This window comes from Pristis pectinata, chromosome 6, assembly GCF_009764475.1.
Source record: "Pristis pectinata isolate sPriPec2 chromosome 6, sPriPec2.1.pri, whole genome shotgun sequence".
Taxonomy (NCBI): Eukaryota; Metazoa; Chordata; class Chondrichthyes; order Rhinopristiformes; family Pristidae; genus Pristis; species Pristis pectinata.
In genome coordinates this window covers 48334536-48449828 of record NC_067410.1, presented here as the reverse complement: position 1 = coordinate 48449828, position 115293 = coordinate 48334536, and the positions used below count along the sequence as shown (strand labels likewise).

The 115293-nt window shown below is 43.6% G+C and overlaps 1 protein-coding gene across 1 annotated transcript; it reads left to right on the top strand.

Moving 5' to 3' along the window:
• The first annotated feature begins 4074 nt into the window (after nt 1-4074).
• On the top strand, nt 4075-114900 carry LOC127572006 (MAP kinase-activated protein kinase 2-like). The gene is made up of 10 exons (XM_052018807.1): nt 4075-5395; nt 84009-84148; nt 88717-88781; nt 91091-91170; nt 93920-94046; nt 98540-98615; nt 102200-102324; nt 104427-104512; nt 105560-105640; nt 112920-114900. Exons 1-10 carry the CDS (start codon nt 4943-4945, stop codon nt 113073-113075), a joined length of 1389 nt encoding a protein of 462 aa, XP_051874767.1. The 5' UTR covers nt 4075-4942; the 3' UTR covers nt 113076-114900.
• The last annotated feature ends 393 nt before the right edge of the window (nt 114901-115293 follow it).

Here is a 115293-nt window from a genome sequence, read left to right as displayed (position 1 = left end):
TCTTCTCTCCCTTAATTGCCTTTTTAGTTATCGTCTGTTGGTTTTTAAAGGCTTCCCAATCCTCTGGCTTCCCACTAATCTTTGCCATATTGTATGCCTTTTGTTATTGTATGCTCTTCCTAACTTCCCTTGTCAGCCATGGTTGCCTCGTCCTCCCCATAGTGTGCTTCTTCTTCCTTGAGATGAAATTCTGCTGTGCCTCCCAAATTACTCCCAGAAACTCCTGCCATTGCTGCTCCACCATCTTCCCTGCTAGGGTCCCCTTCCAATCAACTTTGGCCAGCTCCTCCCTCATGCCTATGTAGTTACCTTTACTCAACTGTAGTACCGATACATCTGATTTCAGCTTCTCTCTCCAACTGCGGGGTGAATTCTATCATATAATGGTCACTGCCTCCTAAATGTTCCTTCATCTTAAGATCCTTGATCAAGTCTGCCTCATTACACAACACCAAATCCAGAATTGCCTGTTCCCTAGTGGGCTCTACCACAAGCTGCTCTAAAAAGCCTTCCCACAGACATTCCACAAATTCCTTTCCTTGGGGTCCACTACCAACCTGATTTTCCCAGTCTACCTGCATATTGATGTCCCCATGATCACTGTAACATTGCCTTTCTTACGTGCCTTTTCTATCTCCTGATGTATTTTGTACCCACATCCTGACGACTACTCAGAGGCCTGTACATAACTCTCGTCAAGGTCTTTTTACTTTTGTGGCTCCTCAGCCCTACCCACAAGGATTCTACATCTTCTGATCCTATAATCGCTTCTCGCTATCAATTTAATTTCATTTCTTCCAACAGGGCCATCCCTCCTCCACTGTCCACCTGCCTGTCATTTCAATAAGATGCATATCCTTGGATGTTTAGCTCCCACCTCTGATCCTCTTTCTGCCACGTCTCCGTGATGCACACAATATTGTACCCACCAATTTCGATCTGCGTTGTAAAGTCTTTTACCTTGTTTGGTATACTGAGTGTATTCAAATACAACACCCTCAGTTCTGTATTCACCACCCTCCCACCCCTTCTCAAAGTCATTCCTGTGTTGCCTGAAGTTAGATTCCGAAGCCTTTCTAAACTCTGTCCTACTTTTTATTCTGGACTTTAATAACCTCTCCTGTCCTCTCCTTTAACTTTTTGAACCCCACCCACCCCACTGTTGCTACAGGCCCAGTTATGCAATTCACTGGGACTCTGGTCCTAACATGATTCATGTGGAGTCTGTCCCATCAGAACAGCTCCCTCCTTCCCTAATACTGGTGCCAATGTCCTATGAATTCAAATCCACTTGTCCCACACCAATCTTTGAGCCAAATGTTTATCTCTTTAAGCTTTTGCCCCTGTGCCAGTTAGCACGTGGCTCAAGTAGTAATCCAGAGATAATAACTTTTTTGATTCTGTTTTTTAAACTTAGTCCCTAGCTACTCATATTCCTTCAGCAGAACATCTTTCCTTGTTCTGCCTATATCATTGGTACGCACATGGACCATGACAACTGGATCTTTCCCCTCCAAATTCCTTTGCAGGCCAGATGAGATGTCCCAAACCTGGGCACCAGGCACACAACACAGCCATTGGGACTCTCGATCCTGGTGACAGAGAACAGTATCTATTCCCCTGACTATACTATCTCCAATTACAACAACATTTCTCTTCTCTTCCCCCTCTTGAATGGCACCCTGAACCATGGTGCTATGGTTAGGCTGCTCATCCTTCCTACAGCCCCTGCTGTCATCCACACAGGAATCGAGAATCTCAAACCTGTTAGACAAACTCAAGGGCTGAGGCTCCTTCAACACTACCTTCTGGATTCCTCTACCTGCCTCACTCTCCTGTTCCTGACCAAATTAGATGTAGTCAATCTAAGGGATATGACTGACTCCTGAAACACAGCATCCAGGTAATTCTCCCCCCCTCTGATGTGTCACAGTGTTTCAAGCCCAAATTCCAGCTCATCAACTTTGAGCCCGAGTTCCTCAAGCAACCAACACTTACTGCAGATGTGGTCACCAGGAGCCACAGCACCTGCAACACAGCACCTGACCCTGCATCTCTATTTTATTTAATTAATTATAATTTTTTTTGCATATCTAAGTCCTTTGTTGTAATTATCTAATTAATATTGCTTAATTTACAATCACAGGCCTATTAAGCAATTTATCTTAACGAACAGTTCAAGAAAGGTAAGTTAAAGGACCTTACCCACTAGACTTCCCCCAAGATTGACTAAGGATGTGTTGGACCAAATGTGAGCATTTTCACAAGACATGAAAGTATTGGGGGGGTATTGGAATACATCAGTCATGTGAGTCCTCATAATGTTGGACATTAAAAATGCACACTGCCATCCTAAAGCACCTTGGCACACAAAGGATGAATGTTACATTTAACCAAGTTCTTTTCAGCCACCCTGCAAGCTATTTGCTTCAACTTAACTGCAGCAAGGCCCCACTGCGGGAAATCCTGCCACAAACTGCAAATGGCTATGCTCTCAGAAATCAGCCCGGGCGAGGGTACAGTGTCAGAGCAGGCTGTCTGACAAAAATGCACTGTCAAAAACATTAAAGCATGTTATGATTTCTGCTTTTTTTTTAAACTTTTGCCATTTTTCCTCCAATTTTTTTTCCTTCAAACATCAAATCTACCTGGTGAGAATTCTGTGGCACATTGCCTTTTCTTTTGAATACTCATTCAAGGGATGTGGGCTTTGCAGGCTAAGCAAGCATTTAATTGCCCATCACTAGTTGCCCTTGAGAAGCTGATGGTGAGCTGCCTTCTTGAACCTTTGCAGTCCTTGAGGTGTGGGTATACCACAATACCATTAGAGGGAGGGTTCAAATGCTGTTTTGCATTAGGCTATTGCCTGAACTCCTGTGTTTCCTTCCCCTTAAAAAGCCTCTTCAAATCCCATTTCTTTATTTTGTTCTTTTCTATACCATTACACTGTTGCTTAGTTATTTAAGTTTGTAACATTAATTAAGTAATCTGATGCAGTAATGTTTAATAATAATGGCAATTTTTTATTTAAATATTCAGCTTTATCTTAACAGTAGTATCACAGTGGAGAAATTGTACCATATGTTCTCTCCCTTTTCTTTTCTTCTCTCTTACCTTTGCTTAGCAGGAGGATTATGAATTTTGCCTAAGGATGATCCTCAGTCCAGTGACTGCATTGCCCCAATGTATGCAGATTACTAGATTCACGTTGTTTGCTTTATTTTGAATTCCATCTGTTCTGTCTGGGATTTTCCCCTCAGCTAACTTCAATAAAATTGATTGTCTAATCGTTCATCTCACTGCTGTTTGTCTGAACTTGTGGTGAATCAAATGGTTGCTTTTTTAAATGGTAACTCCATTTGAATTTTGTGGACACTGCTTTGGGTTATAAAAAGCATTGGCCTAATGTCTCTGTTCAGTTGTGCTGGTTTATCAATATCATTTGATAAGAATCAAACTAACTCTTGCAAAAGATCACAATATTTTAAGACAATTACATTCAGTGCAAATTTCTGTAATCCATTGCAGTAATTCAAAGAAAACATCAACCTAGAAGGCACCTCACCTATACAAAACTGGCCGTGCTCAGAGGATGTATTAATTATGAATGGCAGATTTGATTAATTGCATTCATTTATGGACCTTTGAGAAGACTCCAAATATTCAGCTGTTTCTTTTTCAAGGGCACTCATAGACATGGTTCAAGAGCTTTCATTTTGAGTTAATTTACTAAGAAACTCATCCCTGAGCCTCAATAAAAGTCATTTTCCATTATTAAAGATAAATTTACACACAGGTATTGACATTGATTAAAGATGCTTATTGTTTGCAGTTAAACCTATTTTTCAGTATTATTAATCAAACTTAAAGAGATTATGACTATTAATTATATCAAGATATCTTTAAAACAAAATCTTTTTAAAATGTGATTAATTGCATTGACTCATGGAAAGATAGGAATGAGCTTGAGCAGAAATTCAAAGTAAACACTTCTTTTCAAAGCTGTATTTTTAGGTGTAATTTGAGGCTCTATTCTTCTATTGTGACCAAGGTGGAAACTCTGGCCCACTGTATAAAGAGTTTTCATTTCTGTTAGATGGTTTGCAATCCTTGTTACATAAAAGACCAATAGAACTGCAGACTATCAGTTTGCACGTGATAGTGTCATCAGTGTAAAGGTCAGTAAGTCACACCACTGAAAGAGACACCATTGTTGGAGTCAGTAAACTGCAGAGTGAAACATGGTCTCTATTTATTGTAGGGGTCAATCACTGCACTCTCAGAGTGACCACTGTATTGGCAATTCAGGCATAAAGGGTCACTGCGTTTTCACAGAAGAGATCAGTCAAATGCACTGTGAAAGAGTGATCACTCTATTAGTCAGACATGGGGTGATGCTGTCACTATTGGAGTGGTCAGTCACACAATGACAGAGTCACCATTGGAGGGGGTCAGTCAGATACAGTGACAAAGTGACCACTACAGTGGTCAGTCAGACATATAGTGATAGAGTGGCCACTGCAATGGTGAGACAATGAATGACCACTGTAGGAGTCAGACACACAAAGTGTCACTGCAAAAGGGGACAGCCAGACACGCAATAACACGGTGTCTCCACTGGAGGGGGGGTCAATCATACATAGTGACGGAAGGTCACCACTGCAGGGGTCAGTCAGAGACCAGCGACCGCCCACTGCAGGGAATAAGCCAGACACAGTGACGGGATGACTTCAGGGGATCAGTTAGACACCATTCGAATTCCACCGCCGCGACGCTCTCCCTCGCATTTATTTTCTCCCAACAATAAGAAGTTTGACTGAAACTTCTTTTCGGGGTGTTTGTGTCCTTGGTCAGATCGGCTGGTTGCAGAGCGGAGCGGGAGAAAGAAGCAGCCGAACAGAGCCGACAGTGATTTGTATTTTCCGCTGGTGCTGGCAATTCCATGAGCTGTTCGTGCGGTCTGTCCTCCTCGCCTGAGCCAGATCTGACGTGTGCAGGAAATCAGCTGACCGCCGAGCCCAGAGGCTGCGCTCAGAGCGGCAACACCTGCCGCCCAGTCCGGAGTCGTGTCGCCCAGTCCGGAGTCGTCCCACCCCGCGGCTGCTGGAGCGCCGCCCTCGCTCATGCCCTCCCCAGCAGTGGACTCGGCGCTGCATCAGGTGTACCTGCTCAAGCCATGCTGCACAACGGCAACGACCCAGCCCCACCGTCGCCCAACAAGTGGGGTAAAGCGACGGGGGCCGGCGCCCCGAGCCACCCGCAACCCCGGCTGGAGATCAAGAAGAACGCCATCACTGACGAGTACCGGGTGTCCACGCACGTCCTGGGACTGGGAGTCAACGGCAAAGTGCTGGAATGTGTGCACAAGAAGACGGGAGAGAAGTGCGCCCTGAAGGTACCACTTGTGTGACGGGGATGTTGAGCAAGCACAGACTAGTTTCAGTGGGGAAAGTTTTAACGAACTTTAATAAGAGAATGTCGGAAAACAAAACAAAAATCTCTAAATACTGGGATACTGCTCATGCTTTTTATATTTTAGTTGTGAATGGATGGAATTTTCCTCGGGGGCAATATAGGAAATTTGTCATCTGGTAGTGAATACTCCTGTCTCTGAATCGGCAGCCCCGGGGATGTTTAAGATGAGGCTCCATCTGCTTTCTCAGCTGGACAGCAGATCCCATTCACCGTTTGAAGAAAGGGGAGTTAGCCTTGGCTTCCACCAACACACAAAAACGGGTTATCGTGCTGGCTGCCACCGTTCCTGTACTACAAGAATGACAGTTCTTGCAGATTACCATAGGAAGTCCAGCGGTTGTGAAAGGCGCTTGTGTAAGTGGTTGTGTTTTTGATATTCTGTGGTCTGGTTTCTCCTCTCGATTTTGGGGAGAAGTAGTGGTGATAAGGTGAAGTGACTTGTTCATGGATGAGTCTGGACAACCAAGCATTGAAAATCTCCATTCTTAAGTCTGCTCCCCTCTTCAATTACGATGTCTCTGGGATCTGGCTCCGGCTCCTTGGTAGCTGCCGATTGTGGTGGAAATAAAGCTTATGGTTACGCAGAGCCTTGGTTTGTTCCCATCCGGAGTTCCCTAGTACATTTCTGGGCACCAGACTTGGAAAAGATTAACAGTGCCGATTCGCTAAAATACGAAGGGGAACTCATAAAGGCCAATTGTGGTGATTATTAGTATTGGTTTATTATTGACACGTACCGAGATACAGGAGGAAAACTTATATAAGCCAGGGTGGATTTCTGTAATACACAAAGTAGAAGGGTCATTTGATTGTGATTTGTACAATTTTGGAAAGAGTTGATAGAGACCATAGTTGAGAGGGAGGTCGTAGGCTTAACATCGTTGGGAGAGAAGTTAGGAAACGTTTCTTCACACTCAAGGTGACAGTGTGGAACTCTCTCCCACAAAGTTGGGCTAATTAATAATCTTAAATCTGAAATTAATATTTTAATTTACTAACCATGAGCATTAAAGATTATGGATCCAAGTGTGGGTAGAATTAGGATACAGATCAACCAAAATCCCATTGAAAGGTGGAACAGATTTGAGGGCTTGAATGGTATAACACTTTCCATGGTTGGAAGTAGCCCTGGCTAGAACAGTGACTCATTTTTTTAAAAATCCTTTACCTCTCAAGAAAGCAAATCCTTAATGCCAAAACTTTGTGCTATGCCATCATACGATAATTCTTCGAAGCATTGGATTTCAAATGGTTTGATGTACATTCATGAGCTGGTATAAGTTGACCCAAATTGCCTTGACTGGAACTTTGGCACCTCCAAGGTGAACCTGTTAGCAATCAGAAGAAAGTATCGTGGTCGTTTCATTCTCCCTATGTTAGAGTAAGTTCTAAACCCCACTGTTAGTCTTCCCAATTTGCTAATTCAACACAAGTTGGGGATAAAATCAGGCATCTGCATGTATATCAGGCAGTCACTGCTTTAAGGAAGCTCACAGCGTATTTAACAGTATGAGCTTGTTGTCTGCATTGTGCAGTACATTTTAGAAGCAAGAGAGCTGTGGGAATTTGATTAGTGAATGCTCATTGTCATCTAATAGAGATTTTTAACTGGATACGCCTGAGGTTTGAGAATGGGGCCTCAGATTCTAGACTTTGTTGATGGATTGTGCTAAATTTCACCCTCTGTATATCAGTACTGTATTGATCATTTGGAGATGAATGACAGACAACATCTGTGTGAATGTGAACGTGTTTGATCATTGGCTTGTTTAAAATGTCAGTATTTAAACATCCTTCTCCCCACCCCTACCCCCCCCCACTGCATTAATAATTGAAGTTAAAAGCAGTGTGGTCTCTACATTTTACTGAAATCCTCATTAATGTGAAACATTTAGACATTGCCTGCAGGAGCTGTGGAAAAATACGTGTCAGTAAAACTGTTTGCTATCCTAATAGGTTGTGTTTGAAGGGAACATTTTGAACAATACAGGGTTGGGGTGAAATATGGGTAGCAATGAAAGGTCTGCTGGTCTGGAAGAAATTTGATGGAATGAATTCAGAGTATTAAGTATACTACATTGTTAAAGGTTATTGGCTTAAGTATTTCATTCAGTGACGTTGATGTGCAGTGGATAAGATTGTGATTACTTTAAATGCTGAATATCTGGAGTAGACAGTTTTAAAAGTTCTATAGCAGCCATTTGATTTGGGTATCTAGATAGTGGAGAAACTAATTCTATAATCATAGGTCAGCGCACAAGCTTCTCTGGTGTGTGAGGGAATCACTCACTACATTCTACTGCATTATGAGAGAGAAGAGCATTCACAACAGGGCTGGTGGTTTAATGTAAGAACATCTATTGAGTAGATTGACAATCAAAAGGTAGAATGTTGAGAGCAGGAAACATTTAACCTTCCAGATTTGCAACCTTTTGTAGGTCATTTACCTGAAGCATCAACCCAACATTATTTCTCTCTCTCTGGAGGTGCTGCTGAGTATTTCTAGCACTTTGTTTTATTTATGGTAGATTTGTAGTTGTACTATTGGACTGGTAATCCAGAGGCCTGGAGTAATGATCTAGCAACACAAGTTCAAATGCCACTGAGGCATTTAAAATCAGTTAATTAAATAAATCCAAAATTAAAAACATACTTTTAGTAATACTGAGCATGAAACCCTTGTGTGTAGAAACCTATATTGGAATTAGTTTATTAATGTCACTTGTAGTGAAACAAAGGTGTACAGTTAGGAGCGAATAACCTCAACGTTTTCACTGGACTCCATTAAACTGCAGAACAAACATGGCAAGGAAACCTCTTGCTAATTATTAGCTACTGCCACCATTCTTTAGCAAATGAATCAATACTTTTTAATGTTGAACGCAACCTGAAGGAGTACCGAGAGTAGCAAGGATACAAAATATATTCAGGATGGAACCTAGATGTCCATCAACAAGAGGACAGTCTGGGTGTTCCCAAACCAGAAACCATAGATGAACCAGGAGATCTACTCCCTACTGAAGTCTTGAATTGTGACGTTCAAATCGGGTGACTCTGACTTTTACAAGAAATCGAGATACAACCTTCGTAAAGTTATCAGAGATGCCGAGCGACAATATCAGTACAAAATTGAGTCCCAGACCAGCTGTCAGTTGTGGCAGGGATTATGTGCTATAGCGGGCTACAAAACAAAGCCAGGCAGCATCGCCGACAACAGTGCATCCCTTCCTGATGAGCTTAATGCATTCTATGCACGTTTTGAACAGAAGGGGATGGAAATGTCACCACCCCCAACAGCCTCCAATGCACCTGAACCCATAGTCACTGTTGTGGACATAAGATCAGTCTTCTGGAGAGTGAGCCCACAGAAATCATCTGAACCAAGATTCGTGTCCCTGGCTGTGTCCTGAGATCCTGTGCAGATCATCCGACAGAAGTACTTGCGGATATTTTTAACCTCTTCCCTGCTTCAATCTGAGGTTTCCACCTGTTATAAGAAGACCACTATCATCCCAGTACCTAAGAAAATACATCAAGAGTAAAAGGATAACTAGGGAGAGGGTAGGACCACTCAATGATAAGAAGAGAACATGTGATTGGAAGTGGAGGATGTGGGTGAGGTCCTTAATGAGTACTTTGTATCAGTATTTACCAAGGAGAAGGATGTGGAGGATAGGGAGATCATGTGGAGCATGCCTAATATGCTAGAGCATTTTGAGAGAAAGGAGAAGTCGTGGTTGGGTCTCTGAAGAGCATTAATGTGGGTAAGTCCCAGGGCTGATGGGATATATCCCAGGTTGTGAGAGTGCTGGGCCTTGACCAATATTTTCATGTCCTCTCTAGCCACAGGCGCGGTCCGGAGGACTGGCGAGTAGCTAATGTTTGTTCCATATTCAGAAGGGAAAATGGATAACCTTAGGAACTATAGACCAGTGAGTCTCGTGTCAGTGGTAGGGAAGTTACCGGAGAGATTCTTAAGGATAGGATTTATGAGCATTTGGAAAAACCATAGCCTAATTAAGGACAGGTCAGCACAGCTTTGTGCAGGGCAAGTCGTGCCTTAGCTACTTGATTGAGTTTGCATCAAGGTGACGAGGGTGATTGATGAAGGTAGAGCTGTGGATGTTGTCTACATGGATTTTAGTAAGGCATTTGACAAGGTCCCTCAGTGGGAGGCTCATCCAGAAGATTAAGATGCATGGGATCCATGGTCAATTGGCCGTTTGGATTCAGAACTGGCTTGCCTGTAGAAGACAGAGGGTAGTGGTCAGTGGGACTTATTCTAGCTGGAGGTTTGTGACTAGTGGTGTTCCTCAGGGATCTGTACTGGGACCTCTGCTGTTTGTGATGTATATAAATGACCTGGATGAAAATGTACATGGGTGAGTTAGTAAGTTCGCAGGTGCTACGAACATTGGTGGTGTTGTGGATAGCGTAGAAGACTGGCAAAGGATACGGGGGATATACTGTAGATCAGTTGCAGATAGGGATGGAGAGATGTCGATGGAGTTTAACCTGGCCAAATGTGAAGTGTTGCACCTTGGGAGATCAAATGTAAAGAGAGAGTACACTGCTAATGGCAAGGACCCTTAACAGTGTTGATGACCAGAGGGATCTTGGGGGGGGGGTCCAAATTTCATAGCTCCCTGAAAGTGGCTGCACAGGGAGGTAAAGAAGGCATGTGGCATGCTTGCCTTCATTAGTCGAGGCACTGAGTTCAAGAGTCAGGAGTTATGCTGCCAGTTTTTATAGAACTTTAGGTTGCATCTGGAGTATTGCATTCAGTTCTGGTTGCCGCGTTATAGGGAAGGATGTCGAGGCTTTGGAGAGGGTGCAGAAGAGGTTTACCAAGATGCTGCCTGTATTAGAGGGCATGTGCTATGAGGATAGGTTGGACAAACTTGAGTTGTTCTCTCTGGAGCGGCAGGGCTGTGGGAGATCTGATAGAGGTTTATAAGATTATGAGAGGCATAAACAGCCAGTATCTTTACTTAGGATTGAAATGCCTAATACCCAAGGGCATGCATTTAAGGTGAGAGAGGAAAAGTTCAAAGGAGATGTGGCGGGGCATGTTACACGGAATGGGTGCCCGGAATGCACTACCTAGGGTGGTGGTGGAGGCAAATACAATAGGGGCATTCAAGATGCTCTTAGATAGCATGTGAATGTGAGGGATATGGTAGGATATGGACATTGTGTAGGCAGAAGGGAATTAGTTTAGTTGGGCATTTTATTACTAATGGAATTGGTTTGGCACAACATTGTGGGCCGAAAGGCCTGTTCCTGTGCTGTACTGTTCTATGTTTAAAAAACAAGGTAATGTGCCTTAATGACTACTGCTTGGTGGCTCTGACATCCACCATCGTGAAGTGCTGCGAGAGGCTAGTCGTGGCACACATTACTCCCAGACAACCTCAACCCACTGCAATTCATCTACGGCAGATGCCATCTCCCTGGCCCTACACTCATCTCTGGAGCATGTGGACAGTAAAGACACCTATATTAGACTATTGTTTATTGACCACAGCTCTTCCTTTAATTCTATAATTCCAAGCAAACTCATCTCCAAACTTCTAGGTCTGAGACTCAACACCTCCCTTTGCAACTGGATCCTTGACTTCCTGGCCAACAGACCATAATCAGCAAGGATAGGCAGCGACACCTTCGCTACGATTATCCTCCACAGTGATGCCCCATAAGGCTGCGTCCTCAGCCCTCTACTCCCTATACACTCACGACTGTGTGGCCAGGTTCTGCTCTAACTCCATCTACAAGTGTGCAGTTGATACCACCGTAGTGGGCCGTATCTTAAACAATAATGAGTTGGAGTACAGGAAGGAGATAGAGCCTAGTGACATGGTGTCATGACAACAACCTTTCCCTCAATGTCAGTAAAACAAAAGAGCTGGTCATTGACTTCAGGGGGGTGGGGGGGGGGGGCAGTGTACATGCTCCTGTCTACATCAACGATGCTGAGATTGAAGGGAATGAGAGCTTCAGGTTGCTAGGAGTGATCACCAATTGCCTGTCCTGGTCCTACCACATAGACGCCATGGCCAAGAAAGCTCACCAGCCCCTCTACTTCCTCAGGGGACATGCCAAATTTCTTTAGCCTCCTTTGATCATCATCAACTTTTATCGATGCACCATAGAAAGCATCCTATCTGAATGCATCATATCTTGATATGGCAACTGCTCTGCCCATGACTATAAGAAACTGCATAGAGTTGTGGACAAAGCACATCATGGAAACCAGCCTCTTTCTGCTCCTCTTCCACCCCCCCCCCCCCCCCCCACCATGGGCTCTGTCTATACTTCGCGCTACCTTGGTGAAGCAGACAGCATAATTAAAGTCCCCACCCACCCTGGACATTCTCTCTTCTCCCCTCTCCCAATGGGCAGAAGATACAAAAGCCTGAAAGCACGTACCACCAGGCTCAAGGACAGCTTCTTTCCCGCTATTTCAAGATTATTGAGCGGTTGCCTTGTATGATAAGGTGGACTCTTGACCTCACAATCTACCTCATTATGACCTTGCACCTTATTGTCTACCTGCACTGCACTTTCTCTGTAACTGTAACATTTTATCCTGCACTCTGTTATTGCTTTACCTTGTACTACCTCATATATGAACAGTATGCAAGACATGTTTTTTGCTGTACCTTGGTACATGTGACATAACCCAATTTAATTATTTACCAATGAGTGGCTCATTAGCAAAAATGTGGACCAAACTGCGTGCGATATGAAAGACACGTGAATCTAGAACCTAATATGAAGTGACAATCTGGTGAAACTGCAATGTGAATCTAAACAGTATTTGTAGCTCAAAGTTAATTGGTGGGCAGTTGGAGAACATAAGGAGTTCTGTTATCATCCCCAACAATAGCAAGTACAACATTTTGATTGCAAAAGGTAAGACTAAAGAATTCTCAACCATGTTCAACCAGAAATGCTGAGTGAATGGTCCAATTTGGCTCCCTCCTGAGACTCCCACCATCACAGAAACCAGTCTTCAACCAATTTGATTCACTCCATGTGTTCTTAAGAAACAGCTGAAAGTACTGAAAGCAACAAAGGCTATAAGCCCTTGCAATGTTCCACCTGCAGAGCTGAAGTTTTGTGCTCCAGGATAAGCTGCACCTCTTGTGAAGTTGTTCCAGTATAGGTGTGCTACTGGCAACGATTCAACAGTGGGAGATACAAAAACACAAGGACAAATCCAATGTAGCCAGTTTTTGTGACCACTTGATGGATGGCAGGGTGATGGGATGGGTTATTGATGGTACATTCAAGAAAGAACTACAAGCACTTTTTCACCAATAACAACTCATCAAAGTTGACTTTCGATTCTCTCAGGATCACTCATGTCCAATCATCATTACAGCATGGTCTAAACATGAGCAGCATTTAAACAACATAGCATCAAGAAAACAGAATAAAATTGAAATCAGTGCGATTTAAGGGGAAAAAAAACCTTCTGTTAAAATTATAACCAGAGCCATCTTCTCTTTTGCTCATTGTGGAAGTTAACCTAAAACCTGGGACATCACTGCAAAAGTTGCTCAGGCTAGTTTCCTCTGTCCAGCTGTCTTCAGCTACTTCATCACTGAGCTTTCTTCCATTGCAAAGCTTGAAGAGGGATGTTTATTGACGTCTTCTGTTCCATTCACAACTCCACAGATATTGAAGCATTCTGTGCTCATGTGCTCACAAGTGATAAGATTTGGCCAATATTTGCACATGGGGGGATAAATTGCAAATAATAATCATGTCATTACAAGGAAGAACTGCACTAAAGTCTAATCTCTCCACAACATTCATGGGTTGCAGGTTTGAGAGACCATTGTTGAAGAAACCTTGGCCAAGTAGCAAGGGTGCGGAAGTTTGTGTGGAGGGATATACTGAATTCATTGCAGCCACTGCAAAGGCTCTGGGGGAAGGACATGGGTCCCGAATGCCACCTCTGGACAGCCTCTCAAAAGGTTCATTGGTGCAGTGTTTGGCATGAAACATTAGTGACTTTGACATTTTGAACATATTGAATTGCTTAGTGAATTACAATAATAACATCCTGAATGTTTACTGTATATTTTATGAATAAAGTCAGCTTTGTGCTAAAAAATTCTGCAATGAGTGACCCATCTCCCCACTCCCTAAAATCAACATCCATTTTGAAAATGTGATGGAAATATGTTCCCACCTGCTTCGATCTGTGCAGCTCCAACAGGTCAAGAAGCCTGATGCTATCCAGTGGGGGAAAACACCACCCTGTCCACTTTCTTAAATATCAGTGCTTGTGCCTGTGCCACTGTGGCTCCAATGTGCCCCAGCTATTAGATGCAATGCAGCAACTTGTTCAAGGTTTCTTCAACAGTGGTGTCTCAACCCTGCAACCTCTACCACCTCGAAAGTCAAGACAACCATCGTGTCACACACCACCCTGACTTTTGTGATGTGATCGTGAAGAGACCGTGATATTAGATCAAAATACCAGATCTTCCCACCTGTGGGTATACCCTAGCCACTCGTCCACAACAGCAGTTCAAGAAGGCAGCTCAGCTCCAGCACCTCGGGGAATTAGGGATGGTGACAGATGTTCACTTTGCAAGTCCGACTCTGTATATGAATAAAATAACGATGACAATAGATTGCATAAATTGTGGTGTTGATAGCACCATCCTTCTCTATTGTATCACAAGGTTATTTTTATGTAAACTAGTACCTGCTGGCATTTTTGAGGTGTTAATTTTTTTAATAATATAGACAGTTTAATTTTTCCATTTATTGCCTCAAATCTAACAAGGCAATGGATGACAAACTTGCCCAGTCATTAGAAGTGACCCAGGAAGAAATTTTTCCAATAACTTTGCGAAAGAGTTGTGAAATTGAAGCATGTACATGAAGCACATGGTACATACCTGACAAACTATCCCCACATCCTGCTGTAAAAGAATTTTAAAAGCCTGGAGGAATAAATTAAATGTGACTGAAAAATAATTGCATTTCCCTGCACTACAGCCCAGCCCTGTTCTCTTGCATTATTACTTTAAAGCCTCATTGAAAGTAATGTGTAATAATAGGAATTTTTTGAAGCAAAAAAGTGGGAAGGAGATTTTTTTTCCCCTTCTCCTCGGCTTCCAGCACTTTGCTTGTTCAGGGCAGCTGGCTGGAGGCCTTTCCGTGCTACTTTTAGCTGCACTGTCAATGTGCGCAAGAATAGAATAGAGTTAATTATCTCCAGTCAATCGAATTTATTTTTAAACATCCCCCATCCTCTCCTGCTCCCTCTTGGTGCTTTCCTTGGCAGTCTGGCTCAAACTTTCAACTCTCAGTGAGAAAATCAGGAGTGAGGATCCATGTTTTGTCAATCCTGAATACAATTTGGTTGCTTTTTGAAGTTGTTTAGCTTGCCTTAACTTTACTGAGGATTAAAGCATAATTTAGATCAAGATACTTGATGTTTAAATCTTATTGCTTATAAACAGTCCAAGGAAGAGTTTATATGTAATAAGGTAGCTTTCTTCCCATGAGCATCCGTATAAAATGCAGAAATTTAAATAAAAGATAAAATTCAGGGGAAAATAAGTATTTATTTTCTTCATCCTGTAGTTTAGTGAAAAACTAATTTGAAGGCTGAAACTGCTTATGTACCAGCATTTCATCCACCTTTTTTGCGGCCCCAGCCAACAATTGTATCTGTGGTATATAATGAATGGATCACGCTTTGAGGGCAAATAAAAGATTGTAGTTGATCTCAAATGCTCACAGGACATAAATCTGCAACGTGATTGGGTTTATAAATGGGTGAACTGTGGCTACATTTATGTACATGTGATGCTTGCTGAAATGCATTTAAACTGAGAGCTAGTTTGGAGAGCATTCAGTTACAATGGTTCTGTTCATTTGTCTTAAATATTCTCCACCTTTCTTCATAAGGTGGTGCCTGAGGCTAGGGTTCAGTTCCAAAGGCATGAGGTGTTCTTTCAGTTCCTCCTTCAGTGACCATTCTGCAAGTGTTGGATCATGCAAAACAGGCAGGCCCTTTTTTCCTGTAAAGTCTCAGATGTTGTGTAGGCCATTCCTGGCAGAGTATATCCTATAACTTAGTGTTGGTTGAAACCAGGTAACACAGGACAGACCTAATGCTTTTTTTTTGGTGAATGTTCTATTGCTACATTAAACCAGTTATGTCATCAGTGGAATATCTTTATTTTATCACCTCTTATGCAGGATCATAAATAGTCTCTCATCTTCATAATGAATTTTGGGACTGCTTGCTTCAGCAAAAGCCCTCAGCTGAGATGTGTTTATTCACTGCATGTGCTGCATGGTAGCTGGCTGTAAGAATGGTACAGAATTGTTCAACCTATTTTCTCTCCAATGAAGTATTGGTGCAGGTGTCCACCTCCCACTCTGCAGTGCAGTGAAACTTCCTGCATCGTGCTACATAACAATATACATACTAATTCATCTTGGCAGTACTAAAGTCCTGGCTTTGCAGATGTACTCCAAAGGCAGCTGTTAATGAGACGGAGCTCTCCTGCAGCAATTCTTTTCACACGTGGCCTGGTACGACTTAGAATACCCTGACTGATAAGGTGATGGAAGCAGATTCAATATTAACTTTCAAAAGAGAATTGGATTCACTGATAAAGATGTGCAATAGTTCTTTAATACAGCAGTTGAAAAACAAGTTAGTTTTGTTCTTTTAGACAATCTAAATAACCTCCTCTTCCCCCCCCCCCCCCCCCCCCCCAAAATTGACTGGTTGATACTGTAGACAAATTTGGCAGCACATCGAGTCAGCAAAGGAATGATAGATTCATTCTGCTGTCATTGTGAGCCTGTAACTGATTATCTTACAGAATGTCTTTGCTGTGACCCTGACTTGCTGCTACTGCTTTGTGTACTGTAATATGTTAGTACGACTAGTGTATTGGCTTGATCTGCTTGTGATTTAGCACATTTGGTAGCTGGCTCTGACATCCACACCCCCATGCTTACTGGGGTGTGCACACCTGATATGGCATGGAATAGAAATTGAAAAGTTCCCATTTACAGGATTGGGAATTAATGATTTGCTAAAGTTACTTTAAATGTAATATTTTAATAGTGCACATTTATAAAATAGGTGGTTAAGATGCCAGTGAGCTCCTGATTTTTCTTTTAATATTTGTAGATAAACAATTTGATTTTCTTCGTAATTGCTATGTAGCTTCTGCTTTTGGTATTTGAAGGTTCCCATCTTTTTCTGACATGAATTGCTCATAACATGAATTGTCAACTACTTATAAGATGATAGACCTTTTGCAATTGAAGCTGGAGCGAAAAGAGCAAGATATAGAGGCAATATTCAGTTGTCAAGGAAAAGACTGAAGTTTGTCAAAGGCATCTTCACTGTTTTAGTATTTCATATATTTTATAGCTAATGCTTAATAGAATCTGATAATACACATTACCCAAATCTTCGCAATATAGGTGCTTTATAGTTGGAACCACATCTCCCTCCCTTCTTCCCATGTTAACTTCATCTCGAACATTGGAAGAAATACTCAGAGCCAAAGATGTGGATAGCCAGTTTTATTTACAGAAGGTGAATAGAACAGACAGGTAATATTTGTGGTTTAAAAAAAAAGATAATGTTTTAGATTGACTTTTCATCAGAACTCCAAATTACTACTTGCTTATTGGACATCTGGTTATCATTGATTTGAGCGGGTAGGGATTAGGTAGCCAGATCTTCTAACAGGTAATGTGTTGAGTAGCACACGAAATTTTAATGCCTTGCTACAATTGTCCTCACCATAGTATGACATATGGAATAAACCAGTTAATAAGGTTAGGTGAGTGGGCAAGAAGTTGATAGGTGGAATATAATGTCAGAAAATGTGAGGTTATCCACTTTGGAAGGAAAAATGAAAAAGCAAATTATTATTTAAAGGGAGTACAATTATAAATGTTGCAGTACAAAGGGATCTGGGGATCCTGGTGCATGAAGCACAAAAGGCTGGCATGTAGGTACAACAAGTAATTAAGAAGGCAACTGGAAAGTTGACCTGTAGTGTGGGGGTATGAAACATAAAACAAGGAAATTTTGATGGAACTTTACAAGGTGCCAGTGAGACTGAATCTGGAGTATTAAGTACAGTTTTGTTCTTTGTATTTTTTTGCATTGGAGGCAGTGCAAATAGGATCTACTAAGTTGGTTTCTGGGATGAAGGGGTTGACGTACGCAATGTGGTTGATCAGGTTGGGCCTGCAGTGTTTGGAGTTTAGAAGAATGAGAGGATCTTATTGAAGCATTTAACATTCTGAGGAGAACAGTCAATGGTGAGTGCTGAGAAAACATTTTCTCTTGGGTTATCTAGAACTAGAGGCACAGTTTCAGAACAAAGGATCACCCATTTAAAGTGGAAATGAGGAATTTCTTCTTTCATAAGTGTTTGGAATTTTCTACCCCGGAAAACTGTGGAGGCAGAGTCATTGAATAGGTCAAGGTAGAAGTTTGAACAACATGGGAGCCAAAATGTATGTATAGGGAGCAGGAATATGGCATTGAGTCCTAGTTCGGATTAGTCACGACCTTATTGAACAGCAAAGCAGGTTTGAGGGGCTGATTAGCCTACTCCTGCTCCTGTTTCTTATGTTAACTTGTATCCTTATGAAGGAACTCAATGGGTCAGGTTGAGACCCTTCATCTAGACATATCCCTCCATAGCTGCAGCCTGACACGCTGAGTTCCTCTAGTGTTTTATGTGTTGCTCCAGATTCCAGCATCTGCAGTCTCTTGTATCTCCTTAGCTATTTGTCTGCAGTCCTGTCATACTAGGTAGACATTGATATGAGTAGATATGAGTTGTGCTTGAGCTCCAGATAGTGTTTTCCAGAATCTGTAGTCCAATCTGTTTCCTTATCAGTTATACGATAAACATCTGTTTTCAGCTTGGCAGAATGGTCCATGTTTCGTGGATGGCATACCTTGATGTTCTGTGTGTTGTGGTGCTATGTCACTAAGCTCATTCATCTCCAAGTACTTAATCCAGACCTTTACTTTAACAGGTTTAATAAGGGGGTGTTTTTCTTGTGAGGCTAACACTCCTCTAAGGTATTCATTAATGCATTGGTGTGGGTTTAGACTCTCCCTTTATACAGCAGATTGCACCTGCACTTCACACATTGACTGAAGGAGGCCTTGCATTTCAAGAGGTTCTGAATCAAACAACTATCTTGTATTCCAGCATGTTATAGAGTCATAGAGATTTTGAGCATGGAAATAGGCCCTTCAGCTCATCTTGCCCATGCTGACCAAGGTGTCTTCCTGAGCTAGTTCCATTTGCCTGCGTTTGGTTCATATCTTTCTAAACTTTTCCTATCCACGTACTGTCCAAAAGTCTTTTAAACATTGTGATTATACTTGCCTCTACCATTTGCTCTGGCAGCTTGGTCCATATACCCACCACTGTGGAAAAACTTATCCCTTGGGTCCCATCTAAATCTTTCCCCATTTGCCTTAAACCTATGCCTAGTTTTAGACACCCCCACCCTGGACAAAAGACTGGGAATATCCATCTCATCTATGCTCTTCATAATTTTATAAGTATCTGTAAGGTTATGCCTCAGCTTCCTACACTCCAGGGAAAACAGTGCTAGCCTATCCAGTCTCTCCTTATAATTAATACTTTTCAGTCCCAGCAACAATGTTTTGGGACTTGGGGCAACAACGATTTGCTGGAAGAATTCAGGGGGTCAGGCAGCATCTATGGTAGGAAAGGAATTGTTGACGTTTTGGGTCGAAACCCTGTATCAGGACTGAGAGTGGAGAGGTGAGTATGAAGAGGTGAAGGAAAATGGCAAATTTGAGAGGTGTAAGATGACAGGCAGGTAGGGAAAGTGAGCGGGGCTGGAGTTGGAAGACAGAGGCAGGTAATAATAGATGGAGGCAGATAGAGAGAGGAAAGGTCTTTATTCTTTTCAATGGCAGCTAAGAGCATTTCCTTTCTTCTCAATATAGCATTTTGGAAGGAAGGAGGTGAGTTAGAGTAGCTGTCCTGATTTAAAAGATAACACACCAGACAAGGAATTAAGTAGCATAGATACAGAATGATCATGATAAGGCACTCATGAACCATTCTATAAGCCGTCAAATAGCAGAAGGGATTTATGCTGGCAAATCCATGTACAAGCAGCAGGTGGTATAATCGTGGTAAATTTTCAACTATTCCCAAGTAAATGTGAAGAGAATAGTGGAGAAAGGAAAAAAGTGAATCAGAATCTGCTTTCATACTATAAAGAGGACTGTTTTCTCTGAAGAATTCAAGTGTTGAACAATGCTGGATCATGTAAGGGGAATGAACCAGAACAGTTAGGACAAGGATGAACAGAAGGTGGTGTTTGCAAGGGGCTATAACTCTTCATAAACAACACTGTGATTTCAGTGAATGGGAACACAAGCTTGAGGCACTAAGTGTATTGCTGTTCCTGTGATGTGAGTAATGCTTATGTTATCCATCCTAAACTACCATAATGAAGAATACCATGAAATGTAAGAAGGTATTGGAAAACCTGTAGACTGTAGACTGGACTGAAGTAGGAAGTAGAATTTTAACATGTGTGGAGATGTCCCTTGGTAGAGAAAAGTAAAGATGGCTTCTTCACCTTAAAAAAATAAATTGAAAAGAATAAAAAAGCAAAGAGATCCAGGGATACAGATGATTAAAACAATAAATGATGCAGCATAGCAGCTCAGTAAATCAATTTTTAAAAAATCTAACCAAAACACTGGGATTTGTGTCCAGAAATATAGAATTCAAATGTAGTGATATCATGTTCAACTCATGCTGCCTCACCATAGTCCAGTATTACTCGAGAAACAAAGGAGTGCAGATGCTGGAATCTAGATGGAAAAACACGATGATGCTGGAGGAACTCAGCAGGCCAGGCAGCATCCGTAGAGAAAAGCAGATGGTCAACATTTCGGGTCAGGACCCTTCTTCAGGACTGAAGGTGGGAAAAGGGGAAGCCCAATGTATAGGAGAGAAAAGCAGAGCAGTGATAGGTGGACAAAAGAGCGGAGGTCGGGTGGGCATAAGGTGGTGATAGTGATGTGCAGCGGAGGAGGAGAGAGCAGATCCATCAGGGGATGGGTCAAAAATAAAGTGAGAAGCATGGTAGGGGAAGGGTGGTTGTGGGGAAGGAGGGTGGGGATTACTTGAAGTGGGAGAATACGTTACGCTGCAAGTTTCCAAGATGGAAAATGAGGTGCTGTTCCTCCAGTTTTGCGCTTGGAATTCTGGCAGTGGAGGAGGCTGAGGTCTTACATATATGTGATAGTGTGGGAGGGGGAGTTGAAGTGGCTGGCAATGGGGAGATGCAGATCGCGGTTACGGACAGAGCGCAGGCGTTCTGTGAAACAGCCACCTAGTCTGCATTTGGTCTCACCAATGTAAAGGACGCCACACTTGGAGCACCGAATGCTGTAGATGATATTAAGGGAGGTGCAGGTGAATCTCTGTCCTGACAGGACTGTTTGGGTCCCTGGATGGAGATGGTGTAGGGGCAGGTGTTGCACCTACGGCGGGGGCAGTGGAAAGTTCTCGGGATGAGTGGTGGGGGAGGAGTCAACTAGGGAATCGCGGAGAGCGCGGGTCGCTGAGAAAGGCAGAAAGGGGTGGAGAGGGGAAGATGTGCTTGGTGGTGGGGTCCTGTTGGAGATGGCGGAAGTGGCGGAGAATGGTGTGTTGGATATATAGGCTAGTGGGATGAAATGTGAAGACAAGGGGGACCCTATCCCTGTTGGGTCTGGGAGGGGTGTGGGTGAGAGCGGAGGTGCGGGAAATGGCAGAGATACGGGTGCGAGCTCTCTCAACCACAGTCGGGGAAAAGCCCGGTTAGAAAAAAAGCTGGACATCTCGGATGTCCTGGAGTAGAAAGCCTCATCATGGGAGCAGATGCGGCGGAGAAATTGAGAAAAAGTGATAGCATCCTTGCAAAAGACAGAGTGAGAGGAGCTGTAATCGAGTAAGCTGTGGTCATCAGTGGGTTTGTAGAAGATGTCAATAGATAGGAATCTCTTGAGATGGAGACAGATCAAGGAAGAAAGAGGTGTCAGAGATAGTCCAAGTGAATTGCAGAGCAAGTTGAAAATTAGTGGCGAAATTTATGAAACTGGGTACAAGAGGTGACACCAATGCAGTCGTTGATATAGCAGAGAAAGAGTTGAGCAATGGGGTCAGAGTAGGCTTGGAACAGACTGTTCAACGTAGCCAACGAAGAGGTAGGCATAGCTGGGGCCCATGCAAGTGCCCATAGCTACGCCCTTGGTCTATAGAAAGTGAGAGGAATCGAAAGTGAATTTGTTTAGGGTGAGGTTCAGCCAGGCGGAGGAGAGTGTAAGTGGAAGGGAACTGGTTCTGTCTCTGGTCAAGAAAGAAGCAGAGGGCGGTGAGGCCATCATGATGGGGAATGGAGGTATATGGGGACTGGATGTCCATGGTGAGGTTGTGTGTGCCAGAGAATTTAAAACTACGGAAGAATTGTAGAGTGTGTAATGTGTCACGGGCGTAGGTGTGAAGGGATTGGACAGAGGGACAGGATAGTGTCCAGGTACGAGGATACGAGCTCCGTGGGGCAAGAGCATGTGGAGACAATAGGTCTGGGGAGACAATAGGTCTGCTGGGACAGTCCTCTTTATGGATTTTGGAGAGGAGATAGAAATGGGCAGTCGTAGGTTGTGGGACTATCATGTTGGTAGCTATGGGTGGGGGGGAGGGAGATCTCCTAAGGCGATGAGGTCAGTGATGGTGCGGAAGATAATGTCCTGGTTGTCCTCGGTGGGGTCATGGTTCAGGGGTAGGTAGGAGGAAGTGTCCAAGAGTTGGCGTCTGGCCTCTGCAAGATAGAGTCCAGTATCATGCCTACAATCTGGTCTTCATATTATAAAAATGACATGGAAGCACTGGAGAAAGTGAAAAGGAAAATGCAAAAGTTGTACCAAAACTGACAGAATATAGATGTTGGGTAAGATTGCATAGGTCAGGGATTTTTCTTTAGAAAAGGGGAATTTGTTAGGAGTTTTGAAGTTATAAATGAATAAATCCAATGAGATTTATTTGCTCATACAGAGACTGAAATGTAGAATTTGCAACCACAGGAAGTGATTGAGTAAAGTAGCTCAACAAAACAAATATTTTTTTTAAAAGACTGAGATGAGGTGGATGGTGTGGTAGGGAGTCCATGTGGAGCATAGTTACTAGTGCAGAATAATTGAGATTGATGGAGTGTTTCATGCCACATGTTCTATACCACATGCTATATATTCTAGGTTTTGAAATGAGTACAGTGAATTTCTTATCTATCTTTTTACTTGTTTAGTTACTTGTTCATGGCATGGTGGATGTTGCAAGCATACCATGTTTATTGCCCCTCTCTCATTGCCTACTAGACTAAGTGACTTGTTATCCCACTTCAGAAGAAAGAATATGTGAACCAGATAGGTTTTTACAACATTCTGATAGTCTCATAGTCATTAGCTTTTATTCCAGATTTACAATCTGCAAGCTGATTTGGATCCTGTCTCCAGAATCATGCTACAGTGCCCTAGATTCTGAGATAAATTATGAGATTATCCATGTTCTGTAGTTTCCAGTTTTCTCATGAGGTACCAGAAAATCAATGAAAGGTATGTATCACCCTCTTCTGAGTTGTGCAACAAGTTGTAGTATTGTATGGAGCCATCACTCATCCATTGCATTCCTCAACAAAATACAGCTTGTTTTTAACATTCAGTTCTCCTTCCTGCTCAGCATACTCTATTTATGCATATTGTAAACCTTCTGTTGCTCCTCAAATACATAAAGGAAAAAGTAACTTTTTCTCCAGTTTGGTACAGCTTAAGGCTAGCAATGTAAAGCACAGAGGAGACTTGAAGGAAATATCCTTGCAGATTATTGGTTAGCAGGTGATGGTCAGATAAAAATTATAGCAAGACCTCAAGTGATGAAATTTGCAGATTAAGTGTTCTTGAGGGTAGAGGTTTTATTTTAATTAACACATTGGACAGGTTGAGCATCTGCTGAAACTGCTTCCCCAGTTTCAATGGATATTTGTTGCTTGCATGAAAAAGTTTTCATTTGTAGCTTGCCCACCATCCCCCAGTCCCGTATTAATGTTCTTCATTTTGCCTACTTTAGACATGGATTGAGCAATTTTCTGGTGTTAAGAAAATCTATTATTTCAATTCCCTCTATCCACATAGGGCCCGATAGCAGGTACAATTATGGCATTGAAAATCATGTTTGGACTGGTACATACAGTGGCATGCAAAAGTTTGAGCACCCCATGAAATTCTGCACCCTTTTTTCTCCAAACTTTCCTGCATCCTCACCACAAAATTCAGTGTCAGAAGTTTGCAAAGGAACATCTAAACAAGCCTGATGCATTTTGGAAACAAGTCCTGTGGACTGATGAAGTTATTTTGGCCGCAATGAGCAAAGGTATGTTTGGAGAAAAAAGGGTGCAGAATTTCATGAAAAGAACACCTCTCCAACTGTTAAGCTTGGGGGTGGATTGATCATGCTTTGGGCTTGTGTTGCAGCCAGTGGCACAGGGAACATTTCACTGGTAGAGGGAAGAATGAATTCAGGTAAATACCAGCAAATTCTGGAAGCAAACATCACACCGTCTGTAAAAAGGCTGAAGATGAAAACAGCATGGCTTCTACAACAGGATAACGATCCTAAACACACATCAAAATTCACAGTGGACTACCTCAAGAGGCACAAGCTGAAGGCTTTGCCATGGCCCTCACAGTCCCACGATCTAAAAATCATCAAAAATCTGTGGATAGACCTCAAAAGAGCAATGCATGTAAGACGGTCCAAGAGTCTCACAGAACTAGAAACCTTTTGCAAGGAAGAATGGGTGAAAATCCCCCAAACAAGAATTGAAGACTCTTAGCTGGCTACAGAAAAGCGTTTACAAGCTGTGATACTTGCTAAAGGGGGTGTTACTAAGTACTGACCATGCAGGGTGCGTCCAAACTTTTGCTTCAGGCCCTTTCCTTTTTTGTTATTTTGAAACTGTAATATTTTAAGCAAGATTACTTTTTTATTTCCATCTTTTAAAGAAATGTGTTGTGGCGACTCACCATCTAGTCGGGTGAACCGGCTCGGCAGTCGGGTCGCGCGGCGTCGGAGCGACGAGGCCCAAGATGGCGGCGGGCCTCGTCTTTCCGAGCGACAGGGAGAACCCGCGAGCGGGAAAGTCCTGATGACGTAGGACTTACGTCATTACCGGTTGTTTTGGGCGGGAACATTCTCCCTTAAAGGGCCCGCGCAAGGCGGGAAAATAAACCAGTTCTGTTTGGCAATCCTTCGAGTAGAGTCTTGTTTTATTCCGCGGTAGCAACCGCTACATTGGTGAACCTTACGGTCCAAACGGCTTTTGGACCCGCGAAATGAGCAACAGCGCAGCAGCCAACACAGTGGCCCTCAAGCTGCCCACCTTTTGGACACTTCGGCCCAGCGTCTGGTTTGACCAGGCCGAAGCGCAATTCCACCTTCGGCAGATCACCTCCGACTCCACGAAGTACTACCATGTGGTTAGCTCTCTGGACCAGGAGACAGCCGCCCAGGTTGGAGACTTCATCCAGTCGCCTCCGGAGGAAGATAAGTACCCGGCTTTCAAAGACCTTTTGATCCGGACCTTCGGCCTCTCCCGTCGTGAGTGCGCCGCCCGCCTGCTTCATCTGGATGGCCTGGGGGACAGATCCCCATCCGCGCTAATGAATGAGATGCTGGCATTGGCCGAGGGTCACAAGCCATGCCTGATGTTCGAACAGGCCTTCCTCGAACAGCTCCCCGATGACATCCACTTGTTGTTAGCCGACGCCGACTTCAGCAACCCCCGTGAGGTGGCCGCCCGGGCAGATGTTCTGTGGAGGGCCAAGCGCGAGAGCGGTTCATCCATCAGTCAAATCACCAGGCCGCGAGCCCAACGCCCGCCTCGCCCGGCCCCAGCAACCGAGCAACCACGCCCCAGGAACGCAGACGACGACACGGGTGACCAGCTGTGCTTCTACCATCAGAGGTGGGGTGCGGAGGCCCGTCGATGCCGCCCACCCTGCAAGTTTCAGGGAAACGCCAGGGCCAGCCGCCGCTGATGGCTACGGCGGCTGGCTGCCGACAGAGCCTCCTATTCGTTCAGGACAAGAAATCTGGACGGCGTTTCCTCGTTGATACTGGAGCGGAGGTCAGTATTTTGCCCCCGACAGGCTGCGACACTCGTGACAGGCCACCAGGTCCTCTACTCAATGCTGCCAACGGTACAACGATACGGTCTTTCGGCACCCGTACGCTTCAATTACACTTTGGCGGCAGCCGTTTTACCTGGACCTTTACCCTTGCCACCGTCGCCCGACCACTCCTAGGAGCCGATTTCCTTCGGGCCCACAACCTGTTAGTCGACCTGCGAAGGAAGCGGTTAGTCCACTCTAGCACTCTCCGGACCTATCCCCTGGGAGAAATCAGCCCACCAGCCCCGCCCCTGGACTCCATTTCCCTTTCTGGCAACGATTTCGCCAAGCTCCTAGCCGAATTCCCATTGATTTTGGCACCTTCGTTTACAAACTCTAGGCCCACACACGGGGTACAACACCACATCATTACCACAGGGCCACCCCTTCATGCCCGAGCACGATGATTACCTCCAGACAAGCTCCGCCTGGCAAAGGAAGATTTCCGTCACATGGAGGAGCTGGGGATTGTTCGCAGGTCAGACAGCCCCTGGGCCTCCCCCCTGCACATGGTCCCCAAAGCCACCGGAGGGTGGAGGCCCTGCGGCGACTACCGCAGGCTGAATGACGCCGCCACCCCGGACCGCTATCCCATCCCTCACATCCAGGACTTCGCAGCGAACTTACACGGGGCCCGCATCTTTTCCAAAGTGGACCTCGTTAGGGGATACCACCAAATCCCGGTCCATCCAGATGACGTCCCCAAAACTGCGATTTTCACCCCATTCGGCCTGTTCGAATTCCTTCGGATGCCGTTCGGCCTTAAGAACGCTGCGCAGACCTTCCAGCGGCTGATGGACGCGGTAGGCCGAGACCTAGACTTCGTGTTCATTTACTTGGACGACATACTGATCGCCAGCCGTAACCGCCAGGAACACCTTTCCCACGTCCGCCAGCTGTATTCTCGCCTCCGCGATTTCGGCCTCACGATCAACCCGTCCAAGTGCCAATTCGGACTTGATTCTATCGATTTCCTCGGCCACAAAATCACCAGCGATGGGGCAACACCCCTACCTGCCAAGGTGGATGCTATCCGCCATTTTGCCCGCCCCGACACAGTCAAAGGCCTACAGGAATTCCTTGGGATGGTCAACTTTTACCATCGTTTCATCCCTGCAGCAGCCCGTATCATGCGCCCTCTGTTCTCGCTGCTGGCTGGTAAGGGCAAGGACATCACCTGGACTGACGAGGCTGCGGCTGCTTTCGTTAAGGCCAAAGACGCCCTGGCAGACGCCACGGTGTTGGTACACCCCAGGACTGACGTCCCGACTGCCCTCACGGTAGACGCGTCCAACACCGCGGTGGGTGGGGTACTGGAACAGCTACTCGAAGGCCGCTGGCAACCCTTGGCATTTTTCAGCAAGCACCTTAGACCGCCCGAACTGAAGTACAGCGCTTTTGATCGGGAACTTCTAGCGCTGTATCTGGCGGTCCGGCATTTCCGATACTTTCTAGAAGGCAGGCCTTTCACCGATCATAAGCCTCTGTCCTTTGCCTTCTCCAAAGTCTCCGATCCCTGGTCAGCTCGTCAGCAGAGACATTTATCCTACATTTCCGAGTTCACAACTGACATCCAACATGTCTCCGGAAAGGATAATGTCGTTGCTGATGCACTTTCCAGACCAACCATCCACAGCCTATCCTTGGGTGTCGACTACACGGCCCTAGCTGACGCACAGCAAGCTGACAACGAACTGCCCAGCTACAGAACCGCAGTCTCGGGTCTGCAGCTCCGAGATTTCTTGGTTGGTCCAGGTCAGTGGACCCTACTTTGCGACGTTGCGACTGGTCAGCCCCGCCCTATAGTCCCCGCAGCCTGGCGGAGACGCATTTTTGACTCGGTACATGGGTTGGCGCACCCGTCCATCAGATCTACTGTCCGACTGGTCGCCAGCAAGTTTGTCTGGCATGGCCTGCGCAAACAGGTCAGTGAGTGGGCCAGGACTTGTCCGCACTGCCAGACGTCAAAAATCCAGCGACACACCAAGGTCCCACCACAGCAGTTCGAGCCTACCCTTAGGAGGTTCGACCACATACACGTCGACCTCGTGGGCCCTCTGCCGGTTTCAAGAGGAGCCCGATACCTCCTTACCATCGTGGACCGGTTCACGAGGTGGCCTGAGGCAACCCCCCTGACTGACATCACCACTGATTCCTGCGCCCGGGCGCTGCTCACAACTTGGGTCTCACGTTTTGGTGTTCCGGCCCACATCACTTCAGACAGAGGCACCCAATTCACTTCCAGTCTCTGGGCTGCATTAGCGAACCTGCTAGGGACGCAGCTGCACACCACCACGGCCTACCATCCTCAATCAAACGGGTTGGTGGAATGTTTCCACCGCCATCTGAAATCGGCCTTGATGGCCCGCCTGAAGGGTCCTAACTGGGTTGACGAGCTGCCTTGGGTCCTGCTCGGCATACGCACTGCCCCCAAAGAAGACCTCCGCACTCCATCAGCTGAGCTTGTATACGGGGCGCCACTAGTTGTCCCCGGGGATTTCATACCTGCCCTTCGGGACCAAGGGGAACAACCCCCAGCAGTCCTACAAAGACTGCGCGAGAAGCTTGGTGACTTGGCCCCGATTCCCACCTCACGGCACGGTCAAGCCCCATCCTGCCAGCCCAAGGAACTACGGGACTGTAAGTTTGTTTTCATTCGCAGGGGCACACCTCAGGCGCCATTGCAACGACCATACGAGGGACCGTTCCAAGTCATACGGAATAATGGATCCACTTTTATTTTGGACATTGGAGGCAGGGAACAGGTTTTCACGGCGGACCGCCTCAAACCGGCCCATTTGGATCTGCAACAGCCTGTCGAGGTTGCCACGCCGCAACGCAGAGGCCGCCCCCCTAAGCGGCAGCTGGCACAGCCCACAGACCTTGGGGACTGTATCACCGGTTCTGGGGGGGGTTGTGTGGCAACTCACCGTCTAGTCGGACGAACCGGCTCGGCAGTCGGGTCGCGCGGTGTCGGAGCGATGAGGCCCAAGATGGCGGTGGGCCTCGTCTTTCCAAGCGACGGGGAGAACCCGCGCGCGGGAAAGTCCTGATGACGTAGGACTTACATCATTACTGGTTGTTTTGGGCAGGAACATTCTCCCTTAAAAGGCCCGCGCAAGGCGGGAAAATAAACCAGTTCTGTTTGGCAATCCTCCGAGTAGAGTCTTGTTTTATTCCACGGTAGCAACCGCTACAGTGTCATCTTTAACTTTGTGTTTTGGAAATGAGGTCATCTTTTACTCGCTTAGCTATTCACAGTAACAGAAATTTTGACCAGGGGTGCCTAAACTTTTGCATGCCACTGTAGATAGGAAATATTTAGAGGGATATGAGCCAAACACAGGCAAATGGAACCGGCTCAGTTAGGCAACTTAGTAAGCATGGACAAGTTGTGCTGAAGGGCCTGTGTTCTGTGTTGTAGAGATCAGATATCTTTATTAGTCACATGTACATCGAAACACACAGTGAAATACATCTTTTGCGTAGAGTGTTCTGGGGGCAGCCTGCAAGTATTGCAACGCTTTGGCGCCAACCTAGCATGCCCACAACTTCCTAACCCATACACAACCCTTTGGAATGTGGGAGGAAACTGGAACACCTGGAGAAAACCCACGCAGACACGGGGAGAACTTACAAACTCCTTACAGACAGTGGCTGGAATTGAACCCCGGTCACTGGTGCTGTAATAGCATTATGCTAACCGCTACACTACTGTATATCTCTATGACCAGGTGGGTTTTGGCTGGTGCTCTGGTTTCCATCTGGAAGACATGCCAATAGGTTGATTGACCATTGTAAATTATCTCTTGGTGTGTAGGAAAGTGGTAAAATAATCAAAGGAGAGTTGATCAGTATGTTGCAGGCCTACAGGGGAACAAGAAGAATAAGGGATGGGACTAAAGGGATTGCTCTACTGGGAGCTGGCTTGGACCCTCGGTTCAGAGTGGTGACCTCCTTTGATTGCAGTAAGCACAAGAGATTGTACTTTGTGTGGCAATTCTGAATGGAGATTAACTGCATGAGGAAATCATTTGCACTTAGGCAGGAGCAATTGTTAAAGATGAAAGTTATCATGGGGGATACCTTCAGCCTTATCTGTATTCAGTCTGCATTCCTAATCATTCTGCAAGGGAATTGGTATGATTGCATGGGTCTGGTGCCAGATGGTGCGGCATGTGTAACAGGAAGCCCCTGGAAGTCTCATTAGTGTCCTACAGAGAGGATCCAGTTTCTCATTTTACTGCAGTCATTCCTGCAGTAGAGGGTGGGTTCAGCAGATGGATCCAAGCACGTTTTGCATGCATGCCAGACTGAGGCTGGGGTGTGTAGAAAGTAGCCCTCTGTAGTTGGATTGCCAAATATTACTTGTTCTGTGTAATAGCTAACCTCCCCTCCCCCAACTGTCTATCCCTTCTGTCTGAAGTTTCCCAAGCTATTGATCTTCCACAGCTAAGGTCTGAGCTAGAGATTTGTTCCAGACTTCTGCCAGTGCTGCTGTAGTGTGCTCAGAGAGGGTAAGTGAGGGGGTCCACGTAATTCTCATCTCTAATCTCTCCCCTCTCTGTGCATTAGGCTCTGATTTAGTTTGTTCAAGTGGTTGCATCTGATAGTGTTATGAGTGCCAAACATACCCTGACTCTAACCATGCTATGCAGCTCCATGTTACTGCCACATCAGCACCCTCTGATACTTTTTTATAATTAGTTGAAATTAGTGTTTACTTCATATTAAAGAATTCAGGCATTCTAATAACCATTCTTTCCATAGTATATAACATAAACTGAAACTGCTTCTTCCATTGTTACAACATTTTGGTTGATAATCTTTATTTTGAATTTCTCTTTCCTGAGCTGAGGGGCTAGATACACTTTGTATCTAGCCCCTCAGCTTTAGTGAACCCATCTGGTTCATTAATGTCCTTCAGGAGAGAAAACATGCCGTCCTTGCCTGTCTTGGAGGACGTGACTCCAGACCCAGCAATGTGGTTGACTCATTAAATTGCCTTTGAAATGGCCCAGCAAGATGTCGTATTCAAGGGATGAGCAATCAGTGCTGGCCTTGACAGCAATGCCGCAACTCTGAAAAATGAATTTAAAAAACAGAAATACAATTGTACTGTTATGTTAACAAATACAGAAAGTTGTATGAGGGTGGAAATTTGATGCTTCATTGAATGATGTTGCAAACCCTTGGTAGAAGGGCTATTTAAACACGTCACAAGGTGTCGTTTTTCTTTTTTTTAAGTCAAGCAGGCTTTGTCTTCCATGGATGGGTAGGCACTTAAATTGTTCATTAAGAACTACATGAATGTAATGGAACAGTTGTATCTTGTAACTTGTTATTATAGATGATAAAACCTGACTAATGTTTGAGAAAGCAAGAAATAAAACAGGATAAGTCTAATTGGGATTTCTGTCAACTGAAAAGGAGCAGTGGCTAATTACAAGCAATCCGATGAGGAGTTATCTTGTATTGTTACTATAATTTTAGTACAAAAATGATCCTCTTTTCAAACGTAAATCATCTGGGTAAATAGGTTTAATGATGTATGTTGATATTTAGTCTTTTGTAACACTCCTTTTTCAACAAGAACTATGATTGGGAAAGAACTAGTATAACAAAGCTATTTTAGCTATTAATAAGCATCAGAAAAGACTATTTGATTGTTCTGTAAAATGCAATCCCAGAAAATGAAATTCCACAGCAGGCACCAAGACTTGTCCTTGAGTTGTTTCCGCGTGTTTTAGTTTGAGGTTGCATGACATGCAACCTAAGTGTAATTTTATCTGGGGAACAGTGACAATCATCAAGGTATCTGAATGCTACTTTTCTTCATACAGTTGGATGTGAGGAGGGAGAGGCCACAGCTGTGTAACTGCTGGCACCTTTATCATTGCTTACCTCAGTACTGGCTCCTTTTTAACCAACTATGATCAGAAAATTGCCCCATCAGTTTTTCCTCATGGAAGGTAGTGATGGATTGAATATTCCATTTCTCATCTGACAGCATGTTAAAGCCTCTGTGGCTTAGTGGTCTGTCACATTCAGTCAGCAACCTGATAAATTTGTAATTTGAAAATCAAAAAAGCTGATGCTGAAAGTCTGAAACAAAGCAGAAAATCCTGTAAATATTTAGCAGGTCACGCAGCATCTGTGGAAAGAGAAACAGAGTTAATGTTTCAGGTATAAGACCCCTGTCAGAACTGCAAAAGAGAAGAGAGTAAATTACAGGAAGGATAGAGGAAGGGTGGATGTAGCAAAGGTGGCATCTTAGATAGGGTGGGGCCAAAGTTGCTGCAGAAAGTATCTGGCTGACAGATTAATGAGGGAGGATAGAGACAAAAGTCACTTGAAGTTGTTAGATTCAGGTAATTCACTTTCTCTATTTGTATCAGAGCTGATCAGATCTGCTGTAGGTCATCTTGTGGTTCAGTTTCTCTCTCCCATTAGCACAACCTAACCAGCTAGGTCATTCCTACAGTTCTGCATTTCACAGATTTTGCACTCCTTTGTGTTTTCTCTCTAACTTCCCTCATTAAGTTATAAATGACATTTGCAATGGGTTTCACTTGCAATAGGGAGAGATAAAACCCAAAGCAGGGAATAGGATGCTCCTGTGATTGGAAAACTAAATCCAGAGCTGGGAGATATGTTTAGCATTGTTGCCAATAATAAAATTAAGTATGATAGTTATGTGCAGCAAGGATTTGATGATACTAGCTGGGGATGTCATCTTTGGAAACCGTGATATCCTTTTCTGTTCATTGCAATGGGATTGCAATTGCCACATAAAAGCAAAAAATCAAATTAAACACAGTATTCTAAGATATTTGTTAAAGAAAAAGGCAGAATTTATTAGCCTTCTTGTCCTTTAGCCTGCTTGTAATTTATTAGCCCTCCCTTGTGATATACAGTAATTTTTCTAATTGGCTGATTAATGAGAGTCTCTATTGCACGGAGCTGTATTGTTACACAGAAGTCGCTGTTTGCTTCTGTTCCTGCACTTTAGTAGAATCAGTTGCACCTAAGTTCATGCTCCTAAGATACATGCATCATCCTTGCATATATTTGAAACTATTTACATGCTGAATTTGCACTTTTTATTTACACCTGGGGGACTTGAATAGCTGAAGTTGTGCACTAACTGTAATATAATATTTGTTGTGCATTATCTGTGAAACTCACTGCAGACTTAAGCGTAAGTGAGAAGGAAATGCTTGGGCATTCCCCTGTGCCTGAAGCTACTTGAATCAATCAGCCATGTTTATCGGATTAGTAAAAGAAAAAGTGAAATTATTGTTGCTAAATTTGCAATATCACTATTTGTCAATCTCCCAGTGCTAAGAGAATAATGTTTTGCAGTCGTGAATTTACTATTTTGGGGAGAAGAAGAAAAGTTATCTCAGTTATGCCTTCATTTTGACTCATTACCAAATTGGAATTTTGCTGAATATTTGAGATTGACTTGACTCGCTTGAGTTGAGTAGTGTCTTATTTTAAGTCTTATTGAGTGAACAAATGCCATTAAAAGTAATTCATAAAATGCAGATGGATAGCATTACGATTGTCCTTTTTGCAGATTGGATTTTGAAACATGAGGACTAGGCTCCAATATTTCTAACACGGTGCCCTTTTTCAATGTTTGATTCTGTTTGCATTAAGGCCAGCATAATATTGAGGAGATGACTGAAATCATTTGTACAAGGTTATTTTGTGTATTTCCTTTAATATACCAGCAAAAAGCTTGATTAAAAATTTAGGTAAAAAAAAAGTTACTTTATAGTGTAGTATATGCCAAATGAAGCACCAGCTTGAGAATTACCATCTGTGTGCTGCTCCCCACATGGAAGACATTGGATGTGCCTCTTATAGGTCCATAGCTACAGATTCTTGGCTTCTCTGTCTTAGTAGCAGTTCACCAGTACTAAGTGTCTCGCCATGTGAAATTCAAACCCCAAATCCAAACACTATACTCCATACAATGCCAAATGTCTCATCATGCAAGTCTTAACTTCTATACTCCACATAGCCACAAGATATGAAATGATGCTTGTTAGTGTCAAGTGCTGAAATCTTCCTCCTTTGTGGTGGGACACAGTGCTGGTGAGTGGATTGTTCAGTAGGACAAAGGCAAAATTTAAAGTGCAAAACATTTGAACGGAAAATTAGCTATATTTTTATATCCTGCTTGGATAACTGGCGTTGTACCTAAATCCATAATCTGGATCACCTGTTCCTCCAACCTTTTCAGTCACTTTGCCAAGAGAACCCCTCTAGTTTGCTGAGACAGGGATCTGTTCCTTAAAACTGTATCCTGCAAGACATAAATATGCCATTTAGACCCTTGAGCCTGCTCTGCCATTCAACAGGATAATGGCCGATCTACCTCAACCACCAACTTCCTGTTCTATCCCCCATTCCTTGATTAATATCCATAAATCTATTGAACTCTGTTTTGATCGCAGTCATTGAGATTCCATAATCTTCCAGTGTAGAAATCCAAAGTGAAGAAATCTCTCCTTATCTCAATCCTAAATGGTCTGAGACTGTGACCTGTAGTTCAAGACTCCTCAGCCAAGAGAAACATCCTCCCTGCATCCAGCCTGTGGAGTCCTCTGAAGAACTGGGCACTTTTCAATGCTCTTCTAACATTCGGCATAGATGCCCAGTCTACACAATCTCTCCTCTGATCATAGACTCACTGTCCCATGAACCAGACTGGTGAACCTTTGCTGCATTCTCTGTTAGGCAGGTATATCCTTTTTTTTGGGGGGGGGGGGGTGGTGTGGGGGGAAAGGAGACCAAAATCTTATATAATACTTCAGAATATCAAGATTTATATACTACTTCAGAATATGCAGTAAGACAACTTTTGTACTGAAGCCCCCAGTAATGAGGCAAGCATACCATTTGCCTTCCTAACCACCTGCTTTCAGTGACTTGTGTACAAGGGCACACAGGTCTCTTTTAAACATCAATGTTTTCCAACCTTGCACCATTTAAAAATTGTACTTCCTAACAATGTGGACTCCATCTTGCAATGTTGCTGCCCACACAATTAATGTCTATAACCCTTTGAAGCCTCTCTGCCTCCTCATCATTGCTCACATTCCCACTTAATTTTGCATCATCAGCAAACTTGGGAAAGTTACATTTGGCCCTCTTGGCTAGATCATTGATTTGAATTGAGAATAGTTGGTGTCTAAGCACCAGTCTGTGTGATGCCCAGTAGTCACAGCCTGCCAACCTGAGAAGAACTTGTTTATTCCCACTCTGTTTTCTATCTGTAAACCAACTCTCTACCCATACTGATATATTACCCAAAGGTCCATGTCCTTGTTCACCAACATCCTGTGCACACCTTATTGAAAGTCTGAAAATCCAAAAACGTCACATCCACAGGTTCTCTCTCATCTGCTCTATTAGATACATTCTCAGAGAACTTAAGTAGATTAGGCAAACATGATGCTCCTCGCATAAATCCAGGTTGACTCTGCTCAATCATATTATTAATTTCTAAGAGTTTTGACATTACATTTTTATTATCAACTCCAGCTTTTTCCCCACTGCAGGCTAACTAGTTGATAGTGCTGAGTTTTCTCTCTCCCTCCTTTCCTAAATAGTGGGGTCACATCTGCTCTCTGATCTGCAGGAACCATTCCAGAATTCTGGAAGACAATGGTAAAAAGATATTCAATATGTTACAGGAGATGGCTGCCATGGTCATGTGTCGGTGGTAGCTTCAGTATACATGCCCAAGGTACAGGGTATGTACAAACCAATTCTGAAAGGTACTGTGTCTTTGTGTCTGCTGCACTACTTCCTACACTGCTTCCAGATCTTTTGAGACTCTTTTCTGTCCCTGTTCTCTCCTGTGTTCCTCTCAGTGTTGCTATATCTCAGTACAAGATGACCTCACAATGTCCCATGTATGTACACACCTCTGTACCTTTCTGCTTGAGCCAGTATCTACAAACCTGGGGACTTTCTCCCTTCCCTACTTGATGATCCATTCATGGCATTTCAGCGGAAGTCCTCAAAGTGACCCAGCAGTAGTGTCCTTAAGTGGTCAAGTGATCTTTAAGAGCTGGAGTCCAAGTATAATTTTGCACAGCTGCACAGTATTAGTTCAGTAAGAGTTAATACACATTAATAGGGAAAATAACGTGCTGCGTGTTTTTAAAAATGCACACAGAACTTGATAGAAAAACTGGTGCTAAGAACACCAGGAGAAATGAGTGTGTTGTTCATTCATCTGCCCCATTCCCCAGGCCAATTTACCACTTTTATTTAAAGGCAGCTATGTTTAACCTGTCCTTGTGTACACTGTGTATTGTAACAAGTGTGCTTTAAATACTTGGTGTCAGAATGTCTCTCACTCCCATAAACCATCTGAGCATCTTACTTTAATAGGAATTGACACATCTGTTCACACAATAACATAATCCAGGGATAAGATTCCATACCCACCCCCACCCTCCAATCCCCATTGGTAAATTGGTCTGTGCTTTTGTATTCCCTAGTACAAGCATCTTTTCTGTCTGCTGAAGGCACAGGGAGAACAGATTACATGGGCAGGGCCCACTACGGAGGTGCTTTATTTCATAGTAAACTAAATATACAGAGCAACAACTCACTGGTTCAATTAAAATTATTGCCTAGAAATCAGCATAAATACTGGGTTTTTCAGTGCTATACAATCCAAAATTGATCTAGCCTGGTGTTAGTGATCATTCCTCACTTTTGATCATATCAGTTGCGATATTAGACTAGGTACTCCTGATTAGGATTCAAGCCAGTATGTGTGATGTTGTCCCAGCACCAAATGCTTACCTAAACACCCATTTTTAGGGTTCCCAACGTAAATTGAAACTCCTTGGCAGAAAACGAAGAAAACAAGGTGCACAACCCACTGGGATCTCCATTCAGCTGCCATTTAAGAGGCCATTGCTAATGTCACAATAGCTTCAAACTGTCAAGCACATTCTAGTTCATAAAGTGCTCAGTGTGCTCGAAGTAATAGCTAGTGTTTCTTGGCTAGTTTAACTTCCAAGGACATGACTACCTTAGTGGTACAGCTGGCAGCAATTTTTGATTAGGAACTAAAGATACGGCACTGCAGATGTCTGAGGAACAGTGAGGATGTGGTGTTTGTACACTAACAATGACCACACCCTCTGAAAACTTTCAGGTACACAAGATCTGAGGAGTAATGTCTATGCAGGCTCAAGTCTTCTAAGGCAACTGTCACTGGGGTAAGTGATGTTCCATGAAACAACATCCAGCAACAAACTTCTCACCAGGACCGGACACCACCTCACTGCTGAGATCAGTTACTGTCACTCTCAACTTTCTAGCCTTGCAGTCATTCTAGACGCTACCACTGGTCTCAGCAATGTAACACAGTTTGCTGTTTTCTACAGCATTTGAGAGGTTACCCAAGTTCTCTGCTTGAGGAAGAGTGACTTCATACACTCATCTCATTAAGGAGGGGGAATTTTCTACCATTGCAACAATCCCGTGTCCAGATTGTCATTGGCTTCAGGGCTCCCCTGAAAACCCCAAGTTCTTCATGAATAGAAAAGGCTTCTATTCCCTCCAGTGTCCAAGAATGTCAGTCCCATATTTTCTGGAAGCTTGCATGACTCTTTTTCATTCTTGAGGAGTCTGCTTTGCCATGTATTTTTAGCATAGCAAACTGCCCTGGAAGTCTCTGGAGCAGACGGTATCCTGACTGATGGTCTACAACTTGGTGGAGCAGAAAAGGACATATCATGGAACTCTAGAGATATCATAATCATCAAGAAAGAACACAATTCCCATTGTAGTGACTACAGAGGAGTCTCCCTGCTTTGGACACAATGTCTTTGCCGTGTTCCTATTCAACTGTTTCTCAATGACTGAAGAACTGCACCCTAAGACAAAGTGCAGATTCCAACCATCGTCTTACCATATCTGTGGTCTTCACCCTTTAACAACCCCAACAAAATACAGAGACCCAGGTCAACCACCATGTCTTCAACCTTGCACAATCCTTGGACCCCATCAACCAAGAGCAATTATGAAGAATCCTCTGAATTTGGCTGCCATACACTGGTGATATTTGCACGTGTGCACACTCAGTCAGAGCTCCAAGACATCATTGATGTTCACTGAGGAAAACGAGAGGATGGGCCTTGCACTTGGCATGTGCAAAATAGGAGTCCTCTATGAAACTGTGTCCACCTTACTGCACACCCCACTCAACTCTATAGTGAAGGCTCATCATGTAGCCCTGAGAAATATGGACCACTTTTCACACCTCTGAGCCACATCACAGGTAAGGCAGACATTGTCGACGAGATTAACCATCGCCTTCAGTGTGCCAGTACATTATTGAGTCACATGAGGAAATGAATATTCAAAGACCAAGACCACAAGCCTGGCACTAAACTCATGGTCTATGGGAAGCACTGATCTCCACCCTTGTGTTTCCTTCAGCAGCAGGCACTACTGAAGTCAGCCCCTTCTAAAACTCTGGAGAAGTACCAGCAACAATGTCCCCACAAAATCCTCCACACCCATTGGCAGGATAGGTGAAACTTAGTGCTTTCTCTCAGGCTAACCTCTCCAGTGTCAAGGCTCTATTACCCTGCCACCCCAATGGGCAGGCTTTATTGTCCACAAGCCTGACCCCAGTCTCCTGAAACAGACACTCTGCTCTGAGCTCTGTCATAGCAAGAAATTCCTTGGGGGACTGAGATGACATTTAAAAGATGTTCTTGGAAATCATTGGGGGAAAATATATGACATGTTCTTTGACTCATGGGAGTCCCTGGCCCACAACAGTTTAAATGACCTGTTGAAAGGCAGTAGATATCTTTAGTCTCTTCATCAGGGGCATTAGGTTGTTGCAGATTTCCAGCATCTGCAATATTTTAGTTTTGGAACCTACAACTGGAGTGGAAACAGGGTATCCTCAACAAAGAGGGACTGTTGAAGAGAAGGTGGTTGGATTTTGGGAAATTGGAGCTGACCATTACTTCTGTGGCTTCTGACATCTGTGTGTGTTCTGATAGTTCCACTGAGCATTGCTACAAGAGCCATAGCATGACCAGGACTTGTGAGAAATGTCACTGGCCTCAAGGCAAGATTCCACTGTCTACATCAGTCCAGGGATCATCTTACAGTACACAGCCAACATCTTCATGCATGCTCTGTCCTTTGGCTTCCTGAAGAATACGTGCCGGAGGGGGATGAGATGCCAGGAGATCATGCAGATCAGTGCAAAAGGAGGCAACATTTGGCTGCACCTTTAGGCTATTCCTTAATTGAAATTCTCCGGAAGACCCAGGACTACCATTGTTCCCTCACAAGTTAACACCCTCACAACACTAGATCCCTTCTACCAGAATATAGGAGGAATCCCCAAGTGATTCTGGAGAAACCATAATCTAGAATAAATGGGTCATATTTCGGGTTGGAAGGCTCTGATCTGTGGGATGCTGCGGGGATTAGTGCTGGGGGCCCCACCTGTTTGCAAACCATATCTGTGCTTTGGATGATGAGATCAAGTGAAATGTATCCAAGTTCGCTGATGATACAAAGCTGGGTGACAGTGTGGATTGTGAGAAGGATGCAGAGAGGTTTCAAGGGATGTAAACAGGTTAAGTTTCAGGGCAAGGACACTGCAGTTGGAATACAATGTTAAAAATGTGAAGTCAAAAAAAAATAGGTGTGTTTTATAAATGATGAGTAATGCAAAGGTGTTCTTGTACACAAATCACTAAAAATTAACATATTAATCTAAGATGGCACCAGAGAGAGGTGGCACTTTGCAGGCAGCTTGCAGCAACAGTTTAGTACTCCACGTTTGACCTTTTAAACCTGAAAACTGCAGTGGAAACAACTGCAGTAAGCAATGTACTTTTAAGCCAATTAACAATGCTAAGAACCCTAGACCAAACCAGAACAGACCACCCAAAAAGTTAACACAGCTGCTGGAAACACTGGGGAGGCCTCCATTGTCTCTGTCTCTGAAAACCTGACTGCGGGGCAGGGCTTCAGATAAGACTGAAGCGCAGGGTCCTAAGGCGCCCCCTCACTAGCTTTCTCCTGGCTAATGTGCAGTCATTAGAAAACAAGATTGAAGACCTCAGAGCAAGATTGCTTTATCAGAGGGACATGAGGGACTGCTGTGTATTCTGTTTCAACTTCCTCATCAGCAGACCTCAATTAGTGAGGATTGGTAACAGCATCTCCTCTTTGCTGATCAACAACACAAGTGCACCTCAAGGCTGCGTGCTTAGCTCCCTGCTCTACTCTCTATACACACATGACTGTGTGGCTAAGCACAATTCCAATGCCATCCTCAAATTTGCCAACGACACTACTGTTGTTGGATGAATCAAAGGTGATGATGAGCCAGCTTACTGGAGCACGATAGGACACCTGGTTGAGAGGTGCCGCAAAAACAACCTCTCGCTCAACATCAGCAAAACTGAAGAGCTGATTGTTGACTTCAGGAAGGGGAAGGAGGGCAAACATACATCAATCTACATTGGGGAATCGGCAGTGGAGAGAGTAGCAGCTTTAAATTCCTGGGCATTAACATATCAGATGACCTATCCTGGGCCCAGCATGTATAAGGAAAGCACGCCAGTGTCTTTACTTTCTTCGGAGGTTCGGCTTGTCACTGAGTACTCTAACAAACTTCTACAGATGTACTGTTGATAGTATCCTGACTGGTTGCATCATGGATTGGTATGGCAATTCGAATGCACAGGAATGGAAGAAGCCACAGAGAGTAGTGGACTCTGCCCAATACATCACGGGCACATCCCTCCCCACCATCGGTGGTATCTACAGGAGGTGCTGCCTCAAGAAGGCAACATGCAGCATCAAAGATCCCCACCATCTGGGCCATGCCTACTTTTTGCAACTACCACTGAGCAGGAAGTACAGAAGCCTGAAGTCCCATACCACTAGGTTCAAGAACAGCTACTTCCCTTAAATCATTCAGTTCTTGAACCAACTGGCAAAATCCTAATCACTACTACAGTTTAGCAACACTGACCACTGTGATCACTTAGCACTAAAATGGACTTTTTTTGTTCTAATTGTGTTTTTTCTTGTAAAAATTGTGTATAATTTATGTTTAATTTATGTTTTTCTTGCGAATGCTGCTTATGATGCTATGTGCCTGTGATGGTGCTGCAAGTAAGTTTTTCATTGCACCTGTGCATACGATAATAAACTCGCCTTTGACATGGGTTCAGTGAGCCATTAGGAAAACAAATGCTATGTTGGTCTTTACTGCAAGCAGATTTTAGTACAAGACTATACAGCATATGGAATTTTGTGCACAGCTCTTGGCTTCCCATCAAAGATTGGGTCACAGGAAGACAAGTTTGTCATAAGGGGAGCCATTAAATACACAGGGCCTATACTCTCAAGTTCAGATGAATTATGGGCAATCTCACTGAAATGTGTAGAATTTTTAGAGAGCTTCACAGGGTTCTTATGAGATGATACTTCCCCTGCCTGGAGTGTCTGGAACCAACGGTCACATACTCATAATAATGAAAGGGCCATTCAGAACAGAGGCGAGAAGAATTTTTTTCACCGAGAAGGATGAATCTTTAAAATTCTCTGCACAAGTACTTTAGAAGCTCACTTGCTGATTCTACTCCAGACTGAGATGGATGTATTTTTAGATATTAAGGGAATTGAGGGATAAGGGATTAGTTCAGGAAGTTGGTGGTGGGATGAATAGTTAGCCATGACCTTGCTAAATAGCAGATCTCTCGCACACTAAAGGATGAACTCTTGATCTCATAATCTATCTCATTGTGGCCCTTGCACTTTATTTGTCTACCTGCAGTGAACTTTCTCTGTAACTGTAACACTATACTCTGCATTCTGTTTTCTTTCTGCTACCATTTTGTAATTATGTATGGCATGATCTTTCTGGATGGCACACAAAACAAAAGCTTTTCACTGTATCTCTGTATGTAACAATAACACACCAATACCATTTGCCAGATCTTTTCCCGCTCACCTATCTGTAAACCCTTTGTAATGTAGCGGTTGCTACTGCGAAATAAAACAAGACGCTAGTCGAAGGATTGTCAAACAAGAACTGGTTTATTTTCCTGCCTTGCGCGGGCCTTTTAAGGGAGACTGTTCCCGCCCAATGCAACCAGCAATGACGTAAGTATTACGTCATCAAGTCTTTTCCGCGCGCGGGTTCTCCCCGTCGCTCGGGAAAGACAAGGCCCGCCGCCATCTTGGGCTTCGTCGCTCCAACGCCGCGCGACCCGACTGCCGAGCCGGTTCACCTGACCGGACGGTGAGTCGCTACACAACCCCTCCCCCAGAACCGGCGATACAGTCCCCAAGGTCCGCGGGCTGTGCCAGCCGCCGCTTAGGGGGTCGGCCTCTGCGTCGCGGTGTTGAAACCTTGACCGATTGTTGCAGATCTAAATGGGCCGGTTTGAGGCGGTCCGTCATGAAAACCTGTTCCCTGCCCCCAACGTCCAAAATAAAGGTGGATCCATTATTCCTTATGACTCGGAACGGTCCCTCATATGGTCGTTGCAACGGCGCCCGAGGTGTGCCCCTGCGAACGAAAACAAACTTACAGTCTCGTAGTTCTTTGGGCTGGCAGGATGGGGCTTGACCGTGCCGCGAGGTGGGAATCGGGGCCAAGTCGCCAAGCTTCTCGCGCAGTCTTTGTAGGACTGCTGGGGGTTGTTCCCCTTGGTCTCGAAGGGCGGGTATGAAATCCCCTGGGACAACTAGGGGCACCCCGTACACAAGCTCAGCTGACGAAGCGCGGAGGTCTTCTTTGGGGGCAGTGCATATGCTGAGCAGGACCCAAGGCAGCTCGTCAACCCAGTTAGGACCCTTCAGGCGGGCCATCATGGCTGATTTCAGATGGCGGTGGAAACGTTCCACCAACCCGTTTGATTGAGGATGGTAGGCCGTGGTGGTGTGCAGCTGCGTTCCTAGCAGGTTCGCTAATGCAGCCCAGAGACTGGAAGTGAATTGGGTGCCTCTGTCTGAAGTGATGTGGGCCGGAACACCAAAACGTGAGACCCAAGTTGTGAGCAGCGCTCAGGCACAGGAATCAGTCGTGATGTCAGTCAGGGGGGTTGCTTCTGGCCACCTCGTGAACCAGTCCACGATGATAAGGAGGTACCGGGCTCCTCTTGAAACCGGCAGAGGACCCACGAGGTCGACGTGTATGTGGTCGAACCTCCTACGGGTAGGCTCGAACTGCTGTGGCGGGACTTTGGTGTGTCGTTGGATTTTCGATGTCTGGCAGTGCGGACAAGTCCTGGCCCACTCACTGACCTGTTTGCGCAGGCCATGCCAGGCAAACTTGCTGGCGACCAGTCGGACAGTTGATCTGATGGACGGGTGCGCCAACCCATGTACCGAGTTGAAAACACGTCTCTGCCAGGCTGCAGGGACTATAGGGTGGGGCTGACCTGTCGTGATGTCACAAAGTAGGGTCCGCTGACCTGGACCAATCAAGAAATCTCGGAGCTGCAGGCCCGAGACTGCAGTTCTGTAGCTGGGCAGCTCGTCATCGGCTTGCTGTGTGTCAGCTAGGGCCGTGTAGTCGACACCCAAGGACAAGTTGTGGATGGTCGTTCTGGAAAGTGCATCAGCAACGACATTATCCTTTCCGGAGATATGTTGGATATCTGTTGTGAATTCGGAGATGTAGGATAAATGTCTCTGCTGACGAGCTGACCAGGGATCGGAGACTTTGGAGAAGGCAAAGGACAAAGGCTTATGATCGGTGAAAGCGGTGAAAGGCCTGCCTTCTAGAAAGTATCGGAAATGCTGAACCGCCAGATACAGCGCTAGAAGTTCCGGATCAAAAGCGCTGTATTTCAGTTTGGATGGTCTAAGGTGCTTGCTGAAAAATGCCAAGGGTTGCCAACGGCCTTTGATTAGCTGTTCCAGTACCCCACCCACCGCGGTGTTGGCCGCATCCACTGTGAGGGCGGTTGGAACGTCTGTCCTAGGGTGTACAAGCATCGTGGCATCTGCCAGGGCGTCTTTGGCCTTAACGAAGGCAGCCGCAGCCTTGTCATTCCAGGTGATGTCCTTGCCCTTACCAGCCCCATCAGCGAGAACAGAGGGCGCATGATACGGGCTGCTGCAGGGATGAACCGATGGTAAAAGTTGACCATCCCAAGGAATTCCTGTAGGCCTTTGACCGTGTCGGGGCGGGCAAAATGGCGGATAGCATCTACCTTGGCAGGTAGGGGTGTTGCCCCGTCGCTGGTGATTTTGTGGCTGAGGAAATCGATAGAGTCAAGTCCGAATTGGCACTTGGCCAGGTTGATCGTGAGGCCGAAATCGCGGAGACGGGAATACAGCTGGCGGAGGTGGGAAAGGTGTTCTTGGCGGTCACGGCTGGCGATTAGTATGTCATCTAAGTAAACGAACACAAAGTCCAGGTCTTGACCTACCGCGTCCATCAGCCGCTGGACGGTCTGCGTGGCGTCCTTAAGGCTGAATGGCATTCGAAGGAATTCGAACAGGCCGAATGGGGTGATAATCACAGTCTTGGGGACGTCATCCGGATGGACCGGGATTTGGTGGTATCCCCAAACGAGGTCCACTTTGGAAAAGATGCGGGCCCCGTGTAAGTTCGCTGCGAAGTCCTGGATGTGAGGGATGGGATAGCGGTCCGGAGTGGTGGCATCATTCAGCCTACGGTAGTCGCCGCGGGGCCTCCACCCTCCGGTGGCTTTGGGGACCATGTGCAGGGGGGAGGCCCAGGGGCTGTCTGACCTGCGAACAATCCCCAGCTCCTCCATGTGACGGAACTCTTCCTTTGCCAGGCGGAGCTTGTCTGGAGGTAATTGTCGTGTTCGGGCATGAAGGGGTGGCCCTGTAGTAATGATGTGGTGTCGTACCCCGTGTGTGGGCCTAGAATTTGTAAACAGAGGTGCCAAAAGTGATGGGAATTCGGCTCGGAGCTTGGTGAAATCGTCTTCAGAAAGGGAAATGGAGTCCAGGCGCGGGGCTGGTAGGCTGATTTCTCCCAGGGGATAGGTCTGGAAAGTGCTAAAGTGGACTAACCGCTTCCCTCACAGGTCGACTAACAGGTTGTGGGCCCGAAGGAAATCAGCTCCTAGGAGTGGTCGGGCGACGGTGGCAAGGGTAAAGGTCCAGGTAAAACGGCTGCCGCCAAATTGTAATTGAAGTGTATGGGTACTGAAAGACCATATCGTTGTACCGTTGGCGGCATTGAGTACAGGACCTGGTGGCCTGTTACGAGTGTCGCGGCCGGTTGGGGGCAAAATACTGACCTCTGCTCCAGTATCAACGAGGAAACGCCGTCCAGATTTCTTGTCCTGAACGAATAGGAGGCTCTGTCGGCGGTCAGCCGCCGTAGCCATCAGCGGTGGCTGGCCCTGGCATTTCCCTGAAACTTGCAGGGTGGGCGGCATCGACGGGCCTCCGTGCCCCACCTCTGATGGTAGCAACACAGCTGGTCACCCGTGTCGTCGTCTGTGTTCCTGGGGCGTGGCTGCTCAGTTGCTGGGTTTGGGCGAAGTGGGCGTTGGGCTTGCGGCCTGGCGATTTGGCCGATGGACGAACCACTCTCACGTTTGGCCTTCCACAGGACATCTGCCCGGGCGGCTACCTCACGGGGGTTGCTGAAGTCGGTGTCAGCTAACAACAGGTGGATGTTCGAACATCAGGCATGGCTTGTGTCCCTCGGCCAATGCCAGCATCTCATTCATTAGTGCGGATGAGGATCTGTCCCCCAGGCGGGCGGCGCGCTCACGACGGGAGAGGCCGAAGGTCCGAAGCGAAAGGTCTTTGAAAGCCGGGTACTTATCTTCCTCCGGAGGCGACTGGATGAAGTCTCCGACCTGGGCGGCTGTCTCTTGGTCCAGAGAGCTAACCACATGGTAGTACTTCGTGGAGTCGGAGGTGATCTGCCGAAGGTGGAATTGCGCTTCGGCCTGGTCAAACCAGATGCTGGGACAAAGTGTCCAAAAGGTGGGCAGCTTGAGGGCCACTGCGTTGGCTGCTGCATTATCGTCCATTGAGTGGATCCAAAATCTGTTTGGACCGTCGGGGTCATCAATGTAGCGGTTGCTACCGCGAAATAAAACAAGACGCTAGCCGAAGGATTGTCAAGCAAGAACTGGTTTATTTTCCCGCCTTGCGCGGGCCTTTTAAGGGAGACTGTTCCCACCCAATGCAACCGGCAATGACGTAAGTACTAGGTCATCAAGTCTTTCCCGCGTGCGGGTTCTCCCCGTCGCTCGGGAAAGACGAGGCCCGCCGCCATCTTGGGCCTCGTCGCTCCGACTGCCGAGCTGGTTCGCCTGACCGGACGGTGAGTCGCTACAGTAACTTCTTTTTGTCTTGTACACAGCTTACTTTCCTACACTTCTGCCATCAGCAAATTTAGCAATCCTACCTCGTGTTCTCATGCGTCATTTATTGTGCATGTTGCCAGAAGTTGCAACTCCTGTGGAACACACTTGGTACATCTTGCAGACTCATTTAGACCAATTTGTGTCTACTTGCTGAATTACATGTATCTTATTTATTAGCATTTCATAGTTTCTGATTAGTAATCTAAGACACTCCTTCCTCCTCTTGCAGCCTCCCTATTCTTCATGCCTGCCAAGTGTATTTAAAGGCTGAAGATCTGTTTTGATAGCTGCACAACATACTGCAGAAGCTGAGTGAAATTTGCACTGCTGTCACTGGGTCTCAAACAAGTAATTATTTACCTGTACGGGTCCCAATTGGCTAGAAACTACATGTTTAATTGCATACCTATTTGGAGCCAATATCATGCTCTTTTAGGAAGGACCCACTCAGCATAGGCACGTTGTACAATATTGTAGTGGACTGAAAATGTGGAAGCTAATTTCTGCACAAATATTGCTTATGTTGCCAAGTAGACCCATTCCTCCTGCCCTACATACAAAACAGAAGCCATCAAAGCTTTGGTCAGGCCACATTTGGAGGATTGTGTGCAATTCTGGTCAATGCATGACAGGAAGCATGTGGAAGCTCTGGGGTGGGTGCAGGGAATGTTGCCTGGATTAGAGAGAGATAGCTATAAGGAGAGGTTGAACAAACTTGGGTTGTTTTCTCTAGAGCGTTGGAGGCTGAGGGATGACCTGATGGAGGTGTATAGGATTGTGAGGGGTGGATAGTCGGAGCCTTTTTCTCAGGGAAGAAATGTCAAACATTGGAGGGCATGTTGCATGTTTAAGGTGGAAGAGGGAAGTTTGAAGAAGATTTACAAAGCAAGTTTTTTTTTACACTAGGTATGGTGGGTGCCTGGAATGTGCTACCAGGGAGGTGATGGAAGCAGATACAATAGCAATGTTTAATTGGCATTTAGACAGGTGCATGAACAGATGTGGAATGGAGGGATATAGACCATGTGCAGGCAAATGTGTAAATTGGCATCATGGTCAGTATAGTCATTGTAGGCCTGTTCCTGTGCGGTACTGTTCTATGATTTTTCATATTATTTCACACACATGTCTTTACAATTTGTGGGTGTTTTAACTTTTAACTTGCCTTATGGCATTTCTGACTTGAGGGGCTCAGCAAAATCCTCATTTTTTTTCTCTTAATATCATCCTGTTTTGAAATTTCTCTCAGTGGTATATGTTGCTGCAGACATCCTGGAATATGAATCAATCAAACTTTCAGGTATAGTGGGTGGAATTGGAGTTTATTTATTATTGTCACATGTACCAAGGTACAGTGGAAAAAATGTCTTGCATACCATTCATACAGATCAATTCATTACACAGTGCCTTGAAGTAGTACAAGGTAAAACAGTAACAGAATGCAGAATAAAGTGTGACAGCTATGGAGAAAGTGCAGTGCAGGTAGGCAATAAGGTGCAAGGTCATAACAAGGTAGATTGTGAAGTCAAGAGTCCATCTTATCATACCAGGGAACCGTTCAATAGTCTTATACAGCGGCATGCAAAAGTTTGGGCACCCCGGTCATAATTTCTGTTACTGTGAATAGTTAAGTGAGTAGAAGATGAACTGATCTCCAAAAGTCATAAAGTTAAAGATGAAATATTCTTTTCAACATTTTAAGCAAGATTAGTGTATTATTTTAGAGTGAAAAAAGGAAAGGAGCACCATGCAAAACTTTGGGCACCCCAAGAGATTTGAGCACTCAAATAACTTTTACCAAGGTCTCAGACCTTCATTAGCTTGTTAGGGCTATGGTGTGTTCAGTCATCATTAGGAAAGGCCAGGTGATGCAAATTTCAAAGCTTTATAAATACCCTGACTCCTCAAACCTTGTCCCAACAATCAGCAGCCAAGGGCTTCTCTAAGCAGCTGCCTAGCACCCTGAAAATTAAAATAAATGATGCCCACAAAGCAGGAGAAGGTTATAAGAAGATAGCAAAGCATTTTCAGGTAGCCGTTTCCTCAGTTCATAATGTAATTAAGAAATGGCAGTTAACAGGAACGGTGGAGGTCAAGTTGAGGTCTGGAAGACCAAGAAAACTTTCCAAGAAAACTGCTAGTAGGATGGCTAGAAAGGCAAATCAAAACCCCCATGTGACTGCAAAAGACCTTCAGGAAGATTTAGCAGACTCTGGAGTGGTGGTGCACTGTTCTACTGTGCAGCGACACCTGCACAGATATGACCTTCATGGGAGAGTCATCAGAAGGAAACCTTTCCTGCGTCCTCACCACAAAATTCAGCATCAGAAGTTTGCAAAGGAACGTCTAAACAAGCCTGATGCATTTTGGACACAAGTCCTGTGGACTAATGAAGTTAAAATAGAACTTTTTGGCCGCAATGAGCAAAGGCATGTTCGGAGAACAAAGGGTACAGAATTTCATGAAAAGAACACCTCTCCAACTGTTAAGCACGGGGGTAGATCGATCATGCTTTGGGCTTGTGTTGCATCCAGTGGCACGGGGAACATTTCGCTGGTAGAGGGAAGAATGAATTCAATTAAATACCAGCAAATTCTGGAAGCAAACATCACGTCACCTGTAAAAAAAAAAGCTGAAATTGAAAAGAGGATGGCTTCTACAACAGGATAATGATCCTATACACACCTCAAAATCCACAATGAACTGCCTCAAGAGGCACAAGCTGAAGGTTTTGCCATGGCCCTCACAGTCCCCTGACATAAACATTATCGAAAATCTGTGGATAGACCTCAAAAGAGCAGTATGTGCAAGACGGACCAAGAATCTCACAGAACTAGAAGCCTTTTGCAAGGAAGAATGGGTGAAAATCCCCCAAACAAGAATTGAAAGATTCTTAGCTGGCTACAGAAAGCATTTACAAGCTGTGATACTTGCCAAAGGGGGTGTTACTAAGTACTGACCATGCAGGATGCCCAAACTTTTGCTTCGGGCCCTTTTCCTTTTTTGTTATTTTGAAACTGTAAAAGATGGAAATAAAAGTAATCTTGCTTAAAATGTTAAAGAAATGTGTCATCTTTAACTTTATGCCTTTTGGAAATCAGGTCATTTTTACTTGCTTAGCTACTCACAGTAACAGAAATTTTGACCAGGGGTGCCCAAACTTTTGCATGCCACTGTAACAGCAGGATAGAAGCTGTCCTTGAGCCTGGTGGTACGTGCTTTCAGGCTTTTGTATCTTCTGTTTGATGGCAGGGGGGAGAAGAGAGAATGTCCGGGGTGGGTGGGGTCTTTGATTATGTTGGCTGCTTTACTGAAGCAGAGAGAAGTGTAGACAGAGTCCATGGAGGGGAGGCTGGTTTCCGTGGTATGCTGAGCTGTGTCCACAACTCTCTGCAGTTTCTTTTGGTCACGGGCGGAGCAGTTGCCATACCAGGCTGCGATGCATCCCGATAGGATGCTTTCTATGGTGCATTGATTTAAAAATTGGTATGGGTCGATGGAGACATGCCAAATTTCTTTAGCCTCCTGAGGAAGTAGAGGTGCTGGTGAGCTGTCTTGGCTGTGGCGTCTACGTGGGAAGTATTTGTCAATTGCGGAAGCAAGCTAGTAACCCATGTGCTTATTGTCAATTATGAAACATCAGAACTAGTTCTCTAATTTGTTAATTTCCTATTGTCTGTGTTACATATCCAAATAAATTTAAAATGTAGCATTAAAAGTGCAAGTCACTTGCCCCTTCCCCAACCCACCAACCCCATAATTTCTTTCTGTAGAAGAAAGATCAGAAGGAGCCTGCAGGTTGAAACTCTCTAGTGCGGCACCCTTGGGACCTGACTGACGCCAGACCACAGAAATTGCCCCAGATCATCATCATCTGAGCAGGAGAACTGTTTTTTCTCAGCATAAACATTACCCAGGTCACGTAAGTATTCTGAGAATTGTGTAACCGCAAGTTTCCAAGTTGGAAACGCTGTCGGCTGAGATCACTAAAGTTGCACTCATAGGTTAATTAGCTAGTTCATTTTAGATCTCAGTTAGAGTAAGTGCTATAGATTCAAAACATGCCGGATCACAGGAGTTGCCAGACCAGAGAGTTTCAATCTGTATACTCACATTTTTAAAAACTCATAACCATTTTGCTATTTTTAAACAATTTACATTAATCTATCTGTACATTAAATCAATTTTGTCTGCAACCAATGAACCATATTGTTCTTTAACAGGATCATGGGACAAGATGCCTGATATAGCTCAAAGTACTAGTAAGTTATGATCAATCTTGGTGCCAAAGTCAAGAAACAACTCAAAGTCTGTTCAATTCTTTGTAAGATCCTCTTGCATGGTTTTGTTTTAAAAGTGCTGTCTCCACTGCAGGTGTTTAGCTTGAATGCACCTGAGAACCTCCCTTCACTTCCAGTCTTGCTTCTCCCCTGAAGTAGGCTTCTGAGGTTACTGACTCCCAGAAACACATCACCCGGCATGAATTTTGACTGGCTTGTATTTATAAATAGCTGGGAGAGCTTATTTTGTTTCAGGTAACAAAGTTAGCAGTGTTCACTTTGTCATTGATTTAACAGTGCAGCATGTGGGATTACAAGAGGGCAATGTCAGTGGAATCCCAGGATTAAAGCAGTGATGTCATCCTTCGTATCAAGACAGCCGGGTGCAGAAACTTAAATCTGACTACTTCTGCACAGGCTAATAGTAAACACCTTATCCAAATGCATATGCTCACATGTTACTTACAGATTTAAGGATCGTTGATACTGATCACACACTCACTCTCACACTCACTCTCGTTCTCTGTGTGAGCACAGGATCTATTCGACTTGTATCACCAGTCTCCAGAAGCAGGAAACCAGGAGTATCTTGTGCAGCATTCTAAGTTCCCTGCCATCTCATTCGGATGACTGCAACAGTTACTAAATGTACGGGCCTAGATACCCATATAAATTAGTAGTTGTGCCACCTCTGTTTGCATGTTCTGATCCAGCAGAATAATTAGCACTGAAATTTGGCAGCCATCACCTCACTACTCCTTGCACATGCTGTCCCATTGACGGGAGCACAAAGCTAGAGACTGGATGACACGAGGAATTATTAAGACAAAATTTATTAAATATACCTACAATACACTGGCTTATTTTTTGTGCATCCTGAAAGATTTTCTGTTTGAAATCCAAACATTCAGTTGTTTTGGAGAAATTAGATTACATGTAATGATGTTGACATAAATTAGGTCCAAGGAATGGCCACTTTATTTAACAATTGGTTTAAGAAATTTTATGTGTCACCTGGAAAAATGTGTTAATGAAATACTGATGCAGCTAGATTCTGTATGATACTGCACCCGTCTCACAAACTTGCTCAGTGGAATTTCAGCTTCCCTAGGTTTGGGTTTATCATTTTCAACTTTTTTCCAATTTTCTTCTCAATTATTTCATTGGTATACCCTTTTGCTGAGTGAAACTCCAGACAATAAGAGGGAAGAGCTACATAAGCATTGTATGTAGCTCCTCCCTCTTCGGTCCAAGGAACATAATTAGTGTCTGAGGAAGCAGTAGGTGGACCCTGGGCCCTGTTGACCTTAGTCCAGGTCTTGCCAACATTCCTGCAGGACATCCCCCTCAGTCCCCTAGAAGTGCACCTGGATTTCTCTCTCTCATAGTAAAGCTGTCACCTTGAGCTGCTATGGGATAAACATTCCATCTGACCCCTTCCCCTTTGAAACCAGCCCTCCAGTAAATGGTTAACCCTTTCTGTTCATGTGATGCGTCACTCCTGGGTAAGGGAAACACAAGTGGTGCCTTGCATTTCAGGGCATCTTGCAATCCATAGGAGTGAGGTACTAACTGCTAGGAAAACGTAATGAAATGCCTGGCCTCTAAACCGTGTGGCAGTATCTCATCCACTGAAGGTTGAAAGGACTGTCTATGAATTCCTGAACTTATCGTGCAAAATTTTTTGCAGCTTTGAAAACAAAGGCAAGTTTAGTACCTATTTTGGACCTGCACTCTTAGAAGTATGTACAATCTATGATTTGGTGCTGCAAACAAAGTTGTTGAAAGAAGAGTCTGATAGAACTGTCCATATCGGTGTGTATCCAGTCTAAGATTGCCTTGGATCCCATTCTGTAGAATGAATGTAAATGGAGCATGTATCAGCTGGGAAGCAGTGATTTGTGATGTCAGGATTAGAATAGTTAATAGAAAAGAATGCAGAATAATCAAGCTGAATACTTAACAGCAATTTAGCAAGAATCTGGTCCCTGTGGATTGCAATTGAAAATTACTGGGCGGAACAGTACTTGAAGTTTGAGAGGTCTTCAGAGAAGTGGTTGTTTGGGTACAGAGTAAACATATTTCCATAATGGAGAAAGGAACAGCATTCAGAATTAAAACAATCTGAATGTAAATAAATGGTTTGCAGATTAGCCAAAGGACAGTCAGGCTCTTACTGCTGGGGTATCAGTGGGATCAGTACTGGACCCTTATTACTCAAAAACATTATGTATCATTTTCTTAGTTATAAAGGAATAAATTACAAAAGAGAGAAAACACTATAAATCTTTATGAAATAACTGGTTAAGTTTCAGCCGGTGCATTCATCTGGACCATACTTTAGGAAGGAGAGGATGCAGAAGCAATTTTAACAGAAAGATTAGCGTTGAGGAATTTCAATTAAAGAGAGCCTGCAGATGTGGCATCATTCTCCTTAACATCAGAGAAAGCCATTTAAAACAATGAATAAGTTTGATTAAAAAAAAGAGAAACTGTTTATTGCAGAAGAAGATCCATAAACCAAGTACACAACTTGTGGTGATAAGTGTGATATGAGGAGACTTGCTTTGCATGGTGACCTGATGTGAACTGGAATGCAGGGTGATGGAAGCAGATACAACATTAACTTTCACAAAGGAAATACTGGGGAATTGCAAGGGAACTGGGGAGTTGCAAGGGAACTGGGGAGTTGCAAGGCTCTGGGCCAGAGACTAATTTGATGGGAACAGTTTCTCTCTATTTCCTCTGTGTATACCCTTAATGATTTTTAAATACTTCCATTAGATTCCCTCATAACCTTTAATGTCCCAAGGAGAACAACCCCAGCTTCTCCAGTTTGTCCACAAAAGTTCCTCATCTCTGGAATAATTTTGATAAATCGCTTCTAAATTCTCTTCAAGGGCTTTACATCTTTCCTAATTTGTGGAGCCCAAAAGTAGATCTAATACTTTAATTATAGAGTTGTACAACACGTCCTTTGGCCCACTGTGTCCATCATGATTCATCATCATTTCCTTGCTCTCGTATTCTAAGTCTAAGTTCAGCCAGGGCAGCAATGTGAAATAGTTGGATTTGGGAGGGAGCTGTTGGCCACAATTTAGTGGTTACTGTCAAGTGATCCATGATGGGGAAAAAAGCTGTGGTATAGATCTTGGTCTTTCTTTAGGATCATTCTTATTAATTTCTCCATATATATATTTCTCCATTTTCTTATAAAATACCTTTTATTTAAATACTACTCTCTCTCCAGGCTGAGTTAAACTAGACATTTCCAGCATTTGCTGGTTTCTCTTGGGTTGTCATGGTTATAGATGGGTGACAGGAGTGGGAGGAGAGACTTGATTAGTTTAATTTTCACCTCTGCAGAACCATCCATCTGGCTGTATGAACATGGCTTCTTCATGACATTATCGAGATGAATATGTCTGCCACTTTTTCAACATCCTGCCTTGCTCAAAGAGATCAGCTCAATATTGCTTGGATGTATGTAGGTTCCATTACTGCCTGATGAAAACCTGTGCCTCCAATAAATTGCAACAGTCCATCCATGCTCCTTTAATACCACTACATTAATGCTCCATGAGTAGCCCATGGAAGTGTATAGTTAACAAAGAGGAGATGAGTCATTAAAACAAGAGGGGAAATACTTAGGGAAAGTACTTTTTTTTTTGCCAGTTTGGGTCATACTTCAGAAGTTTTCAAAATGGCACATTTCCTAATTGTACTGACCTACTTCCCAGATGCTAGTCAATTCAATTTCTGATCAAAATTTTGTTTTTAACTTCAAAGTTCCTTGCTTCCTTCACTTGCTGAGGAATTCATGTCCATTGATCATTTGCTTTCCTGTTTCCAGCAGATACTGATAAGCCAGAACTAGATTGATAAAGATCTTTTTTTAAAAAATGTTTGACATATTCAGCTTTCAACAAACAATGGTTTTCAAACATTTCTATGTGATTTTTAAAAAGTAACAACCTCCAAATTAATTTTCAAAGGACCATGCCACTAAAGACAAAGGCAATATTTTTATTATAGTACAACTCCACTAATCTATCCAATTCCTTGGAAATACCCAGGATTTGGCACTTGACACACCAGATGCTGGTGACTTCAACACACACCAGGGGCCAGGATGCCTGCACTCCCATGAAACTCACTGGGGCCCCATTTCCTGCATTGTCTCAAAACTCACCTGGTTCTGTTTCCCCTGTACTTTCTTGAAACTAACCAAGGACCCATTTCCCTCATTTGAAACTCACTGGGCCCCCAGTTCCCACACTCCTAAGAAACTGACTGCTCCGCTGAAACTTACTCAATGGAAAATTTATTATCGTACTGTTCAATTTTTTTTAAAAAATGAATTAAAAGTGTGTTGGAGCATTAATTGGAATAACGTCCAATTATCCAGGAGATCTGCCACTCCAGCACCACCAAAGTTCCAAGCTTCCTGGATTTTACTTTAGTGTCCAACAGAAATTCTATGCAGGGAAATCAATAAATCCAGTAAAAGGAAGGTAAATCAAATAACTTCATGGACCTTAGTTTGAAAATCTATGGTAAAGAATTGTCTCATTCCTAGTTCATCATTGGAAAATAGTAAAGCTCCCATGGCTCTCATTGAATGAGGTCACTAGAGCCTACCTGGGCTAACATTTCTTCTGTATAAACGAGCTTTTTTGGTCATCCATCTCATTTATCTGGCTGTGCACAAATTGGCTCCTACCTAACAAATCACTTGTCCAGTTTTCTAGTTCATGTGGATGCTAAGACTCCCCTTTCATTATTCAAAGAACATGTCTGTTGGCCAGTCTTTTTCAGTGAACCAATATCAATAAAAAAAAAGATTAATAGTCAACTCCATGTCACTGTGACATGCTCCTTTGCACACGGTAACCAATGTTTCCTTTGTAACAACAGTCACTGAACTTAAAATAATTGACCACATCCTTTGAGATATTAATATTAATCAGCCTGTAGCTGTTCACAGATATGATTTGCCAACCTCATTGTCACAGAGTTTTGATGAATATTATGGGTTAAACCTGCAACCTTTTAGAAATTTATAGCATGTGCTAAGCTGTAGAGCTACATAGAATTTAAACTTGCTTTGCAAGCATCTGAAAACAAGCTACAAAAAAAATCGGTGCCAGCCATTAAATGAAGACATAGATAAGGAAACATTATTTAGCCTATCCAAGTTCACCCTTGATAAACTCTGCAAGCATGGTATCAAATATAATTTTCAATAACATAAACATCCTTGTCTCTGTTCCCTTGACTGGAATATTGGGCAGCACAGTGGCACAGCTAATAGAGCTGCTGCCTCACAGCCCCAGCACCCGTATTCAGTCCTGCCATCAGGTGCTGTCCATGTGAAGTTTGCACGTTCTCCCTGTGACTGTCTGGGTTTTGCCGGAGTGCTCTACTTTCCTCCCACATCCCAAGAAGGTGTAGATGGGTTGCTTAATTGGCCATCATAAATTGCCCCTAGTCTCTCAGTGGGTGGTAGAATCTGGAGGGAATTGATGGGAATAGGGGAGAATACATTACAGGGAGACGAAGTGGGGGAATGAGGTTGCTCTGCGAGCTGGCATAGACTCAGTTAGTGACTAGCAGCCTCCAATGTAGTATGTAGATATCGAAAATAGACCAGCATAGGAAGGTGCATGGACTATTCAGTTACCTGAGGCTGCCATAATTCAATTATCCATACACTTGCCTATTTTAATCAAGAATTAACCATCTCAGTTTTCACTCAACCCCAGAACTCCAAATTTACACCACTGCATGAAAAATGCCAAGGCACCTGCACAACTCAAATTCAAGTAAGTAAATAAATCTGAAAGCTAGTCTCGCTGATAGTAATCATGAAACCAGTGGATTGTTCACTAACGTCCTTTGAGAAAGAAATCTATCTCATTACCCTTTTGGACCAGTTTGTGACTCCTCACTCACCAAAGTGGTAGACTCTTAACTTGCCTCCTCAGTACAGGGCAAATAGTAATTGCTACCAGTGTCCACATCCTGGGAGCATTTTATCTGGGAAAACAAAATCAGATCTTGATCTGATGCAGTGATGATCTGGCCATGTACTTTCTGTAGCCTGTTACAAGACTCCTGAAAAATTCCCTTTCTTTCCAGGAAGCTAGCCCACTTGCTGTTGATCCAAAGATGAATCACGTCTTGAATATTACTATAACAATCTTGCAAAGTATGCTAGTGTGTTATAAAATATGGGATAAATTTTTTTTTGTATTTTCACTAACTCTTCCTCTCTGATAGACAGTGAGAGGAGCATTTTTTCTCCTGATATCAGTAGGACATTTTTTAAAAAAAACAATTTGAACTGAGCTCATCCAGTTTCATTTTGTATTGCAGGAAATGTCGCACTAATGTGCTATTTTGGACCTTACAATCAGTTGAAGATTTTTTTTGCTCTGTAACTCCTCTGACTGTTCTGATGATTTAGAAACTGTGAAGTTCCAAGTTAAAAAAAATTCTTCATTCCACATCTGTGTCCTGTGCCTTTTTAGCTTTGTAGATTCAGTTTGAAAGGAAATATGCAATTAAGCAAGTGCCATTTCTGATACAGCAAGAAATTTCACAATGTGTTTTGACTCCCTGTCTATTTTCTGGATGTGAATGATGTAGTTCTTGTCAAGTAAATGGTGAGGCTAGTGAAATAATTTTCACATTAACTGTCTGCTATTTACATCTGTGTTTTGTCTGCTTATGAGACTAAATTACCTTTGCTGAAATGTTGCATTTTGCTCTATAATTGGTGTTTTTCTAGTATTTTGCCAACAAAGGAGACATTTTGACAAAGGTAAGTAGAACAGAAATTGTTGGAAACTTTCGGCAAAATGGGCATCATCTGTGGAGAGAAAAACATAAAGTTTCAGCACACTAACCTTTCGTCACAAGCTAATCACCCTAAATTACTAACTCTGCTTCTGACTCCACAAAGGCTGCCTAACTTGAATGTAGTATCCAGCAACTTCTGTTTCAATTTTGTATTTCCAATAAACCACGATATTTTGCGGCCTCTCGTTGTCTTGGTGAAGCAGCCAGCATAATCAAAGACTCCACCCACCCAGGACATTCTCTCTTCTCTCCTCTTTCATCGGGTAGAAGGTACAGGTGCCTGAGGGCACATACCACCAGACTTAAAGACAGCTTCTATCCCACTGTGATAAGACTATTGAATGGTTCCCTTATACAATAAGATGGACTATGACCTGACGATCTACCTTGTTGTGACCTTGCACCTTATTGCACTGCACTTTCTTTGTAGCTGTGACACTTTACTCTACTGTTATTGTTTTTACCTGTACTACATCAATGCACTCTGTACTAACTCAATGTAACTGCACTGTGTAATGAATTGATCTGTATGTTCAGTTTGCAAGACAAGTTTTTCACTGTACCTCGGTACAAGTGACAATAATATACCAGTACCACTACCACCAATACCTATATGTTGAGAAGACCAGGGCACATACAACACATCACAACAGAAAAGTACTCTGCAAGCTTTAGTGTTTTTTCTTTAGTAGTTTAAATCGTAAATGATGGTGGTTTCATTGCAGACAAGCAGGCCAAAAAAAGAAAAAGCAAAAGAACATAAATTAACCATGAGTTGGGTATCAGGGTGGTTGAAGCTAAATTAATCATGTCAGAATTGGTATGCACTTTCACCTTCAACAATACCACCACAAAATCTGAAATGTGACTCATGTACAACTACTTTTCGTCCTTAATTGTATTCACTGTATTTTTTAATGTACAAGTTCCAACAGGAAGAATTAAAAATGAGAAGTAAATATTTAATTGGAAACTTCATATTTTCACAGGAACCAGAGAATATCAGTATTGTTGCTCCAGTTTATAACTGCACGTATGTGCAACAGGCCTATAAAAGGTTAATCCTATCTCATTGAATCATACAGATACACAGCACAGAAACAGGCCCTTCAGCCCCCTGAGTCATGTCAACTATCAGCCAGCCATTTACACCGGTTTTACACTAATCCCATTTATCCTCCCACAACTTCCCACAGATTGTACCACACACCTACCCACTGAAGCAATTTATAGTGGCCAGTTAACCTACCAGTTGGCACATCTTTGGGACATGGGAGGAAAGATGAATCCCCACCATCACAGGGAGAATGTGCAAGCTCCACACAGACAGCACTAGAGGTCAGGGTCAAACCTCTAGGAGGTCAACCGAACCGCTACTGTGCTGCCTGCTAAATGAAAAGCTGAATGGTTATTTGGTAAAGAATAAACAGAGATAGAAGTGATTAAATAGAATTTGAAGAGGCGGGAAGAGAATACTAGAAGGAATGGAATTAAATAATGCCAACCTATTCTTTGCAGAAGACTATTTAATTTGGAAAAGAGCAAGCATTTTATAATTGATGATGAGGTATGAGTAGAATCAAAAACTCAGGTTCTTACCAAGTTTCTAGAACTGGTGAAGGATTTTAAATTGACTTTGAGCAAATTATGCCATCAATTGCATAAAATGTGTCCTAATTCACAGCATTTTAAATCAGGAAACCATTGGTAGCAATCTTAATACAAACTGAACTAATAAAAATGAATTTCTAAAGTTCATATGTGTGACTAAGATAGGAATATCTGACTATGGTTAAAATAAAACATTTCACGTGAGGACATAGAACAGTACAGTACTGGACAGGCCATTCAGCCCATGTTGTGCCGATCTTGATGCCAATTTATACAAATGTCTTTCTCCTGTGTATCATCCATATCCCTTCATTCCCTCCATATTCATGTGTCTATCTAAGAGGCTCTAAAACTCCACCAAACTGCCTGCTTCCACTATTACCCTTGGTAACCTATCCTAGGCACATACCTGCGTAAAATAAAACTTGCCACTCATGTTGCCTTTTAATTGGTGTTTGACATTTCTACCCTGGGGAAAAGATTCTGACTGTCTGCCCTATCTATGCCTCTCATAATTTAAAAAAAACCCTATCAGATCTCCCCTCAGCCTCTGATGCTCTAGGGAGAACAACCCAAGTTTGTCCAACCTTTCCTTATAGCTCATACCCTCTTATCCTGGCCACATCCTGGTAAATCTCATCTACACCTTCTCCACAGTCTCCACATCCTTCCTATAATGGGGTGACCAGAACTGCACATAATAAACCAAGTGCAGTCTGACTTAAGTTTCATATAGCTGCAACGTGACTTTCATATTCTTATACACAACACCCCTTACCAATGAAGGTAAGCTTTCCATATGCCTTCTTTACCACCTCATCTACTTGCGTAGCCACTTACAGTGAACTATGGACCTGGACCCCAGGATCCCTCTGTACCTCAATCCTTTTAAGGGGCCTACCATTAACTGAACACTTTCTTCTTTCATTTGACCTGCCAAAGTGCAAGACCTCACACTTGACCAGATTAAACTCCACCTGCCACTTCATTGCCTATATTTGTAACGGATCTATATCCCGTTGTATTCTTTGATAGTCCTTTGAACTGTCCACAGCTCCACCAATCTTGGTGTCATCTGCAAACTTGCTAATCCACCCAGCTACATTTTCATCCAAGTCATTGATATATTTCACAAACAACAGAGGGCCCAGCACTGATCCTTGTGGAACACCACTGGTCACAGACCTCCAGCCAGGATAACAGCCTTTCACCCCTACTCTCTGTCTTCTATGGGCAAGCCAGTTCTGAATCCAAGCTTGCAATTCACCCTGGATCCCATGAGTCTTTATCTTCTGAATCAACCTACCATGAGGGACCTTGTCAAATGCCTTTCTAAGGTCCATGTGGATAACATCCACTGCCTTAACCTCATCAAGCTCCTTTGTCACTTTCTCAGAAGACTCATTTGTAAGACGTGACCTGCCCTGTACAAAGCCACACTGACTGTCCTTAAGCAGGCCATGCCTTTCCAAATGTGCATAAATTCTATCCCTCAGTATTCTCTCCAATAGCTTCCCTACCACTGATGTGAGGCTCACTGGCCTGACCCGGATTATCCCTATTTCCTTTCTTGAACCAAGGCAGAACATTTGCTACTTTCCAGTCCTTTGGGACCTCTCCTGTTGCTAGTGAGTTGATAGATCTTTGTCAAAGCCCCAACAATCTCCTCACTTGCTTCTTTCAATATTCTAGGATATATGCCAACAGGTCCTGGGGACTTACTCACCTCAGTACTTTTCAGAAGACCCAGCACAACCTCTTCCTTAATCTCAAAATGTCCCAGCACATTAGCATGCCCCACTCTGCTTTCGCTATCCTCCAAATCCTTCTGCTTGGTAAATAACGACACAAAGTACTCATAGTACCCCAGCTACTTGTTCTGATTCAAAGCACAAATTCCCTCCTTTATCCTTGAGTGGACCTACTCTCTCCTTAGTTATCCTCTTTTTCCTAATGTAAAAAGCCTTGGGATTCTCCTTGATGCTGCTTGCCAAGGACACTTCATGGCCCCTTTTGGCCTTCCTAATCATCTGCTTGAGTGCTTTCCTGCTATCTCTATAATCTACAATGGCCCAGTCTGACTTTAGCTTCCTAAACCTCACGTATGCTTCCTTTTTCTTCCTGACAAATTTAGGACCCCTCAGGTCATCCAAGGTTCCCTTATCTTACCATCCTTGTCTTTACTCCTTACTAGAACATGCCTATCCTGAACTTTGATCAGCTGGTCTTTAAACAACTTCCACATGTCAGGCGTAGACTTGTCCGACAGCTGCTACTCCCAGTCAATGCCCCTTAGCTCCTGTCTTATCCTGTCATCATTTGCCCTCCCTCAATTTACCACCTTCCCACAAGATCCGATTTTATCCTTACTCATAACTATCTTAAAACATAATGAGTTGTGGTCACTATCCCCAAAATGTTAACCAATATCAGGTCTGTCACCTGGCCTGGCTAATTTCCCAAAACTAGGTCCAGTATGTTTTCTCCTCTAGCTGGACTCACCACATACTGTTTCAAGAACCGTTCTTGGATGCACTGAAGAAATCCCGCCCCGTCTAAGCCTCTGTATTAAGGAAGTTCCAATCAATACTGGGGAAGTTAAAGTCCCCCACTATGACAACCCTGTTGTTTCTGCACCTTTCCATAATCTGCCTACATATCTGTTCCTCCACCTCTTGGTGGCTATTGGGGGGCCTATAGTATAATCCCATCAGTGTAATTGCATCTTTCTTATTTCTTAGCTCCACCCAAATTACCTCTGTGGATGAGCCCTCCAATGTGCCCTCTCTGAGTACTGCTGTGACATTCTGCTTTATCAGTAGTTCCATCCCTCCATCTATTTTACCCCCTTCTCTATTACGTCTAAAACAATGAAACCTAGGAACGTTGAGCTGCCAGTTCTGTCCCTCGCAACCAGGTCTCTGTAATGGCAGCAACATCATAATTCCATATACATGTGAGTGGCTGTCAGAAGTGATTCGTGCTACAAATTTGGCCTTCCTGCAAGAATGTTGTGTGCCACCCTTCTAACTGGTGAACTGGGAGGTTTCTGCCTATGTTTAAAATATAATTTAATGCTAAGCTCATCTGTTCCATAGTCTTGCTGATGAAGAGTTTATAACAAACTATTCTCACCTCAATTGAGAATAACTCCCTGATGGCTAGAAGAAGTGAATGCTTTATTCCCAGATCTGTAGCGGTTAGCGTAACGCTATTACAGAGCCAGCGACCCGGTTGCAATTCTGGCCGCTGTCTGTAAGGAGTTTGTACGTTCTCCCCGTGACTGCTTGGGTTTCCTCCCACATTCCAAAGATGTGCAGGTTAGGAAGTTGTGGGCATGCTATGTTGGCACCAGAAGCGTGGCGACACTTGCAGGCTGCCCTCAGAATACTCTACGCAAAAGATGTATTTCACTGTGTGTTTTGATATACATGTGACTAATAAAGATATCTTGTCTTGAAAACTTGTAGCCAGTTTCAGAATAGTTATATTTGTAGTCTGGTCCCAGATCAAACTATATCAGGAGGGTCAGAGCTCACAGCAGTAGATTAGTGGCTTCCCTCACACTGTGCATGGGATCATCTTTGTGTATTACTGTGCAGTCAGTTTATACTTGCAAGTATGTGTGTTATCACCATGGAAACATAAATTTGTACCACTAAGCTATACTATAGATGAGTTGTATTATAGTACATTAGTTTTGCCAACTGAATCATATTGGATGTTTTCTTAATTCGGTGTTTGATCCAGTGATGGAATCTTTAACTATAATCCATCACTAGTTGCTCTTCCAGTTTGGAGAACTCTTTGCAGACAGATGTCCAAGGGACAGATGTCCATGGGGACGGGATGTCTGTTACATTTTGTTAAAAGAATTCTGATGGTGACCTCTGAGGTTTGAAGTAAAAAGTTCTATAGAATTCTGACAGTGGAAAGGGAGAGATAATAAACATGAATAATTTCATTCTTGTTCTCACTTCTGCGTATTTTGTGGTGTAGCGTGTTATGCCTTACCACAGAAGGAACTTTTATATTGATTGGCATGGTCTTAAGCATTCTATATAACAAAAGAACAATAACATTTTTTCCATTTCATATAGTAACTTTAACCTAGCATTAATTATTCAAACACTTCTCAGGAACATTATCAAATATATTAAAAGAACAAGGTATCAGGACAAGTGACCAAAAACTTGGTCAGATAGGTAGGTCTTCAAGGAAGAAAGTAGAGGAGAGAAGGTTTGAAGAAGATTCCCAAGCTTAGAGCCTTGGCATCTGAAGGTGTTAAAATTTGGGATCCTCGTGGGATCAGAATTGAAGAGCAGATATTCCAAAGGGTGCCAGAACTGGAAGAGGTTGCTGCGAAGAGGAGGGGCAAGTGGGAGTGACTGGAAAACAAGGATGGGAATTTTAAAATCTTGGTATTGCTTAACCAGAAGCCAGCGTAGGTCAGTGAGGCAAGGGGATTGGTTAATGGGACACTGTACAGAGAGTAGAATCAGGGAGAGTAGGTCTGGTGGTGATGCGGTGGTTAAATTACCAGACAAGTAATCCAGATATCCAGATGGACAATTCAGACACCTGAGTTCAAATCCCACCAGGTTGAATTTAAATTCTGTCAATAATCTGTAATTCAGGTGGAAAGTAGCACCAATTTGACCTTGTAGTGATGAACATGAGAAAGGACTGCATTGTTGTTTAAAACCCATCTTGTTTACCAGTATCCATTGGAGTAAATCTACTGTCCTTGCTCTGACCCATATGCAACTCCATACCTGTGAACACACTTCTAAACTCAAGCATATACTCCATCTGCTTAATCTGTCCTCATACCTAGAAATCACCTTGGGAATCTTTGCTGGCTTCCCTCTATCACAAGAGTATCCTTCCTTCGGGAGGGAGACCAGACCTGTACATAATTTCCAGATACAGTTTCACAGGGCTCTGTGTACTTGGAAAAAGATGTTTGTACTCTTGTAGTCAAATCCTTGCAATAAATGCCAATGACAATAGACAATAGGAGCAGAAGTAGACCATTCGGCCCTTCGAGTCTGCACTGCCATTTTGAGATCATGGCTGATCCTCAACAATCAATACCCTGTTCCTTCCTTGTCCCCATATCCCTTGATTCCCCTATCTATAAGAAACCTATCTAGCTCCTTCTTGAAAATGCCCAGAGAATTGGCCTCCGCTGTCCTCTGAGGCAGTGCATTCCACAAATTCACAACCCTCTGGGAGAAGAAGTTTTTCCTCACCTCTGTCCTAAATGGCCTAGCCCTTATTCTTAAATCATGCCCCCTGGTCCTGGACTTCCCCAACATCTGGAACATATTTCCCGTCTCTATCTTGTCCAATCCCTTAACAATCCTGTATGTTTCAATCAGATCCCCTCTCAATCTTCTCAATTCCAGCGTGTACAATCCCAGTCTCTCCAACCTCTCAGCATAAGACAGTCCCGACATCCCTGGAATTAACCTCGTACACCTACGCTGCACGCCCTCAATAGCCAGGATATCCTTCCTTAACCCTGGAGACCAAAACTGTACACAATACTCCAGGAGTGGTCTCACCAGGGCCCTGTACAAATGCAAAAGAATCTCTTTGCTTTTGTACTCAATTCCCCTTGTAATACAGGCCAACATTCCATTAGCCTTCATCACTGCCTGCTGCACTTGCTCATTCACTTTCAGTGACTGATGAACAAGGACTCCTAGATCCCTTTGTATTTCCCCCTTACCTAACTCCACACCATTCAGATAATAATCCGCCTTCCTGTTCCTGCTCCCAAAGTGGATAACCTCACATTTATCCACATTAAACTTCATCTGCCAAGTATCTGCCCATTTACCCGACCTATCCAAATCACCTTGAATTCTCCTAACTTCCTCTACACATGTCGCACTGCCACCCAGCTTTGTATCATCAGCAAACTTGCTAATGTTATTCTCAATGCCTTCATCTAAATCATCAACATAGATCGTAAACAGCTGCGGTCCCAGCATCGAGCCCTGTGGCACCCCACTAGTCACGGCCTGCCATTCTGAGAAACATCCATTCACCCCTACCCTTTGTTTCCTATCCGCCAACCAGTTTTCTATCCATGTTAATACCCGCCCCCCCAATTCCATGAGCCCTAATTTTACCCACCAATCTCCTGTGCGGCACTTTATCAAATGCCTTCTGAAAGTCGAGGTATACAACATCCACTGAATCTCCTTCGTCTATTTTCCTGGTTACATCCTCAAAAAACTCCAGTAGATTAGTCAAGCATGATTTGCCCTTGGTAAATCCATGTTGACTCGACCCAATCCTATCATTGCTATCCAAATATGCCACTATTTCATCCTTAATAATGGACTCTAGCATCTTCCCCACCACAGATGTTAGGCTAACTGGACGATAGTTCCCCGTTTTCTCCCTCCCTCCTTTCTTAAAAAGTGAGATAACATTAGCCATTCTCCAATCCTCAGGAACTGACCCCGAATCTAAGGAACATTGGAAAATGATCACCAATGCATCCACAATTTCTAGAGCCACCTCCTTTAGTACCCTGGGATGCAGACCATCTGGACCTGGGGATTTGTCAGTCTTCAGCCCCATTAGTCTACCCATCACCATTTCTTTCCTAATGTCAATCCACTTCAGTTCCTCTGTCACCCTCTGCCTTTTGTCCATCCTTACCTCTGGGAGATTTCTTACGTCTTCCCCCGTGAAGACAGATCCAAAGTACTTATTAAATTCGACTGCCATCTCCCTGTTTCCCGTAATAATTTCACCCGATTCGGTCTTCAAGGGCCCAACATTGTTCCTAACTAACTTCTTTCCCTTCACATACCTAAAAAAGCTTTTGCTATCCTCCTCAATGTTTTGTTGTTTTTCCCTAATTGCTTGCTGTACCTATTCAAGGATACCTAGGTGCCTTGAACACCAACACCTTTCCATCTCGCACTACCTAAAAACTACTTCACTCTTTTTTTCTAGAGGGATGACCTCACATTTTTCAACATCCCATCTGCCATGTCCGTGCGCTTGTGTAACCTGCAAGTTGCATCCTCAGAATAAAACTCCAACAGATCTGTCACACATAATTTTACACTAGTAAATCTATGTTGACTCTGCCCAGTCCTATTATTTTTCTCAGAGCCTTGTTATCACTTCCTTAAAAACAGATTCCATCACTTTCTCAACTACTGATATCAAGCTAACTGGTCTGAGACGCCTTGTTTTCTCTCTTCACCCTTCATTGAATAGTGCAATTACATCTGCTACCTTAAAATTTGTGGGAATTGCTCTAGAATCTATGGAATTTTGGAAGCTGACAACCAATGCATCCAAAATCTCCATAGCTACCTCAAAACCATAGGACACGATCATCAGGTCCTGGGGATTTATTGCCTTTCGATTCCATTAATTTCTCCAATACTAGTTTTTCACTAACACTAATAATTTGAACTCCTCATTCATTGTAGACTTGTAGCTCTCCATTATTTCTGGGAGATTTTCTGTACCTTCACCTGCGAAGCTAGACAAAATATTTGTTTAATTTCTCTAGCATTTCCTTACTCCCTAATATAAGTTCTCCTGTCACTGTCTGTAAGGAATCCACATTAACTTGTAATAATCTTTTCCTTTTTCCTTATCTATGAAAACATTTTTGCTTATCTCTCTAGACTACTCTCACATTCTACTTTCCCCTTCCTTATCAAAGCTTTAGTTCTGCTTGGCTGAGTTCTGAAGCTCTCGCAATCCAAGCTCGCTTTTTTTGGCAACGTTATCAGCCATTTCCTTTTCAACTAATACGACTTCTAAAGTCATAGAGTTGTGCAGCACAGAAAAAGGCTCTTTGGCCCACCATGTCTGCACCAGCCATCAACCACCCATCTACACTAATTCCATTTTTTTTCTCACATCCCCATCGACTCCCTCCCTCCCTCCCCCAATCTTATATCACCCAACTACACTCGGGGCAATTTACAGTAGCCAATTAACCTACCAACCAGCAGGTCTTTGGGATACGGGAGGAAACCAGATCACCCAGAAGAAACCGACGTAGTCACAGGGAAAACGTGCAAGCTCCATGCAGGCAGCACCCGAGGTCAGGATTGAACCTGGGTCTCTGGAGCTGTGAGGCAGCAGGACTAACTGCTGCGCCATTGTGCCACCCTGCAGCTTGATCGCAACAGCTAAAATCTTTCTCTGTTGGTTCTTTTGCCTCAGAGGGATAAATATTACTTGTAAACTGTATTTTAATCCTTTAATTGTTACCCTTTGCTTGTTTTCTTTCATTAGTTCCTAATCTACCATGGCAAACTCACCCTCCCTTTCTTTATGGTTTACTTTATTCAAAATTACAACACAGGTTTCATATTGAACTAATCACTTAGAAGTTCTATATATAAATATAGACTATATTTATATATAACTTATCTATATATATAAGCTCTAAATATATAAAGGAAAAAGGACAGCTAATTTTCACGCAAGTTCCTAGAAATAATTGTTAAGGTGAATTCTATTTAAGCCATATGTTGTGTGGTAGATTTTTTGAATAATGCCACCAAAATAAGCAAATATCATTTTGAATTAGCATTTATTCTGAAAGGTGACACCTCTGACAGTGTAGATTGGTTTATTTATTGTCACAAGTACCAAGGTACAGTGAAAAGCTTTGTTTTGCATGTCATCCATACAGATCATTTCATCACATCAGTGCATTGCATTAGTACAAGGGAAAACAATAACAACAAACAACCTACTGGAGGAACTCAGTGGGTTGAGCAGCATCTTTTGGTTGGGGTGGGGGGGGTGAGGAACTGTCTTTTATGAGTCGTTTAAAGAGGCTTTACACAAAATGATCAGGGGAACTCCCAGAATTTGTAATCATCAGAACACAGCCATTCATACTATTCTTTTTGGAGGCCCTTCTGATCTCCTGGCTGAAATAATGTAAGGAGAACTTCACAAGAAGTTCAGGTCTGACTTATTTAATTAACCTTGGGTCCTTGGTTAAATGCTGCCCCCTGGATGTTATTGGTGTGCTTGCTGAGTTTCTGACTGAAGCAGGTCGACAGAAGTCCCTGTGGCAAAGTGACACTGCTACCTCAAAGTTCCAGTGATCTGGGTTTGATCCTGACCTTGGGTACTGTCTGTGCAATTTTGGACCCCATATCTAAGGAAGGATGTGCTGGCCCTGGAGTACGCCCAGAGGAGGTTCACAAGAATGATCCCGGGAATGAAAGGCTTAACATATGAGGAGCATTTGTTGTCTCTGAGCCTGTACTTGATGGAGTTCAGAAGGATGAGGGGGGATCTCATTGAAACGTACCGAATAGTGAAAGGCCTAGATAGAGTGGATCTGGAGAGGAGAGTCTAGAATCCAAGGTCACAGTCTCAGAATAAAGGGACATCCTTTTAAAACTGAGATGAGGAGGAATTTCTTCAGCCAGAATGTGACGAATCTGTGGAACTCATTGCCATACATGGCCTAGTAGGCCGTTATTGGGTGTATTTAAGGCAAAGATTGAAAGGTTCTTGATTGGTAAGGGGGTTAATGGTTACTGGGAGAAGGCAGGAGAGTGGGGTTGGAAAAAAAATCAGCCATAATTGAATGACAGAGCAGAGTCGATGGGCCGAATGGCCTAATTCTGCTCCTATAGTATATGGTCCTATGTGGAGTTTGCACGTTCTCCCTGTGACTATGTGGGTTTCTTCCAGGTGCTCCAATTTCCTCCCACATTCCACAAACGTGCAGGATAGTAGGATAATTGGCTGATGTAAATTGTCCTTAGTGTGAAGGTGAGTGCTTAAAGCTGGGGGTAGTTGATAAATAGAGTAGTTGAGCAATACAGCACAGAAACAGGCCCTTCGGCCCTACTGGTCCATGCCAACCAAGATGCCCATCTAAGCTGGTCCATTTGCCTGCATTTAGCCGGTATCCCTCTAAACATTTCCTATCCATGTACCTGTACAAATGCCTTTTAAATGTTGTTATCGTACCTGCCTCAACCACTTCCTCTGGCAGCTTGTTCCATATACGCATCACCCTCTGTGTGAAGAAGTAGCCCCTCAGGTTCCTTTTATGGGAACTTGGGGAGAATAAAATGGGTTAGGGTAGAAATAGTGTAACTGAGTAATTGATGGTTGGCACAAACTTGATGGGCCAAAGGGCCTATTTCCGTGCTCTGTCTCTCTATGACTTTCTATCAGAAGCTTAGCCTTTAGAGGAAGCTTTACAGCAGCCTTGAGACAGTGGCAGCACAGTATCACTTTCACTTCAGGGGTTTGACTGATAAGATTATCTGTCAGCTGGAGCTGCCCTTTACAAAGTTAGTATGGAACTGGTGATATCCAATTCCTAGTAGACAGGAGTTCAAATCCAAGCTCTCTGCTAATCTGGAAGTGAGAATGTCACCATGAATTGGTTATGAATCTTTGAAGGGTGCAAACAAATTTGGGCAACAGAGCTGCAGTTAGTGAGTTGAGAGAGAGAACTTCAGGAGAAAGGAAGTAATTTTAGCTTACGTCTTCAGGTGGGAATCCCTGTGGACTGGGTAGGGTGCCATTTTTCCACTACTTATGTTATGTTTCATAGACTTCAATGGAGAGTGAAATCTGACAGACTAAATCCACATTACAGACGATCTGATTAGTTTCCTGACAGGCAGATTAAGTTAAGATTGTGGCTGCCCTTTAACTGTTTCTCTCTGTTCAGCCACAGCAACACCCTGATGATAGTAAAGTGCACAGGAGTGATCAGATACAGCCCAAACTGCGTATTAAAGTATAGTTGGACCACATGAAGAAAACTCGGTCCATCCCCTTATTCAAAAAAGGTAGTAGGGATAGTCCAGGGAATTACAGACCAGTGAGTCTTACGTCTGTGGTGGGTAAGCTGCTAGAAAGGATTCTAAGAGATAAGATCTATGATCATTTAGAGAATCATGGACTGATTAGGGACAGCCAGCATGGATTTGTGAAGGGAAGATCTTGCCTCACAAGCCTGATAGGGTTCTTTGAGGAGGTAACCAGGAAGATTGATGAGGGTAGTGTAGTAGATGTGATCTACGTAGATTTTAGTAAGGCGTTTGACAAGGTTCCACATGGTAGGCTTCTTCAGAAGGTCAGAGGCCAAGAGATCCAGGGAGGCTTGGCCGTGTGGATTCAGAATTGGCTAGCCTGTAGAAAGCAGAGGGTTGTGGTGGAGGGAGTGCATTCGGATTGGAGGGCTGTGACTAGTGGTATCCCACAGGCATCGGTTCTGGGACCTCCACTTTTTGTGATATTTATTAATGACTTAGAAGAGGTGGTGGAAGGGTGGGTTAGCAAGTTTGCAGATGACACAAAGATCGGTGGTGTTGTGGATAGTGTGGAGGGCTGTTGAAGCTTACAGAGGGATATTGATAAGATGCAGAGCTGGGCTGAGAAGTGGCAGATGGAGTTCAATCCGGAGAAGTGTGAGGTGGTACACTTTGGAAGGACAAACTCCAAGGCGGAGTACAAGGTTAATGGCAGGATTCTGGGCAGTGTAGAGGAGCAGAGGGATCTGGGGCTTCATCTCCACAGATCACTGAAAGTTGCCACACAGGTGATAGGGTAGTTAAGAAAGCCTATGGGATGTTAGCTTTCATAACTTGTGGGATCGCGTTTAAGAGCCGCAAAGTAATGATGCAGCTTTACAAAACTCTGGTTAGACCACACTTAGAGTACTGTGTCTAGTTCTGGTCGCCTCATTATAGGAAGGATGTGGAGGCGTTGGAAAGGGTGCAGAGGAGATTTGCCAGGATGCTTCCTGGATTAGAGAGTATGGATTATGAGGAGAGACTACAGGAGCTAGGGCTTTACTCATTGGAGAGAAGGAGGATGAGGAGAGACATGATAGAGGTATACAAAATTTTAAGAGGAATAGATAGAGTGGACAGCCAGTGCCTCTTTTCCAGGGCACCAATGCTCAATATGTCTTTAAGGTAATGGGTGGGAAGTTCAAGGGAGATGTCAGAGGGAGGTTTTTCACCCAGAGAGTGGTTGATGCATGGAATGCACTGCCTGGGGCAGTGGTGGAGGCTGATACGTTGGTAAAGTTCAAGAGATTGTTAGATAAGCATATGGAGGAATTTAAGATAGAGGGATATGTGGGAGGAAGGGGTTAGATAGTTTTAGGAGTGGTTTGAAGGTCAGCACAACATGGTGAGCCGAAGGACCTGTATTGTGCTGTATTGTTCTATGGTTCTATCATGGCCTTCTAGAGCTCCTGGTTGCAAGCTATTTTTAATTCCCCTACCAACATGTCTGTCCTCAGCTTCTTCCACTACCAGGGGAGGCCAAACGTAAACTAGAGGAACAGCACCTCACAGTCCACCTGTGTAGTCTATAAACAGACAGCTTGAACATTGAATTCTCCAATTTCAGGTAAACTGCTCCCCCTCTGTCCCTTTATCTCTCTTCCTGGTCTACTCAGTTCCTCCTACACCCACCCCCAGCCCCCATCACCCTGCTTCTTTCCCCTCCTCTACCCATTCCACCTGCTCATCACCTACACACTGGGACCCTCACCCCAATCTTGCCATCTGTCCACTCCACCTCCCTTACTTGATTTGATGCTCCACCTTCCTTTCCTATCAGATTCCATCATCTGCAGCCCTTTGTTGCCTCCACCTATCACTTCCTAGCCTGTGTCACTATTTCCAGCCATCTTCCATCTGCCTATCACTCCCCACCCCACCCCCCCTCACCCGGATCCACCTATCACTTGCCAGCCCTTACCTCGGCCCTCCCCCTCAACTCTTTATACTGGCTATCTCTCCTCTACACTTGCAGTCCAAATGAAGGGTCTCGACCTGAAATATTGACAATCCACTGCCCCCCCCCCCCCCACACACAGATGCTGCCTGATCTGCTGAGTTCCTCCAGCAATTTGTTTTGTGCTCCATATCTGGTTGCAACAGTGGCATCCTGCCCAATCCACTGGGATTCCCACTTGGAGAGCTAGGTTAAAATTACTTCCTTTCTGACTGTTCTCCTGAATTTACTTCTCTACAATCTTTGATGACATTTCTGCTAACCACATTTGTTCAAACCGTTTTACAAGTTCCAGTGTATTCTTTCTTCTTCCTTGAAGAAAAGACAAATGTTGATGAAATCACATCATGTTATGTTCAGGTAAAGGGCGTTAAAGGTTGGATCACATCAGATACTACAGATTTTCTTATTTGAAATATTTTAACAAGAAAAGGGATTTTTTTGTGCAGTTTTCTTGCTTAAGGTTTTCAAATTTCAAATTCCTTCCTCCACAGCCTCCTCAGAATAATAGAGATACAATTAATGTGCTATCTGATCGCCTTGAGGTTAAGGCAATGTAATCAGCTCAGAGCTGCCTGAGTAGCTGAACCAGGCTTCATGTGACAGCTGGGCTGTGGTGAGAAGGTCACAGCTAGCTGTGGAAAGTGAGAGAGTGTGTGTACCAGACGAGAAAGGCAGCTGGAGATTGAAATTGTTGCAGAAGAATTGTGACATAGGGAGAAGGCAGATGGATTAAAGGAAGAGAAGCATGAAAGCAAATGCACAATTCCCAGGGAAGAAAGAAGAGAGGAAGTTTGTGGGTTTGAAAGTGTTGGGTGGTTTCACACTGTATGTGCACTTCAAAAACAAAATTACAGCCATAATTTAAGTAATACATTGAAAGTGCTTCTGAACTCAACTGATTAAGTGGATCAAGCTGAAATGCTCAAGTTAATTGAGACATTTCTGGCAGTGTAGAGCAGCGTTGTCACTGCCTCTCTAGAGTGAAAACCAAGATAACACCTTGGGCATAAACAAAGCCTTCAATAGCACTGAAAATTCTAACTCTGATAGGTTTGATTGGATGGCAAAAGGGGACAAAGTAATGTGAGGAAAATTGTTAAAAAGAGAACGTGGGTGGAAAATATTTCATTTTTTCAAATAATGCAATTTGCCCTGGGTTTTCTGATTCAATATGTAAAACTCCCCCCTAAATGATTGAAAATGTGCCATTAATTTGTGAGAAACTCTGGATTTAAGAAACAGAAAATGTACCGCAATCTAGTGCCAGAAAACAAAAAAAATAGATAGCCCAACAGAAAGGCTATACAAGATCTGTAGCTCAATGAGTGCTTGTTAACAATGCAAATCTGCTTCCTGTTTCCCCCCACATTAACAGTTTTCAAGAATGGAAGTGCAGCTAAGGTCTGAAGTCAGTAGTTTCAGTGCTTCAGCCAGGAAGTTCAGGCTGCCCTGCAGAAGGTGAAGCACTGTTAACAGAGCTTGCATTGAGCCCAGCTGCAACTGTGTAGGAGGCTGAAGTTGAAGGTCAGAGTAAAATTCAATCTATTCAACCCATTATCTCTCTTCCATCTCTGTTGCATAAGAATATGAACAGATGTGCTGTGGGTGAAAGAGAAGTTAAGGCCATGGATTTTGAAAGAGAAAAGTTGGGGTGGGGGGAATTGGGGTCCAGCAATTGTAATGTAGGGAGGAGGTGATAGAGGGTTGGGGAATTAGAGTCCATAATATTCATTGGTTGGCGGTGATGTGAGGGATGTGTATTGGGGCATGGCAGAAACAACGAAGTGGATGGGGAGACTGGCAGAACGATGGGGAGAGGAGACTGGTGGAACAATGGAGGAGACAGGGAGGGGGAACCAGCGGAAATGGTGGAGGGGTTGGGGAGAGGAAACCAACAGTATTGATAGATGACAGGGAAATGGGTATAGCACGATCGATGAAGGATGGGGAAAGGGGCACAGTGGAATTAGTGGGGATAGCATTGGGAACTGACAAGATCTAGGATTGGGAACAGCACATCAGGGCCAGGGGCTTGGGTTATCACAGGGGCAAGTTAGCACACCTGGATGTGGAGAGCATTGGGCTGATATCGGTGTTTATTGGAAGTGTAATTATAGTTGGGTCGAGTGGGGATGGGGAGGAATGGGGACTTGGGAAGTTGGTGCTCAAAGGGTGAAGTTAAATAATTCACTTACCTGGTTGTGTCATGCACTAGTGTTGTAATAGGAAGACAAAAGAGATTGCAGATGCTGAGTTCTTCCAGAATTCTGTATTTTGTGACAGGAAGACCCTGTTGTCCTTGACATTCTTGGGACACCATGGTCCAAGCTCCAAAAGGACTACAGAATATGGGATCATGGAACAGGAAAGAAGGGTGATTTGCGCTTGAGGTGTCCCATCAAATTTCCATTGTGACACAGGAGTCTGAATTGGTTGCCACCACATTTCATTCTGACTGGGGGGAGTGGGGAAATGATTTTCAATCTGCATACTAAGGAAATAGCATCACACAATTAACGTTCAGGCAGTTTTTCCTTGTTTAAGAGGTAGTTTAGATGTGGTCTCCCCAAAGTCTTAGATTATCAGAGCAAAGTTTCTTCACTCGTACTAAAAATTACTTGCAATAAAAGATATCTTTCCTATGTGTTCAGTCTTGTTATGTGGCTTGCTTCTACTACATGCTTTGTTCTTTTCATATTCTGTCTAGCAATTTCTACTTTTGTTTTGGAATTTCACCACTTGCTTTATTTCTTTCTGCTAGTAAACAGTTCTTGTTACCAACAGTCTGTTGAAGAATCTACAGTTTTTCTTTAATATGCACAAAGTGGTTGCAGAGTGCAAGAACCATTTGTAGCAAGAAAAGGGAATCAATTGCATAACTAGAGATGAATGGGTTGTGTCTAATAGCTTTCATGGAGATGTGGTTGCATAGTGTGCAAGGCTGGGAACAAATTATATTCTAGGGTACATGATTTTTTGAATGGACAGGCAAAATAGAAAAGGAGGAGTATGTTGGTATGGGTAGAAATAACAAGGGATGAAATACATGGGAAAGATGTAGAGTAATTCATAACCTGCTATAATGTAGGATAAACTATCATACATGAAGTGAAAGGAACTTGTATAGTAATCAGGAGGCACTTCAATTTCTTATATAGATAGAATGCATCCCAGACAGTTTCCTGAAGCAATACATTATGGAACCAGCGAGGACCTGTTATTTTATGTTTGGTTTTGTGTAATGTGACAGGACTATTTGATAATCTCATATCAAGAGGTCCATGCTTTAGGGATAGGGTGTAGGGAAGAATGGTCATGATGTACTAGAATTTTACGTTGAGTTAGGGAGTGATGCAGTGGTATGAAAGTAGAGGCAAATCCATGAGTATGACAAGTTGATTGAGGTAGATTGGGAAACTGGATTAAAAGTTATGAGAGTGAATAAACAATGACAAATATTTTCAAGCTATCAACAAATATATGTTACATTGAGCAATGAACAGTAGTACATCTGTGGTTAACTGGGGGGGGGGGGGTGAAGAAATGGGGCAAGATTGAGAGAAAGGATTACCTTTCTTGTTACCAAGAATGGTAGTGAGAGTGAGATTTGGAGACCTTTTGAACCAGTAAATGATAAGAGAAAAAAAGATGAATAAAATAAGTGCACATGTATAAACTATCAATCAATACAAACATTCTTACAAATATGTAAAAGGGAAAGAGTGGAAAAAGTAAATTGGGTCTCAGGCAGATTCAGAGGAAATTATAATGGGGAATAAGAAAATGGCTGAAATGATAAACAAACATTTTGTATCTCTTTATAATAGAAGCCACAATAAACATACCAGAATTACTGGGGATCAAGGTTTCCAAAGAGAGTTTATGTTGTGGGGGGAGAAGTGCTAGGAATTCATTGCACTAAAGGCCAACAAAATCCCTGAATCTTTCTACTTGGGTTGTAAAGGCTGCAGACAGTGTGGATGGATTGGTTGTGATCTTCCAACCTACTGTGACCTTTCCAGAAGCTAGAAAATTTTGGAAGATACTAAAGGGAGATTGAAATGTAATACTGTTATTCAAGAAAGGAGGGAGAAAGAAAATAAGGAACTACAGACCAGTTAGCCTGACACCAGAGCAAGAATAACTAGGTCATTTCCAGATCGCCAGGCTGTTACAGGTGGGATGTTACAGTGGGCAGTGCTGGGGCCTCTTTTGTTTATAACCTATATTCATGTCTTGAATGAAGATACTAAATTGCTATGGTTACAATTGCTGAGAAGAGGAATGCAAAGTTATGTAGAAACAACTCGGTATATTGTAGGATAGTGCAAATTTGTACGTTTTGCTGTGAAGAATAGAAAGACTGTTCTGTAGCCAAGAAACTGGTATGTTGATGCCAAAATAAAATTCTGCAGATGTTGGAAGTCTGAAATAAAAACAAAAGGTAATGAATGATTAGGTGATGGGTCAGGTGCCAAATAAACGTTGTCATGAATGACATCGAGCTTCGTGTGTGTTGGAACTGCACTGAGCCAAATGAGTGGAGAGTGTTCTATTGCATTCCAGACTAGTGCCTTGTAGATCATGGAAAGGCTTCAGGGAAAGCAATAAATGTAGAAAATACACAGCTTCTGACCTACTGTTGGGATCACAGTATTTATGTGACTGATCCTGGTAAATTTCTGGCCAGAATGGTAGAGGAGTCGATGATGGTAATTCAATTGAATGTCAAGGGTAGGTAGTTAGAGTCTCTCTCTTGCTGGAGGCAGTCCTTGTTTGGCATCTATAAGGCACAAATATTAGGTCAGTTATCAGCTTATGCCTAAGTGTTGTCCGTTTCTTTTTACATGCCAGCATGGGCTGCTGCATTTTCTGTGGAGCTATGAATGAAAATGCACAATTATCAGTGAGATCCCAGCGTTTAACATAATGATGGTGTTGAAGATTGTTGGGCTAGAGTCATGGAGTCAGAGATACAACACAGAAACAGGCCCTTTGACCCACAGAGTCCATGCCAACTATCAGCCACCCATTTACACTAGTCTTGATCCCATTTTTTTTTAATGTCCCCGCATTCTCATCAACTCCCCCCGGATACAACCACTCACTCACACACCAGGGCAATTTAAGCAGTCAGTTAACCGATCAAGCCACACGTCTTTGGGATGTGGGAGGAAACCTGAGCAACCAGAGGAAAGAAACTCCACACAGACAGTACCCAAGGTCAGGGTTGAACCCGGATCTCTGACACTGTGAGGCAGCGTCTCTACCAGTTGTGCTACTGTGCCTCTCCTGCAGTGATATCCTGGGCTGAGACAGTTGACCTTCACCGGTCACAATCACCATGCTTTGGGCAAGATATGACTGCAATCTGAGAACAGTTCTTGCCAAGTTTTACATGGACACCCCTGGAATTCTTCTGAGTGGATGCCCAATGATTGAGAATGTTGGGGATGGGGATCATTATGAGGGAATCGAGGAATATGGGGATCAGGTGCAAAAATTCTTAGAAGGATGTTCCATGATTTTATTGAAAGGTAGAACAGCCTCAGGGAGCCACTTGGCTTATTCCTAGACTGTTGAGACGGCAAGAATGAATAAAATTTTTTTGTGTAAACCTTTTCACAAGTTGGTAGAAAATGATTTTTGGTTTAATTGACATTATGTTTTTGATTCAATTTCAAGTCCCTCTTAAGGATTCTGGATGGGGATGTACAAATGAATTCCCGACGACAGTTGTAGAGTCATAATTGCAGAATCAGATCCTACAGCCCACCCAGTCCACACTGTCCATCAAACACCCATGTGCACAATGCTGTACTGATCCTATTTTAATCTCCCCTCACTCCCATCAACTCCCCCCAGATTCTATCACTCACCCACACAATGGGCAATTTACAGCTACCAATTAGCTTACCAACCTGGATGTCTTTGGGATGTGGGAGGAAACCAAAGCACATGGAGGAAATCCAGGTAGCCACAGGGAGAATATGCAAACTCCTCACAAACAGCACCCAAGGTCAGGATTGAACCCAGGTCATTGGAGCTGTGAGGCAGCAGTTCTGTGACACTCTGCAAACTTCTGAAATCCCATTCTTTTCGAACAATGAGAATTTGTTAAATGTTTTCCAGGGCAGTTGATATCCTGGTGGAAGATGAGGTTTCACTCATCATGATCAAAAGGGGACTTAGTCCAGAGACAAAGTAGGTGCAGTTAAATTCTATATGAATGGGCCATCCTTGTTGTCAGATGGGTAAAGCAATACTTGTCACACAGAGTTCAGGGAAGGATATATTTGTCTGATTTTCTCTCATGGTCAAATAGGCTCTTTTTCTCCCTCCTTTCCAGGTAGGCTGAAAAACTTCAAGTTGTGGTATAAACTTGTGGCCAGTAAGAGAAATGCTTAATGTTTGTTGAGGATTATTGATGTAGGGAAATTAGCCCCTCACTGGGGGAGCAGTTAAGGTATAAGGAGTGATTGGATGCTGTTCACCATTAATTTTCCATTGTGGTTGAAACCTATAATGGTGGCTAGTTATATATTAAAGAAACACAGAACAGTACAGCACAGGAACAGGCCCTTTGGCCCACAGTGTCTGCGCTGACTACAATGCCAAATTAAACTGATTTTCTTCTGCTTGTACGTGATCAGTATCCTTCCATTTCCTGCATATTCATGTGTCTAATGGCCTTTTAAACGCCACTATCGTATTTGCTTTCACTACTCCCCCTGGCAGCCTGTTCTGTTTTTAAAAAAATGTTGCACCGCACATCTCCTTTAAACTATCCTCCCCTCACCTTAAAGCTATGCCTTCTAGTTTTTGACATTTCTACCCTGGGAAAGAGACTCTGTGATTGTCTACCCTATCTATGCATCTCAATCTTATAACCTATCAGGTCTCCCCTCAACCTCTGATGCTGCAGAGAAAACAACCCAAGATTGTCTAACCTTTCCTTATAGCACATGCCCTCTAATCCAGGCAGCATTCTGGTAAACCTCTTCTGCACCCTTTCCAAAACCTCCACATCCTTCCTGTAATGGGGCGACCAGAATTGCATACAATACTCCATTTGCAGCCTAACCAAAGTGTTATACATCTGCAACATGAATATCTGTATCCTACATAAGATTACAACCAACAGATGAAGCAAGCACAATCTACACTGTCATAGAGAACAGGAACAGTCATGTTTTGAGAAATACCATTACCTCTTCCAATTTTCACACCATCCCAATTTGGATGTACATTAGTCTTCCTCCATCATTGTTTAGTCAATATCTTAGAAATATTACCCTAATATATTTGTGATTGCGGTGATTCCAAGAGAAGATCCACCTCATGGATTGGGCTTTAGGGATGGCCAATAAATGTGCCCTTGCCAATGTCACCTATATACTGACAGCATCAAAATAAACTCTCTGCCACCCACTAAAAATAAGCTGGACCTACTTCAGAAACTACAGCTGCATGCATGCTTGAAAGATTACAAGTGTAACATAACCCCAGGTTCAGTGACATCAACTGTATGTTTCTGTGGTGATGTCACAGTACAGATTTTCTCTCAACATAGCAATGTGTATAACCAAGAGGGGGACATGTAAAGCCGAGAGAGAGAGAGATTGTAGCTTAAGTCTATTGGCAACACATGGCCTCAGTCAGAATTCTGTGGGAGGTAGAGATAATGGTCTTTGCCGTGCTGTTATTTTTGCTCTTCTGGGGGTTGTCTTGTTGCAAGTAACCTTGACAAGTTGCTGCATTGCAGTGTACAGGAGACGCCAGCACAGCAGGAGCAAAATTAGTGATTCTGATACTCTCCTAGCCAAGTTCCTATCTTTTGATCTGTGAACTTCTGGTTACCTGAAACATTTTCACTTGTATCTTGTCATAATTGTCTAAAATGATGAGAGGCATAGATAAGGTGGATGGTAACAGTCTTTTCCCCACGGTAGGGGAGTCCAAAACTAGGGGGCATAGGTTTAGGGTGAGAGGGGAAAGATTTAAAAGGGACTTGAGGGGCAACTTTTTCCTCACAGAGGGTGGTGAGTGTATGGAATGAGCTGCCAGAGGAAGTGGTTGAGGCAGGTACAATAGTATCATTTAAGAAGCACTTGGATAGGCACATGGAGGGGCAGGGCTTAGAGGGATATGGGCCAAATGCAAGAAATTGGGACTAGATGGGTGGGCACCGTGGTTGGCATGTGCTGGTTGGGCTGAAGAGCCTATATCCGTGCTGTATTACTCTATGACTCTAATACTCTATCTTACCCCACACCTGACCACCACAGATGGGCCCACAGATTCCCAATACCTCATGAATAAAAATGCTCATTGTTGTACTTAAATATCTAAATAACTTTGCCTCCACTCCCATCATTAGGCCTGTAACCTCCTCCAATACCATAAACAACCTTGAATACAAACTGATATAACTCTTTCTCTCTTTACAGATGCTGCTTAACGAGTATTTCCAGCATTTTCTGTTTTTATTTCAGCTTTCTAGGATCTGCAAATTAGCAATCTATTGTTAGATTGCTAATTTGAGTTATCCCTTGCATATAAAGGTTGATAGCTTCACATTTTTGCATTGCTTTTGTTACAAGCTGCACTCATTTCTTCACCATTATTTTGCCAAACAGCATTGATACTCTCACCTGTTTTTTTTTGTTAGCAGAGGCCAGCTGAACAGAGTTAATGAAGGTTAATGAGAACTGGGGTAAAAGGTGAATGGAACAGATAGAATCATGGATAAAGTTGGAGTTTGTTTAAACATAACACATCTAACATTGTAATATAGATTGTTCATATATTTTCTACTAATTAAGAAGAGTTTCATCATAAATAGGACTCTTGGCAGTGTGGAGGATCAGAGGGATCTTGGGGTCCGAGTCCATAGGATGCTCAAAGCGGCTGCTCAGGTTGACTCTGTGGTTAAGAAGGCATATGGTGTATTGTCCTTCATCAATCGTGGAATTGAATTTAGGAGCCGGGAGGTATTGTTACGGCTATATAGGACCCTGGTCAGACACCACTTGGAGTACTGTGCTCAGTTCTGGTCGCCTCACTACAAGAGGGATGTGGAAGCCATAGAAAGGGTGCAGAGGAGATTTACAAGGATGCTGCCTGGAATGCGGAGCATTCCTTATGAAAGCAGCTTGAGGGAACTCGGCCTTTTCTCCTTGGAGCGAAGGAGGATGAGGGGGGACCAATAGAGGTACATAAGATGATGAGAGGCATTGATCAGGTGGATAGTAAGAGGCTTTTCCCCAGGGCTGAAATGGTGGCCACAAGAGGACATAGGTTTAAGGAGCTGGGGAGTAGGTATAGAGGAGATGTCAGGGGTAAGTTTTTTACTCAGAGAGTAGTGAGTGCGTGGAATGGGCTGCCGGCAACAGTGGTGGAGGCAGATACAATAGGGTCTTTTAAGAAACTGTTGGATAGGTACATGGAGATGAGAAAAATAAAGGGCTATGGGTAAACCTAGTAATTTCTAGGGTAGGGACATGTTTGGCACAGCTTTGTGAGCCGAAGGGCCTGAATTGTGCTGTAGGTTTTTTCTATGTTTCTATAAATGTTGTTCTCTATGATTTATATTAACTATGTATATGTGACCACAGTTTATCAAGTGTTTACTCAGTGCATTCTCTCAAAGTTTAAACAGGAATATTGATGCGTGCGTGCAAGGCAGAATATGCAGCTTTTCAGTCAAGGTATTGATCCATTCCCTAAATTATGCTTTTGAAAGTAACTGCTGTGCAGTGTGAGTCAGATTTAGACAGTTAAAGACAAGGGATCCATCTGCAGGGGCATTAAAGGTAGCAACTGTATACAGGTCCTCCCCAGCTCACAAATCCCTAATTTATGTATAACGCATACATACGAGTGAGTGTTTGGGAGAATGGCGGAGTAGATTTGCCGCAGCCATCTTCTACCACGTGGGAACTTGGTTTGTGGTTGCATTTACGGCTTGCGAACTGTTCCTCATTACGAACCTTTCACAGTTGCAGAACCCTGTCATAACCTGCGGAGGACTTGTACTCTCCGTGTGTAATTCTCCTTTCCCAATGTGAAAATACAGCTTCTGAGATGACCAAGATGACATGGGGGGTAGGGAACGTGCATACCAATATGTGTGTAAGGCTAGAGTTAGGACACTAACAAGGGAGAAAATGTCCTCCTCCTCTCTTTCCATTCCAATTACAGTAAAGTTCCTATGCTGAGTAAATGTTGGGTACTAATTGGCACAAATTGACCTGTGGTGCCTACCTTTCATTATGTTCCATGTGCAAGTATGAAGAATGGGTATTGGCAAGCTGCAATGGGACATATCATAATTGAGCCTGACCCTCATTCACTATCTATGTCTTAAGGAATCAGGAGGATGTGCACTCCTGGTCCATTTCCTTCTCCCTAGTCTCTATCTATCACTAATTTATGGTGGGACTTTCTACAAATACCAGTTTCTTTTTTTCCCTTATGTTTCTCCAGTCTGCTCTCTGTTATTCTCTAAGTTGAAAGCTGTGGTGTTTTGAAAGCTCAAGAATACTTTCAGTCTTCCAAACTGGGTTAATTTCGCTGTTAATGGGTACACTCCTTCCCAGGCCTCTGAAACATCCCAGGTGCTGCTGGAAATTACCAGTGAGCTATTTTGTCCTGGGAGCCTGATGACACCATCATTTTACTTGGAACTGATGTTTACATTTCCCAATTATGTCAGAATGCCAAATCCTTTCATCATCCATTTTTAGACATTAGTTTTTCTTTGAACTCAGAATGGCAAATAGCAGCTATAACCATCCTCCAGTATAAAGACAGAAAATACTGGAAATACTCAGCAGATCGGGCAGCATCTGTGAAGAGAGCAAGCATTCATGTTTCAGATCAATGACCTGCTGAATATGTCCAGCATTTTCTGTTCTTATTTCGGGTTTCCAGCAGCTGCAGTTTTTTTTTTACTTTGCAACCATCTCATGCATGACTGGCTGGAATTGCACACATTGAGCAATGCATGCGTGCTGAGCCCATAACGTGTTTCCCCTGCTGCTTCAGGTCAGTGCGCTCCACATATTGCGTCTGCTAATGGGTTGAGCTATCAGGCGGATTAACAACCACTGTGAGATCAAATTATAATCAAAAAGCCACAGATGCTGGAAATCTGAAATAAAAGCAGAAAATGCCGAAGCACTCAACAGGTCAGGCGGCATCTGTGGAAGGAGAAACAGAAAATCATTCGGGTCCTGGACCATTAACAGAACTGAGAAGGAGTAAAATCAAGTTAATTTTCAGTAACAACAAAGCTGGGTGGGGTGTGGGGGAAGTGATGGATAGAATAAAGGGAATATCTCTGATAGGATGAAACCAAGTGACTTAATGTGATAGTTACGATTAGATTAAGCTTTGCTGTAGAGTTATAGAGAGATACAGCACAGAAGTAGGCCCTTCAGCCCACTGAGTCCATGCTGACCATCAAGCATTCATACTTACACTAATCTTACTATAACCCTTTTATTCTTCCCACATTTCATCAACCCCCCCCCCAGATTCTACCACTCTTCTACACACCGGAGCAATTTACAGTGACCAATTAACCTACCAATCCGCATGTCTCTGGGTTGTGGGAGGAAACCAGAACACCTGGAGGTAAACCACACAGTCACAGGGAGAATGTGCAAACTCCACGTAGTACCAGAGGTCAGGATCGAACCAGAGTTGTGGGAGCTATGCTGCTGTGTTGACTGTGTCTCTGTAACGTGTTGCTAATGGGAAGGCTGTAGGATATGTCCAGTAGGAGAAACTATACAAAATGATGAGGCCAAATGATGATGGGTTTTGTCATCGTTTTGACAAAATGATGTGAGATCAAGTCAATTGACTCTGAGCCAAATGTAGGCTGATATCTTCTTATTAATATGCATAGTCCCTACCACTTCATTGTACAACTTGTTGGAACTCCAGGATATTTGGAAGGGATGAGTTAACTACCAAACATCATCTTGTCTTGGACTTTAAGAGGCAAATATTCAAGGGAATGATTTATTACCACAAACCTAAGGACAAGCTGGGTGGGCACCATGGTTGGATGGACTCGTTGGGCTGAAGGACCTGTATCCGTGCTGTATTGCTCTATGACAAGATGACAAGATGGGATGAAGAAGCACTTGGAAACAAAGCTAAACTTGCACGTTCCTGGATTTAAGCTGAACTTGTTAATCATTCTGCAGTGGTAACACTGAATATAAATCCACTATTTTTCTTTACCCAGCATTCTTCTCTTTATTTCAGATTCTCTATGACAGTCCAAAGGCACGGCGTGAAGTGGACATGCACTGGAGAGCCTCCAGCACCCTTCACATTGTCCGAATAATTAACATATATGAGAACATGCACCGTGGGAAGCGCTGTCTCTTGATAGTGATGGAATGGTGAGTAAGAAACCAACATGATGGAATGTGGCTTGTAAATACAAAGGACGAATAATGTTGAAGGGAACAGAAAAGAAAATGAAAAGGTGATTATGCTGAGGGCCTGTGGGGATCATAAGCTGCCGAGGTGACTCTAGTATCCATAGTTCCCCAACTGCATAAGAAATTCAAGCAGGAATAGGCTGATTGGCCCCTCAAGGTTCCCCTGCCATTCTAAGTTGATGTAATCTTGGCTTCAACTCTACTTTTCTTTCTGTACCCTGCAATCTCCCCGATTGACCAGAAATCTGACTACTTGGCTAGAAATACATAAAATGACCTGGGTTTCATGGCTCTCTGGGTTAGAGCTTCTAAAGCATCCCCACTCTTTGAGAAAAGAAATTCCTCCTATCTACATTTTAAGTGGGTGACTTCATATTCTGAACCTATGCCCCCTATTCTGGTATCCCCTGGAATAAACCTACTCTCCACATCTATCTCGTCATATCCCATGTTATTGATATATTCTTCCCCTCATTCATAACTTCCAGAAGAACAAATATCTTCCACGTATACGAACAACCCTAGGCCTTTATGCCTCCTCCATTGATTTGAAAATTGAGGCTATATTTCTCCATCTTACCATTGTTAAAATACCAGCAATGACACATAGGAAGGGAAATGTTGTCTGATACATCTGGAATTCTTTACAAGTGGCAGTCCATGAGCATTTGATAAACTTTTACTTGAGATGAAAAAATTGGAGATGTAAAATTTGGGAATGGATAAAATAGATTTCAAAAAAAAATTAAAACAAAAAACCGATTGCTAAAGGTTCATTTTCTGGCTGATGTGGGTGGGAGTGATGGTGGTAAGGACACCCCAGGGTATTGGGATTGCACCCATGACAATTTTGGAACAAAGCAATCTAGAAGTAGTATTAGAATACTATACCCCTTGAATCTATTTTGCCATTCAGTTAGCTCTCAACATAAAAGATCAGTTTGCAACATTTGCCCTTTTCTCTGCTATAAATTCAATGTAGTTCTTTGATCTGTTCCTTAATTCAATATCCCCAATGGAGTCAAAGAAACTGTAAATGGAATACCACAAGGTGAGTGAGAGGAGAGAGCAGTGTTGAATGATATTTAACGCAGGCTACATAGGATACTGGACATTGGAAGGAAAAATGGACTGCATGGACCGAGAGGTTTTAAATAACTGAGGGTGATGTTGAGACAGATTTAGATGTAGTAGTTGACTTGATGCTGAACACATCCAACATATGGAGATCAGCAACAAGTAAAGACAATAGGGTGTTTAACTACATGGACAATGCAATGGATTACTAGTCCATGGAAATGGTGATCAGAGTGATCAGACAGCAGGAATACCAATGTATCCTGGGCCAAAAGATATAAGAATGACATTCAACTTCTAAAACAGAGAAGACTTGTGAGACTTTCTATCACATTAAGAGTCTTAGCTGTAAGGAAAGATTACGGAGATTTGAAAATTGCACTCAAAGTGAGGCATAAGAGGTTGGACGGAGGTATAAAGCAGTTTTTGGAAGGGGAGAAATTGAATCTGGAATATTGTCAAGAGAATTGAACAAAGGGACAGGTCATAACAGTTAAAGATTAAGTTTAAGACTGATATTAGGTAATTTAAGACCAATATCAGGCTGGTCTGGAAGGGTAGGAGGATGGGATCCAATGTGAGTTGGCTGACTGGATACAAAATAGCCTTTGTGGTAGAAGGCAGGGTGTGGTAGTGGAGGGTTGCTTTTCAGATTGGAGACCTGTGACCAGCGGTGTGCCACAGGGATCAGTGCTCAGTTCCTTCTTGTTTATCATGTTTATTTATAATTTGGATGCGAATGAAGGTGACATGATTAGTGCATTTGAGCGTGACACCAAAATTGGTGGTGTAGTGGACAATGAAGAAGGTTGTCTAAGGTTACAAAGGGATATTGATCAACTGGGAAAGTGGGCACATGAAAGGCAGCTGGAACTTAATTCGGACAAGTGCAATGTGATGCATTTTGGGAAGTTAAACCAGGGCAGGAATTACACGGTGAATGGCAGGGCCCTGGGGAGTGTTATTGGACAGAAAGACTTGTATAGTTTCCTTAAAATGACATCACAGATAGTCAGGGTGATGAATAAGGCAAATGACATGCTTGCCTTTGTCGGCTGTGGCATCGAGTACAAGAGTTGGGTTGTCATGTTACAGCTGTACAAAATATTGGTGAGACCGCCCCTGGAGTACTGTGTGCAGTTCTAGTCACCACACTACAGAAATGATGTGATTTAGCTAGTGAGGGTGCAGAAAAGTTTCACAAGGATGTTGCCTGGACTGGAGGGTTTGAGTTCTGAGGAAAGGTTGGATTAGTTGGGACTCTTCCCTGGAGTTAAGGAGGATGGGAGGTGATCTTGTAGAGGTTTATAAAATCATGATGGGCATAGATAGGGTTGATGGTCACAATCTTTTCCCCAGGATAGGCGGAGTCTAAAACTAGTGGGCAAAGGTTTAAGGTGAGAGGGGAAAGGTTTAAAGAGGACCTGAGGGGCAGGTTTTTCCACACAGAGGATGGTAGGTAATGGGACGAGCTGCCAGAGGTAGTTGTAGAGGCAGCTGCAATTACAACGTTTAAATGACATTTGGACAGGTATGTGGTTAGGAAAGGTTTAGAAGGATATGGGCTAAATGCAAGCAAGTGGGACTAGCTTAGACAAGCATCTTGATCGGCATGGGTGAATTGGGCTGAAGGGCCCATTTCCATGCTGTATAATTTTATGACTCTAATTACATTTCATTCAATGCGATTAATTTGTAAAGGACTGGTGATGCTTCTGAGTCAGGACTTCGAGGGGAACCTGCAAGTGGAGGTGCTCTCATATACATGCTGCCCTTGTCCATCTTAGTGGTAGAGGTTACAGGTTTGGGAGATGCTGTCAAAATGGCCTGGGTGAGTAACTGCAGTGCGTTTTGTATATGGTACTTACTGGAGCCACAGTGCGCTGGAGAGAATGAATGTTTACTGAGGTGGATTGGGGCTGGGGCTGGGGCTGGATTGTCCTAGATGGTATTGAACTTCTTGTCCAGCACTTATCCAGGCAAGTGGAGAATATCTCATCACAGTTATGATGTGCCGTAAAGATAGTGGAAAGTCTTTGTGATAGAACAGTATAGCACAGGGACAGGTCCTTCAGCCCACAATGTCTGTGCCGACCATGATGCTAAATTAAACGAAACCCATCTGTCTGCACATGATCCATATCCCTCCATTCTCTGCATACTTATGTGTCTGTGTAAAAGCCTCTTAAATGCCAATATCGTGTCTGCCTCCACCACCATGCTGGCAGGGCATTCTGGGCACCTACCACTCTCTGTGTAAAACAAAAACACTTGCTCTGCACATCTCCTTTGAACTTCCCCTTCCCATCTTAAAGCTATGTCCTCTACTAGTGATGTCAGGAAAAGAGTCACTTGCTGCAGGAAACCAGCCTCTGACCTCTTTTAACCAGAGTATTTATGTGGCTGGTCCAGTTGAGTTTCTGGTTAGTGGTGACCCACTCTCACGTGTGGGACTCATCGGTGATAATATCATTGAATGTCAAGTATAGGTGGAAAGACTCTCTCTTTTTGGGGATGGTCTTTGCTTGACACTTTGATGCAAACTTTTCTTGCCATTTCATAACCCATGTCTGATTGTTGTCCAATTCTTGCTGCATGCAGGCATGGACTTTTTATTTCGAGGAGTTGAGAATGGAATTGAACATTGTTGGATGTTGTTTGATGAATGCGGGAGACTTCTAACACTTTACACAAATGGTCATTATTCAAGTGGGGCTCAGGATAGTTACTCAACTGTGTTGGACATCATTGACTGATCCTGTCCTCAGTCAACATTCATTGGCAAGGAAAGGCTGACTTGATATTGACTGGAGGTAGGGATCCTGGGGGATTACTTTCTCTTCTCCATACCTCGGGATGATGAGGCTGACCGTAATTCACACTGCTACTGTTTGAACATGCTAGCTGAGCACTGACTGGGAAGTTAGTGTAGGGATTTCTCATAGAGTAGAGAGTTATACAGTGAGGAAACAGGCTCTTCGGCCCAACTCATCCATGCTGACCAACATGCCTTCCTGAGCTAGTCCTATTTGCATTTGGCCTATGTCCCTATGAACCTTTCCTATCCATGTACCTGTCCAAATGTCTTTTAAACGTTGAAATCATACCCGCCTCTACCACTTCCTATGGAAGCTGGTACAGCTTTATACTACTGATAGGGGATCATATTTTCATAGTTGTTTAAGAATCTCTTAAATCTGAATAAGATGGATGGTCTCCATTTATCCTGCTTAATGATCTGAAGTGAATGGGACAGGATATTTTCCCATCATTCACAGGGAGCATCCTGCATTTTTTTTTCAAGAGCTACAAACCCTGATAGTAATTTTTAAGTACAGTATCCAGAATACCCTGGGTCAATTATTTTCAGTAATTGCCAGCTAAGTTGCAGTCTCTATTCACCTTGTGTTTTCTCTGTGCCCTCGCCCTCCCACCACCCTTCTCTGCAGCATGGAAGGAGGCGAATTGTTCAGCAGAATCCAGGATCGAGGTGACCAGGCCTTTACTGAGAGGGGTAAGTCGTGAGCAAAAAAACAATCTGCTGGAGAAACTCAGTGGGTCAGGCAGCATCTGTAAAGGCAAGGGGAGGATCAACATTTTGGGTTGAGACCCTGCATCAGGACTCAGAATGTGGAGGGAAGATGGCCAGTATAAAGAGGTGGGAGGGAGAGATGATGCGGACTGGTAGGTGATAGGTGGAATCAAGTGAGACAGAAGTTGGAGATGATAAGTAGAACCAGATAAGGGAGGGTTGATGGGCAGATGGGGGAGGGGATAGGAAGGGTAGACCAAGGGAAAATGAACCACACTGTTCAAGCCGACTCCACTTTATTATCCTCACTGCAAGCCACACAAACAATAGGGGACACAACCATGATTATAAATACCACATCACAATGTCAATCAAACACAAGGCCACAGTTTATTCAACTGGTCACAGGAAGAATGTTGTCATCTTTCATAATGGCCAAATAAATTCCTGATACCAGGAATCTGAGCTACTAGGGGAAGCTGACAGAGTTGTTTTAAGATACGATAATCCCCCTGCTCAAGTTATTGAAGAGAAAGTGGCAGAGTTTCAGGCAAGTTGTTCATGCTTGTCCAGAGGTGTCACGGAACAGTGCAAATGATATCGGTTAGCAGGTTGAAATTGGGACTAAGAAGCAAGGGGTTGAACGTATTTTATCCAAAGACTCGGAGCTCTGAGGTGCAATACTGAATAGGTGATCACAGCTTCAACAGCACAGGAGTCAGCACCTGTGGGCTGGAGTGAGAAGTGAGTCAGACTCGGGGACCCCTGTGCTTAGTAAACCTTGCTGGAAAGCACAGGGATCATGTGAGGATGGGAACGGGCTCACACACTTGGATGGACTGCAACAATTTGCAGTGGTGATTTTTGCAGAGTTACATGTCCTGTGGCACTCCAAGGAGCAATACCAGTCAAAAACTGACACCATGCCAAGGGATTTATTAGGGCAAGAGACTTTAAGCAGAATTGTAAAGGAGGAGGGAGAAGGTTAGGGAGGGAATTTCAGAGCTCAGGGCCTGGGTGACCAAATGTGTGCCTGTCAGTACTAATCTGTAGGAAATGGGAGCTCGTCGAGAGACCAGAGTTGGAAGGATATTGCAGCCTTGAAAGGAGATCAAAATCATGGATAAATCTGATTATAAGGAAACTATGTTAAGAGTGATTAGGTAGAAATTAGATGGCACAAGTTACCTATGCAAGTGCATTGCAGCAAAATGTCAGTAGAAGAGAGAGGAGAAACCATTCAGCTTCTTGGAACCTAATCATTTTCTGGAGCTGAAGTGACATTTGCCAAGAGAATATATTGTTCTAATTACTCCACAAAATATTAAGCAATTATGATCACAGTTGACCTGTTTTACAGTGGAAATCATGGTTCACATTACAGAATCTGAAGTGAGGGCTTGACTCCCTGATTACACAGTGCACAGTGACTGTTGTTAAATGGAAGTTTAATTGCCACTTTTTTATATTGATGACAATTAGTGTGTATAAAATGGTGGCTACTTTATAAACTGTGGTGTGATCTTGCCTCTGGTTCAGAAGATACAAGTCCCAGCACAGAGACCTGATCACAGAAACCTAGACTGAAGCTCTAGTGGAGTGCCACACCACACTGAGGTGTCTTTTATCAGATGAGACACTGAGGCTGCCATCTGCTCTCTCTTGTGGACATAAAAAGTCCCACAGCACTATTTTGAAGAAGAGCAGGAGAATTCTCCTCAGTGTCCTGGCTACAGCTGTCCCTCAGTCAACATGGCTAAAAATATCTGGGCATTATCATGTTGCTGTCTGTGGGATCTTGTTATGCATAGATAGGATGGGGTTGGTTTATTATTGTCACATGTACCAAGAAACAGTAAAAACCTTTTGTTTTGTGTGCCGACCAGACAGGTCATGCCATACATAATTACATCGAGATAGTGAAAAGAAAAACAGAATGCAGAATATAGTGCTGCAGTTACAGAGAAAGTGCAGTACAGGTAGACAAAAAGTGCAAGGGCCACGATGAGGTAGATTGCGAGATCAAGAGTTCATTTTAGCGTAAGAGTGGTCCATTCAAAAGTCTGAGAAAAGGTGTCCTTGAGTCTGGTGGTATGTGCTTTCAAATTTTTGTATCTTCTGCCCAATGGGACAGGAGAGACATCATGGTTTCTATATCACAGCAGTGTCAACACTTGAAGAACATCATTGGCTATATAGTGCACTAAGATATTCTAAAAGAAACTTGATAGGCACAGGCTCATCTTACCTGTTGAGTGAATCCTTTATTGCTTCCTTTGTTTATTTTACAGAGGCCTCAGAAATAATGAGGGACATAGGGAGTGCTATTCAGTACCTCCATGCAATGAACATAGCTCACAGGGATGTTAAGGTAAGACCTGTAAGTTCTCCACTTTGCCAGAAATCATCAAATGATTCAAGAGTTTTGTCATTAGCCTTTCTTGGCTGATCTACAACAAAGAAGCTGAAGGAACATTCTGATAGGCTTGTGCATAGAGGAGTTGGAAAGAAAGGGCTGTGATCAGAGAGCCCAGAGGGGGAAAGGTTAATCTCCATTTATGAGACCTTCAGCCTTTCAATTCAAAACTTAGAAATCCCAGGACATTTCACAGGCAATCAATTAGCTTTTGAAAATCCTTCAAATTATTAAAAACCTTTCCAACCTCTCTCTATGATGTGAATATTGTTCCTCAGTTTTTTTGTTAATCAGTTGGAAATAATAAATAAATGTGCCCTTTCCACTCCTTTGGATATCATCCTGCATCTGAGACCAATTCTGCTGCATCCTCTGAATGGAGTTTTATTTCCAGTAGTGACCTGACTTTAAAACATCTGTTGGGTTCAGATGATTACTATCATATTTCTATTTATTTCCTTCACATTCTCTATAATCCTAAACTAATCCTGATCCCTACTGCCCACATGCAGGTTCATACCAGTTGCTGTATACATTCTGCCCTGCTCAGCCTGTCCCATTAGGTGAGACCATCCAACAAGACCTAGACATCACAACATCACCAACACATTACACAGACGAAGTAGCTCACCTGCCCATCATTTCATCATATTACAGACATCCCCTTTGTTCCACCCATTGCCCTCCCTCATCTCTGCCACTTAAACCAACTTGCTTTCTCTCTTTCCCACTTCTGCAGAAGGATCTTCGACCTGAAATGTTGACTCTTTCTCCCTCCACAGATACTGCCTGGCCTGTTGAGTTTTTCCAGCATTTTTCAGTTTTTATGTCAGATTTCCAGCATCTGCAGTTTGTTTAATTTTCACTTACATTTCATCATCTCCATCAGCTTCACAGTCCAGCAATGTGTCAGATTTTAAATTCTCATTATGACTGCTGAAATTGCCCCTCCTGCATAACTTTCTCTGGTCCTATGAGCCTCTGATAGTGTACCCCTCTGGTTGCTGCGGCTCGTGAATCCTTTGTTGATCCTCCTGCCATCAAAACTGTGTATGAAGTTCCCTTCCTATATCTCTTCCCAATCCTTTATCCTTTAATAGAGTCATGGAGCTATACAGCACGGAAACAGACCCTTTGGCCCAACTCATCTATGCTGACTGTTCCCTAACTGAGCTAGTCCCATTTGACTGTGTATGGCCCATATCCCTCAAAATTTTTCCTCTCCATGTACCGGTCCAAATGGCTTTTAAATGTCGTAATTGTACCGCCCTCAACCACTTCCTCTGGCAGCTCATTCCATAAGCCAACCACCCTCTGCGTGAAAAAGTTGCCCCTCAGGTCCCTTTTAAATCGTTCCCTTCTCACTTTAAATCTATGCCCTCCAGTTTTGGACTCCCCTACCCAGGGGAAAAGACTGTGGCTATTCACCTTATCTATGTCCCTCATGATTTTATAAACCTTCATAAGATCACTCCTCATCCTCCTACATTCCAGGGAAAAAGTCCTAGCTTATCCAGCCTCATAACTCAAACCCTCCAGTCCTGGTAACATCCTCGTAAATCTTTTTTGACACACTTTCCAGTTTAATGATATCCTATAGCAGGGCAACCAGAACTGTATGCAATACTCCAAATGTGGCTTGACTAATGTCTTGTACGACTGTAACATGACGTCCCAGCTCCTGTATTCAGTATCCTGACTGATGAAGGCAAATGTGCCAAATACCTTCTTCACCATCCTGTCTACCCATTTCACCACTTTCAAGGAACTACGTACCTAGGTCTCTCTGTTCTACAACACTCCCCAAGGCCCTACCATTTACTGTGTAAGTCTTGCCCTGGTTTATCTTTCAAAATGCAACACCTCGCATTTACCTAAAATAAACTCCATCTGCCATTCCATGGCCCACTGGCCCAGTTGATCAAATTCCCGTTGTTATCTCAGATAACCTTCTTCTCTATACCACAAATTTTAGTGTCATCCACAAACTTATTAACTTTGCCACTTACATTCTCATACAAAATGTTCCTTAAAATGTTCCTTAAAACCAACTCATTGATCATCCATTCTAACATCTCCTTCCATGACTGGCTTCCAATTTCTCTCTAGTTACACTTACATGAGATGATTTGGAATACTTTACCCAATATAAGTGCGGGTTTTTTTTTTCGATTTAGTACTTAGAATAATCCTGTAGCGGAGGCTCCACTTGTAGCTAATTAAGGAAGTTGTGGTGTGAGTTTCCACCCCAGAATCTGTTTATAAATTCCCCGATGTTATATTTTCACAATGTTAGAGATGTTGGAAGTGCTGTCCTGCAGATGAGACCTAAAAAGGGTCCCCATCTGACTTATTAGGTGAATGTTAATGACTTTGTTATTCCAAAACAAAAAATCAAGAAATTTTCCCAATATTCCCTCAGACAACACCACAAAACAGGTAATTGGGTCCTTCAATACTTGTTGGCTATTCTTCTGTGCATGTTTTGTCTGCTTTGTTGGCTGGTGACGCAATGTAATTTATGACGCATTTGGGATGTTTCTGAAAGTTAAGATGAAGAACTGTATAAAATCTTCATTCAAAAATTGATGTGTGCTGATGATTAAAGATCAAAGGACACTCTGTCTCTCAAATTTCGCTATTTGCTCCTTTTTTTTAAACAAGGTTTTTTCTCACACTCTTGATGTTCATTTGAATTTTGCAGCCGGAAAACCTGTTGTATACAACAAAAGATTTCAATGCAGTCCTGAAACTCACAGATTTTGGGTTTGCCAAAGAAACAACGCTTCACAACGCCCTGGTCACACCCTGTTATACACCATACTATGTTGGTGAGTGTCAAGAGAGTCATTTTCATACTTTGTGAATATCTACAGCAGAAAGCAGAAAGTTCCATTAACACAGGAACCAGTGAGCAATTGTGCTAGTGTTTGAGTGCTGAAACCTTTATAATTAAGGGGCAAGGACCCACAGAGAGAAACACCACCACAATGGAAAACAGTGCAATAAAAAAAACAAATAATCCTGGAACATGACCTCTTCCTCCCGCAACCTAACAAGCTTGTGTAGTGCTTTCATCAAATGGCTATAATGCTTCAAGTTGCTGGATCAAGGATAATTTTGCCAATCATGCCCAGATCCTCAAAATGATATTGGAGAAATGAATAAATTAGAAATTAGTGATCAGTGACATTGCAATTGGGTTTTAAAAGCCTGGAGACTACAGAAAGTGGAGAATAGAGGAAATTCCATAGTTTTAATGCCTACGGGAAGAATAATAGAAGAGACTGTGATGTGTTGATTTCATTACCTTAGAATTGGAGAGTACACAATGGTGTCAGCACTTGAGATCTCCATTTCTATATTTGGTATTGGTATTAGTTTATTATCATCACATGTACTGAGATACAGTGAAAAGCTTTTGTTTGCATGCCATCCAGACAGATCATTCCATACATTGAGGTTGTAAAATGGAAAACATAATGCAGAATATAGTGTTACATTTACAAGTAAAATTCAAGAGCCATAATGAGGTTGACTGGGAGATCAAGAGTTCATTCTTTAGTGTATGAGAGGTCCGTCCAAGAGTCTGATAACAGTGGGATAGAAGCTGTCCTTGATTCTGGTGGTTCGTGCTCTCAAGCTTTTGTATCTTCTGCCTGATGGGAGGGGGGAGAAGAGGGAATGACCATGATGGCATGGGTCATTGATTACATTGGCTGCTTTCCCAAGGCAGCGGGATGTGTAGGCTGGGACATTGGAGGGGAGGTTGGTTTGAGTGATGGACTGGGCTGCATTCACAATTCTCTGCAATTTCTTGAGGTCTTAAGCAAAGCAGTTGCCGTACCAAGCTGTGATGCATCCAGATAGGATGCTTTCAATGGTGCATCTGTAAAAATTGGTAAGTCATCTGGGACATGCTGAATTTCCTTAGCCTTCTGAGGAACTAAAGGCATTTACCATCTCACAACATATTAAAGTTCTGATAACCCTGGATGCTGAGGACTTTGAGGGTGTTTGACTGGCAGATTTTCCAGACTATTGGATGTTATTTCTATTATTACCTCAACAATCTTTTGACTCAGTTTTTTTCCAGATGTAACACTGTATGATTTTATGTCTTTGCACTATACTGCTTCTGCAAAACATCAAATTTCATGTCATATAAGACAGTGATAATAAACCTGATTCTGATAAATTTTCTGGTAAATAAGGTAAGTGCAGGAATCAGTGTGTCAGAGGGAAAGCAGGAACTGTGGTCCCAGTGTGTTAGTGGGAACTGTTGTCCCGGTGTGTTAGAGGGAGAGAGGGAACTGTGGTCCCGGTGTGTTAGAAGGAGAGAGGGAACTGTGGTCCCGGTGTGTTAGAAGGAGACAGGGAACTGTGGTCCCGGTGTGTTAGAAGGAGAGAGGGAACTGTGGTCCCAGTGTGTTAGAGGGAGAAAGGGAACTGTGGGTCTGGTGTGTGGGAAAGGAAAGCAGCAAACATTACCTAGTGAGCCAGACACTGAACAGTTGGGATTTCCAAAGAGTCAAACAGTGAATTATCAGAGTTTTGTTGTAGTAATGGGAAGCAAAATGTAGGCTAGGGAACACACAGGCGGTTGGCCTTGGGAGGACCTGTCGACCTCTCTGTGTCTCAGCAATCAGTCACTCGAATTGGCCTCAATCTAAAAAAAATGTATTCAGTAGGTGACATTTTCTGAGCCAACCACTATAGCTGAGGGCTCACGGGCAATGGGCAGCAACTCTTTGATACAGTTTAAGGTGGTTCACAGGACCCATATGTCCAAGGACAAGTTAGCCCGTTTTTATCATCATATAAATCCTATATGTGACAGATGTAATTCGAAGGTGGCTTCCCTGACACATATGTTTTGGTCCTGTCCCCTTTTGGAAAAACATTGGAAAGACATTTTTAACATTATTTCATCTGTATTGAATATTGATTTACAACCTCATCCTATTACTGCAATTTTTGGGTTACCAATGATGGAATCTGGCCACTTATCTGCTTCTGCTTGTTGTATAATCACTTTTGTCACATTAATGGCCAAGCGATCCATTTTGTTCAAATGGAAGGATCCAATACCTCCCACCACTTTTCAGTGGTTCTCTCAAACTATAGCATGTTTAAACTTAGAAAAAAATTAGGAGTGGTACTGTTGATCCTTCGCTTAAATTTGAGGAAGTTTGGAGTCCATTTATTCAATATTTCCATATGATATAAGCAGACCTTTTTCAGATCCCTTTCAATAACCCTTGAATACAGAGGAGCGGAGTTAACGACATAATAATGTTTTTTTTAATTGAAGAAATATCAGTCCAGTTTTTGTTTTTTTGAAGCTTTTGGTTTCTTTTGGTTTATTATTAATATTTTTTTTTGATTTGGGGGTTCTGTTCTCATATAATTAAATCTATCTTCAATTTTCCTTTTGTATTATGTTCACTTAATAAGAGAGCGGGAAGTCTAGATTACTTTTTTTAACTCCTTGTGATTATATATATTAACTGTTATGATTGTTATCCTGATCTCTTTGCACCATATGTATAATATTAATGTTATATATATTAATTTGTACTAATTTGAAAATTAATAAAAGATTGAAAAGGCAATGGGCAGCTTATCACAGATCTGAAGCCTGTGGTTTTCCAATAAGTCACCTGCTGGATGCAAGGCCCACTCTCTGTCATGGGAGGTACAAAAAGGTCAGGCCACATTGTAAAGTAGATTTCTGCAGTTACGTGTCCTCAGCAAAGAAGGTAGTTCTACATTCCATCTGCCAGTGCCACTCTGATTAGTTCTGGGGTTTACACCAGTTATTTAGGCCTCTGGTGTTCCACTCTGCAAGATTCATTCAACCTCTTTCTTTGATACATCTGGGTTACCAGTGACAAAGCTGCAAACTATTGGTTAGTGATTATCAACTCTGCATTTAGTTCTGTCTGTGGACCTCTGGTCATGATTTGCAGAGTTGCAGCACCAGCAGTGTATGAAGATTCTCTGTATTGATGCAAAACACTGACATGGATCCACAGCAGATCTGCTGTTTACAGAAGTGTGGCATCTAGCCTCAGTGCCAGTGGCATATATGGCAATGGTTTGGTCTCTAACCTGATCACATCTGATTCTTTACAGGGCATCTTTACCATTTGGAAGAGCACATTTATTGACCAAGTCTATTCATTTTCATGGCTTTGGACAGTAAGAGCCCATGAACAAGGGATGTTGGCCCGACAGTTACAGGGGTTGTAAGACCATTGATCCTGTCAGTATTGCCACATCATACTCATGGGTTAATGACAAGGGGCCCACGTCAGGTAGATCTCCAGAGTCTCTCTGGGCCTCTCTGTAAGGGGAGACTAATCTGTTAAAATTGATTTACTGATTTTGACAAGGAAGGAATACCACCATGACTCTAGTGTCCCAGATAAAATACTTTAGCTCTTCTCGCTTCATTATAAACATTGACAGTGACAAACATTCAAATATCATCATTGGCTGTAAAGCATTGGGCTAGTCTTGAAGTTATGAAAGGAATAATACAAATACAGGTTATTTCCTTGAGTCTCAAAGCCTTGTTCCCCTCAAGTGCCAGCATGGTCAATTACGTGAAATACCTGGCATTTTTTCATTCCCAATTGTCCACCAGTTTTTCAGTCATTGTCTGCACCTTTCTTGCACAAGCTGCATATTTCATGTTCCCAAGAGTTACAGTTAGTCATCAGGTATTGACTTGTCATTTGTTTACCAATTCCCAATCTGACTCCCTCTGTAAAGGTGCAGAGCTGATTTATCTCTACAAAGAAGAGTTTGATTACCTCCCCATGGGGGTGACATCCAAAAGAACAGATCGTCTCTTATGGTGACCGTTCCTGGATCGCCATCAAAGGCAGGAGGCCAAATGGGACTGAGGACATTGAAACCAGAATTAATTTACAATCACCTGATGTTCAAACTCTGAAAAAATTCAACAGATCAAGATGTGCTATGAGAAGCAGCTTCTCAATAAACCCATCAAAACCTCCAATGATCTTGACATCTGCTGTAACACAAAGCTAAGTCGAAATAATATATCCTGTAAATAAAATAATGCACACTAAATTCATAAATATGACACTCCATTTCAGGAAAAATATTCTGCTACACCTGGGTAATACAATTACATGAGATGACAGATGTAATCAATTTAGATTTACCTTCAGCGAGGATATGCTGCAAACTTCCATTCCTCTTAAGAATATTTTCCATCACAGTTTTATTTTCAAATCAGTTTTGTTTGGCATTGCCTTGGATTGCTATTCACATCCTTGCGTCCTCACAGCCCCAGAAGTCCTGGGCCCAGAAAAATACGACAAGTCATGTGACATGTGGTCCTTGGGAGTGATCATGTACATTCTGTAAGTAGCTGTTTCTTTCCGCTTTTTAATTATTTCCCCTCAATTTCTTTCATAAACACTTTTTAAGAGCTAGATATTAGTGATGTAATATGGCAGAAGTTCATCTGATAAGTCTAATGACGCAGTGACCTGGAATTTCCTGAGTTACAGTTATGTTAAGACATTTATAGTTTCAATATCAATCTTGCCAACAGAAACAGACCCAAATTTTCAGAGAATTGCATATTAGCATATGTCTGAAATTATGTTTGCTAATGTGCATTACTTTGCAAAATTTGGGTGAAATCATCAACATAAATTGTTGGGATTGAATAAATTGTGAAATAAATGGTGTTTTCTGACTTTAAGTAGCTCTTTGTCTTATGAAAATTATGCTATGAAAATTCAAGTTTGAAGCTATTAATGTATCCTAAACATGGCATGCTTAAGAATTAGTGGAAGCTTTTCTGATTTGAATGTAATTGATGTGGATGCCATAAAAATGATGTTCAAAAGCAACAAGCATATAATACAGATCTCAGTAGAAATTTTAACAATTGCTAGAAAATGCCAGAATGTTAATTGGGTCCTGCCGTGTCTAAAGTTTTAGTGTAAATTTAAACTTGCCATACATTAGGTGAAAATTCAAAACAGTGCATAATTGGCCAGGGGAGACTGTTGACAGCCACCCAGTTATCTACTCTAAACATTCGCAGACACAAGAGATTTTGCAGATGCTGGAATCTGGAGCAACACACACAAAATGCTGGAGGAACTCAGCAGATCAGGCAGCATCTATGGAGGGAAATAAACAGTCAACGTTTCGAGTTGAGATCCTTTATCAGGACTGGAAAGGAAGAGGCCAGAAGCCAGAATAAAGGGAAGGAGGTGGGGAATAGATGAGCAGGTCATGAGGGCAGGGAGGGGAAAGATAAGGGGTGAGGAGGCCACAGGAATGAGGGCAAACAAAAATTGGTGGGGGGGGGGGGGAGGGAGGAAGAGAAAAAGGGGAGGAGTTACCAGAAGTTAGAGAAATCTGGTACTCACCCTCAACAACTTTCCTTTTGGCTCCTCCCACTTTCTCCAAATCAAAGCTGTAGCCATGGGCACTCACATGGGCCCCAGCTATGCCTGCCTTTTCGTCAGCTACATGGAACAATCCATGCTCCAAACCTACACTGGTAACACTCCCCAACTCTTTCTCTGCTACATTGATGACTGCATCGGTGCTGCTTCCTGCACCATGCCAAGCTCGTCAATTTCAGCAACTTAGCCTCCAACTTCCAGCCGCCCTCAAATTTACTTGGTCCATCTACAACACCTCTCACCCCTTTCTAGATCTCTCTGTCTCCATCTCCGGAGACAGATTAATCATAGACATTTCTACAAACCCACTGACTCCCACAGTTACTTGACTACACCTCTTCCCACTCAGTCACTTGCAAGGACGCCATCCCCTTCTCCCAGTTCCTCCGCCTCTGCCACATCTGTTCCCACGATGAGGCTTTCCATTCCAGGACATCAGAGATGTTCTCCTTTTTTCAGCATCGATGGTGGTGGAAGGGAAACACCACGACCCAAAAATTCCCTTTCAAGTCTCGCTTATCCTACCTTAGAAATATATTCCCATGGACAATGCATATAAATACTGGAACTCTTAATCTAGCAGGATAAGGGATCATGTTCACCAGAAGGACATCAACAGATCGTGAAAGTGCCTCATAGTCACTCTATCAATTCAGTCAGGAGTGGACAGAAAGTGCCGGCCTAGCCAGTGACATCTGCAAACCCTGTATTGATGAAAGAAAATATGAAGTAACTTGCATTCTCTGACCTCCACAGGGGTTGAAGTTGGGGGAAGGGCAGAGTGAGTAGAATAAGCTATGCAGAGTTCAGTAAAAGCAATGGGGACCCGAGCAAATGCTCAAGGAAATGTTCTCACAGTGACATTGGTACAAGGTAGGTATAAACTAGTTACCTGAGAATTTGCTGAGAGGAAATATACACCACAACTCAGCTCTTGCATTGTGGTTTCATTGAAATATTCCAGGTGCTATTGGAGTTTTAACAAGCCAGCAGGGGGGTGAATATTTTACCATCCAGTATGGTGAAGGTTAGTAGGTCAAAGTTTCCATTTATGCCTCCATTATATAATTTATGTCCCAACCTATGCTAAATGCCTTTTAATTAGTTTTTCAGGAAATGGACATTGTCAATTTCTAATTATCCTAAAGAAGATGATGGTGACCACAGTCCTTCTGATGAGGGTACTCCTAGAGTGCAGAAGGGTTATAGTTTGAAGAATTAGACCCAGCAGTAATGAAGAACTTACAACGTTTTCCAAGGCAAAACAGTGTTTGATCAGCCTGCTGTTAGCAGTGTTCCTATGTCGTCTTGTTTTTCTTGGCAGTAGAAGTACTGCTGTTGTAGTCTAGGCAAGTAACTGCAGTGCTTTTCATAGGTAGCACATGCAGCAGCCCACAATATGATGTGGGTTGATGGAATTAATGGTGTGTCACTCCTACAGGTTGCTTTGTCCTGAATGGTACTGGGCTTCTTGAGAGTTGGTGGAGAGCATTCCATCACACTCCTGACCTGATGTCAAATTTTGGTACTCTTGATGCTATTCCCTTCTGCACTCTTCATGGTTGATCCCTGAGCTCAATTACAATGATGGGTGTCCTGGCTCATTTTCTATAAGATATGGTCCCTTAAGTTTAGTTTTCTCAGGTTGTTGTGTGACTGGTCATTGGGGTCTGTTAGTCTCCAATCTCCAGGTATTTGTTAGGAGGACTTTGCAAGGGATTAAGCATATCATGTCTGACTTCTGGGCCTGCGTTGATGTGGGTTGGTCCCTCTGATTTTATACTTTCTCTGCTTTAACACAGCAGTTGTAACACCTGAGCACTTGTTCGGCCAGTCATAGTCAACCACGTTGCTGGGGGTCTGATGTCACACGTACCCACCTAAGGGCAGCAGATTTCCTCCTTGAAGCTCATTAGTAAACCACATGGGTTTTTCTACAACAGTTCATTAGTTTAGTCGATATCATTAGCAATATCAATGATCTTGATTTTTTAAAAGTAATTAACTGAATTTATTTCCACAATTGCCATGGTGGGACTCAAACTCTGTCTCTGGATGGTTAGTCCAGTTCTCTGCATCATTAATCCACTAATCTAGCCACTGAGCCATCACTTTTCTTACCACAACTGAACTCCATGTAGGAACTATAATGTACTTAGCAGTCATTACAGTTTAGCCTGTATAGAGGCCGACTGGAGAGAAGAAAAACCCAGCTAGGCCCACTATCCTGCTCTGCACCTAGCTGCTCAACAGTGACCCTTTCTGGGAAATTCTACAAAGGTGAATATGGGATTTGGCTTGACCATAATTCCCAAAAAATTAAGAAGCTTCTTGACCTGCTCTTTCTATGCACTCGAACAAAGATTAGCCAGTTGAGTGGGGGAACCTGTGGCTTGCCAGCACCTGCCAACCTGTTCCTCTTCAACATTAAGCTCCTTAAGAAGAGATGTGGAGAGATTTCAGGAAACAAAATAGTTTCCCTCTGTGCACAGTTCTAAACAAGATACCTCTGCCTGCAGGCTATGTGGCTATCCTCCGTTCTACTCCAATCACGGCCTAGCCATCTCCCCTGGGATGAAGAAGAGGATCCGAATGGGACAGTACGAGTTTCCAAACCCAGAATGGTCAGAAGTCTCCGAAGAAGGTAACTGGATGCACAGAACTTGTAACCCAATGTTTCCACACATATGTCAAGTGTAACCATAGACCTGCTCGTTCTGTCAGGTACATCCAGCAGGCTGCTGTGTAACGGGAACTGTTTAATCCTTCAAGCCTATTCACATGTGTGCTGTTAATAGGGGATTAACAGTGTGATTCTTGTAGGTTTGAGCAGAGTAAAGCTCCCTGTCAGACAGTAATGGGGTCTGGCGCTCTACTTCCTGTCTTTGTTTGATGGGGATGGGTAGAGCGGGGTGTGGGGGTGAGTCCCAGTGACCTATCGATTTGCAAGAAGGTTTCCACCAAACACACGGAAAATCTTGATATCTGAGCCGAGGTTTGGGTGTGGCTGTGCCCATTTCAGTTTGTTTGGGCCTCCAGCCTTCTCCATCCCATTCTCTGCTGCTCCAGTGCTCACATTGTCCATACAGTGGTGTGGATGACATACTGCACTGAATAACATGATTCATTCACCCCACTTCCTCCCACTCTGTACACAGGCAGTCTTCTGGAGTCTAGTTTTCCAGTTGTGCTTTGCCTGACTCCACCCCCACCCCCCCCCCCCCCACCACCTCACCTTCCCTTCCCACTCCCTCCCCACCCCCAAGCCTGCTGCACTCAGAGCATTCTTCAGCCAAGTTTTAGGTTAACAAAGTGACCTCTCCCAGGTACCTGAGTTCAGCAGTGGAGGTACAGATACAGGTGCATGTGCATGTGTGTGCTCACACAAAACAAGTGCGGTGTGGACCAAAGAAAACGCATGTTTGGTCAGCTTGAGAGACCTGTCATGGTGTCTGTGGAATGTTTATGACACAGAAGAGGTCCTTGATGTAGAAGGAGCCTTATAAAGTCACACAGAAACAGTCCCTTGGTGTTCTGAGCCTGTACCAACCATCAATCAGTATTACACTCATCCCAATTTGAAGAAATTCTTGTCAATTCCCCCCCAGATTTCCCCACTCACCCACACACTAGGGACAATTTACAGTGGCCAGTTAACCTACTGACCCACACATCTTTGGGATGTGGGAAGAAACTGGAACACCTGGAGGTAACCCACATAGTCACAGGGAGAATGTGCAAACTCCACACTGACAGCACTGGAGTGCAGGATTGAACCTGGGTCACTGGCGCTGTGAGATGGCAGGTCTACCAGCTGCATCCTAACAGAAACATCTGCTATCCTTGACTGATGTGACAATGTCAAAGCAGCACAGAATGGAGCACTTTACTGACTGAACCCACTGCATCAGAACCACCTGCCAGTTTCTAGAAGTTTGCGCTTCATTTCATGCAGAAGTTGATGTTCACCAAATTAAATGATTATTTATTATTTGGTGACTGGTATGTTGTTGGATCCTCTGAGTAAAATGGCAACTGCAGGCCACAGATTTGTTCCTTGATCAAACATCATGAGCTATGTTTAGACCAGATCTGTCCTGTTTGATGCCACTCAGATAAAAACATGTGGGAGAACAGTGGGACTCCCCCATTTCAGTCATTGCACTAGGACTGTTTATGTAATAGTGAGTCCTAAGCAGTGAGGATAATGATGAAACAGAGAGAGATACAACAGACTGCAGGTGCTGGAATCTGGAGCAACAGACAGTCTCCTGTATCAGGATTGAGAGTGGCCATCTCCACTCTTGACCCGAAACATAGACAATTCTTTTCCTCCCACGGATATTGCTTGACCCGCTGAGTTTCTCCAGCAGATGATTAAACAGAGAGCTGGCTTGTTTTGAGCAACATTTAGTTCTCAGAAGCCTATTATTTAATATGTTATAAGGTTGATCAAAAGAGGTGTTTAAGTTGATGGAGTTTGCCTGTGGGTTAGTTGACCAAGCACTGCACTCTCCTCACACTTTAAAGTCATCAGTTACGTGAGTTGTAGATCATCTACCAGTGTAGAGCTAAGCCAGGACTCTAGGATCCAATCCATACAAGACAACCCTAGCCCTTCCTCAATCAGGGTTCCCTTTTTTATATTCATGTTTGAGCAGTGATGTTACTGGCACAGCCAATTGGGGAGATTTGCTGCCTTAAAGCAGGAGGCTGTCATAACTGTTCCATTTTGTCTCCATACAGCAAAGGATCTGATCCGGCAGGTGCTGAAGACGGACCCCACAGAGCGAATGACCATCACCGAGTTTATGAACCATCCTTGGATTAACGTAGGTCTCAGCAAGCTCCAGCTGTTTCTTTCTTGACATTGAACTCCAGTAGTGCTGCAGATCCTGCTCAGCACTTTATGGGAGTGTATCTGAAATCTGCAGTTTTTCTGTTGTCTGTATGAGCTGTAGGGACACCAAATAATCTGTGTGTAGGTCAGTAGGATGTCCCAACACTGCTGCTTATAGTGCAGGGTTGATAACAGCTACATCACAAGTGGTCCATACTGTGACTGTATTAGCCATGGTTAAACCACAACAGGAGAAGGACCTCAACATTGTGATAGGTAACAAATATTATGCCTGGGAAGCCCTTCCTGACACCACATTCTCTTGACGCAGTTATGGTCAGTTTCGTCTGCTATCCAGCTTCATAGAACATAGAACAGTACAGCACAGGAACAGTCCCTTCAGCCCACTGTCTCTGCTACCCATGATGCCAAGTTAAGCTGCACATCTGCCTGCACATCGTCTATATTCCTCCATTCCCTGCCTGTTCATGTATTTTACCCCTCTCACTTTTCAGCTATGATCTAAAGTATTTGATATCTCCACCCTGGGAAAAAGACTCTGACTGTCTACCCTATCTACGCTTCTCATCATTTTACAAACCTCTGTAAGATCACCCCTCACCCTCTAATGCCCAGAGAAAACAATACAAGTTTGTCCAACCTCTCCTTACAGCTAATATTCTCTAATCCAGGCAACATCCTGGTGAACCTCTTCTGTATCCTCTCCAAAGCCTCCATATCCTCCTCGTAATGGGGTGACCAGAACTGCTCACAATAGTTGCAGTCCATTGAATAACAGCGAACTATTAGTGTCCTCCTAAAGGAGGAGGGGTTGTGGCTTCAGTTCCAGTCCTTGCATGACATCCTATCTAGTGACTGTCAGCAGGTGTCCTGGCTCTGAGGCTCCCTCCTCACAAGCTAGGCCAGTTGTAGCATTGAGTGATATCATTTGATGGGACTGATGGAGCATATGAGAGGGTTTGTGTTGGGGTAGTCTGTGGAAAGAGCAATGGGATTTAAATACTCTTCGTATTTCCAGCAATCAATGGCAGTTCCACCGACTCCACTCCACACAAGCCGAGTGCTCCAAGAAGAGAAGGACATGTGGGAGGAGGTGAAGGTCAGTGCGTTCTCACTCACTTTACCTATTACAAGGAACTCAAAATGTTTGTGTTGTTGTAAAAAAGATGGTGTCAAAAAGAAAAAGATAGTGCCTACATATATGGAGCACTTTCCACAATCTCTGTCTGTCCCCGAATGGTTTACAGTCAGTGAAATCCTTTGGAAGTTTGGCTTCCATGTTATTGATGGAAATGCAGCATCCAGTTTACTCCCAGAAAGCTCCCACAAAGAGTAGTCTTCCTGGAGACCAAGGAAAGAGGCTAAACCACGAAGACCAGGCCACGGTGCACAAGCCATTTAGGCCTGAGGTAACTCTTGGACTGGCCTGCTGGAAGGTTTCTGTTGTTCTATTGTGCACGAGGTATCAAGGTGTGGGGTCTAGGTGCTGAGAAAGAGAGGATTAGAGTGGTGGGAGGGTTGTCAAAGGGGCTGAGGGAGCATTGGAGAAAGGAGCGTGTGGGATTGGGGTAGTATTGGAAAGAGTGGTGCATCAGACTGAGGGGAGCATGGGAGAAGTGCAAAGAGGCTGGGGAAGTGTCATAGACAGGAGCCCATGGGGCTTTGAGCAGCGTTGAGGAGAGAGGAATACATGGGGCTGGGGGAGAGAGAGGATCCCATGGAAGTGGTTGGGGGGGCGGGGTGCGCGGCAGTAGAGAGGAGTCCATGGGATTGCGGGTGTGTCAGAAAGAGGAAAGCTAGGGGAGAGACAGTCCGTGGGGTGGGAGGTAGCGGAGCCTGTGGGGTGGGATTGGAGGAGGAGCCCGTGAGGTGGAGGAGTGAGTCATGCAAAGAGGTCTGGGAGCAGAGGTGATCCGTGGGGATTTCGGAGAGAGACATGGTGGAAGATTAGTGAGAGGATCAGGGAATGTTGGACAGATGATAGGAGAGGTTCTGAGCAAGTGATTTGGGGTATCCTGAGAACATCAAGAGCAAAAGGGGTGAAAAGTAACAACTTGAAGTACATTCATAAAACACCCAAATTATGGCTGCTGCTGGTCCTATTCAGCTCTCTAACTGAGTCTTGCTTCAGTGCCCTTGACCTCATTAACTGGGTCGAATTTTGTGGAAACGATGTTGTACACCCTCCAAGATCAGACCAGGTGCCCGATGGCTTTGGCACTGGAGCATCATGTGTACTCGACTCCTGGCAATGAATGGGGCTGCAGTCTTCTGTTCCAGGGCCATCAGTCCCTCTAGAATTAAACCGAGGCAGGAGACGTGAGGATAGTAAAACCTGGCTCCAAGTCATAGTGGATGGAGAAAGAGAGGAAGCTTTGTCCAGGCATGATAAACACAGAGGTCACCTGCCATTGTTTTCTCTCATTCACTATCCAGGAGTGGCCCAACTGATGAACTTGCTTCCTCCTGTCTCCAGGATAGACCAGCTCCTGCTTGTTAGTGATGAAAGGAATTTGAATTTGTTTTCAACCAATGCCCTTTCCTGAGCCTAGAGTGAAACAAAAACATGCAGTGGATTATAATGGGCAGACATTCAGGGAGAAGAGGGGGAAGGAAGAGGTGGAGAGGTAAAGCCAGTCAGTGCAGCCCCACAGGAAAAGCTGCAAATCCAAACTCGTGTTCCCAAGGTTTTGCAAACAGAACAGACAGAGGAAGGGAAATGACTCGGCAGGTCCTGGTGACAGCAGGAATATAAATGAGAGAAAATAAGCTGTGTTAGTCCAGCCCAAGTGCCGTCTACAGGGGAGGGGTTGAGAGAGGCAGTGCTTGGGAAGACCAACACCATTGTACTCTGCCCCCATGCAAACTCCGTGGACTCACCCCCAAGTCCATTGCCGTCCCTGGCTGCTGATTCAGGCTGGACCGTAACACTGAGCCTCCAAGCCCATGCTACCACTTCTCAGTCCCATATCATCACCCGTCTCCTCCCCAGCCCCAGCCCCCTGCTCACCTGTGGCCGAAACCTCCAGGACATGTCTTTGTCACTGTGCGGACAATGTCTACTACATGGCAGCAAGCAACTTCATGTACAAAAATGAAGAAAAATAAAAATATAACATTAAATCCATAACATTGTTATCCTTCAATCAACTGATCAATTGCGTTGTTAACACTCCTGACAGGCGTCCTCCCCTCCACCTCCCACCCTCTTCCCAAATCCCTCCATTGCCTTTAAATCGCTCCTGAAATCTGTCAGACTACCTGCCTCGACCATTTGGTATGGCAATGAGTCTCATGTTCTCACTACCCCTATCGCTGGGTCTAAATCCTGGAACTCTCCCCAAGAGGCACCTTCACCAGAAGGACTGCTGCGGTTCAACAGGGGAACTCACCACCGCCTTCTCTGGGACAGTTTGGGATGGGCATAAATGGTGGGCTCACCAGCAATACCCAGGTCTGGGAATATGAATATTTAAAGGAAGTCAGGAAACTTGAGTGCTAAAACCATGGAATAAATATAGGGAATTGTTGTACAGTTGCCACATGTTCAATAATGTTGAGTAGAATGTTTGCCATGGGACCTGTCATAGCACCATTTCCCCAAGGTCAGTGAGCTGTCCAGCATTGCTCTCAGAATATGGAGCAGATCTCAGTTAACCCCTTACTTTATATTGCATTGAGGTTGGTGTAGGAGGGGAAAGGTAGACGAGATCAGTTTTTTTGGAGGGGAGGTGAATTGGGTGATGAAGATCACGAAAGATTAGATAGGGAGGGATGATGAATGGGTGGAAGAGCATGACGGGATATCTGAGGGAAGGGAGAGTGATTTCAGACGGGAAGATGGACAGCACTCTTCTTACCATTGGACCTGGATCACTCTCTTCAGCCATTTCCCCCACCACCTTCTCTTATATTCAACCTTGTTCCTCTCCTCCCTCTCTAGACCTGGATCATGCCCTTGACCATGAAAGGCAGGGAGCTGATATCCTAAGAGAGCGGTGTAGGAAGGGACCAGAGTGAATGACGCTCTCACTGTTCACTCTATAGCGTACGTGGTGATATTCCACTAACAACCAATTCCACCCATCCGGCCCATAAAACTATTAACATCCTGTGAGGCACAAACAGTTCCTATCAGTTGCTGCATCTCTACCCAGGTTATTTAGTAATTGGTGGCAATGGTGGTTAATCATTGAACCCAAGTGCCATTCACTGAATGAACTGGGCACTCAGTGATGTTGGTCTCGGCACTCACTAAAAACCCTGTGCATCAGGAATTGTGTCATAATATCTTCACTAAACCAGCCTTGTTCAAATCAGCTATACTGTGGCTGTATCAAAGTGAACCTCGGAAAGGGATGCACCACTCACATAATCTGGCATTGTGGCATTTCATTGCTCAAGGGCCCAAGTCAACTGGAAAAGAGCACTGATCAACAGCTCAGCTTGACACAGATGTTGCCGGGAAGCACTATTGCTGATTTGTACTATTCTGCTGATTCAAAAATACAATATTGCAGATGCTGGAAATCTGATCTAAACTGTTGGGAACATTCAGCAAATCTGGCAGAATATATAAGAAAAACAGTTAATGTTTCACTTTCTGATGAAAGGTTATCGATCTGCAAATGTAAATGTTGGTTCTCCTTCGATGCATTGCTGGAATTTTAGATTGGAATACTTGAGAGTCAGTTTGACATAGCGGACTGCATTGGCTGTGACAGAATTGTCCTACTCCTCTAGGTGACACTGCACATCAATGACTGGACACTGAAGTGGCTTGATTCTGATGGGTAGATGCATGGATCTCACCTGGATCCATAACAATTACTTCCTCCATTAACAAGTTGAGGATACAATGGGATAGAAGCAGGACATTCAGCCTTCCTGTGCCCGTTGCACCATTCAAAAATGTTCAATAATATCATTAGCACATTTTGAAATTGCACCCAAGTCCAGTCAATGAGCCACTCCAGAATAAAATTGTGCTCCTAACATCAACCCTTGGGGGAGATTAGTCACCACTAGTATTAAAAACAAACATTAAGCACTACTAGCTACTTTTTGTTCCTTAGTTTGGAATTCATGCAGCTCTTCAATTTCATTGGTGAACTTTGCTAGCAAGTCTATCATGTGCGCCTTTATCAAATACTAAATATTTGATAAGATTAGATACCAATATCTAAAGTATATATCTATACACATCAACCATGATGCTATAGGGAGTGCACCAGTGGAACTAACCTTTCATTATTTTAAAGCAGTGGAGAGAGGGAAACCCAATAATTGTAAGTTAATCCACCCACTGTCTATTGGAGAACTTTTAGATTCAGTAACTTTTGTCAAAACTAATTGATCTTTGGAAAACAATTGAATCAATAATGGAAGTTAGCACAGATTTGTAAAGAAAATGATTGAGTTCTTTGATAAAGCACCAAGAAAGATTGGTGGGGTAGTTCATTGTTTCAATACTATAAAATAAAGCTATAACAAAATTAAGGTCCATGGGAATAATGAGATGCTGGCAATGTGGATACAAGATTGGCTAAGGGATAGGCAATGTGGTCCCAGAAATGAATGCAGTACTTCAGCAAAGCGTCCCAGAGATTTGTAAAGATCTGGCATTATTTCCTCGCTTTGCATTCTCTGACCCTATTTACAAATCCAATTATTCACTACACTTTCTTAATCAGCATATCAACTTGCCGTGCCATCCCCAGTGAGTTGTAAATATGCCCCCTCCGCTCTTCCCACCCCAAAAGTAGTACCATTTAGATTCTAGATGAGGGTCTCGACCCAAAACATTGACTTTCTGTTTCCCTCCACAGATGCTGCCTGACCTGCTTTTCCTCCAGCAGTTTGATATTTGCTCCAGATTCCAGCATCTGCAACATCTAGTGTCACCATTTAGATTCTATTGCCTTTCTATGTTAGATCTTCCAAACTGCATTCCTTTGTATGCATGGCAAATGCTACTTAAAAACTTCCAGTGTCGGTTACTATCATGCTCATTATTTACTAAATTGTCAAGTTCTATATTGACTGCAGACTTAAATCCCAACTAGATCATTTATATGTTAACAAAAGTAATGACCCTCTGTACATTTACAACAGCAGCTGTTCGCTACTAGTTTTTTCTCCTAGCCATTAGCTACTTATTAAAATTACCACTGATCTTTCAACCAGTGTGCTTCTATTTTCCAGAGAGATCTGTTAAGGGTTCTTTTATGAAATCTTTTGAAACTCTGGATATCCAATATGCCATTTTCTGCAACCTCTCTGTAGTTTCATTAAATAATTCAATTAGGTTAATCAGACATATATTACCTTTAACCAATCCTTATGGGAAGCCCCATATTGACATGCTTCAGGTAGTTTTCCCAACACTGATGTTTGACTGGCTGGCCAGTCATTGCCAGATTTATCCCTAGATAATAACATTTTCATTCCTTTAATCTTTGGACACCACTTCAGTATTTGAGAAGATTAAAGGTTGTGAGCAGAGTTTAAGCCGTCTCCTTCCTACCTTCTCTCAAGATCTTGGGATACAATCCACCTCAACTGGCATAACTTGGGGCTTTGTGGGAGCAACATACTGTGGAATGAGCATAGTGTCTATTTGTGAACAGTGATTCGGATTTAACCAATAGGAGAACTATTCTCATCTTGAACAATGACAAAGATTGACCTTCTGAGTGCCAAAGAAAAGTCTTAAGCACCTTCAAGTCAGAAGTGCCCATTGAGAGTAGGTAGTGTAGCCTCTCTAAGTCTAACCACTTTGAATCTCGAGCTGGTCATTGTCTGTCACTATAGTGTAAATATTACTTGCCACTTATCAGCCCGTACCCAAGTGTCGTCTAAGCCTTGCTGCATGCAGACACAGGCTGCTTCATTTACTGAGGAGTTGTGAGTGGAATTGAATATTTTGTGATCATCAGCGAACATCCCCATTTCTAATCTTATGATAGAAGGAGGGTAATTCATGAAGCAGTTGATGATGGTTGGGCCTGGGACACTGCCCTGAGGAACTCCTGCACTGATGCCCTAGGACTGGGTAGCTTGATCTCCAACATCCACAACCTTCTTTCTTTGTGCAAGCTATGACCACCAATTGAAGTATTTCCCCTCAAAGTCCATTGACCAATTTTGCCAGGGCTTCTAGATGCCACACTTGGCTGCCTTGTATCATGGGGGGGGACCCACATAGCCCTGGTGAATTAAAAACTGGGCATCAGTGAGCAGGTTACTGGTGAGTTTGTACTGCTTGATAATACCTTCCATCACTTTGCTGATGACTAAGATGGATTGCATAGTAATTTGCTGGATTTGCTTTGCCCTGCTTTTGGTGGACAAGACCTACTGGGCAATTCTCCAAGCACCTGCTAGATGCCAGTGAAGTGACTGACTTATTGGACCTGGCTAGAGCCACAACTAGTTCTGGAGCCCATATCTTTGGTGCTGTTGCCTCTTGACCAATCCAGTGCTCTCAGCTGTTTCTTTACATCTCATGTAGTGAAGTGATTGGCTGAAGACCTGGCTCAGAGATGGAAGGGATCTCAGGAAGAAGCCAAGATGGATCATCTGCTTGGCTCATCTCTTAGAATGTGGTTGCACATCTGCGATGTGGGCTGACTCTGTGGGTGCTGTGTATTCCCTCATACAGCAGTGGTGATGTGCCTTTACTGAATTTGTTGATGTGAGCACTTTGCCTGCTTAGATCTTTGTAGCTTGCCTTTCAGCGACCAGATTACATGGAGACACAAGAGACTGCAGATGCTGGAATCTGGAGCAACAAACAATCTGCAGTTTGAGCAGCATCTGTGGTGGCAGGGGTGTGGGGGGGGAAGGAATTGTCAATGTCATGTTCAAACCCTGTATCGTGCTGCTTGACCCACTGAGTTGCTGCAGCAGATTGTTTGTTATTAGATCAGATTCCATAATCCCAGTGTTTCTTGTACTTTACAGTGACCTTTCAGAGATCTGGCCCACTCCACACGTGCTGCAAACTGAGGGAGCAGGTACCCAGTGTGTCATGCAGCATCTGTGGAGGGAGAATCCCTTACTGGATATTCTATTGAATTTATTTGGTGTGACTGCATTGAGCAATTCCAGTTTCTATTTCAGATTGCAAGTGTCCAATATCTTGCTTTGTGAGTGCAGAAAATCTCATGGCACTGAATCCTACCGTGTGTCAGAGAACAGTGATGGACTGGCGCAGTCATCAGTGATAATCCATTCAAACTAACCTAATTCTACTTTTAAGTTCAAACTTTGTGCTGTTCAAATGGAAGCACCAGCAGCAAAATGTGTAAGGCATGAAGTTGTTGTGAACCCCCACAGTTTTGCTCTAAGTACTATGTCCTGTACTCCGCTTTCAGGATGAGATGACAAGTGCCCTCGCCACAATGAGAGTCGACTATGACCAGGTGACGATTAAGGACTTGGACAAAACCAGCAACCCACTGCTGAACAAGAGGCGGAAGAAGCAGATCTCATCAGCACGTTCATCCTCGGCAATCTGCAGCAATCAGTAAGGGACAGACCACAGGACTGGGGACGAGCAGTAGCTGGCAAGGACCCGAAGGCTTCTAACGCTCCTCTGCAGCTGTGCCTCACACGACCAAGGGTGGAGATTCTCAACAGTAAAGAGGATGTTTGTACTGGTGGAGCAGACGCAGGAGGGCACAGCTCTACTCTGAAATACCCCCCAACCCTTTACCACTGTGTTGCATCTTTTATTACAAACAGTATTTGATCTGGTGTTTTAATTTGGCTCTAACTTTGTAGTGATTTTGAAAATCAAAAAAAAATCTGCAGATGCTGGAAATCTAAAAAAAACAGAAAATGCTTAAAGTACTCAGCAGGTCAGGCAGCATCTGTGAGAAGAGAACAAGAGTTTGGGCTGGCGCTTATGGAGAGGAAGGGGGTCCACAGGTGTGGTCTGACCAGCTAAGTATTAACACCATGTTCCGCTTATTATTTGCAATGATGTTGTTGAAATAAGTTCAGTGAAGGAAGGTAAACTCTGGGGGTTTAGTATGTCATCTCCTTCCACCAGCTGTAAAGTAAGTGGACCTCCACACAGTAAATGGCAAGACCATTAAGCATGTTGGTGTACAGGGGCATCTTGAGACCCAAGTCCATTGCTCCCTAAAAGTGGCCACATAAGTAAATAGGGTGGTAAAGAAGGTGTACGGCATACTTGCCTTCATCAGTCATGGCAGTTAATATAAGAGTCAGGAAGTCATGTTACAGTTGTATAAAACTTTGGTTAGGCAGTATTTTGTGCTGTTCTGGTTGCCCCTTTGTAGGACGGATGCAGTGGTGTTGGAGAGGGTACAGAGGAGGTTCAACAGGATGCTGTCTGGATTAGAGAGTATTCGTTATAAGGAGAGGTTGGAAAACTTGTGTTTTCTCCCGACTGAGAGAGGCTGAGGGGAGACCTGATCGAGATTTATAAAATGTTGAGGGGCATAGCTAGGGGATCCAGTCGGAGTCTTTTATCCCAGGGGTGGAAATATCATATACTAGAGGGCATAGGTTTAAAATGAGAGAGGGAAAGTTTAAAGGAGATGTGTAGGGCATTTTTTTTTACGCAGCGATTGGTGGGTGCCTGGAATAAACTGCCAGGGGTGGCGGTGGAGGCAGATACGATAGAGGCATTTAAGGGTCCTTTATACAGGTATTTGAACAGACAGGGGCCAGAGAGAAGTAGATCACGTGCAGGCAGATGGGATTAGTTTAAATTGGCATCATGCTGGGCGCAGACATCGTCTGTTGTTGTGCTGTTCTGTGGGCCTCGAGATCCATTTGCCATGAAGTACAGACAGTAAACATATAAAACATTGACATCAGTAGCGTCTCTGGGATGTGGAAGTGGTGGTAAGGCACCTTCCGCAGGAGCCTGCAGAGTCCTGGGTCAGATACGTCAGGCAGTGGACAACCCGTGACCAGCGTGCAGACCCCCACATGAAGAGCAGGGCGGAGATGCCGGGAGCAGGGTGCTCCCTCCAGAATCTTCTCCCAGAGAGGAGCGGGCCGAAACAGGCCGGCGGGAGAAGTGGAGGGGTCAGAACCGAAAACCAAACGTATCGTTGAGATTTCCGACTGACCCCCCCCCCCCCCCCGTCAAAAATCACGGCCCGCCGCTTTTGTGATGACCCGTGGATTCAATGAATGATTGATGTGACTGAACTGTGTGCTAAGCAAATTTACCAGCTGTTTACTGAAGGGCGAGCTTTGTATTTGTAATTAAGGTCAAAATCCGGTTATTCTGATAACGTAGGCGAAAAAATATCTTCCATTTAGATCAAGCTTCTTGTAACGTTATAAGAAAATGACATCAAATTGTACACAAACAAGGTGAAACTGTCCAGATACTTTACTTTGTTTAACGCAGCAGTTTCCAGGGTAGATATCGGCCAGGGTGGTGCGGAGTTGTTCGAAAGAGTTTGTCGACTTGAGAGAGCAGAAGGGATCTCAGATCACCTACCTCGGCTTGTGACCATCCCTGGGGGCCAAGCTCCCGTGTCCCAATCCGTAGCCAGTTACGACTACATTTGTGGAGAGAGATTTGGGGGGGGGGGGGGGTGATGATGGGAAGAAAACGTGCCCACTGTTCGACTGAAGTTGGGTAGGACACCGCCTGGATTTGAAACGCTTTGCAACGATGATCCCAGGCAAATAACCTGCGCTCCCACCGTTCACTCGTGAATGGAGTGCATTCGAACCTTGTGCGTCCCATAGTATGAC

Excerpts from the sequence above, each read along its gene's own strand:
- LOC127572006 (XM_052018807.1), top strand. The coding sequence starts at position 4,943 with ATGAGCTGTTCGTGCGGTCTGTCCTCCTCGCCTGAGCCAGATCTGACG. Across the intron at positions 5,396-84,008 it reads GAGAGAAGTGCGCCCTGAAG|ATTCTCTATGACAGTCCAAA; the intron begins GTACCACTTGTG and ends TCTTTATTTCAG. Across the intron at positions 88,782-91,090 it reads CCAGGCCTTTACTGAGAGGG|AGGCCTCAGAAATAATGAGG; the intron begins GTAAGTCGTGAG and ends TTTATTTTACAG.